Source organism: Prunus persica, chromosome G8 (assembly GCF_000346465.2).
Source record: "Prunus persica cultivar Lovell chromosome G8, Prunus_persica_NCBIv2, whole genome shotgun sequence".
NCBI classification, from domain to species: domain Eukaryota; kingdom Viridiplantae; phylum Streptophyta; class Magnoliopsida; order Rosales; family Rosaceae; genus Prunus; species Prunus persica.
Window position 1 is genome coordinate 13,744,590 of NC_034016.1, and position 132,905 is coordinate 13,877,494.

Genomic DNA, 132,905 nt, shown 5'->3' on the forward strand with positions numbered 1-132,905 from the left:
ATTAATTTCTGGGACTTTGACCCATATAATTTGCTACGCATTAGGCGTGCACCGTATCAATATTGACCTGTCAAAGGATTGTCCTTCTGGGACTTCAATCCCTATCATTTGCTACGCAACATGCATGCATCATATTGATCACTGCTATACCCATGTTATGTTCTTATGGGATTTTAATTTGTGCAGTGTATTATCAATGTATCCAACTTGCAATTTGTAAAATTTGCATTAATAATTCATGGATACATACAAGTCATTCTTCTGGAATGGTTATAATACAAGTCGTTCTTCTAGAACGATCTATAATGCAAACCATTCTTCTGGAATGGTCCTTTGCGTGGCGTTCTTCAGGAACTAGTTTTCCTTGTTGTTCTTTAGAAACAAATTTTTCTCCCCCTAATGGTGGGAAGATTGTCTCATCAAAATGACAATCCGCAAATCGTGTGTTAAAGATATCACCCATCAGGGGCTCCAGATATCTGATGATAGATGGTAAATCAAAACCAACATAAATTCTCAATCTACGTTGAGGGCCCATCTTAGTACATTGTGGTGGTGCAATAGGCACATATACCGCACAACAAAAAACTCTTAAATGGGAAATGTTTGGTTGATTACCCAACACGAGTTGTATTGGAAAATATTGATTGTTGGCTACGAGCCTCAACCGTACTTGTGATGCTGCATGTAAAATGGCATATCCCCAAACAAAAACTGGCAACTTTGTCTTCATTTAGCAAAGTGTGTGCTATTAACTGAAGACACTTAATTAAAGCTTCTGCCAAGCCATTTTGAGTATGAGGGGAACATGATGTTCAATGTCAATGCCTAGTGACATGCAGTAGTCATAAAAAGTCTAAGATGTAAATTCACCAGCATTATCGAGTCTGATTGACTTAATGGGATAATCAGGGAATTGGGCTCGTAATTTAATTATTTGAGCCAAGAGCCTAGCAAATGCCATATTCCGAGTGGACAAAAGGCAAACATGAAACTATTGGGTAGATGCATCCACTAAGACCATAAAGTATCGAAATGGTCCACATTGAGGATGAATAGGCCCACAAATGTCCCCTTGAATTCTCTGCAAAAATGATGGGGACTCAACATCAACATTTGGTTGTGATGGTCTGATCACCAACTTCCCTTGTGAACAAGCTTGACAAAAGCTGTCACTTGATACCATAATGTGTTTTGTCAATAAGGGATGTCCTTTAGAGTTGGTGATGATCCTACGCATCATGGTGGATCCAGGATGACCTAACCGGTCATGCCAAAGCTTAAAAGCATTTGAGTCAATAGATTTCTGGTCCACGACACTATGTGCCTCAATTGTCCATATGGTTGTATAGTACAACCTTGATGAGAGCGCACAAAGCTTTTCCAGTATACGCTTTTGGGTATCACTGGAGGTAATGCAAAGATATTCCATATTTTTCTTATTCTTTGTTTCAACATGGTAGCCATTCAAACGTATATCTTTGAAACTCAACAGATTTCTTCTGGAGTTAGATGAATAGGCTTGACATACTGCAGATTTCTAATGAAAAGATTCTGGGAGACCACGAGAGGCTCATGGCTAAGCTTAAGAGACATTGTCCTCTTCCTTCAGAGGCTTCTAGAACATAATGTAATTTTATAGATTTTACAGAGTCTGCACCTTCATTGCAGGTGGAAAAAATCTATCTATTGTATGCCTTCTTTCCTATTATAATAATTGTGCAAAGTTTTAAACTTGCACCTGTGGTTTTTACGTCTTTTCAAAATGACGGTTTGGAACCTTGTGCCTTATAGGTTCAAGTAACCACATCATATCTCTCAAATTACATATTTCAATGTATGTGAGCCCGGAACTTCTGGCCCGGGCTAAACACGACCTCATAATTTATTTGTCATTTTCAAATGGACATGACGCAAAAATTGAGTAAAAATCATGATAATATCGCAATATAGTAGTGAAGAGAATTAACTACTATATACCCACAACTTCAAGTTCGGGATCTCTCATTTATTTGGATCCGTAGGCTTCCGGCCCAGTTACAACAAAATATGTGGGGAGCCTCAATTCATCATTTGAGGTTTATCCTGATATTATCCATTTCACGGTGTATTCTTAACAATCGAAATTCACAAAATATATTTCTTCCTTGAGGTGTCGATTATAACATAATCGAATTTTATTAAATTCATCATTTTCTTATGCCAAAGAAATATGTGGCACACCACAATTTGCAATAATACCTCAAGGGTTGTTCATTTAATTGTTGGAACTTCAGGTTCTCAACACTGTTAGATTTTGAACTTCAGGCCAAAATCACATATTTGCATGGTATGAACATTCAATCTCCTCAGTTTTTGAACTTCGGGCCAAAATCACATATTCTCATGGTATGGACATTCAATCTCCTCAGTTTTTTACAATTTTCTGTACATATTTCGGGACTTCGAGCCCTTACATAATTGTCCATATTTTGAGGAACTTTTGGCATCTCATTTAATTCCTCATCTATGAGTTTAAGGAACTGCAGGTTCCATTTTGTATATAGTGACGGTTTACCCAAAATGGTAAATATTTTTGTATACGTCACTATTCATGTATACGGTACTATTCATGTATACAATACATTTGCCAGTACAGTTATTTTTCATGTGTACGGCATATTACGGTATTGTTGCATCATCAAGGAACTCCAAGTCCTTATTTACATGTCAAGGATCAAGGACTCTCAAGTCCGATCACTTATTTACAAATATAGTACCAGAGAGACTGTCAGCTCTCATATTAATATCATCATCAAGGATCTTCAAGTCCTGATGTAGTTGTATGATGAGGATCAAGAAGCTTCTGGTCCTGATCTGTATACTGTAAAAACTCATCATACTGCACAATTAATCCATAAAATAAATTAATGGTAAATAAATTACTGGCAAATAAATTGTTGGTATGGACGTTAAACCCGCACCATACTTTAAATAATCTAAATGTGCTGTAAAATAAATTCATAAATTAAATTGCTTGTTGTATGAGCGTTAATCTCGCACCATACCTTAAATCAAAAAGTAAATTGCTTGTTGTATGGGGGTTAATTCCACACCATACAATAATAAAGTAAATGTGCTTGTATGGGCACTAATTTTGCTCCATACTTTTAAATAAAAGTAAAGGTAGCTGTGTGGATGATAAACTCGTGCCATACTTTAAATAAATAATGTCGTATGGGTAACAAACTTACACCATATAGTAAATAAATTGTATGGGTAATGAACCTACGCCATACAGTAAATAAATTGTATAAGTATTAAACCTATACCATACAGTAAATAAAGTAAATGCAAGGATAAAACCACCGCTAAAAATATAGGAAGTGAAACCATCCATAATATTATATATATTATTATACTATATGTTCTTATACTAAGAGCATCTCCAGCGCCCAACCCAAACTGGGGGAAAGGACACCCTAGCGAGCCCAAGGGCCCTCCAGCGAGAGAGAAGAAGCCCGAGCAATCGTTGGGTCTCACCAACCCGGGTAGGCCCAAGGGCAAGTCTCGCTTGGGCTTCAGCCCGAGTTGGGTGACGTCAGCGCAAGGTAATTCAAATTTTTTTTACTGTTGGCGCGTGTATTTGACTTCTATGCGCTGACGTCACCCCTGACAGACTCCAACGAGCATTTGACACGTGTCGCAACCGGGCCTCTCCGATGGGTTTTTTTCCAGAAATCCGACGGTCCTCGTTTTTTTGGCTAAAAAAATTCCAAAAAAATCGAAAAAATTATTAAATTTTTTTAAACAATACCAAAAAATTATGTATTTTTTCCCTATAAATACCTAACCATTTTATTTACTTTCCACACCAAATCTTCATACAATTTCTTCTCCATCCAATATTTTTTACTCTCCACTCATATTATTCACTTTCCACACCAATTCTCCATACAAACTCTTCTCCTTCCAATATTTTTTTGCTCTCCACTCACATTTTTCACTTCCCACACCAATTTTCCATACAAACTCTTCTCCTTCCAATATTTTTTACTCTCCACTCACATTTTTCTACTACTTTCCATTTGTATAAAAAAAAAACAAATGACATCTTCTGTCGAAATCGGAGGCTCGTGGTCAACTCAGGAAGATATTGCGTTGTGTCAGTCTTGGGTGAACGTTAGTCATGACCCTATCACGGGCAATGAGATGAAGTTCCATCATATGTGGAGCAAAATTCATGGAGAATTTTGTCAACTATCGAGTACCATTCATACCGAAATGGCATTGTCTAGTAGATGGAAACTTCTGAATAAAGAGTTAGGGAAATGAAAAAATGCCTTGACAAAAGCAAGGGAGAACATTCGAAGCGGTCAAAATCTTACCGATGAGGTAAAATATTTATAATTGTCATTTTAATCAATTTAATGTAACTTTTTTTTTTTATTGCATATTCTATTTCTTTTTCTTGCATAATCCTTCTTTGTCTTTTTGCATTTCCAATTTGTCTATATTTTCTTGCATAATCAATTTTATTCTTGCATTTCAAAATAGTTTATATTTTCTTGCATAATAATTTTTTTTTTTCTTGCACTTCCAATTATTTATTTTTAATAGATCATCCAAGCACAAATGTGGTTCGGTGCCATGGGGCAAGGCAAAAAAAGTTTCGTGCATTTCCAATGTTGGGAAGTTGTGAAGGATTGCTCGAGATTCAAAATTATTCCCCCCCGTCCGCCGATTGTGTTGAATGAGACGCCGCTCCACGATTCGTCATCAACCGATTCTCCATTGGACTCCCCAATGGAAACGGAGTCACCACTCCCACGTCCGCCGAGACCTATTGGGAGAAAGGCGGCAAAGGCTAAGAGAAGGGACACTTCGAACAATGAATGTGTACAATTATTGGAGCAAATAGCTAAGAACACTACATTAAGAATTGAGAGAGACTTGAAAAGAGATGAAGTAGACATGGCACCAGATGAAGCATTTTGTAATTCAACAGCAGCAGGCACAAGAAAAAGACATGGATGATAGAGAGATGAAAATCATGGCCATGGATACAAGTCATATCTCCTGAAACAAAGGCCTATTGGAAGCATAGACGAAGGGATGTGATGAGAAGAAAACTTTTCTATGACGACGGACCTTGCAAGACAGATTGGTTAAATGATGAAAACCATTAGGTTGTATTGAAACACCTTTGCCATATGTTGTATTGTTATATTGTTGTATTATCTTTTAATTTGTTGTATTGTTTACTTTTCATTAAATAAAAAAAGCATTAAATAATAAGACTATTTATTAAAAACATTTGAGCATCAAAACAAAGATTAATTAAAAACAAACCTTAATTTATTGCAAACAACACACAAAACAAACCATACATAAAAAGCATAATAATTATAAATAAATAAATAAAAAGCATAATTCCAAAAAATACCACACACAAAATAAAGCATAATTAAAAACAAAGCATAATTCCAAACAAAGCACTAATCTTGACTTCATCCATTGTGATTGCCTTTCATCTCCCACAAGTGCTCGATCAAGTCAACTTGATGTCTTTCGGGAACATATGAAGATTGCATTTCTTGATAACGATCAATCATGGGGTTGTTGAATCGACCATCCCGAACTAACGGTTCGGGCTCCATTGGTAGTCCATTTGGTCATATCGGCCTTTCATATATTCTTGTCAACGCCGTTTTCATGGGATTGGGTTCAAACACCTCTGGAGCATCGTAGTCATACCTCTGGAGCATTGTAGTAATACTCATCCTCCATAATCATGTTGTGGAGGATGATGTAAGTCATCATAATACTCCACAGCACCTCCTCATCTAGCATCCGAGCAGCATCCCTAATAATTGCCCAACAAGCTTGCAAGATACCGAAACACCTTTCCACGTCTTTCCTGTAACCTTCTTGAAAGGAAGCAAAGCTTGTTTCCTTCTTGGATTAGGGATTCAGAATTGTTTTCACGAATGTCGTCCACCTAGGATAAATTCCGTCGGCAAAGTAGTACGCACCAGAGTATACGGTATTGTTGATTTAGTACGTGATCTGGGGGGAATGACCTCGCAATACCTCGTCGAACACCGGGAATTGATCAAGGACATTGAGGTCATTCTGAGATCCGGCAACCCCGAAGAAGGCATGCCAAACCCAACAGTCGAATGAAGCTACGGCCTCCAAAATTTTACTTTTTTGGCCCTTTCGATTCCCGTACTCTCCTTGCCAAGCAGTAGGACAATCCTTCCACTGCCAGTGCATGCAATCAATGCTTCCAATCATGCCTGGAAAACCTCGAGCCTCTGCTTTTTGTAGCAGCCTTTGCAGGTCCCTCAGCGTGGGTTTGCGAAAGTACTCCCTCGTGTACAAATTTTCCACTACATCACAGAATCTCACCAAGCACTCTAGGATAGTTGATTTTCTCATCCTTGCAATCTCATCCACCTGCTCTGCAAATGCCCCATAAGCAAGCATCCGCAAAGCAACTGTAAGTTTTTGCTCCGGAATAAGACCCAAAACTCCAACAGCATCATGCTTTTGAATGAAGTATGTGTCGTAATTACAAATATCATGCATGATTTTTTGAAACAAATATGGCTGCATTCTATATCTCTCTCGAAATTTAGAAACAGAATATAACGAATTTGGGATAAAGTAATCCTCCAAGAGATTTTTACCCCGAGACTCCCTAGTCTGTCTACATTTGGGGCACGAGGACGACGGTGTTGCCTTGATTGATTAAGCATACACACCTCTACTGCAAGCATTTGTTCCTCTTCTTCATCGGCGTCCCGATCTTCTTCAGCACGTCTATGTCGGATTTCTTCCCTTTCTTTCTGTTGCCTCTCTAACACCCTCCTTAAGTTTGACATTGATAATAGAATGTGTTTTGTAAAATCTGAGAAATGAAGGAATAGATAAGAGATGGTGTGAGAGGTATGAGTTGATGGTGTAGTTTTATAGAGGGATTCAGAAGATAGAGATGACACGTGGCACAATTTTAGAGGGTGAAAATCTTATCTGAAATATGAGATTATAATTTTTTTAAAAATATTTGAAAATCTTATCTGACATGAGACACGTGGCACAATTTTAGAGGGTAAAAATCTTATCTGAAATCTGATATTATAATTTTTTTTAATGAATATCCTAAAATTTTATCTTGAATAAGATACGTGGCAATCGAGATTCTCATCCGAAAATCTTTTCTGAAACATAATGGACACGTGACAACCAAAAATCTTATCTGAAAATTTAATTACAAAACATTATCAAAATTAATGGTTTAAAGTATAAAAAAAAAAAGAAATAAATTACAATGAATAGTATTTGTCATAGACTTGCCCTGCCTTCATGAGTGGAACCACAAATAGCAAAACTGATACTATTTACTTGAATAGTAGCAGTCTTTACTTTCTATTACCTTAGACTTAATCCCTTATGGGTAAAGATGCTCTAATATATAATAAGAAAAGTGGAGAAAGTGGTTAGTTGAGTATCACGCATGCTCCAGGTTTTCAATTCAGTTGCTTTTGTCCTGTCCCAAAGCCAATTACTTTCTTATTATTATAATATATTAAATCAAAAGCAGCTTTCCAACATCTTGTCGTATTAAATTGGTTCTTGTGCAGCTTTGATTCCAAGCCTATGCTTTTCCATTATCACCAGTATACCTGCACTGAACTTATTATGTATCTTTATAATAAAATAAAAAGGTAAGAAGCAGGAAGCTTATCCTTTCGGTCTGTTCTCATCAAAAGATGCTTTAGCATTTCCTGCACAAGCTCCAACTCATCTGCTGCAACAAGCCTATACTGGTTAGGATGGTTAGCATGATGAATGATGTAAATGTTAGTATAATAATATAACCAATAAACAACGTAAAGAAAACATAGTTTATCTCTTGGGTGGTCACAAACTTCCCTTTCATTCTTGTCAACAACCCCTTCCTTCCCAGCAGCTCTCTCGTGATAGTCAGCATCTCTTTCTTCTTTATCTACACTTGTGACTTCCAAATTTTGGATATTCGTCCCGATGCAAAGGTGAACTGATAAGGCATTTGGCGCTCCAGAGGGGTCATTGAGGTCAGCTCCATGTCGTTCAAGCTCAGTGGCAAACCCACCGTTAAGAACAGCATAGCCACCATACTTATCCAGAAAATCACTCACAAACGACGACGTTTCCTGGCCTCTCAAGCCCATGGTACAAGGAGTAAAAGCGGAACAGAGAAGCACTTTTGGCTGCTTTGCGTTCTAGTTGAAGGGGCAACAGAAGTTAACTGAAAGCAGCTTTTTTTTGTTGGGTTTGTGTTTTGAAGCTAGAGAGAGAGAGAGAGAGAGAGAGAGAGAGAGAGAGAGAGAGAGAGAGAGAGAGAGAGAGAGAGAGAGAGAGAGAGAGAGAGAGAGGAGCTGAGACAGTGAGAACAAAGCTTCACAAGCTATATTGATACACAGAAGAGCATGAGCAACTCAATTAAGTCCAAGAAAGAAAAGCAATGAAGCAGGGTGTTTTGATCGAATATCCCAACTGGTATTTTAGAGATATTAGTACTAATAACATGTTATAAATCTAGAGAAATTGTAGAGAAAGTATAGAAATCTGATATTTTTCATTAAGACTTTTGTTCTATCTATTACAACGAATGGAGGAAGTCCACTTATAGGCAAAGTCCCTCGGCTTCCTGTGAATGTGCAATCATGCCTTCTCATATGTGGATTCCACTTCCACAGCACTTTCATCACGATGTTCTTCATTATTTTCAAATGTGTGGGCTCCATTCAAAACTTTACAACAATTTTCCAAATTTCAACCACATAGCATTTATTTGTTCACTAGCATGTATAACATTTTTACACATCAACATTTACTTTTTCAATATATATGTTATGCTTGTTAATGGCTCACTAGCATAGTGGTAAGGAAATGTTCTTACATGGATCGACGCTATGGAGTTTCCTTTTTTTTTTTTCTTTTCCCTTTTGTTCTTTTGTTCTTTACTTGTGACACTATTTCTTGCTCAAGTTTTTGTTCAACTTCAATGTTGAAGCACATTTTCAATCCTCCAACCCAAGTGTTTCATTCCTCCAAAATCAGGAATTCAATTCCTGATTTCATGCAAGCTCTACTTACATTTTCATTCCTTTATGTGAAGTAAATGCATGAATAAAAAGCATATCTGCTTTATACGTGGATAAGTGGAAGTGGAAGAAGCATATGACACTTCCAAATCTCAACCACATAGCAATTATTTTTCACTAGCCTGTATAACATTTTTTCACATCAACATTTACTTTTTCAATGTATATGTTATGCTTGTGAGTGGCCCACTAGTGTAGTGGTGAAGAGCATAGCCTCCACCCAGCTTTTCTTGGGTTCAAGCCAAGAACAGGTTCTTGCGCCATCAAGTTGCTCAAAGCTACCATTGACTCCGTCTTTGCAGATGAAAATCAAGATCACGTGTCATTTAACCTTCACTTTAATTGTTACGAGTTATCTTCTTCATCTCTTGATTTAAATTCGACGCTTAATTTTTCAGATGTAATCACAATAAGAAAAATAGTGGATTTACCATTAGATATTGCAGGTTCATTTTACTATTCCGAGGAGACCATTGTTAGATGTACATCAAAGAAAACATAAAGGTCCTTAATCCCCCTTCTTCTCTCTTCCTTATTGAAGTCAATGTCGTTTTTGTTCTTGGTACTGCTTAACCTTAATTTCTAGTAATGCCTATTGATTTTTCTGTTGGTCATGGTTTGGTTCGAGCGTTGAGAAGATTTCAAAGTAACGCGTGGGGAGGCGTTATTTCAGAAGGGGATTTGGGCTTTACAAGTCCCTCCTTCAAATCTCAAGTCATTTATGAACTTACTCTTAATGGGCTTGTCAAACAAGGTAATTGGGCTATAGAGAATTGTAATCCCATGAAAGCCCAAATACTTTGTCCAAATCCCTTATCCCATGAAGTTACTCTTGATTTTTCTGATTTGTACCTAAAAGAAATTAAAACCCAGAAAATAAGAAGGCAGAGCACCCTTCCCAGAAGAAAGCCATTACTTTATAACAGAGCCTTTCAGCAGAAAAAGTAAGAAGGAAGTTTCCTGTCAAATGAAAATATTTCAGAAGAAAACAAACTAGTTTTAAAGAAATAAAAAAGGGAGCAAAAATCTTTATTCGAATAATCCGCTCACCTTTTCAACTGTGAAACATGTTGCTTGACAGCAAAACAGAGTTCGGGATTGACTGTCATGAAAAGCTGGCGCAAAGCAGTCACATTAGTAGTTGAAAGAGCAGAAATCACCTCATCTTCATTATTCGAACTAGCATGTCTGAATGTATTGCTCTCAACACCGTAGAATCGCTCTTCTGCCTTATGGTGCTGCTGTTCTTTCTGATACAACTTCACGGTCAATACTGTTATCATAAGTCAATCGATATATAACATGCCATGTAGAGATGAAATCAAAAAGCTCAAGAAAGTGCTATGGTCAATACTGTTATCTTAAAGATTTTCATTAAGAATGTCTTGGAGAGACCAAGAAAAACAGAATGTCAGTCAAGCTCTCAGAGCCTTCCATCATGTCCTCACACTTCGTTCTCTTCTTAACTGTTATGGTGAAATTGAAAGAGGAGTTCACTTGTTAGAACAAGTACTACAAGAATTAACTTGAAAATGCCAAAGCCAACGAGGGTTGGTTGAGTTGGTAAGGATCGTTTTCTTTGATATTCAGGCCTAGGTTCGAGTTGCGCCCGACAATCATTCTTGGTGAGTAATCTGTAGAAACCCAAAAAAGGGACTAAGACCCCCTCTGTAAGTCATCAAAGAGACCTTGGTATGCCTTGACGCTTCCCCTAAACTTTTTTAGATATAAAAAATTAACACTGAAAATGCCAAATTACAAAAATCAAAATTGTAATTCACCATAAATAAAAAATAGATTTATTTTTGTCCATTACTAAAAAATATCTTTTTTAATCCACCTATTTTCAATACCGGCTTGGGTCAATTTTTTTGTCTTTCCGCACCTTTTGTTGTGGAAAAAATTTATTTAAAAAAGAAAAAGAAAAAAGAGAAGTGTAGCCAATTTACAGCCGCCAAGCCACAATCTGATAGACGAAATTTGGCGCGGGGTCCATCATATCCATGTACTGTGGAGGGTGCCACATCTGCCAAACTCAAAAAAGTATCAGAAGATAATAAAACCGTTTATTTGTCTCCAATTGTTTAAAGCTCTAGACTTTTGGAGACCACTGAACTGAGCACTTGAATTCCATTGCTATGGAGGCTTGCTCCTTGCACTCACCAACTGTAACCACAATACCCTCTTTATCCCAAAGTGGGTTTACAGAAAAACCTCTTCTGCGCGGTCAGGTCCTCAAATTTTCCAATTCCAAGAGGTACCCACATGCCAGGAAGCTTGGATTTCTTCATATCAAAGCTCAAGCTTCAGGTATGTAATTACTCTTTTTAATGTTTTCCTGAAATGGGTTTTTTACGGTTTGAAGATTAATGCATAATATGATGGTTTTTTTTTTCCCTCTTTCTACCATATGATGCTCTTTCTTTCTGGACTTTCTGATTTCATTATGTTTTTATTTGTATTTCTCTATGCATTTGTAAAAATGTAGCGATGATATGATCCAACCCTCAAAATGTACTAGGATTTCACCTACTTCAGCAGGTGCATCTTGTTTCCAAGTTCTCCAGACAACATTCTAGAACGAATAATCAGGCTACATTAAAAGAATGGATAAAGGCAATTTAGTTTGTGTTCGTTAATGGTTGGAATGGATTGCAATGAAGGAACCCTCACATAGTTATGATCTGTTTGCAATAAAATTTGGAATATTTACCAGAGATACTTCAGGTAACATGATCATTTTGGGAGCTGCAAAACTAACTCTCCAGATTCAATGGTCTAGAAAATCCGCAATTATACCAAGATCTTTAACCTGTAGAGATTTTGCACAGGCCTCAACCTCTTTTGGGCACCGATGTCAACTAGTTTCTCTATTAGACAAGCTTCCAATTTAGGAAGTGAGACCTAGTTAAATTAGGTACTCTTGAAGATGTGAATTATGAATTAGTGCTTGTAAGTAAATATGCTATAGCTGCATAACCTGACTACAAGCCTGATGGAGCAATGCCTCGTTATCCGGAATGATTTGGTGTAAAGAATTTGTAGGAAGCATAAGGAAGTGACTTAAAATGTAGTCTTCCTACTTCATGTCACAATATTTTCTTACCATTACGTGAAAGAAAGTTAAGTTGCTTTTGTTCTGTTTGTGCTGTGCTGAAAACAGTAAATTGGTAATCAGTGTATTTCTTTCCTCACCTATATGTAACTGACGTTTGTTGTTTTTACAAGGCACCGCAAAGTTCAGCTCAGAGATAGTTGAGCCAACTTCAAAAGAAGTAGATCTAAAGGATGAGAATCTTGCATTTGTTGCTGGTGCTACTGGTAAAGTTGGCTCACGAACAGTAAGGTTATACTTTACTTCTCACTCCCCTTTTAGGTGAAAATACTTTTTCAACATGAGACTTGATTTATTAGAATTGCTAAGCATTCATAGTCCTATTCAGGGAGCTTTTGAAACTTGGGTTCCAGGTCAGAGCTGGTGTCAGAAGTGCTCAGAGAGCAGAAACTCTTGTGCAAGTACGAATTTGATTGGTGAAGTTATTAGTTTTGTACTACTTTTCCTTAAATCAGATTTATAATGAGAAATTAACTCATCTGCAGAGTGTTAAACAAATGAAGCTTGACGGTGAAGGAACTCAACGTAAGATTAAAAACTTTAGAACTGTCAATTTCTTTGCATTTGGTTTTTGTAAAGCCTTAAGGAAAATAGACAAGAAAAGTGAAAAATAGAAGTGCTGTAGTTTTGGAGAAGAGATGTTATCTTTAACAGTATATGCTTATAGCAAATAACAGGTAGCTTTTGATCTTTAGCCCAGCTGTAGAGAAGCTTAAAATTGTGGAGTGTGACTTAGAGAAACCAGATCAGATTGGACCAGCATTGGGCAATGCATCAGTTGTGTTGTGCTGCATTGGTGCGAGCGAGAAGGAAGTTTTTGATGTTACTGGACCATATCGAATTGACTATCTGGCTACCAAAAACCTTATTGAGGCAGGTAAGCAAGGTTTTCACTGGCGGCCTATACTATTTTTCATTTTGTAAAATCGGCCTGTACTATGCTAATGATAGTTTTACATGATGTCACCATATTGGGGCTTTGGTCTTATCCATGGTGCTTTTCTTTGCAGTCCTAGAAGAAGTTGAAATGCAAACAATATGACTAACTTCACTACCCTCCAGTCAACCCCCTTTTTGATAGTTTTGTTGATATTATTAGTTTCCTTAGCTCTAGGTAGAACTCTTCTTACACCCAAGACCTAGAAAAAAATACCATTTTGGGGGGACTAGCCAAGCTCCTGAAGCATTTTGGTATAAACTTTAAATTTCACTGAAACCATATTCTGGTGTACTTTGCCGTTCAATCATAAACACACACATGCTCTGGTTTGCCTTGTACTTATACTTGGAAAGTATTCCTCAAGTTGTGACCTACCAAGAACCCAATATTCTTTTTCTGCTTAGGGAAGACAGGAGGGAGTCTAATGCATTGATGGCAACTGATATTCCTATTGATAATAATTTTATTAATATTTTACTCAATCTAACCAATTATGTATTTTTTTGTATGCTGAAAAATGTGAAAATCTTGAGTATTCAATGATGTACAGCAACGGTTGCAAAAGTTAACCACTTCATATTGCTTACCTCTCTGGGAACAAACAAGATTGGATTTCCTGCAGCTATTCTAAAGTAAGTGTTCAAGCTTTTATCTCTACTTACACTTTTGGTAAACATTTCAGATAAATCAGCTATAGCTGACCTAAGAACTTGAGAGAATTAAGCTTCCTTTGTTTCTTATTTTACTGAATTTACTGTGTTTTCTTTTCTTTTACAAAGTTTATTTTGGGGAGTCCTGATTTGGAAAAGAAAGGCAGAAGAAGCATTGATAGCCAGTGGACTTCCCTACACTGTGAGTATTCATGGTATTAGCTGCAGATAAATTAATGAAGCAGAGAGGTTGTAACTTGTAGGTGCTTTCAGTACTTATGTGTGGTTTTCTTCAGATAGTGAGACCTGGTGGAATGGAACGGCCCACTGACGCTTACAAGGAAACTCATAATACTACCCTCTCAAAGGAAGATACTTTATTTGGTGGTCAAGTTTCAAACCTCCAGGTATTCTTTCTGTAAAGTTTACTTAAGTAGATGTTTCTGTTTTCAGCACTAACCTGTTAAAACATTTTTTTTTTTCAGAAACCACAAGTAGCACATAAAATTCTCAAACATATAGTCTGCTTATGCAAAATGAAACCCCTTGTGATTGTTAGCTAACAACATTATTATTTTTCACCTCTAGCTGAATCCAACATATTACAGAGCATATTTATTTTTGGTAACTCCTGCTTTTTCTTTCTTCTCTAGGGCTATGAGAATAATAATTTGGCAACCTATATAAAATTTCCAGAATTGAGGTCAAATGCAACAGTTTTTTACGAGAGACTTAGTAAACGTTAACAATAGTAAATTTGCATCATAAATATATTTTTTCGTACCAATGAAAAAACATCACTTGATTAATTCATTAGAAATGACAAAAATGCACATCTATCTTGCAATTCTGTTGTGTCTTTGTGATTTTATTACTGTATTCCTATGTAGAACAGGCATTGTGTTTTGTGTTATTCTGTTAAAACTCAGTCTTTCTGTTATTGAATTATTACAGTAGTGGAGATAAATCAAAGATTGTTCTCATCATGTTGCTTCTGTTTTTCCTCTTTTCGGAAATGAAAATATTGACTTATGTCATATATAATGTATCAACACATGGGAAAGAAGATGATAAAACACGAAAAGATCAAATGCTAGAGTCATAAAATTTTCCGGCATTAGTCTAGTCTGGATGACTTTTATATAGTATGGTTTTTCCTCACAATGACACCTCATTGTTTTTATGCAAAACAATAGTTTCTGCTGGAATTTCATTTCAATACCTTTCTGCTTTGTTTGATCACTCTGACTTGTCCACTTTTTGTTCCTCTTTAAGTTCTTTGGAACTATATATAGCCTTCTATATATGAATTTGGTTAGAGTAACTTGGAATTTATCGATCAACAGTAAAAGTAAGTTTTATTAATCAATTCAGGTGGCAGAGCTCCTGGCATCCGCAGCCAAAAATCGTGCTGTTTCTTACTTCAAAGTAGTGGAAGTAATTGCAGAAACAACTGCTCCATTGACTCCCTTGGAGGACCTTCTTGCAAAGATACCATCTCAACGTGCTGACACTTACCCACCAAAGGTTTGCTTGTTCTTTTGGTCCCTTTTTTCCTAATAGGGCAGAAAAGAGTTCAAGCTCTTTAAGAAAATTTGATATGCGATCCTTAGCTGCTGAGTGAATCCTAGAGCTCCCTTATTACTTCTTGTGTTATCTAGCTTTCACCTTTCTTGTTATCACTTCATGAGTTCTCTAAAATCAATTACCATTGAGGCTGAAGATAAATATCTCTGTTCTTTTATTGAACTTTCCTGTTTATGAAACTTTTCTTATTCAATTTGACAAGGGAAAGTATGTGGTGTATTGAAGCAGAAATTGATTCCCTCTGTGCAGCCCTTATCCTCTAAGAAAATAATTAATTCTATACATGAGGGTGGGCAGGCATCTATATGGATAGGTGGGTTTGTGTTCTGGCTTTCATCCTCTAACCAATGACTGATGGCAAGGGAAATGTTGGTGTCAGGAAATATCACTAAAGAAAATTGAAAAGACTGTCAGAGCCATATTGAATTTCTTTTTGGTGTTATCAGGGATTAGGTACTGCACCTGCTACTAGTCCAGAACCTTCTAGGAGTGCCAAACCACCAACATCTCCTACTCTATCCCCAAGCACTACTGATATTGCCACCAAAGCAAGTGATGCAGATGCTAGGCCTGCAGCACCCGCAGCCACCACTCTTCAAGAAGCTTCAGAAACCATTGTAGAGAAAGAAGACATTGAGACAAAAGCGAAAGATACAAGGCCACTCTCGCCTTATGCTTCGTAAGTTGTATACTAGATATTGAAAATTACATTATCTAACTTTCTTTTATTAAGAACATCATTGACACCGGTGTTAAACTTAGGTATATAATGAGCCTAAGGGTCTAGAATCCAAAGAATTTAGGAGTGGTAATTTGTGTTTGGTTCTGTCGAGTCAGGTCATGAGTCATGTTACAAATTGCAATGCCTACGAAAAATGGGCCAAAATTCAAAAAGAACTTTTCTTCAAATATTATTACTTCTGTTTATGTCAATCATGTTTGATTCTTATTGTTCTGGCTATTTTGCAGATATGAAGATTTTAAACCACCTTCATCCCCTTCACCCAGTCCACCTAGTGTTCAAAAAGATAATGTTGTTGATGCAGTGTCACTGACCATTTCAGATGCTCAAACCAGCACAGTGGATACAACAACTGCCGTGGATGAGATAAAACCAACCTCACAAGAAGTGATAATAACAAGGCCTCTTTCGCCTTATGTTGCGTAAGCTTTTTCTAATGTTTTCCTGTCACATCATAGATATGGGACAATCTCTATATGAGCTGATATGATTTTGATAGTTATGAGGATTTGAAGCCACCGAGCTCTCCAAGCCCAATACCAAGTGGTCCCAAGCAAACACCCTTGGATGCCTCAACTCCGGTAGAAGCTGTCTCACAATCAAGTGGAGGTAACAATTCCACAGAGGCTGTGATAAGCAGTGTTGCTGAAGAGGTTTCTCCACAAAATTCAATTCATTATCATTCACCCTACTATGTGTAAGTTTTTGGTGATCTAATGTAGAGTGTCTTCAAACAAAGTATAGTTTCCTTCTTGTTACTTTGTTCACTTGTGCTCTTAAATTCGGTAAATGTACAATCAACCAGTAATGCAATGGTTTTTTCTAGGAAATAACTACAAGAGTCTGTTAGTAATACAGATGTTTTCCTTCATAATATAGAGAAGTGCTTACCCAAGGGACTTAAATTGAGGGCAAGGGCTGGGTTCACTTCAATGAATTATTGATTTCAACAATTGTCTCAAATCGAACGATTACATGCGTCCTCCCGCCCTTGTCCCTCAACTTAAGTCCCTTGCGTGAGCACTTCTATCATAATATAAGTGTTATTTGTCCTTGCCCCTTAGCTTACTACAATATTACATGCCTTTTGCTATAGTTATGTTGTTCTGACATTAGAGGTATCAAAATTATTGTGGGCATGCATGTTTTCAGATATGACAACTTCAAGCCCCCTTCATCACCATCTCCTACTCCTCCAATCCTATCATCTCCTACTCCTACTCCTACTCCTCCAATCTTATCAGTCCTCTCAGAACCTGTTGCAAATAATGGGTCTCCGATTGATACCTTGAACAGCACGGTGCAACCTCCAACAGAAGACGCACAAAGCAACAGCAAGCAACATACCAAACCGAAGCCAAGACCACTATCACCTTTTTTTATGTAAGATCCTTTTTACTATATTATGCACATCACAAAGAAGTTTATTTAATGAAGTAAATTAACTTTCCACTCGGATACATTAGGACAGTTTTTGTGTTTATGAAAACCTATTGAACATATGAGGATTATAAATGAACAGGTATGAGGAGTTGAAGCCTCCAGCATCACCAATACCATCCCTAAAGAAATCCTAGAAGTATCGATGCCCATCAATTTTTACAAGGTAGTGATTCGAAGTTCTTCGTACTTTTCATCTCCGAATGCAAATCAGTCTCTCTCTTTACATTGAGCCTAAACCTTTTTCTGTGCAGGAAAAACCATAAGCTCTTCACTGCAGCAGAGCCGTTGGAGTACATTTGGACTTTGCATGCAAGGGTTGGCAAGTTTACATATTCATGAAGAGGAAGCAACTGAAATTGCGGGAGTATTATTCATGGATGTTCTAATATAATACCAGCGTTGTATATGTTACAGTTTTTATCTTTCAAATTTTTCTTCTTCTTTCATAGTATGTACTCGATATGCGAACCCTCCAGCAACATAATTTGGCTCTAAAAAATGAGTCCTATGTTAAGTTTAAAAGAACTTGAAACACAGCACAACATTTGCGATTTGGCTTAAACAAATTTAATAAAGACAAATGCAATATAAAAATTTAAGCTTCTGTGCATTTTATATAAGAAAAAAATTGATCAAAAGGAGAGGGGATCAAAAGTTAAATTTTATGTTAATATGTTACTACCCTCTCCGGGCGACTTAGCCGTTTATAGTTGTATTTGCCAAATGTCCTGAATGTTAGCCAATTTTTAGTTGTATTTGCGCGTTTAAGAGGCAAAATAATCAAAATCTTATAAGACAATCTGTATCCATGCTTATACTTCTTCTTTTTAGTACAAGTGATTGAGAGGAGGGTTTTACACACAAACATTTTACAGGGATTATTATCATCGTTAGACAGAAGAATAGGGTAAAGATTTTAGGTTTAAAATTTTTACTTACAAGCAAGTGACTTGGAGGTCAAGTGGTTAAGAATATTTATCTTTTACTCGAGGTCCTACATTCGTTTTTCCCTCCCCAATTATAGCTTGTAGTAAAAAAAAATCTTCCCCAAAAAAAACAAAAAAAACTATGGGCTTTCAACTTGACCCCTCTATAGCTGATTGTTCAGTTGGGTTTAGGCGTCGGCCCAAAATTGGAAACATCAGAAAAGAGAGAGAGAGAAAAGTTAAGAAAGAAAAGGGGTTTTAGGATTTTGGCCGGTGAAGCTAACGACCAGAGTGGAGGAGAAGAAGAAAACCCGAAAACAGTGAAATGGGTACAAGACAGGACCCGAACGGAACGCACAAAAATGGCGGTGGCCCATCCACTGCTCTAGCTTACCTCGACCCTAAATACTGGTAATTGTATTTTTCTCTTCCCACATTTACCCCTATCTTTATTGGATAATTCCATTAATGTTGCTCTTGTTGTTTCAGGGATGAACGATTTTCTACTGAGGAGCATTACGAGTGGCTCAAGGACTACTCTCATTTCCGGCACCTCATTCAATCCCATATCACTCCCAATTCTTCTGTAAAATATTTTTACTCTCTAGTCTCTCTCTCTCTCTCTCTCTCTCAGTTGTTAGTAATAATTCTTACAGAACATCATGTAGTTTCAGGTTATATATATTTATTCTGGGTTTCATCAATCACACGCATATTGTGTTGTGTGTATGTGATGTACAGGAAATGTATGTTTTCTAGCTTTCTAACCAGAAATTATATCTGGGTTTGGGGTATATTAGTCAGTGCTAGGAAGATGCATAAAGAGAATGGTATTTTATTAATGGGTTTGATTGATTGATTGATTGATTATGCAAACTGGTTGAGTAAAAATCATGATATAAATGAAATTCAACACTTTATGTGGAATTGCAAAGACTCCTATGTCTAGCAAATTATCGCTCTTTTTGTTGCCTTGATCGTCCTGAGAGCCTTGCAAATTTTTTTACTAATGGGTTTGATTGATTGATTGATTGATTGATTAATTATGCAAACTGGTTGAGTAAAAATCATGATATAAATGAAATTCAACACTTTATGTAGAATTGCAAAGACTCCTATGTCTAGCAAATTATCGCTCTTTTTGTTGCCTTGATCGTCCTGAGCTCCTGCTTTGCAAAAAATTTTACTAATGGGTTTGATTGATTGATTGATTATGCAAACTGGTTGAGTAAAAATCATGATATAAATGAAATTCAACACTTTATGTAGAATTGCGAAGACTCCTATGTCTAGCGAATTCTCACTCTTTTTGTTGCCTTGATCATCCTGAGCTCCTGCTTTGCAAAATTTCAACTCTGTTATCTGCAACAACATGCTGAGATGTTGGTTCATTCACATCGAATTTTTTTATTATTTGCTTTTATAAGAATTAGTGTTGAGTTTATTGATTTTGCATTAACGAAATAATTAGAAGGGTTGGATAACGCAGTAGTGATGAGTAATGATTATGATACAGGTCTTGGAGCTGGGGTGTGGAAATTCACAGCTGTGTGAAGAGTTGTATAAAGATGGGGTTACTGAAATAACATGCATTGATCTGTCCGCTGTTGCAGTGGAGAACATGCAGAAGAAGTTACTGTCTAAAGGTTTTAAAGGTGTGCTGTTTGATATTCTGCAAAATGTCTACACTAGGAGTGTTTGCTTATCTACCTATTCTAAGATCCTATTTCTTTTCCCTTCATGTTCTTTGTGCTAAAGCGATTTGGGTTTTAATGTTTATGACAACTTGAAATTTCTTTGGTCTAAGTAAGTAGTTAATGATAAGTGTAATTTTGCCTTTGTATCTGGAGCACCAAACTTAAAAACTGGTAGTAAAATTAGTGAATGTATATCTGCCTTGTATATAGATATATATGATGTTTATGAATTATGTATTCATAGTCAGATTTCTGATAATATGCAATTGATAAGGGGTGAATAATAAGAATAATCACTAGTCATTTCTTATAAAGAAAAGTGGAAATCTATCAATTATGTGTGTTTTGTTTTTTGAGGAACTGAAGAGAGCAGAATCCAGGGTTGTTCACTGCTAACTTTGAACTGCCTAATCTTGGGAGGGACTTGACTTATTGGGACCTACCTAGGCCGTCTGCTTAATGTTTTGGTGTTCCTGTTCCTAAATTAGAAACCTTTTATATGCTAGAGCAAAATGAGCAATGGACTTCTTTGGGATCCCATCACAGTTTTTCTTGTGCCCCTGGAATTTCCTTACTTTTTTTTTCTTCTGTTTGAACTGATGTCTGAACATAGCTTCTTTTTTTTGGGTCGAAATTGTCGAAACATAGTTGATTTGCAACAGATAGAAAATCTTATTTATGTTTTCCAATATTCTTTATTATCAGAAATAAAAGTTCTGGAAGCTGACATGCTAGACCTGCCTTTTAGCAACGAGTGTTTTGATGTTGTTATTGAGAAAGGAACCATGGTAAACATACTATTTAAGATGGCTTTCCTTATATGTGGTCTAGTTTCAAGTCGTGTTATCAGTTATTACATCATCAATATTGTTGTAACTTTCTCACCACCTAAACCTTAAATGAAAAGGGTATATATAATCTATTTTTAATTATGAAGGAGGTACTGTTCGTTGATAGTGGTGATCCATGGCATCCACGGCCTGCAACCGTAACCAAGGTCATGAAGATGCTTGAGGGTGTTCATAGGGTTTTAAAACCAGATGGCATTTACATCTCAATTTCCTTTGGCCAGGTTATACAAATAAGTTCAAAATCTTTTCTTAATTACGAAAGCTAGTATTCTAACTTGGATTGTTATCCCACAGCCGCATTTCAGGCGCCCTTTGTTTGAGGCTCCACAATTTACCTGGTCTGTGGAATGGAGTACCTTTGGTGATGGATTTCACTATTTTTTCTATACATTGAAGAAGGTTAGTCCAGATAACTGTTGGCGTACTTGTTGAGGCTTATATATTGACATTTGCCCCGCCAAATCCTATGTTGTGTGATTAATGATATCACTAATGTTTCAGGGAAGAAGATCATTGGATGATAAAGGATCTAGTAAAGAGAAGTTAGAGATCCCATCTATTTGTCTTTTTCAAGATGAATTAGAGGGTGAGGATTATCTTTTTCGAACCAACATCGATGAGCTCAATTGTTAGAACTTAGAATTGATTGTACCTTGTATTCATCATTTTCATGGTGTAATGTTCATTTGGTTGTATTGAAGTAGAGTTCAAGCATTTTTATCTAACATTTAAAACCTGTAATACCCAGAAATATTTGAATGAAAGTTGTATTTCTTTTCGTTGCAAATTGCATTGACTAAAAACAAACGCTCTTTGTAAATTGGCGTGGTTCCATAATTGGTAGCTTGGGGAATACTAGTATGACTCGCTACTCTTAAGACCATTTAAAGCATTCTCCCAACAGAGTGCGTGCCAAGCAACACCTCCTCTTGCTTCACTCTTGGATTGTGCTGATGCGTCGATAACAACCGAAAAGAACCGAAAAGAAGAACTAGAGCAGAGGAGTTCCTCCCGGGGAGGCGGCGGAAGAAACAAGTTAAATGATTATTTACATTCTGCTACAATATGATATGTTTAAGCTAATCAACTCAGAAGAGGAGAAAATCTGCTAATAAGCTTTTGCAAGATGAATTTTCCTGAGAACCAAACAAGACGGAGTCTGGGATTGTAAGAAAGGCATCAAGTCTCAAGCTATAGGAATATAATAAATTTTTTCTTTCGTCCAAAAAAAAGGAATATAATAAAAATTTTCTTTCATACAAGTTAGGTTCTTGTTTTTTAAATCCGAAGCCGTCAACGTGCAAACTCAGTAATGAAGAACAAAGAGGGTTTCCTTGACTTTCACAAAAAGTCAAAAACAAAAATTGGATGAAAAAGAAAGAGCACGCTAGAAGAAGGGTTCGAACCTTCGACCTTGTGGTTAACAGCCACACGCTCTAACCAACTGAGCTACTCCAGCTGTTGATTGTCAGAAACAAATAATAATTTTTTATTCAATGTACTTTTTCTCTCTCATATTCCTAATTTGTTATTGTTTTTCTTCTTCCATAATTATAAAACGGTAAGTTTGACCGCCAATTCGGAGCCCCGACCCTAATAGGGCGGGAACGAACAAGTGTAACACACCTACTTTCCCTACTTCCATATATCCTTTTTACCTTACCCATGTAATTTTTAAATTTAAATAGGTATATTATAATTCTTTATTTTAAAGTTTTGGGTTTAAAAACGTTTGCATTTTTCTTTTCCTTAATTTAATGGTGCTATTTGTTTTATTTCGTCTTACTAGAACACACGATCAGTGAGAATCTATTTACTTTGTGTTTATCTTTATGTATTTATAGCAAGGCTTAAAATCTTTAACAGCATCATTTTTTTTACAATAAAAACATAGGGCCAATTACAATAAATTTTTTTGTGTGACCCTAAACTATAGGGCCATAATAATATGACATCTTGACCAAGTATTACTAATCCACGTATTGTAAATAATATACAAATGAATTAGTAATACGTTGATACTCATATTGATGACCAATTTAATCTGTTAAAGTAAAAGTAAAGGGGATAATAATAACCACATGTAATTACGGTCCATACCCACTTAGCATTACAAATTTTTTCTTTAAGGAAACTTGGTAAAATGAAAATATGTAAATAAATTTTTTTTTATCTATATATATAAAGTAAAAAACAGATAATGGTGAAACATTCAAAATATCAAAAAATGATCTTGATTAATCCAAACATTAAAATTTAAAATAATTAATTAAATGAGGATAATATGATAAATTCACACTTTTTCATATTAAAAAAATTAAAATTAAAAAAAATCAGATAATAAATTATTTTTTTATGGAATACAATTACCCATTATCTGTTTTAATTCTAAAATAAATTTAAATTTTTTAAAAAAAAAAAACATCTCGTAATCACAAAAGCGCGTGTAGAGAGACTAATGAAAATATAAAATAAAATAAAATAAACTTTTTAGTGTATTTTTTTGTGTGGTAATTGTTTGCTAGTAGTATTTCAAATGGTTTTTAATTTGTGACACAAACTCAGCTGAGAGAGAGAGAGAGAGAGAGAGAGAGAGAGAGAGAGAGAGAGTAGCATAAAGCAAATGCCTCGTCCCATAATCTCCCATTCAGACTTTCCAGTTCAGTTTCTTCCCAACCTCTCCCCAGACTCAGACCCCAAATCCACAACTACAACTAGATCGATCTCTCCGCTTCCCTGCCAGCTAAAACGCCGTCGTCCAACTCCTCCTACATAATCCACGGGAAGCCCTTGGCTTCCAAAACCTACCCAATTCAATCTTTTCATCTCTCTCTTTCTCTCTCTCTCTCTCTTCGGCTGAAAACCCAATTGAGAATAATCCTCAATTCGCCTATACACACATATCATGCATGCGTATAGCACCTTTTTGTTTCTATTTTGATCAAAAGTTTTCGTTTTCCTGAGAAGTTTTTAATAAATTTTCGATCTTTTTGGGGGGTTGATAATCGATGGAGGATTGTTTGGGCAGCGACGATGAGTACTACTACTCCGATCAGGACTCTCTTGACGGCATCGAGAACGAAGACTCTGATCCTCAGTGGATTCCGCCGAAGGGCACCACAACTAAGGTCTTCGATTTTATATTTTTCCTGGATTTTCAGCTCTTCCAGCAATCAATAAGAGTTGAATTTCAATTATTTTATCATAAGTTTTGATGGGTCTGCATGGCAATATGTGTATGTTTTGTTTGTTTGATTTGAGTACATCATCCATGAATATATTGGGATAATTTTATTTTCATGAAAGGGTTGATGGTCATTCTAAGTTGTTCGTTTCAATTTGAATAGACTAAATTTTATGTGTGGTGCATTGGAATTAGGGTTACTTTCATTTTATCAAATATAATCTTTATTGTTGGGTATTTCTTTTATATAAGTTCTAGCTCTGTATGTGTATGGTAAAGTTATGAACTTTAATGGGTGGTAAGAGAGAACACAGAGTTGTATTTGGGCACAATCTATCAGAAGCAAAGATGATCGTAGTATTTTTCCTAACATAATGTAAATGTGTATATCGCTGGAGTATATTTGGATTAAGGTGCTTTATTATTTTCCCACTTCAATACTTCGTTAGAAATTGACTATGTTTTTTTACCCTTCCAGGTAATTACCAAAGAATCTCTGTTGTCGGCACAGGTAGGAATAATTGTCCTTACTACTCTGTTTTAATCCTCACCAATTTGTCATCAAAACATTAAGGTTAATGTTTCAATTGGATTGCATATATATATATATATTTTTTTTTTTTTTGCAGAAGGAGGATTTGCGTAGGGTGATGGACTTACTTTTCCTGAGGGAGCACCATGCCAGGACTTTGCTTATTCATTACCGCTGGGATGTTGAGAAGCTTTTTGCAGTCCTTGTAGAGAAAGGAAAACCTTGCTTGTTTTCTGAAGCAGGTGTAACTCTTGTTGAGCATGAAGATCTTGACCCACCACTGCCGAATTCTCCAGTAATGTGTGCTATTTGTATAGAAGATGTACCTAGTGTTGACACGACAAAAATGGACTGTGGACATTGCTTTTGCAACAGTTGTAAGTACCCCACCCATTTTTTGCACTTTCACTTTATTCATTTGGTGGACTCATACGATTATTACCATGTGCTTTTATCTCATCAAATGGTATTTTAAGATTTATCTTTCATTGTGTATTTATGCATATATATGTGAAGTCCCTTTTTGTCTGTGTTCCATCTTTTCTATCGTTTAGTAACTACTGTGTATTCTCTATCATATAAAGGTTGGACAGAACATTTTGTTGTAAAGATAAATGAGGGTCAAAGTAAGCGCATTAGGTGCATGGCTCACAAATGCAATGCCATTTGTGACGAATCTGTGGTCAGAAATCTAGTCAGTAAGAGGCATCCTCATCTTGCTGAGAAATTTGATCGTTTTCTTCTTGAGTCATACATTGAGGACAATAAAAGGGTCAAGTGGTGCCCAAGTACTCCTCATTGTGGGAATGCAATACGCGTGGAGGATGATGAGTTTTGCGAGATAGAATGTACTTGTGGTCTGCAGTTTTGTTTCAGTTGTTTATCACAAGCTCATTCACCTTGTTCATGTTTGATGTGGGAGCTTTGGGCCAAGAAGTGCCGAGATGAATCAGAGACAGTTAATTGGATCACTGTCCATACAAAACCTTGTCCCAAGTGTCACAAACCTGTGGAGAAGAATGGTGGCTGCAACCTCGTAAGCTGTATCTGTGGACAAGCATTTTGGTGAGGTTCTTTCTTTCTTTTTTCCTCTCATTCCTCCCTACTGTTGTTGCAATTTTATTATGTTATTTTTCTTGGTTTTTAACTTTCTTTATAACTTGATGCATGTATGTTCTTGTCATCTGTGCTTGACAAACTTAAAAAATAAACGAAGACTGGCATTATGGTTTTGATATTTATTGACTGTTTCTTTTTTGGGGGTCAAAACTGATTTATACTTTCTTTCGTCTTGGTGCAGTTGGCTATGTGGCGGAGCCACTGGTCGAGACCATACATGGTCAAGTATTGCAGGTCATAGTTGTGGTCGGTACAAAGAAGATAAAGAGCAAAACGCTGAGCGTGCAAAGCGGGATCTTTACCGATATATGCACTATCATAACCGTTACAAAGCTCATACTGATTCCTTTAAGCTTGAAAGTAACTTAAAGGAGAGTATACAAAAGAAGGTGGCAGTTTCAGAGGAGAAGGACTCGAGGCTCAGAGATTTCAGCTGGGTAAATAATGGACTCTCCAGACTTTTCAGGTCAAGGAGAGTTCTTTCATATTCATACCCATTTGCTTTTTACATGTTTGGAGAAGAGCTGTTTAAGGATGAGATGACAAAGGAGGAAAGGGAAATAAAACAGCATTTGTTTGAGGACCAGCAGCAGCAACTTGAGGAAAATGTTGAGAAATTATCCAAGTTCTTGGAGGCACCTTTTGATGATTATAAGGAGAATGAAGTTATGGACATAAGGATGCAAGTGATCAATCTCTCAGCAATCACTGATACCCTCTGTCAGAAAATGTGAGTATGGCAGTCAGAAAAATATCTTAATTTAACTTGCTGTTATAAATGCATCTGTGTACATATGTGATTCTCATCAAAACATGATTTTATTTTTTTATTTTTAACTGCATGCAGGTATGACTGCATTGAGAGTGATCTATTGGGTTCTCTACAACTTGGTATCCACAATATAGCTCCTTACAGGTCAAAGGGCATTGAGAAGGCATCAGAACTTACTGTTTGTTGGGTCAATAAAGCTAATAATGCTGATAAAGATCTACAATTGCATTGTGGCACAAGTGGTAAAGTTGATTCCATGAATTCTTCTACCTCCCTTATCCTCTGAATTAACAGAAAAGAATTCAAGTGTGGCGTCAATTGTGAAAGAAATAGGGCATATACGTATAAGCATTCTTAAGAGTAGTAGTTGAACCAGTTCACTTTTTATAAGTCACTATGATGGTATACTACGGAGCCTGATTGCATACCCACTTCAATTCTGTTATAGTTTTTGTGGTCTTCAAGCAATCTTATATTATATATTTGAATATGCCTCTTCTGGCTTATAGTTATTACAATTCAAGTTTAGCATGCATCTCCGTTAGCCAATAAAAGCTTTGGTATATGTAGCCATAGCTTAAACATAATGGTCTCCCCTTATTTACAGTGATTATATGTTAGCTTATGTTCAGTATTTTTGCTGCTTAGGGAATGTTTTAATCTGACCAGTTGATATCGAAAATTGAAGGCTTTTTTGCTTCTATTGTGGTCAGCTTCTTCCACCTTTTCTTTTAGTTGAATAGATTATCGTGGAACTGATATCTGATTGGAATCCAGTAGAAAGATAAGATAATTGGACCTTTTTGATCTTTTAATTCGTATGGGCTCCGCAGGACCCACTCACAGTGGTTATTACATTTTTCCAGTCTTTTATCCATCCCATCATGTATCCCCTTGACTTTGTTCTTGTTCTGGTAGCACTTCCAACATTGCATCACCTCTTCTTGACATTGAAATTTGGTAATTTTCTTTTGGATTAACTTCTTTACTTTTATGACCCAAAAAAACTTCTTTACTTATAAAACCTTGATCCAGAGTAGTCACCGTGAGTTTTTCTTTAAATGAATAAAAGCAATGTAATGTAGTTAATATTATGTTTTCTTGGGGTGCAAATTACTTGCTGAAAGAAATTTCTTGGGGTTGCAAACCATCAAAGTTCTTTTTGCTTCCACTTTTAAGTTGAAAAAAGAATTTCTTAGTATATTCTCTCATGTATAGAATATGATGGATGCAAGATAGAAGATAACTCAGGCTAACATGTATAAGGTTTTGCTAATACGCTTCTAATGTAGGAGGATCAACGGAACCAGAACAACCTTCAGGTTCTGGAAGTTCAGATGAGAGCGGATGCTCTTCTCGAAAGCGTGCTAGGAAGGGGGCTCTTGGAGGTGGTTTTTTTGATCTGAACTTGCCAGCAGAGGTTATTGACAAATCTGATTCATGAAAGCTGCAGGCTTCGTGCAGAAAAGGTGTACAGTCTCTAACGTAAGACTCTATTTTTCTATGACGGTATCGTCATTATTAAACTCCCAAGTGTTTAACGTTTCTAGCTCCCGAGTATTTTGCGTCTTCCCCATTCTTATCCTTTTTGTTGCCATTGGTCTCTATGTGAAGAGAAATTTGGAGTTCTCTCTTGGAAAATACTTACTTTGTAGATAAACGTTTATTGGGGTCTTTTTGGGGGAGCTAAATTTGTAAATTGTCCGACTGAAACTTGAGCTATTCTTAAATAGTATATTGGGATATATTCAAAAATTTTGGAGACTGGAAATAAGCTGACTTTATCGTTTTGTGCCTCTCCTAGGAAGTTGGTTTCTTGTTTTTCTTCGTTTGCCTTTTGTGCTGTCCAAATAATCACAATTCAATCAGTTTTATTTCTGGAATGAATTCTACATTATGTAACTGAACTAAAAGCGCACACATATTTGTAGTTAGTGGCAACCAATTGCTAATTCAAGTTGTTGGACTTCAGGCCTATTATGGTAGGCTGGGTTTGGCATAATCTCTTGGAGTTGCTCTACTATCCTTTGTGCCAGTGGTGAGACATTTGTGTTGGACAAACCAACCAACTCAAACCCAATTTGCACTTTGGATTAACTTGGATAAGCACTTTTAAAGGTCCGGCAAACGCAAGACAAGATTCAGTTACTAATGTGTAACCATTACTTGGGTGTAGTTCAAGCATATATTGGATTTGCTTATATGTTGTGTAGTAAGTTTTCAGATTTTAATTCTCATTTCTTCTTTAAACTCATTCCCATTTTAGATGCTATTGGGCAATCCGAGAAACTTGAAGAACTAATGTAGACAAGCATGGATGAGTTTTATGCGGGCTTCACAGGTTAAATATGTAGAAAATTTGACAAACCGCAGGCGTTTATATCTGCATGACGTGGACAAGAATTAGTGTGTACCCAAATGGCACCAAAATTGTGTGTAGAAGCTCCAAAATGAGAGCGAAAAGAAAATCAATGGATTGTAAAGGGGAAAAGAAGCTAGAGTTTGAGTTATCAGAAAATCTACAAACCCAAGTAGCATTTCAGATTACACTCAAGTGGAACACAACGCATTTTTTTTTAATTTAGAAAACTACGAAGACGTGACACATTAAAAATTGGAGTGCACTTTTTTTTTCTTTATTTGTCAAATGATAATTAGAGAGAGGGCATTCGGCATTTGACTTTATGCTCCTAACCGCTAGTTACAATCCCCACTTATCAAATTGTATGTATAGATTAGAGTGATCTATGGTGCATGTCTTATGGCTTGGGGTCTAATATAGGGGTCCAGGTTGGACTAAGGGTTCAAATTTGAGGTTGGGTCGAATGCTTATGGATTGTGTACAAAATCTTTTGTTTTTCTTGATTGTATTCGAAAAATTATTATCTATGTTTTTCAGAAACATTGTACAAACGCTATAGGTTTTTGTTGTTGTCATAAACCAGTTTTATGAATGAGACTAAAAGAAAAATGATCTTAACAATAATACAAAAAGGCCACAGGCCCAAACAAAAGCTAATTGGACATAAACCTACTACAAGCAAAAGGCCCACAACGTGTATAAATTTTGAGAAGAGATTATAATGATGAGTTTAAAGTGAGGAGCGTATTTGAGGAGGCTAATCCTACCATTAAAATATTTAATATGTTTAAGTCCCATGATTTCTTTACATTTGTTGATGGTGAGATTGAGCTCCTCAAATAGCCTCCTCACTTTAAACTTCTCATTTTAACTTTTCCATAAAATCCTAATCAAAACTCATCAGAGCTGCCGACATTGGCGGACTCAATGAAGGACTACTGTGGGCAAGTGCCCACACTTACAAAAAAGTTGCAGCCGTAAAATCCAAGCCAAACTCATATTTTTTTAAAAAATTTAGGGTTCTTCTTAGGTGGAGGAGCTCCCACATTGCCCATTCAAGCCCAAAACTTATATTTAAAAAAAAAAAAAATAGAGATCCCACCAAGTTCACTCATTCTGTAATTTTGTAGCGAATTCAGCCGCCAAACTCGTTATTTTCATAAAAGTCTGCAACCCAACAAAATCAAACTCGCTACTTCAATTGATTTTACATGTTAGTACTAAGTTATTTTTTACGAACTAATTTCATTTTATTCTTATTTATATGCATTCAATTTGTACTGATGATTGATATTCTAAGTTTAAAATATTTTTTGTTTGGCTATATATCGATTGGATTTTTTTTAAAGCCCCGATGAACAAAAGTCTGAGTTATGTCGCCATTGACTGCCGACGTGATCTACATAGTGACGTCAGAGATAACATCACCGTGACCAATGATGATGAGAGAAGCTGCCACCACCCAGGAACAGGAACACAAAGCAAAATATGCACAATCCATAGATCCAACCAACTACCCGAACATTCCACATATCACATAAACACATAAGAAAATAGACAACCACCTCTCTCTTTGTTTGCCTCATGTTGTTTTGTAACAAAAAAACAAATCCAAAAAATGATATCTGAATTTCAAACCAAATGGGCCAAGTCTGTGATACAAGATGAGGGCAACCAGACTGCAATGTTACTCAAGGCCCAAATCCATTAGTGAGTCTTTATTTAATTAGGACATTGTAATTTCTTATTTAAATAGAATTTTAGTTATTTATCTATTTATTTAATTATATTATAATTTAAAATTTAAAATTTATTTCCTATTTTAGTTAGATTAACAAACACATCTTTCTACTAATAATATATACACAAGGCCAAAAATCATTTTTGGTCCATGTAATTTAGCACTTTAATCATTTTTGACTCTATAGTTTCAGTTTTGCCAATTTTGCCATTGTAGTTTCATATTTGTAGCAATTTAATGACATGGTAGTATTCTTATCAATTTCTTTAACGATGCAAGGTGCAATTTCTTCAACTCAAAATCCTTTAGCGTAAAAATTTGTCTGAAATTCTCCTCATTTCATATTATGGCTCGAAATTCAACAACTAATCCTAATTTTTGAAAGACTTTAAACCCAAATGACCGATTTGAAACCCTAATATGAAATTAAGGGAGTTTCAGACGAGCTTTTATGCTTAAGGATTTTGAGTTGACGAAATTGCCCCTTGTACTGTCAAAGAAATTGATAAGAATACTAACTTGTCCTTTAATTGTTATAAATATGAAACTACAGGATCAAAATTGATAAAACTGAAACTATATGGTCAAAAATGATTGAAATGCCAATCAACATGGGCCAAAAATGACATTTATCCTATATACAAACCTATTATATCTCTCTTCCTCTTTCCCTCTCTCCCTCCCGTCTTCTTCGTCAGTGGTCACCGTAGCAAGCACAGGACAAGTCCGTATACGCCGTTGTCCCTGTAAGTGCTCTCTCTCTCTCCCTCCCTCCCTCTCTGTCTGATTTCTGTGAGTCAAGCTGTGGGTTTTCCTGCATAATTTCAACAAATTTCCGATTTTTAACTGAATTTGATTGGGGCTTTCTGGTTATAAGTGAACTCTCTCTCTCTCTCTCTCTCTCTCTCTCTCTCTCTCTCTATGATGTCTGCGAGTCAAGCTGTGGGTTTTCCTGCGTAATTTCAACAAATTTCCCATTTTTAACTGAATTTGATTGGGGCTTTCTGGTTATAAGCAAATCTGCAATACTTGATACATTATATTCTGCCAAGCCCTTGGTCTGGGTATGCAGAAGCTTCGCTTCTCGGCGATTATCACTTTTTGCATCTGGCTTTTGTCTTTTGTATGTTGATTTCTGTGTTGGTCCTTTCCTTTGTATACAATTTTATTTTTTCACTATCAGACTATAATGTTTCTCCCACTTTGTTATATAGAACACTGTAATCTCGTGTGGTGTCTATACCGTATACAACTATCTCAACTAACTCTTGTTTGGCGTCCACTTTCAGATCCCCACGAAAGAGGATATACATTGCTGGGGTACTGTATTCAGTGATTTACGCCTCACAAAAGAGAAGGAGCATTTTCCTCAGTCCGTGAGAGAGAGATAAGGAAGCCAGCACCATGAATGCCCCAGATCGATACGAAAGATTTGTTGTCCCTGAAGGCACCAAAAAGTAATTTTAATCCATGTGGGAAGACTTTCTGCTCCTCTCTAAGGTGTAAAGCCTAAGCCTGATTTTGTTTACTCTTTTGCAGGGTGTCATATGAGAGGGACACAAAGATCATAAACGCAGCATCCTTTACAATTGAGAGAGAGGACCACACCATTGGAAACATCCTCCGCATGTATGCATGTCATTCTCCTTTAATTCAAGTTTTATGGTCTGTCTTAAACTTTTTTTCATTCCGAGATTGCTTGGTAAGCCTAATCAAACCATAATTGATTGAAATATTGTGGCAATCAGGCAGTTGCACAGGGATGAGAATGTTCTATTTGCGGGTTACAAGCTTCCTCACCCCCTTCAGTACAAGATTATTGTCAGGGTTAGTTCTTCAAATTTAATTTTCTATTCTATTTTTCAAATGACCTAGAGCAAAGAGCAAACCCTTAAGTTAGAAGCACAAGTACTCTTATGATATTGTCGTTTTTACCTTAACTGGTGTTTTGGTGGTACATTGGTCTTTTTGTAGATTCACACCACCAGCCAGTCTTCACCAATGCAGGCATATAACCAGGCTATTAATGATCTTGACAAGGAACTGGACCATTTAAAGAGTTGTTTTGAGGTAATGCTGTTTGATGCTTCTTCTTCTTAACCCTTGCTTTAGTAAGTCTCTTACTCAGTGTTAGTCCAAATAAATTATGGTGTTGGGAATGCTTTCCAGATTGCAACATGACCTTTACTTTCATTTAAAGCATTTTAATACTTTTAATGTTGCGCTACTATGACCCTCTTGTAATAAATAGTGAAAAATTCAACTCAAATTATAGTTTGGTTTAAATAACATGATAATATCAAAGTAGTATTTCTAAACATCATAGGTCTGAGGGATGGTGTTTGATATCAAACATCTGAGGGTACAAGATCATAGAAATGCTATCATATTCTACAAAAGTTCTAAAACATTTGAATACCAACTGAGGTGTAAATGTGAGGAGTGTTATGAAGTGTGGGTTTTCTTTTGAAATATTTGAAAATACAAACGATTGACAAGAAATTATGTGTTTCAATTTGTAAGGCAAATGTGTTACGACTTGACTTAGGAATACTTATGTTATGATGAGCGTTCTTACATCTTTAAATTCCTGTTTGCAGGCTGAGGTGGCAAAGCATTCAGTGGAGTACTAATAGGCATTCAAAGAATTGTAAGGAGGCATGTTTTGACAAGAGATGTCAGATAATTGTTGTTTGTTGCCATGCAAATTTGTACTGATATCGATTATTGCCTTTTGTAAACATGGAATCAAAGTACTTGTGTGAATTTTAATGATGTGATGTCTCCTGAAGTGTTTTTCTAAGTGCTACTGCCCCCTTTTAGTTTCGCTCTTATCGATCAACCATATCTGCTTTGATTCTCTCTGACCTCTTCAATTTGGCTGGACAGCTCACGTTTTGTATGGGGCACAACTTTAACCTAATAACTATATATATGTTTATTTGTACTTGTCTGATGTCTGCATTTCAAGACTTTTTGCACAGCTTTAACTTTAAGCTTATAACAAATGTTCTGTCTTTGTATCAAGACTTGTATACTTGAATTTATTTTATTGTTCATAAAGAAGGCTTGATAATGAACTATCGATCACGCGAGGATGAGAGTCAAATTCTTACCGTGAGTTATAACTTCTATGAAGTTATGGAGACTTTGGATCTCCTAGTGAACTTTTGGTTGTAATCTAATTTTCCCAAAACCTCAAGGTCGGATGCAATTTCTAGGCACCAGTATGTCCAGTCAAAGTAATTGGTTAATCTTTTCAAATTGAGTTAACACGTGCATTCAACTCACGTGGTATATCCCGCCAAATTTTGTCTCCAATCCTTTTCATATTATAGTTTCTAACTTTTTTCTCTCTTTCTTTTTGGTTTTAGCGAGTACTTTTCACAGTTGGCATGCATAAGATTTTCTGTTCCTAAACAGTCAAATTGAATTAATCTTAGGAGGTAAAATGGTTAAGAATGTTTATCTTTGTATTCGTATATTTGATTTATCAATATTTTGATATAACTGGAAAAAGTAGAGGTTTTACTTCAAAATTAATTGACAATAAGAGGAGTCAACCAACTCTTATAAGTTCACACTAGGTCACTCTTAACTTCTAAATATGTGACAATACTTTCAACAACGCTTGTGGCCAAAAAAGAGAAGTGTTGTTTTATTTTCTGATTTATATTTCCATGTCCATGTATATGTACTATCTACTATGTATAGAAAGTTATTGTGTGAATTTTTCAGAATTTTTCATGAAACCAATTGTTCCAAAATTTTCAATCAAAACAGCCTACGTTGTAACCCCCAACCCCCGTCAGAATTGTGCTGCTGTGGAAGATTGAAAATTTGGAGACTTTCCCAAGTTTTCCAAGTGATGTATGATATATCCCTAGAAAGTTAAGAGATAGAGCTACAATTCCCATTGTTCTTGAGGTTCTATCTTTTGTAATGACTTAGGATTTTTTTATTATGACTATGTGTAACTAAATACTTTTTCTAAGGCACGAGGAAACCGTAATATGATGATCTAGTTTTCTTATTTTGCCTATCTTTTGATTGATACATTATTGTTTCTTGTGGTTAAGAATTGTATTCGTCTACGGTAAATACCATATTCCTATAGTTTACATGGCTATTAAAGATTTTCATAAAGCTTAAAGAGTTTTTGTGTTCATATTTGTACTAAATATCATAGACAAATTGCATAAATATATGAGTTAGTCTAAATACAACAGGTAGTTCATGCAAAAGGCAAACTAATCAACAACATCAATTGGATTAAATAAGAGCCTACTACTTTTACAAATTGATTAATTATTAGAGGTGGATTCGGTATCCTACTACTTTTACAAATTGGTTTTCAACCCCTTTAATTTTCGTGTGCTTTGTTTGTTTTGGTTCTTGAGTTTTTGTTAATTTTATAGTTTAATTAAATCAATCAATCATTTGTTTAATTAAGTTTAGTGCAAGTTAATTAATTAAGATTCAATTTTCTATTTGCTTCTTCTATAGTAATTTTAATCCCTGTGGAAAACTTTCTGCTCCTCTCTAAGGCCTAAAGCCTAAGCCTGATTTTGTTTACTATTTAGTAGGGTGTGTCATATGAGAGGGACAAAAATATTTGTTTTGAGGTAATGATTTTTGATATGCTTCTCCTTCTTTACCTTTGCTTTAGTTCAGACTCTGACTCAGTGCTAGTCCAACTAAATTATGGTCTAAGGGATGGTATTTGATATCAAACATCTGAGGGTCCAAGATCATGGAAATGCTATTATAGTCTACAAAAGTTTTATTAAAACCTAAATTTACTTAAAAGATTTCAAGATAAACTGAGGCATAAATGTGAGGGATCTGAAGTGTGAGTTTTCCTCAGAAATATTCGGAAATACATACGATCAACGATAAATTATGTGTTTCAATTATAAGGCAAATGTGTTTGGCTCGACTTATGAATACTTAATGAGTGTTCTTAGTATCTCCAAGAGAGAATGCAAATGAAGTAGACAAAATTGTACTATAACAACCCAGGTGGCATGTTGCCTACCCATTTGCCTCATGAAAAAAGTTGGTCACTCTAAGGGAGTTGGCAATGCAAGTTTACAAACCATTATTATATTATTCATTTTTATCTTTTACATTTACTATTATATTTTATAAAAAGTAAGTGAGAGAGTGGAGATGATATTTTATTTTTCATGTCAATTAATGAAATTGGTGACTGGTATTTAATTTATTTTAATTTTTTATAGCATGCAAAAAAAAAAAAAAAATTATTTGCCAAAGTTAAGAAAGGAAGGGAGATTTCTTACACACATACGTTTGAACTTGAGACTACTAGTCTGCAAATTATGGTCATTTTCTATTGGATTAGACGGCTTACAATTCATAAGTTTACAGAAATATCCTTGCAACACAAGTAATGCATATAGCACAAGTAATGCTTTACAACCCTTTTTGCTTATTCTCTTGTGAACCATATTTGAGGTGGATCGTTTACTTATTATTTTTTTTATATGATGCGCTGTAAAAGTAAAGCTTTTAAAGTAGACTTACGTTTATTTATAGAAAACCTGCTGCCTCATTTACATTACACATAAAGAAACTCATAATATGAAAATGGAATGAAGAAATTTGTATACAAGTTGTCATACACAATTAAGAAATTTGTAGATTATAATCATGATTATCAATGAAACGAAGTTTTTTGTATTAAGACTAATATGTAATCGGCCCAATGATTATTGTTATTACATTACTATAGTAAATTCTGTGTTTAGGATTTGTTTTGTACGTAGTCGCAACATTTTAAAATGGGATTAATTTAGTTTATTAATATATTTTCTGTAAATAACAGGCATGATTAGAAGGAAAGAAGAGCCTAAACCAGAAGTGGATGATGCCTTTACTCCTTTCATTGACTTGAGTAACTTGCCTTGGTCCCTTTGGGAACCTAACCTCGCATGTGTCTCTTTGTGTGTGTTGGAGATGACACCAAATTTTGTATAGGTCTCAACTCTCAACATATATCTTGTCTTTAATTTTATATCTAAGTTCAGTATATATTTGATTGAAAAGATAATGTTATGACACTATTTTAATTTTTACTGCATATGCTCATTTTTTATAGAAAGAAAACTTATAAGGTTATTGACCGAAATAGTCCCTCAATTATTGTTCGAATTTCATTTTGGTCTAATAGTAAATTTTTCATTTCAATATTTCTCCAACTCTCCATTTAGTATCAAAACGGTCCTACCGTCGAAGTCTGTCAATTATTCCATAAAATCAAGGGCCAAAATTATCTCTCTCTCCCTCTCTCTTCTCTCTGCTCTCTATTCCCTCCCCGAGCCACCCAACATGGCTGCAAATCTTGATTTTGAAAATGAGAGAAGGCTAACCATCTTTATCTTGCCACATGTGCATTTAAGAAGCTATCAAATTTCTTCTCAAATGAGACAGTAATGAATGTAGCTAAGAAAGCAACAAGAATCCACATAATTGATTCTGATATCCATTGTAGTTTTAAATGGCCTTGCCTCATACAAAATCTCTCTTCTAGGCATGGGTACCCCAAAGCTTCAGATTACTGGGATTGCTAGGATTACTAGGATTAATCTTCCACGACTAACTCCAAGAAGACGAAGAAAGAGGGGACAAAGAGGTGGGCTGCAGAGACCCCACCCCAACAACCAAATCCCATTCCCACCATAAAACTTTTTATTTTATTTTAAATGAGACCAAAGGAATCATAGAGAATAGAAAGGTGGGGGGAGGGGATGGGGATGGGGATGGGGATGTGGAGATATCTGGGTGCAGTTTCTTTTTAATTTTTTTTTTATAGATGGTTTTGCCTGAAAAAGACAGTTTTGCCCTTTTATTTCACGGAACAATTGATAGATTTTAATGGTAGGACTGTTTTGATATGGAGAGTTAGAGGACTATTGAAATGAAAATTTTAGTTCATAGCAATAATTAGAGGACCATTTCGGTCAAAAACCCAAACTTACAACCCTCTAAACTAAAAAAACTAATTTTTGTTGTTATTGTTTATTTTTCCTCGTTTTACACAGCTAAATTGTAAGGACAAAATGTTTGCTTTCACTAGTATTATTGTTTTGTACAAAAAATTATTGGTAACAAACAAGCATCAATATGGTTTTTGCTTTTGAATGTAAAATAAATTATCTATCAAGTATTAAAAATTGAAGCAACTTTCTATAGTTTTCAGTTGTTTGACCTTCTAAATATTAAAGAAAGGCAACAAATATTTTATTCCAAGTTCACGACTATACATAAGACAAATGCATCTCTCAAAATTTTAGCTTTTTATTGCACTAATTTCAATATGACTTTGGTTTTTGTAGAATTTTTGTTTAGCTTCCAATTAAACAATGTGATAAACGGAATCCGAAGCTTTAATTTTAAGAGAAATGTAAGCATGTCTGTCAGTTTCTTTGGTAATGGCTATTTGGTTTGCTCAAGATTGAAAATGTTTTTTTTTTTCTTTTTTCATTTAACAATTTGCTTCCTCATTGTTATATGAAATCCAAGCATCGTTGTGAGACTTCTAATTTGTTTGGATCTTAATACAATGATTAAAGTATAGTTTAATTTCTAGGTCTTCACATATTGGAAACTTCTTGAATTAGATTACAAGGTTGGACTACATTCTAGGTCCTATTTCTAGCATTAAAGTACCTACATGGCGCAGGTGAGTCTTATGAATAAAATTTGCTGGTTACATTGCATATGACAAATGGATGGGAGTTTTTGTAGGAAGTGTTTTTCGAAACTTTGATACAGTTAATAAGTTGTGCTCTTTCTCGAAATAATTTGATCTGTATTCAAGTCTACTACATGCACGTGAATGACAATACTACTACGATTCTCCACAATAAAAATTTTGACGTAAAGAGACTAAAATAAAATAATGTAAATTGATGGAGCACTTTTTGAACATGTAGAACTAGAGACACAATGACAATGTGCTCAATCCCCTAAACCCCCTTTTACCAAATTCTCACATGAGATTAACGTCTCAAAGACCGCTTTCCCATACAAATTTTGTTATTATTATCTTCTTGGTTGGACGCCTTGGTTATAGTTCTAAGTTTCTCTAATAGCTAATAAACATATATCACCTCTTACTTTAATAAATTTCTTTGATAATAGCCTTGAATTTAGATCCAAATGCAATATATTTTTCATTGGATTTCATTCCACCTCAACTTCAATTTAGGCTCAGGGCAATTATTAAAAGCCAAAACTTAGGCATTGTTAATTAACTTTTTATTTATCAAATAGGCATTGTTAATTAATTTGTCATATTTTATTTTTCTTCTCTATTTTTTCCCCAGCACCCTTCCCAAAAAAAATGAAAAGAAAGGCACGAAGCTTTTAGCAGCATGCAAAGCCTTTGACTGGACAAATTGGTTGTACAGTAATTCCTCCAAGGAATTAGACAATGGAAAGCCCACGAAAATAACCAGTCATTTCATGTCAATCATACAAATTGTTTTAGCTTTGACCTTCACCTTTCAGCCCTTTTGAGGTTACTCGCTTTTGGTTTTGTTTTTCTAAGTGCTGCTGCCACCTTTTAGCTTAGCTTTTATGGACCAACCACATATACTTTGAGTCTCTCCGACCTCTTCAATTTGGCTGGACAGCTCACGTTTTGTATGGGGCACAGCTTTAACAAATGTTTATTTGTACCTGTCTGATGTCTGCATTTCAAGACTTTTTGCACAGCTTTAAGCTTATAACAAATCTTCATGTCATTGTATCAAGACTTAAAGACTTGTATACTTGAATTTATTTTGTTGTGTGTAAAGAAGGCCTAAATTCTGGAGTATCGATCCCGAGAACGAGAGTCAAATTTTTATCATGAACAAACGTAAGTGCCCAATAACTAACTGGAGTTATAATATAAGTTCTATACATGGAGCATGGAGTTACAGGTTTTATGGAGACTTTGGATGGCCTAATCAATTTTTGGTTGTAATCTAATCTTCACAAAACCTCAAGGTTACATGGTTGCAATTTCTAGGCACCAGTATGTCCAGTCAAAGAAATTGGTTAATCTTTTCAAGTACACGTGCCTCCAACTGACATAGAGCAGCAGTATCCCACCAAATTTTGGCTCCAGTCGTTTTCATGTAGTTTCTAACTCTCTTTCAGTTTAGCGAGAACTTTTCACAGTCGGCATAAGATTTTCTGTTCCTAGACAGTCAAATTGAACTACTCTTGTAAGGTCAAATGGTTAAAAATAGTTATCTTTGTAGTTGTATATTTGATTCATCAATATCTTAATGTCGTTGAGGGAAGTTAAAGTTTCACTCAAAATTAATTGATAATAGGGAGTAATCCAACTCTTTATAAGCGCGTGCTAAATTTCTTAATACACTCAACAATCGCTTGTGGCAAGAAAAAAAAAACCAAAAAAGGAGGAGCCGTTACTTTCTGATTTACATTTCTATGTATATACAGATTCTAGAGCAACTGTCAATTTCTTTATCCCTTTGTTCTTTTTCAAATGGTGAAGTTGTTGAACTTTTTGGAAATCAATATTATCTTAAATCAAAAGCCACAGATTTACTTCTTTTAATGCAATGCAAAAAGCTCACCATTGCCAAAGCTCTTGAAAGGTGACATAGCTTTCTAAGACAAGAGACTAGCTAGTGACCCTTTAGAGCACTATCTTCTATAGTTGTATATATAATAGCGCAGATACTTCACACTTATCCTTGCAGAACTATTTATAGTTCAAATTCATAGAAAAAAGCCAATAAATAAGATTTTCTGGGATATGAAATAAATATAGCTAGAGACATATCTTTGGTCATCCCTGAAACTAGTTTTTGGTTCAGCTTTCAAATAAGGCTAATTTCTGTGAGTGGTCTCAGTCTATAGCTCAGTGTGCTTTCAATTTCCTCAATCAGATTTTTGTGCTGTTTGCATTTAATGGGTTTTTTGGATGTTTCTTTCATGCTGGATGTTTTTTTCTGTTCAGGCACTTGTCCATTTCTGAAGGGTGGTTCATTCTGCAATTAATGTTGTTTCAGTGAGTTTTGGAAGTGGACAAAGCCAAGTTTTGATCTTATTATGCATGAAATCAAGTGGCAGGGTAATAGTTTGATGCCATTCAAGTTCATGGAGGGAATTTCAAAGCACAAGCGTTCCAACAGGTAGCTTTGTGATCTTCATTTTATACCCTTTTTTTACATATCAAAATTCCACATTCAATTTTCCATTTGCTTCTTCTGTAACCCTAATGATGCTTAGCTTGAACTACAAAAAGATTTTTGAGAATCAGAAAAAATAATTTAATGCATTTACTGGATCTACACAGGGCAGGTGTATTTAATTTCTGAAATCTTCTAATTTGATTTTTCATTGGCAGAAGATTCCATGAGTTATTAGATAATTTTATCAATTACCATTTAACTAGTCTTAACAGCTGAACTGGTTTTGCCAGCCAGGAGTGAGGAACTGACCACCTTTGCAATACAGAAAACTCTATGAGGCATATGCTTCATTTCAGATTTTAACAAGTTTTGTTCTCCTTTACTGACAGTGAACCAGTAAACAGAAAATTTGAGAAAGATAAACTGAATAGCATCCTCGAAGCTCCTTACAGTCTTAAAATGGTAAGAGTTGTTCTGTGCATAATTGCTATGATCTAGACAAGTTTTACTAGACTAGCCCAGTAGGTCAGAATGTCAGATATATAAGTCAATTTTAAGCTCTCTTATTTCTGGGAATCACATGCATTCCTGTTCATTGCTCTGTTCCAGTACAGTCCAACTGTTTGACCAATTTTATTTAAGTAGCCTTTGTTTTGTTTCGTAGAAGGAAATGGGAAGACTGAACTGCTATGTTGAAGCTATGATGAAGAGGCAATCTACAGATTCCGATGTTCAAAGTTCTTTAAATCAGGAGGTACAAATCGCAGCTTATCCAAGTAGTTATTGCTGGACTAGTTAATTAAGCGTATCCAAATCAGATGTTCTTCGAACCTATGCATCCGATGATTTACAATTTCTTCCTTTTGTAGATTCTACAGCTTCAAAAACAACTGCAGGACCAATTTTTGGTACGGCATGCTTTACAGAAGGCATTAAGTTATCGTCCATTATCACCGGATTCTACAATTGAAACCTCGCTACCAAAGGTAGTCTGTTATGTGCTCTTGGTGCAATTTATCAGTTCAGATGTGTTTCCTCTGTTTTCACTCCTTTGTATGGGATTCCACTATCATATTAGTTCTATTTCTTTTATTTAAAGGATATGGAAATGTAAAGCTGAAAGGTACATTAACCTGACATCTAGGCAAATCTTCAAGAAATTAAGATAAAGAAACAATTTGAGTGCCATTTTTAAAATAATTGATCTCAGACACTATTGGTTTGGAACTTTCAGTGTAGTTCAATGCTTCTTTTCTTCACACATCATTAGCTTAATTGTTTTTCCATTTTCCAAGATCTTATATTCCTTTTCCTTGACTCCAGTCTACCAAGGAAGTCGTTAAGGAAATAGCTGTGTTGGAACTAGAAGTTGTGTATTTAGAGCGCTATCTTCTTTCCCTGTATCGGAAAACTTTTGATCAACAAATATCATCTGAATTGAGTGTGGCTCCTAGACAAGATGCTACACCAGAGAATAGCAATACAGTCACCTACTCTGATGATCTTATGTCACCTCGGAATTCAATTGTCAAACCACTAAAGGAATGCAATGACATAGTAGAACAACAAAAACTGTTAGATTCAAGCATTCATCGTACCTACTCATCACTGTCGCAGCGTTCAACTTGTTCAACTAGAACTTCTCCTCGAACGAAATCTCGAGCTAAAGCTGTAGATTCATACCACTCCTTACCTTTCTCGATGCTAGAGGTAACTGAATAAGAGAAAATCTAACAAACAGCAGTTATTTATTTCATTTTGTTTGTCTCTTCAGTGTTCCTCTTATTAATATTATAGTTGCTTTGGAAATTATGTGTTTCTCTAATGTGTGGTTTATATGTTGCCTCTGCAGCAAGCTCAGAGTGCAACTACAAATGTATATCCGACAGAACAGCTTGAAACCTATTTCTCTGATCAAGTTCCAGACACACCAAACTGCATTTCAGAGGAGATGATTAAGTGCATTGCAACCATATTTTGTGAACTTGCAGATCCACCTGTTATCAGTCATGATTACTCTAGCTCTCCAATCACATCATCATCAACGTATAACTTATCTTCTCACAGTCAAGGTGAAAAGTGGAGCTCAAAACGCACAAAAGTTCCATTTTTCAATTCACATTTCGATAAGCCTTTCCACATTGAAGGGCCAGATGAAATGAGTGGACCTTATTGCAGAATGCTAAAGGTACATTCGATCCGTAGGGACGCAGAGAAGTTAGGAGATGTTGAACATGCACTAAAGAAATTTAGGTATGTCAATTCTGAGATAAAGATGCCGAATCCTTAATTATTTTGCATCATGCTATTTGTCAATATGTTATAAATTTGCTTTCCTGTCTGCTGTATCTGGTGACTGAGAGATCAACATATCGAGAAAAAGAACTGGTAACCAATGCTGTCCTCAGTAACAGAATGACATTACAAAGTCCACTGCAGTTAGATGTCTATCTTTAGTTCATATATATTATCTAGGAGTGCAGTAAAAGCTTTTGGGAGATGGAATTTCAACTTTGGTGCCTCTGTTGTGAGATTTGTGATGAAGTTGTACATGCCACATTAAATAGCAATTCATTTTTGTGCATGGTTTTGAATAATTGCTTTTAGTTTGACCTCCACCATGGATAACCTTTTGCTAAAGGTAATTGGAGAAGGGTTTCCGCTCGAACATGTATGAATTGTGATAGTGAAAATTACTTTAGGCCTCATAAATATTTTCTTCTAAATTTGTAAAGCTTAAAACTTTCTTATTGTAGGTCACTTATCTATCGATTGGAAGAAGTTGATCTCAGAACGATGAAGCATGAGGAGAAGTTGGCTTTTTGGATTAATGTGCATAATGCACTCGTGATGCATGTATGATTCTACAGCCAAGAAAGAGTACAAAACCTGATGGCTTGATATTCTTATTTTTCTTTTGCTGTTTTCTTTTAGTCTTTGTGCATTTCCAATTTATCTTATCTGTTGTCTTCAGGCATTTTTGGTCTATGGCATTCCACAGAATAATCTAAAAAGAGTTTCACTGCTACTCAAGGTAATCAGAATTGTTTTTTTACAATTTTTGGAATAAGCATGGTGCACAATTTTCATTACAAGCTTCTGCATTCTTCAGGCTGCTTATAATGTGGGAGGTCACGCCATAAGCGTAGACATGATACAAAGATCCATTCTCGGATGCAGATTGCCTCGTCCTGGACAAGTAATCTCTCTTTCTGTAACAACTAGTTCATATTACGACCCATTTACCTTCTGGTACACACCATATAGAAAAGTTAATTTGTCAGTACATGTTTTCTACTAATTTATGATTTCGAAGAATCTACTCATTTATCCTTACTGAGCAATGAGCTTTATTTCCCTACAGTGGCTGCGGCTGTTGTTTTCCATGAAAACAAAATTCAAGGTTGGAGATGCACGGAAAGCGTATTCAATTGAGCATCCTGAACCTCTTTTGCATTTTGCACTCTGTTCAGGAAGTCATTCTGATCCTGCGGTACACACCTATGCCCTGACCGTATCTGTTGTTTGTACATGATGTCCCTTTACTAAAGCATAAGCTTCTGCTAGATACAAAACAATGTTACAGAGGGTTAACCAGAGTATATAATTGTTTTTTCTGGCAAAATTTCGCTCACGAATCAAAATCCCAACAAGCTGAAATGTACCAACATGATGAGAATATTAATTAAATGACAATTTTGACTAAAGTTTTACATGCAACCTTCTTTGAAGATCATGATTTGCAAATCATGCTCACTAATAGCCTGGGGTTCTGGCCATAAGTCTGACTCACTGAAGCTTCTCTAAATAATTTTATACTGCATAAGATTAGGTTTGCAGCCATGATACAAATTTCCATGTGACTAAATGAATTACAGAATCATATCAAAGTTTTGCTATTGAGTAACATGTTCTTTGAACTAGTAGAACATGTCAGTTATAGGTTTTAAGTAGTTCTCCAGGATCTAACTCATTTACTGTTACTGTTCAGGTTCGCGTATACACATCCAAGAGAGTGTTTGAGGAGCTGGAAACTGCAAAACATGAATACATCCAATCGACCTTCCTTGTGCACAAGGAACAGAAAATCCTTCTTCCAAAGATTGTGGAGTCATTTGCAAAGGATACAGGATTGTGCTCAGCTGATTTGATGGGGATGATTGAGCACTTTATGCCTGATTTTCAAAGAAAAAGCAATAAACCGTTTCAACACAAAAGAACCTGGAAAGGAATTGAGTGGATTCCTCACAACTTTACTTTCCGTTATCTGCTATCCAAAGAAGTAGCTTGGTGATCTCTTTACACTGATAAAGCATATGAGTTGACTTTATGGCTAGTGTGTTCCTTTGATGTGTTTCGCCATGGACAACATGAAGAGTTCAGAACGAAAATGAATCACAACTATGCATCCTCAAGAAATGCGCTCTTTCTGAGCAGAATGATGATCAAATGCGCTCAAGGTTGAGCTTGAGTTATTCAAAAGAATGCCGGACACGAAAGGGCTTTAATCGAGAAGAACATTAGGTGTGCTCTGGTTTCATAACTAGGAAGTCTTGTGCTCTTGTGAGCTTGAGCTTGTTTGATCACCAGTCTTGTTTGAGTGTCATGGAAGTGGTCTGCTGTCATTAGGTGTTGTACTATCCAGCATATTTCAGTAGGCTTGTATGCAAAAAGAAAAAGAAAAGAAGCAAGAGACAGTTTGCATGCAGCTAGCTGTTAGTGTGATGTGTGTGATCTTTATTCATCTGCATTTTCTAATGTTTAAGTATCTTAATAGCATTCAGAGAGGCAGCCACAAGTGTGCCCTTGGGATATTTGCTTCCTTGGTTTTGGATATGCATTAGTAACCATGCACAGAAAATGTCACAAATAAAAGTGATATACTTGGACATCTTGGAAGATGGCTAGAAGTTAAAGGACACATAACTCCCAGGGTTTCAATTCCCAAGTGAGAAGCATCAAACTTGTGAAGTATATTAAGCCCTTGGAGATCATTGATAAATACATAATATGACCCAGTGTGGTAATACTTTTTTTAAATATTTTTTTTATACAAGCGATGTTGAAAATTGGGGAATCAAACCTAGGATCTCGGTATAAACTTAATATTGGGTAAAACTATAAGACCCAATACATGATCTGGGATCTTAGGATCTCGGTATAAACTTAATATTGGGTAAAACTATAAGACCCAATACATGATCTGGGATCTTGAACGTCATGATTTTCACAGTAGCATTAGGCGAAAATTCAATTAGACTTAAATTACATACATACCTTGGTAATTAGTCTTCTACAATATCAAGATATTTGTCTTGAGCGATCTCTAGGCCAGCCATCAGTGTAGAGGAAATAGGTTTTTCTCTCTAGCCTTTCGCATGTTAGAAAATCCTAATACGTGTTTTCAAGATGGGTATGTGCACTATTATAGTGTTCTTGTGAGCTTGAGCTTGTTAGTCGGGCGTTCATTAGAAATACTTTATTTTACCAGTTTCTACTGTAAGATTGGATTTCTTTTCATCTGTTGGATTAATCCAATAGTGACCGGACGAAATGACCGCATATAAGTGACCTGACTAGAGCCACGTGGCTCATTAGAGACCCATTTTTCTAATTTGAGGTTGAAAAAAGCCATGGCCTCGGCCATTTGGCTCCCACTAAAAACGGTCTTACACTTACAGCATGAATGCTGACCAAAGGAACACTTGGGGGCTGTTTGTTACACAAGATTGGTAATTTAGTCCAATGTTTGTTTTATTTAATTCTAATCTTAAATGAGAATGCTAATACCGGACCCATCAAAAGACCTCCTTAGGAGGATACTAATAAACTCATGTGGAAGGCCTGTGGTTTGCCAAAAATACCACTTGCATTGTTGTAAGTACCAGCTTTTCCAGGAAATCGAGAATTAGAATATTGATGATGATGCATCTTATCTTTGCTCTTATCCCTGTAGTTATTTCCTCGAAGCCCTTGAGACTTGAGCAAGGGGAAACATAGGTTGAGTTGTGAACGAAATTCTCAAGAAAATCCCATTTTCTCTGCCTTGAATAACAGCCTTAATAGTGTTGTATTCAGTGATAACCATATTGTCTAGATCAGCTTTTGAGATTGTTAGAAGAGCACATGGATGGCACGTGTTCTAGTTAGAGTTGTTAGAGGAGTCTGTTAGTTTGTTAAAGCTTTGGTTACTTAGTCTCTAAAAGTATGTTTTTAGATATAGGCTTATTTATGTACATGTTCAATGTGCTTTTAAATTTGTCTCAGATTATTATTTGGGCTTTGAAACGTCTCAAAGTACCCCCTACAATTTTTAAAACAGTCTCACGTTACCCATTCCGTCAGTATTATATGCGTTCCGTTACGTACTTTGGGCCCTACTTTGTTTTAATCCTTAACATTGGAGAATAAGGGTTTTTTCAGCTTCATCTTATTCATTCTTTTGTTTTCTTCTTCATTCTTCTCTAAATTCTCTACTGTTATCATGGTATCACGAGCTTAGGTTCGATTCTGAGTTCTATTCGCTTCAGCATTCTATTCTTCCTTATTCCTCTGCTTCTTTTTTTCTGTCAATCTCAAATCTCGATCTCTCAATTTCTCTGCAACTTTCTCCAAAATTTTCTTTCTGTGAAACCCTAGTTTTGCTTTCATGGCTTCCTCTTCCAAAATTGACGGCCTTCTGGGCTTGCTTACCATTTGGCTTAACGATGACAGCTTCTTGAAGTGGAGTTATCAATTGGGGTTGGTACTCCAGGGCCACGATTTGTTCGGCCACTTCGATGGTTCATCTATTTCTCCTCCCAAATTCACCATTGTCAGTGAAGAAGGTTTTACTTCTGAACTCACTACTGCCTATAAAGACTGGATTCGCACAGACAAGGCAATATTGATCCTTCTTATTGCATCTTTGTCAGATGAAGCGCTTGAGTATGTCATCGAGAGTCAAACAACTAGAGACGCCTGGCTTCATCCTTGAGATAACTACGCCTCTGTTTCTCGAGCAAGAATTAATCATCTGAATACAGAACTGCAGACTGCTCAAAAAGGTGGAGATTCCATTGAGCAATTCTTGCTTCGTCTTAAACACATTCGTGACCAATTGCGTGCGGCTGATGTGCTAATTTCCAACGATGATTTTGTTATTGCTGAGTTGAATGGTTTACCACCAGAAGATACCATAATCAAAACTGTTTTGATTACTCGTGATTCTCTAATCACTTTTAAAGATTTTTCGCGCTCAACTCCTAGCTACAGAGCAAACTGCTAAGGCTCGTATTGTTCATCACTCGAGTATGTATGCTGCAAATTCATCTTCTAGTGTTTAGCCCTCTTCTGTTGCTTCTAGTCAAGGCTTATTGCCGACTCCTTTTCAATCTTTGCCTCCTATGCATTCTTCTCGTGGCTTTTCTTCAGGCCATGGAAAGTTTAATGGCCGGTCAGAATCAGCAATCTCAGTTTCGCTAGTCTGGTTTTTGTGGTGTTCCCTTTTCCAATTATGGTGGTTCTGGTTCGTACAAGGTTGTGCCAGAATGTCAAATCTACAGTACAACAGCGAATTGTTATTATCGCAATGCTTCCTCTTCGGATGCTTCTTCGCCTGTTGTTGAGTGCCAAATCTGTGGCAAATGAGGGCATGCTGCTTTGGATTGTAATCACCACTCTAACTATTCATTTCAAGGGCAAGCACTGCTATCTTCTTTAACTGCTATGACGGCTCAATCTTCTTATTCTCTAGAGCAAGTTTGGATTGCTGACACATGCACTTCTCATCATATGGTTGGCAATGCCTCTCACCTGCGTAATGTCACTTCTTATGATGTGACTGAGAATTTCACTGTTGGCAATAGGGAAGGTTTGGAAATTCTTAATCTTGGCATTACCTTTATTTCTTGTGCCAATACCAGATCTTTATCTCTGCCATATGTGTTTCATGTTCCCAAACTTAAAGCCAATCTATTATTGGTTCATCAATTGTGTAAAGATAACAATTGTCTTATCAGCATTGATGCCTCTAGTTTTTGCATACAGGATAAGCTCACCAAGCAAATTGTTTTTCAGGGCAAGCATAATCAAGGCCTTTATCAAATTCATCTAGCTGCTTCTTCTGTCTTGAATCATGCCTCTTGTTTTTCTTCTGCTCCAGTTGCCTATCTTGGCCAGCAAATAAAGTCCTTTCTTTGGCATCAAAGGTTAGCTCATCCAACAAATGACGTTGTGAAAATAATGCTTTAAGCCTCTGCTATGTTTGATTTTGCTGATTCTGTTTCTGAACTGTGTTCTTCTTGTTTGCAAGGCAAAATGCATAAGTTGCCTTTTCCTAGTGAGCATATTAAGTCTAGTATAGCTTTGCAGATGATCCATAGTGATGTGTGGGGTCCCTCTAGAAATAAATCCATATGTATATCGCTATATGTTTCATTTGTTGATGAATGTACTGGTTTCGTGTGGCTTTGTCCACTGTTCAATAAATCTGGAGTTTTTGAGATCTTTCTTAAGTTCCATGCCTTTATTAGTTCTCAATTTGGTGCCCATCTTTAATATTTTCAAAGTGATGGAGGTGGTGAGTTTAATAGTTCACAATTTGCCTCTTTTCTTGACTCTAAAGGCATAATTCACCAGTTGTTGCTTAGAGAAAGAATAGGCATGTTATAGAAACTACATTAACTCTGTTAGTTACTGCCAAACTTCCTGGTCAATTCTGGTATCATATTGCTTACTTAATCAATTTCATGCCTAGTGTTGCTCTTGGGAATCAGTCTCCTTTTCAGAAATTGTTTGACAAGCCTCCACCTCTTCAACATCTAAGAGTCTTTGGTATAGCTGTTTATCCATATCTTAGACCCTTTAATGAACATAAACTTCAACCTAAGACTGTACAATGTGTTTTCATGGAATATTCTCAGGGCTATAAAGGTGTTATATGCTATAACACTACTACTAAAAAATCCCTTCTTTCCAGACATGTGGCTCATGATGAGAGCGTCTTTCCTTTTAAGCACTCCGAGCCTTCAGTTTAATCTAGCATTCTGTCTTCCTGTGATCCATCTTCTTTCAAGGCTCCACCAATTGTAGTTTCAGTTTCAAACCATATACCTTCCTCGGCTTCTAATATAGATTCTAGTCTAACATCTTCACAATCCTCTACTATACCTTCTCATGCTTCTGCATCTTTTGGTGGTGATCCAGTTTTAGTTGCTTCGGGTGCAGACTCTACAGAGAATTTACAAGTTCTTAGTGCTCAACAGTTACAGGTTATTTTGCCTCCTCGTGACTCTTCTTCAGCATCTATGAGTCCTTATATGCACCCTGTGCAGACAAGGTCTAAGAGTGGTATTGACAATACTAAGCCATTTGAGGATTATCACTGTTATCTTACTACTATTCCACCACTTTATGAAGCTGCTGAACCAGCTACTTATAAGGCTGCTTCTTAGTAATCTGTTTGGATAAAGGCTATGAGAGAAGAAATTGAGGCTTTGCACACACAATGCACATGGGATTTAGTTCCTCTGCCTGTGGATAAAAATATTGTTGGTAGCCGATGGGTTTATAGAGTCAAGAAGAACTCGGATGGGTCTGTAGCAAGACATAAGGCTCACCTGGTTGCACAAGGTTTCAGTCAAGCTCCTGGTGTAGATTTTAGTGAGACTTTTAGTCTTGTTATAAGGCATATAACAGTTAGACTAATTTTGAGTATTGCAGCAATGAACAAGTGGTCTCTTAGACAACTTGATGTGAAGAATGCTTTTCTTCACGGTGACCTTGAAGAAGAAGTGTTTATGCGACAACCTCAAGGTTTTGAAGACTCTGCATATCCAACCCATGTTTGTCGATTGAGAAAATCTCTCTATGGGCTACAGCAAGCACCCAGGGCTTGGAATGCAAAATTCACAAGTCATCTTCCAGCTTTTATTGTTTCTCATTCTGATCCAAGTCTCTTTGTTAAGCATGTTGGTTCAGATAGTGTCATTCTTCTACTCTATGTTGATGATATCATCTTGATTGGTTATAAAGATAGTTTAGTACAAGAGATTATTGATAAATTAAGTGATGTGTTTGAAATGAAAGACATGGGGCGGTTAACCTACTTCTTAGAATTGCAAATTTCTTATAATGATAATGGAGATATCTTTGTCTGTCAAACAAAATATGCTAAAGATTTACTTGCAAAGGTTGGTATGGATACATGTCAACCTTGTACTACTCCATGTAAGCCACATTGTCAGCTTTTGGCTTCTGAGGGTGATTCCTTATCTGATCCAACCATCTATAGAAGTATTGTTGGAGCACTGCAGTATTTTACATTCACTCGACTTGATCTGTGTTGTTCTGTTAATACCGTATGTCAGTATACGACTCAGCCTTCAGATTTACCTTTTCAGTTGGTTAAGCGCATCTTGAGATATATTTATGGTACTTTGGATCATGGTCTGACTTTTACAAGTGGATCTTGGGATCTTCATGCTTACAGTGATGCAGATTAGGCCTCTGATGTGAATACTCACAGGTCAACTACTGGTTTTATGGTATTTCTTGGTAACAATCCAGTTTCCTGGCAATCTAAGAAGCAAAATTCTATTTCTAGAAGTTCAACTGAGGCTGAGTATAGGGCATTGGCTAATACAGCAGCTGATTTAGCTTGGGTTCGACAGGTTTTACTTGATTTGAAGGTATTCTTACCACAGCCTCCTACAATACATTGCAACAATATTTCAGCCCTTACTTTAAGTTCCAATCCAGTATATCATTCTCAGATCAAATATTTAGATATTGACTTTCATTTTGTAAGAGAAAGAGTACAGAAGAAAGACTTGATTATGCAGTATATTCCCACTGAATAACAAGTAGCAGACATCTTCATAAATGGATTGCATGGTCCTATGTTTTTTGAGACATTGCAGAAATTTGCAACTTAGCAGCTCAACTGGGTTTGAGGGAGAATGATAATCATATTGTCCAGATTAGCTTTTGAGATTGTTAGAAGAGCACATGGATGGCACATGTTCTAGTAAGAGTTGTTAGAAGAGTCTGTTAGTTTGTTAAAGCTTTGGTTACTTACTCTCTAAGACTGTTATTAAATATATAAGCTGTACTATTACGTTGTAATCATGAATCAAGAAAATCAATACACAATTCGGAGTTTTCTGCTCTCTGCTTTCTTCTTCATTCTTCTGTTTTCTTCTTCATTCTTCTCTAAATTCTCTACTATTATCATTCAGATGGTAAGCCTTTCAGTGCAAGAATGATAGGATCATCATCTGTAATATCAACCCCAGCTATAGAAAGTTGATCACGAGAAGTTCTAATCTTTTTGTAAATACTGATCAATTGTTTCAGGTCCTTTTTTTAATGTTATGAAGATATGTTTTCATCTGAAAGATACTGGTTCGTGTGATACATGCAAAGAGATGAAGCCACATGTCACGAGAAGTTTGACTGCCAATCACACAAGGAATAGCATAAGAAGACAGAGTAACAGTGATTAAGATCATGAGAGCTTGATCATGAATCTTCCAAATCTAATATGCCTCATACACAGGTTGAAGAGAATCATCACCGGTGAATCGAGGAGGACATGGCAACAATCCATCAACAAAACCGAAAATACCATTAAGCAACAATTCAATTTGAAAATTCCATGTAACATAGTTCGAATCATCAAGCTTGAGGACATGGCAACAATCCATCAACAAAACCCAAAATACCATTAAGCAACAATTTAATGTGAAAATTCCATGTAACATAGTTTGAATCATCAAGCTTTACAGTAACTGTGTTTTCAACACTCGCAAGAGCGATGACTTGCTTGTCTGAAGAAAGAAAAGAAAATTGAAGACCAAAATCTGAGAGGGTATACAGTTGTCAAAATTTTAGATGGCAAAAGATGGTACAAAAAGAAAGAATGGTGTAGTCAATGTAATGTATATGTATAAAGTCTTTAATTGGCATTGTCTTTGTGTTGGTTCGTGCCTTACTGGAAATGATGGAGGGTTTTAGGCACGGTTTTCAGTTTTTCCATGCTTTATTCAAATAATTAGTCATGAAAATTATTAATCCGTATCCAATAACATTTTATAGGGACTGTTTCTATTATCAGCCCTCTAATAGCATTCTATAGAGACTGTTTTTATATCGGTCTCTAATAAAGGGTCCCTATAGAGCATTTTTCTTGTAGTGTCGAAATGAAAAATAAAAAATCAGAGATTGAGGAAGAGCTAATTGAGAAGCAGTTACCATTTTGAGAAGGGAAAGGGAGCAAGAATTCAAGAAGAATTGAAGAAATTCTCAAAATATTGGAGAAAATTTTAGAAAGTGAGAGTTAGGGTTTCAGAAATTAGAACCAGAGAAATGACGAAGGTAAAAGACGATGAGCAGCAGCGGAAGAAGATCGAGTTATGGGTTAGCCTACGGGCTCTAAATACCATGACAGCAGTTATGAATTTGAGAGAAAACAAGCAAGAAGAATATTAAAGATTTCTGATTTTGTGTACTGAATCAACCTAACCAACTTCCAGCTGTATTAACAAACTCTTAACAGCTCTCAAACTATTGTTCTAACAACATTACAGACTTAGTCTATCACTAAACAACATGTGGCTAACTCTCATAGTGACAGGTAGCTAAACTACACTATCACAAAATTGTTATTGCATATGTTTTGCTTTCCCTCCTATCGTCCACCTATTACTAGTTATGTAACTCCATTATATTCAACATAATTTTTGGTGTCCTCCAACATTTCTTGTCATCGCATCAATAGAACCATTTTCGAGGGAGAAGCCATTACAACAAACAAGTTTTTTTTTTTTTTTAATTTCTCCATCACAACAAACGAATCATTTAAAAAAATTACTGGCATATTGTACTACCTTATATAAAGTACGTAATTACATATCATTTTTATTTACAACCACCAGGCGAGTGTGACTATCAAACTGACATGCCATTTACATTTCACAATGTTAAGAATGATGAGTTGTGAACGCTAAAATTGCGTGAATAATGGAAACAGCGAATTTGAGTGCTGTCAGAATGGGCTTGGGTTTGGGCTGGAATAGCCCTTCTTTGGTTAACTTTCAACTGAAGGCCACTCTAGGGAAAGGGGAGTGGCACGTCCTCTAGAGCGTAAATGCTAACCAAAGGGAACGCTATGGTGCTACATGCATTTAAGTAAGAAACACAAGAAAATAGGAATTAAGGAAGAGGCTTTTGAGAGAGAATTGAGGGTAGTGTAGCTGCCATGGGGGATTATATGAACAAAGGAGTTGGATATATATAATGTTGAGGAGCTCAGCAAGCTTCTTGGTGATGTTGCAATTGGTAATGGTGGTGTCATGCCCAACATTTATAACCTTCTGCTCCCAAAGAAGGCCAGAACCTCATCCAAGAACGTAGGCGGTGATGATGACTCTTAAATTCGAAGAGAAAATGCCAATCATCATGGGGTCAATGTGTTTGATTCAGATTTAGTTACTTATAGTAGGTTCATGGGGGTAGAGAACTAGCTTCTTAATAGAAGAGATTGTGGGAACCTCTTTTGCTTCCTTTTTTCTATTTTTGGGCCTTTATTTTTTGAACGTGTTCTTTGTGGGTTTAAATACTTAATGACAGTGCTTCAATATTTGAGCAATAGATGATTCTTCCGCTGTATATTGTTTTCTGATCTTTCACTCCTTCATCATGTGTTGGAGAAATGGGGAATTTTTTGCTTTTAAACTATTGAATTGAAGGAAACGAAACGACCATATGCAAATTGTGAGAGGCTCAAAGAGCAAGAGGCAGATCCTTTTTCCCCCAATATATGCTTAAAAAAATGTTTTCATTTTAAGGTTAACCTTTATTTGGGTAAGAAAACTATACCTGATCTGATGTTGTTTATTTTGGTATGAAAGTGATCTCGTCAGAAGTTGGTTATGTTGGTAGGTAATTTAGTTATGTTAATTCCTTATCCACAGACGTCACCTTTAACTTCATTTATTGTGAGAAACGAAACATGATTGCATCATCTATTACATTAGTACAATCAACTTCACTATCAAACTCAGGTTGTGCCAATTATAAGAATTGCTGTCATCGTTCATTGTCTCCTGTGGAGAGAGTTTCAAAACTTCTAGACACCCAATGAATATTTTTGTAATCACTTGTACTCAAAACAAAACAAAAAAACACTGAATTGTGGGAGAATATGGCAACTAAGAGCGTTTCCATCAATACGGGCTAGGGGCGGGGCAGAGCCCAAAATTCGTTTCCAACGGGCCTGTTTAGCCTGAGCAGTCTGTGAGTCCCACAGAACCGGGATGGCCTGAAGGCAAGGCGAGCCCGAATTTTGGTGTGACGTCATCGCTGACTCCAGCCTGGCGATAACCTTGACTTTCTTCCAACGGCTAGAAGCCACGTGGAGGCCTCCAATCCAACAGCTGCCCTTTTTTTTCTATAAATACCAACCAATACTCTTCACTTTTAACACCAAATCCTCATACATTTTCTTCTCTTTCAACTATTATTCACTTTCTACTCAACATTTTATTCACTTTCAAATTTTATTTTTATTTATCATCTTATGGCTTCTTCAATCGAAACCGGAGGGGCATGGAGCATCATGGAAGATGTTTTGTTGTGTGAGTGTTGGGTCCAAATTAGTCATTGTCCCGTCACGGGCAATGAGATGAAATTCTATCATATGTGGAGAAAAATTCATACTGAATTTTGTGAAAGATCGTGTTTGACCCATACAGAAATGGCATTGTCTAGTAAGTGAAAAATTCTCAATAAAGAGTTGAGGCAATGGAGAGATGTCTTGGCAAAAGCGAGGGACAACCATAGAAGCGGGGAAAATCTTAGCAACTCGGTAAATTATTTGTAATTTTCATTTTATTCATTTTAATGTCCTTTTTTTAAATATAAATGTTTCTTGCATTTTCAATATTACTTCTTGCATTTCTAATATTTTGTTTAAGTGTTTCTTGTATTTCCAATATTTTGTTAATATGTCTTGCATTTTCAATATTTTGTTAATATTTCTTGCATTTCCAATAATTTTGTTAATATTTCTTGCATTTACAATATTTTGTTAATATTTCTTGCATTTCCAATTTTTTTAATGTTTCTTGCATTTCCAATATATATTTTTAAATAGATTATGCAAGCACAAATGTGGTTTGGTGCTATTGGGCAAGGCAAGAAAACTTTCAACCATGACCAATGTTGGGAGGTGGTGAATAATTGTTCGAGATTTTGAATTATTCGAACAGGTCCGACCATTGTGTTAAACGAGACGCCACTCCATGATTCACAGGCATCGGATTTGCCTTTCGATTCTCCGATTAGTCAAGACTCACCCATCCAAAAGGAGCAAAGGCCTATTGGGAGAAAGGGACCGAATGCGAAGAGAGGGAGTAATTCTACCAATAATACATCTAAATTTTTAGAGGAAATTGCAAGGCAAAGCGCCATGAGAATTGAAATAGACATGAAAACCCAAGAAGACGAGAGGGCAATTCAAGTAGAATATGCAAAAGAAAAGGAGTACGTAAACAAAGAAAACATTGACAAGAAGGATCGGGAAACCATGGTCATGGATACAAGCCATATGTCCCCTGAAACAAAATATTTTGGCTAGGTTTCCCTTCAAAGGCGATGGTTTCTTCAATCAAAGCATGTCTTTTACTTGAGCCAAGATCTAGTGTATAGGGATATTGAACTTGGTGTAGCTCTCAACGGCTGAAGCACCTTCCTGAGGCTGCAATCTGCATTTGCCTTCATCCTTGTTGTTGAACTTGCCGTTCCTTTGGCTTGCTTGCTCAACCAGTTGATCCGCTTGCTTGGCAACCTTCTTCTTGGCGATCCCGTCGTCGTCCCAAAGTGCCTAGCGCTCGGCTGTCGCAAAGAATTGTACCAGTGTTTGGCAGGGAGAGATGGTCAGCTCGCGATACAGCTCACACTTAGTTGGCAAACCCCTCTTGAAGGTAGAGGATGCAACTTGGTATTCACATCCTACAATGTTTGCCCTCTCTGTCTTAAACCTCTTGATGTAGTCTCGGAGGGATTCATCGAACTTCTTGGCAAGTTGAACAGATGGTCAGAATTCCTCTTGATCGTCCGATAGGAAGTGTATTCTTTGGTGAAGAAGTAAGCTAGCTCCTTGAAACTGCTAATCGATCTGGATGGTAGGGTGTGGAACCAACCCTGGGCTGCTTCTCACAAAGTCATGACAAACACTTTGCACATTAGAGCGTCTTTGGCCTTGTAGAGGATCATAACACTTTTTAATTGTTTCATATGGCTCTCGGGATCGAAATCCCCTTTGAAGTGTGTGAACGAAGGCATTGAGAATCACTTTAGAGGAATAGCCTACTCGATTTCGACTGTGAATGTTGAGGAGTTTAGTTGGTCCACCTCCATGTGCAAAGCATCTTCGAAACCTTCTCCGATCTTCAAATCTCGAAGCCGATTGCTCACAAGCTTCTCGACATCCTCTGCACGAATGGCTCCTGGGTCACGTGGGTAAGCTTTACAATTTGAGCGACGCTGATTTCCTCGTTGGTTCGCAAGGGTCGACCTTCTTGGTTGTCCAGCCTAGGCAATGTGTTGGTCCTTGAACTCAATAAAAATGGGAGACTTTGTCTGCTCTAAGTATGACTTGCATATGCTTGTGACATGTCGGCAAGCCGACCACATTGTTGTCCATCTCCTTGTCTGCTTACTCCTACTAGACCTGCTTAGGACCTATCGAACGCGTCCATCCTACTCTCTTTGCCCTGTTGTCCAAGGCCAAGGTTTTGAGAAAAGTTTATTTGGTTAAGGAGTTACTTCACCAAGTCATTTTGGTCGTCCATTCTCTAAGTTAGTTGGTCAACTCTCAGATTGAGGTCTACTTGACTTCGACCAAGATGAGAGAATTGTATGAAGCCCAATTGCACACGGGGTAGAGTCTCGTTGGAGGTGTATGAGGGAGCGTATGTCGAGCGTGGAGGGAATGAAGGGAATTATTGAAGTTGTTCCAAGATTAGGCCAAAGTCGGTGATGGCAGTGAGTCCACCGTGATGGGTGGTTCCGCCATGTGTGGGGGTGCCATGGTGGTGGCTAGACCCTACAGCTAGGTGTGTGGTGGCAAGGACACGACGGTGGATCCGTGAGGGAGCACAGTTATGCCAACCGTGGGGCCTTGTGAGGTAGAACCTGTCATGGGGTCGTGAGGCGGTACAATAGCGACAGGGGCTAGTGTAGTGGTCTCGGCTTTGAGTTCGGAAGGTGGCACAGTGGTTCCAGCCACATGGGGTGGAGGCTGTGGTGTTGCAGTAGGGTTTGGCTGCGGGTTCATAGAGGCGTGAGGTGGTCAAGCCACCACATCAACCACGAGATTATGGGAATAGTGGCTTTGGGCCGTGGCAGAATGAGCCATCGAAGCGGTCTTGCTCCTAGTGCGCCAACCATGGTTGTTTGGAAGGCTTCAGTGGATTAGAAAATAGGAGGAACATATTCCTTGAACACACGTTGAGTATAACTCATGCTCTCAATGAAATCACCAAATGTGTGTGCAAATAATCTCGTGGGAGAATATTCACTTTGTGATTCTTCAATCTTCGATCTTCCTTCTCTCTCTTCCTCGATTCCTGTAAAAAATACCGGAGTAAATAGACAACATCTAGTGGGTGTTGGCCAAAGACCCTCCGATGCCTAAGTTAGTGCGATTGAATCTAGGTAAAACAATAGCTAAAAAAGGGTACGGAGATTTCTTTAGGGTGAGAACCGGGTGGCTGAAGCCATGTATGTAATATATGATGAGAGGATAGATGAGTGGCCGGCGGGGTGGTGGCATCACCGGTGGCTAGGGAGAGAGATATAGAGAGTTTTCTCTGGTTTTCCAAGTAGGTTTAGATGTACATTGAATGATGAATGAAGCCATCTATTTATAGGAGCCTCAGATGCTAAGGTTTCGTAGAGAATATAACTCTTATTGGGAAGGAGTTTATTATTTCCCCAAATTGTAGAGATTGAGTCCATTAGAGATTTGATTGGGATCCAAATCCCTTAATTTGATGATGATTATATTTTCATATTAGGATAATATCTAAATTAATGATATTATCTTATTAAATAAAGATAATATCCTATAATTAAGATATTATCCCTATTAATTAATTGGCCAAATAAATTGGTTCAATTAATTAATTTAAGGGATATTCTTCTTTTCCACGTGGCGTACTATGATTGGAGACGAAAATATTTGCTCCCACAATATCGGGAATAGAAATACAATTAAATAAAATGAAATAATTTAGAGAAAGAGTTTTGACTTTAAGATTTAGGGTACAATGCAAATACATAAGTACGTTTGGTAAGAGGGTTTTAAGAGATCAATCATGTAAGGGATAATAAGAAGTTGTCGCATCTGATCCCTAATAGCCTTTGCTTACTCTTTCAAATTTTTTATATTCCTCTTCGCATAACAGAATGACAGTACACCCTATTCAAGACATTAGAAATTAAAATTATGATACGGATGTGCTACCAAGAATGCATATTGTTTTCATTTATAATGAAACTATGGAATCAAATATTACATATTCAAGAAATTAGACAACACAATACGGCCGAAATACTCCTCATACATCATCAGCTAACAAAGATGCCACCCAAGTAGGAGCAACATCAAAAGGGATAAAGACCCAGATCTCCATTGATGCTTCCATTAGCCAATAAATCTGCAAATTATTCTTCTCATGGTAGATATGCACAAATCTGCACTAACCATTTCAATCCATCATATATCTACATTATTCAATGATCGGTTCAGCTAAAGGGTGAAAATTAATGGATTCCTTTATTTGTATGAGCTGCACAACAAGAGCAGAGTCCATCTCCACAATCAAAGGAGAAGAGTTATGAGCCATAGCAAGTTTAAGGCCAAAAAATAGCTCCCAAATTTCAGCATCCAAAACATATTTTCATTATAACAAGCTCTGGAATCAAATACTTTCCTCATTCTAGGTATTAAAATCGCTTCATCTCCACATGTATATCTGCTTTCGCAGCCACATGCATATCCTGCACAACTTTGTTCACAATTGCACCAATGATTTGGTTCAAATTGATTAGATGAGTTGGCCTACAATGTTGGTCTACAAAGTTAGTCTTGTAGTTGATTTGCTTTGGCTCTTATCGTCCACCTATGACTAGTTATTTACCTCCATTATATTCAACATAATTTTTGGTGTCCTCCAACATTTCTTGTCATCGTAGCAATATAGAACCATTACCGAGGGAGAAGCCATTACAACAAACGAATCATTTTTAAAAAAAAATACTTGCATGTTGTACTACCTTATATAAAGTGCGTAATTACGTATCATTTTTATTTACAACCACTAGGCGAGTGTGACTATCAAACTGACATGCCACATACATTTCACAATGTTAAAAATGATAATCTTGTGAACGCTAAAGTTGTGTGAATAATGGAAACAGCGAATTTGAGTGCTGTCAGGATGAGCTTGGGTTTGGGCTCGAATAGCCCTTCTTTGGTTTAACTTTTTTTTGTTTGGTTAACTTTCAATTGAATGCCACTCTAGGGAAAAGGGTGTGGCACATCCTCTAGAGCGTGAATGCTAACCAAGGGGAACACTATGGTGCTACATGCACTTAAGTAAGAAACACAAGAAAATTGGAATTGAGGAAGAGGCTTTTGAGAGAGAATTGAGGATAGTGTAGCTGCCATGGAGATTATATGAACAAAGGAGTTGGATATATATAATGTTGAGGAGCTCAGCAAGCTTCTTGGTGGTGTTACAATTGCTAATGGTGTCATGCCCAACATTCATAATCTTCTGCTCCAAAAGGTCGGGACCTCATCCAAGAACGTAGGCGGTGATGATGACTCCTAAATTCGAAGAGAAAATGCCAATCGTCATGGGGTCAATGTGTTTGATTCAGATTTAGTTACCTCTAGTAGGTTCATGGGGTTAGAGTTAGGGTTGTAGGTAGTAGTGTTTGTGACCATAATCATCTTCTCTACTAGCTTCTTAATAGAAGAGATTGTGGGAACTTCTTTTGCTTCCTTCTTTCTATTTTTGGGCCTTTATTTTTTGAACGTGTTCTTTGTGAGTTTAAATACTCAACGACAGTGCTTCAATATTTGAGCAGCAGATGATTCTTCTGCTGTATATTGTTTTCTGATCTTTCACTCCTTCATCATGTGTTGGAGAAATGGGGAATTTGTGGCTTTTAAACTACTGAATCGAAGGAAACAAAACAACATTATGCAAATTGTGAGAGGTTCAAAGAGCAAGAGGCAGATCCTTTTTCCCCCAATACATGCTTAAAAAAATGTTTTCATTTTACGGTAACATTTATTTGGGCAAGAAAACTATACCTGATCTGATGTTGTTTATTCCTTATCCACAGACGTCACCTTTAAGTTCATTTGTTTTGAGAAACGAAATATAATTGCTTCATCTATTACATTAGTACAATAAACTTCACTATCAAACTCAGGTTTTGCCAATTATAAGAATTGCTGCTGTCGTTCATTGTCTCATGTGGACTGAGGTTCAAAACCCCTTAGACACCCAATGAATATTTGAGTAAACTTCCCTCCCCCAATCACTTGTACTCAATACAATAAAACACTGAATTGTGGGAGAATATGGCAACTAAAGGGGCTATGATGTAGACCCAAATATATTGTTTGGTCCTACGTCTTCCAGTTACACTACCGTATCCTTGACAAAAATAAAAATAAAAACTATGGAAAGCCATAATTTTGTCTACCAAATTGAACGTATTGAAGAGCTGAATGAGCTGAAACTCCACTTAAGCAAAGCCTGGTAGAGTAGATAGAGTTGCCGTGCTTATCTGATGGTATCGGTTTAATATCCTACTCCAACTGGATTCACAATTTGAAAAATTAATAAATGATATTGAAATGGGTTATTTTGAATTGAAATACAAGTTACTATGGCTGATTATGTCAATCAGCAAAATCTCAAAAATGACTGTAGACTGCTTGTTTAGCATGGTCATAGCACCAAGAAGCACCACTTTTAAGCTGAGAAATAAGCAAAAAGACCTAGACACAAAAAGAAATTAATCATTGATCAACACCTACCTATTCAACGCTTACGCTCAGCCCGCCACTTGAATACAGGTTTGGATGTTGGGCAGACAACCTCATCTTCCCGTAGTTTGCGTTTTCTACCCTTTTTCTGTTAATTTAGATGGATTTTTTTTCAACATTTTCCATGCACAACAAAAGAACCAGATCTACGAAAAAGAAATTTGGATGTCAATACCTGTAATTCCTTCTGCATTGCCATATCCGTATAGATTTTCTCCAACTCATTGACTCTATTCCTCCTTGCTTCTAGCTCTCTGTAGGAAGAAGCTGTTTTCCTGAACATTGAAGACAAAAGAATATAAGACTTAACCAAAAGACTAATATCGTTCTACAAGAATTCGGCGCGACAATGGAAACAGGAAGGAAGAAGTGTGCATCACTCCACCAACTGAAAGGTAGCATACCATGATATTGTAGAAATTTAAGGATAATAAGAATTTCTTAAAGCATGAGTGACCTACCTAGGATTCAGGATCAGGACGAAAATGGAAACATGAAGGAAAAAGTGTGCATCATTATACCATTGAAAGGTAGATTACTATGATATTTAAGAAATTAAAGGATAACAAGAATTTCTTAAAGCATGAGTCAGCTACCTAGAATTCAGGAGATAAAATGGCACAGAAGAAAAGAAAACTTGAGATATAACAAAAAAAAAAATTAAAAGAGAGATTATTACACTACCAAATTTCTCAACTCCAACTAGCACCTGATAGTAGGGCCTCAACGCAACTTGTAGTTTAACTTTTTAAAATCAAACTTGAAAAATCTCTAAGCCAGACTCCAGCCTATAATCAGGTCTTTTCCACATAATGCGGTCAGAGATGCAAAAGAATTGGATTGTGGTTGACATAACAGCAAAGGGCAGTTCATCCCATTTGTTAAAAATACAGAAAACTTCAGCAATATACTTGTGACCAATAAGATTCGCTTATCCTCTTTCAGGTCAATTAATGTACTGACAACTCACAATAACAACTATAAAAAGCCAAATTGCATCCATTGAACTAAATATTAAGAGAATAGTTTTACTTTAAACCATTCTATTATGACGAAGTTTCTAAGTCCTATTCATATTCTGAGGGATTAATGGCTTTGTCTCACAAAGTAATCTTATGGCGTTTCAAAAAAAAGTACAAACCAATCAGTGCACAGTTACCCCTTCATAGAAAAATATGCCAAAACTCTATCAACCAAATCAAAAGGCATTTGTTTATACAATACTGTAATGCAGAGACATTCATAATAGATTCTTAAACTGATAAAAATCAACAGACCACCTTCAATAATAAACATAACTCATCAATCTATCCCCTAACACTGAAAACTTTGTTTGTACCTTTTTATATGATCAGGAATGTCCTCAGAAGCAGGCATGGTTCCACTTTTTGAACGTGATTGAATTTCTTTAGCCTCCTCCCTACAAACAAAAGGAAAAAACAAGTTAAGATGTATTTGAAAAAACGTTTAAAAACATGTGGAGTCTGACTGAAATACGGCCAAACCTCAAGGGGTGTAATTGAAAGCCTCCCTAAAAATAACAAGAAACAGAAAATGGTCTCTCCAACATATCTAAGTCTGGTGACAAATAACAACAACAATAAGAAAAACTAAAACATTAAAAAGCAATCCACTTAATCAGATATAATTTTTATTTTCCAAAGACCGAAAAAGCGGATGAAGCTCAAACCTGTCTTCAGCAAAGTAAACGTGTCTACTTGAAGGCCGATTATCAAGAGAGTGGAGTGTCGCAGTCAACTTTTCAATTTTCTGCATTGGATAACAGCATAATTGTAACCAACAGGGTAAACTAAAAAAACCACTTCATAAACCATAGCTTCTTGGTACCAGTATTAATAACCTTTTTCTCACTCTGAACTTTCTGAAGTATGTATCCAATATCTTGGGTCTTCATGAGTAAGAGCTCTTCTTGAGTGTACTTGTTTGCCTGACTCCTGTAGCAACAAGCGATGTCATTTGAGGAGCAAGTGCCAAAGAAAAATGATAAAGAAGCATTATACAAGAGTTCTATGTTACTCTAATTTATGGACTCCATTAACAGTTCGAGTCTTGATCATCTTGAAGTAGAACTCATCTGGGTTTCTAAAGGCCGCTTTCTCCTTCAGTCTCTGTTGAGTGAAAAGACAGATAAGACATAGCCTAAGTCATATACCATAATTGGAAGTTATATTACACGATTGTAGACAAATGATGAAATCCAAGGAGACAAGCAACAAAGTCACCACAATTTTACCCGTAAAGTCTCCTCCTTCTTGTGATATGCTTTTGCACGCTCAACATAGTCCTTGTGCTTTTCAAGAAGCCCAAATTTTTTCCTCGATTCCCTAACAAAAATGTGAACAATAAATTACATAATTCCCATGATCTGTTTGATGCAAAACAACATTATCTGAAAGTCTAACAGCAAAGGGAATGTGGTTGCTCACGGTTGAGCTCGTTCCTTGTGAGCCCGCCTGCTAATAGCATTCCTTAGGGACGACATGCTGAATGATTTGAAGCAATCACCACAATCAACTGCCAAGGTAGCAAAAAGACTGAGTTTTAGTTTGTCAGTGTGCAAACGTTCACCATTTATTAAGCTATGGAATTGCAGGTGCAACAAATATATATAACCATCTCCAGATAGACTGCATCAAATTCTATATTTACAATGCGTTTGGATGGAGGAAAGGAATGGAATGAAATATAGCCTATATTTGCACCGATACGCCGGTCATAAGGGTATGCTCGTATCGGATACTCCTCCGATACGATACGATACGAGTACGATACGCCTCCGATACGTATCGGATACGGCAAACGGCGTATCGTGTATTTTCTGTTATGTTGACCATCCGCTACGTCTTCGATACGCCATGGACACACAAGCGATACAATCCTGATACGGTCAAGGATACGGCGGGGGTTATTTCGCAACACACAACCTCTTCTTCTAGATTCGACAAAGGCCAGGTTTTTACTGGTTTCAGCGGCAGAGAAGAAAGATGGTAGGTTCGTAAATGCAGAATTGGAAATACAGAGGAAACAATTAAGGAAATGTCATATTTTCATTCATAGTTCCCTCTGTACCAGATATCAGGTACTTTATACATGATTTGGATGATGCCACATGGCAGTCATACCGAGGGAAAAGGATAACCGTTTCCTAGCTTTTCGGGAAATAGAATCTAAGTTATGCGATGATCTTGCAGAGTGATATGGATAGTGCAGGGTGATGTAGTGTGGGTGACGGTCCTATCAATCCTGCCCCGAAGAAAACAGACCTGTCCTCAGGGCTGGAAGTGAGGAAAACGTTGCTCAATGTCTGTAGCATCCTCCCAAGTGGCATCCTCCTCAGGTAAACCAGACCACTGAATCAGCCAACGAACCACAGGCTGGTTACGGCGTTTGAAAAGCCCACGATTGAGAATTTTGGCTGGAATCCAATGCACAGAACTATCAGGACGTAAGGGAGGAAGTGTTGGGGATGAAGTGAGGTGAGCACCAATTTTCTTCTTGAGCAGAGAGACATGAAAGACATTATGAATTTTTGAGCCAGATGGTAAGGCAAGCTTGTAAGCCCTTTCTCCAATCTTTGCCAGGATTTTGTATGGACCATAAAACCGTGGGGACAACTTGGGGCAGTTAGAAGTACCCATGGTGGACTGTCGATAGGGTTGGAGGCGCAAGAAGACCCAATCATCCACATCAAAATGGCGTTCCGAACGTTTGTGATTTGCAAAAAATGTCATACGCTCTTGAGCAATTTGCATGTTCTGTCGGAGTCGTCGCAATAAGGTGTCACGGTCACGCAGGGCGAGATCCACAGCTTGTACAGCAGAGGAACCTGAAGTATAAAATTCGACCGAGGGAGGGGGTTGGCCATAAATTGCTTGGTATGGAGTCATTTTGATGGCGGAGTGATACGTGGTGTTATACCACCATTCGGCCCATGGTAACCAGGAAACCCAGGACGTGGGTTTGTCCCCCACAAAACAACGAAGGTAGTGTTCCAAAGTGCGATTGAGAACTTCAGTTTGACCGTCGGATTGCGGGTGATATGCAGAACTATGGCAGAGTTTAGTGCCCTGGTGTGTAAAGAAAGATGTCCAGAATTGGCTTGTAAACGTTGGATCCCTGTCACTCACAATGGTCCGGGGCATCCCATGGAGTTTAAAAACTTCACGAATAAACAAATCTGCAACCTGTGAAGCTGTATACGGATGTTTGATGGGAATAAAATGCCCATATTTGGACAAGCGGTCAACAACGACAAGGATGGCGTTCTTCCCGTTGACTGAGGGTAATCCCTCCACAAAATCCATGGCAATATCTTGCCAAATGGAATCAGGTATGGGCAAAGGCTGGAGCAACCCGGGTGGGTGTAAAGCTTCATAATTTTGGCGCTGGCAAGTGTCACAGGCTGCTACAAATGCCTGCACATCTTTCTTTAATCCTGGCCAACGAAAATTACGGAGTATGCGCTTGTATGTGCGGAGTTGTCCTGAGTGTCCCCCCATTGGAGTGGAATGAAATTCCTCCAAGATCATGGTACGCCATTGAGAAGAAACAGGGACAAAGACGCGCTCCTTGTAGTAGAGGCAATTATTCTGCCATGAATAATGAGGTTTGGCAGTAGGATCAGCTTGGAGGAGGCTAATAAGTTGTTGAGCCTCACTGTCGAAAGTATAAGCCTGTTGAATCTGGGGGATACAGTCAAAAATGGGAGTGGATAAACCCATAATAGCCAATAATTCCGACTTCCTAGACAAAGCATCAGGGCCCGCATTCTTGCTTCCCGCACGATACTCGATTTCATAGTTGTACCCAAGTAATTTGAGCAACCATTTCTCTTGAGTGGGAGTGGTGATGCGTTGTTCCAAAAAATGCTTGATGGTTTGGTGATCTGTGACAATTTTAAATTGTCGACCCAGCAAATATGGACGCCATTGTTGCACTGCCAGAACCACTGCTAGCATCTCCTTGTCATAAACCGACAAGGAACGATGCCTTTCAGATAGGGATTTGCTAAGATATGCTATCGGTCGTTGCTCCTGGGACAAAATGGCACCCACCCCATTGTTAGAGGCATCCGATTCCACGACAAACTGTTTGGAGAAGTCTGGTAAGCGGAGGACAGGAGTGGTTGTTAAAGCAGTTTTGAGGGCTTGGAAAGCAGAGTCTGCCGCCGGGCTCCAATGGAAGTTGTCTTTGCGTAAGAGATCTGTTAGCGGCTTGGAGATTGTACCAAAATGATGAACGAATTTGCGGTAATATCCCGCTAAACCCAGAAAACCACGCAACCCTTTGACTGTCTCAGGTCGTGGCCAATTATCAATGCACTGAATTTTCTTTTTATCCACTGATACCCCTGCTTCAGATATGGTGTGACCCAAATAATCGACAGTGGATTGAGCAAATGTGCATTTAGAAGCCTTCACTTTGAGTTGAGCAACCCGTAACACCTCAAACACAGTGGTTAAGTGATGGACATGTTCATTCAAAGTACGACTATATACCAATATATCGTCAAAAAATACAAGGACAAACTTACGCAGGTAAGGGCGGAAGATGTCGTTCATGAGGGCCTGGAATGTGGATGGGGTGTTGGATAAGCCGAATGGCATTACCAGGAATTCGTAGTGCCCTTCGTGTGTCCGAAATGCCGTCTTCGGAATGTCAGCGTCCCTCATGCGGATTTGATGGTACCCGGAACGCAAATCCAGTTTGGAGAACCAAGCGGCCCCATTTAATTCATCTAGCATCTCATCAATGACTGGTATTAGAAATTTATCCTTGACTGTTACCTGATTTAGAGCGCGATAATCAACACAGAACCTCCAAGTCCCTTCTTTCTTGCTGACCAGAAGCACCGGAGAGGAGAACGGACTCGAACTTCTCCTAATGATCCCAGCTTGCAGCATAGCCTTCACTTGAGACTCAATTTCAGCTTTTTGCCAGTGAGGGTATCGATATGGTCTGACATTAATCGGTCCCGTACCTGGTAGCAATGGGATACGATGATCAATGGCGCGAGAGGGGGGTAACCCCAGAGATTCCTCAAATAAATCAGAAAATGGCGTCAACAAGCCTTGAACACTTAGTGGAATGGGACACATGATCCCCTGGTCTGTTGGAGTCCGGAGAAATTGCTCTTCTTTCTCCAGCATAGTGAACACTGCGGATGCAGGGGGGTTGCCAATGCCCCCATTACCCTTGCTGCCCTGTAAACGATAATTGTTGCCATCCACTGTAAATTCCATGATCTTATCTCTGAAATGCCAGCCAATGAGTCCCAACGTCTCTAACCATTCAACCCCCAAAACTAAATCACATCCAGATACAGAGAGGAGGCAAAAGTCACCTTGAAATTCAAAGGCCTAGAGTTTCACTGGCACTGCATAAACCATACCTTTCGTGCCATACGACTGACCCGTGGCAACCATTATTTTTTCTATTTTTTGAGTATCAATGGGTGTCTTCAGCTGTGTGGCGATATTGGGGTTAAGGAAATTACGATCAGCCCCAGAATCGATGAACACCCGTATCGGAATACCCTCAATAGAACCCTGTAATCGCATTGCCCTGCCGCGGGTCCGTTTCCTGTCTGCCAGCGCATGGAGGTGTATGGTCGTGTCCTCAATGACAGGTTGGTGTTCCTCATCTGCGGTGGGTTTCGAGATGTCAATGGTGGGTTCAATCATACCATCCAACAAGCTCTCGGATTCAATCATCAAGATGTAGGGCTGTTTGCAACGATGGCCTGGAGAATAAGCCTCATCACAGCTGAAACACAACCCCTTCTGGCGCCGTTCTTGAAGTTCAGCTTGGGTCCGTCGAAAAATTGGGCGGTTGGTTGGCGGGTGCGCTGTAGCTGCTTTAGGAGCTGGAGAAAAGGTGGGAGTGGTTTGAGGTGTGTAACGGGTGGTGGGTTGGGAACCTGTAAACCTAGAGTTGAAAGTTTTGTGCCCTGTTTTCTTTTTCAGCTTGTTTTCAAATATCTGGGCAAGTTCCATGGCACGGGCCAAGGAGTGTGGTTCCAGGGCAATGACATCATCTTGTATGTCCTCCTTAAGCCCCCCTACAAAGGTGCCCAGCAATTGCTCATCAGTCCAGCCCACTGCTCGGCAAGAGAGCTTAATGAAAAGACCCACAAACTCAGCCACTGACCCGGTCTGTTTATTGTGGGACAAGCCCATATTGACATTTAGGGCTTCATCCGGCCCAAAGCGCTGTAGCAACATCTCGGAGAAGACGACCCATGAATCGCGTAGGTAACGCGACTCAAACCACTTCATCCACAGGGCGGCGTCGCCACCCAGATGCATCGCCGCCACCATGACCTTCTGATGGTCTTCCACCTCATGGTAGTCGAGGAAACGTTCGGCCATTGCTAACCACCCATATGGGTCCTCACCGTAGAAGCGTGGAAGATCCAGCTTCATTGGTTTCATGGAGCTGTATGAAGTATTCGGGTGAGACATGGGATTAGGACTTGGGATAGGGTGGGTAAATTGTCCCAGTGGAATAAAGGGGGAAAAGTTTGATGTAGGAAGTTGGGTGGAGCCGTGAGATGGGTGGGGAATTTGGGTTGTGACCGAAGGGTGATGGGATCTGAGCGGTTCTGGTATGAAACTTGGACCTGCGGTTGTGGAGAGATTTGGCAAGATATGGGGTGTTGGTGAACCCATGGAAGTGGGCAACGATGACGGAGGTATGGTGGGCATGGAGGCCATACTCGGTTGGTTGTAGCTAAAAATCGGACTAGTAGATGGACGTACCCATGCTGATGGCAACGGTTGTGTTGGTACCGTTTGGCGGGAGGGAGAGACGGAAGGGTGAGGAAAAGCTGGGCTTCGAGCTCGTAAGGTCCGAAGTTCGTCCATCACCGTTTTCTGGAAGGTCCAGTTCTGGGTTTGTTGGTCGCTTAATGTGGTAAGTGTTTTCAAGATTTCTGTGACGTCGCTTTGTACCTCGTCCTGGCGTTGAGAGACGGTGGTCACCGTATTCTGGAATTCTTGGAGCTGAGCTTCCAGTTGTTCACGTTGAAGGTCCGTCTCGACTTCAGCCACAGTGGCCAGTCCTGCCGTTAGCGTGGCCTGGGATTTTTTTCCCATCGGAAGCAACCAGGCTCTAGATACCAAATGGTAGGTTCGTAAATGCAGAATTGGAAATACAGAGGAAACAATTAAGGAAATGTCATATTTTCATTCATAGTTCCCTCTGTACCAGATATCAGGTACTTTATACATGATTTGGATGATGCCACATGGCAGTCATACCGAGGGAAAAGGATAACCGTTTCCTAGCTTTTCGGGAAATAGAATCTAAGTTATGCGATGATCTTGCAGAGTGATATGGATAGTGCAGGGTGATGTAGTGTGGGTGATGGTCCTATCAAAAGAAGAAGAAGGAAGAAGGAAGAAGGAAGAAAATAACTTACTTGCACTTGCAGCTTCTGCGAATCTCCAGTTGCAATCAGCCAAGAAGAGGTGGCTAACTCGTGAAGAAGATGATGTTAGGTTCCCTAATTACAATACGCAGCGTTTTGGTTGCAAGTTAAGTGTTTTATACTTCTTTTTGTCTCATACATTCATTTGGGCTCAAGCCAGTAACTCAAACTGAGAGAGCATAACAAGGAGTTTAGATTGAGTATATATGTAATATTTGTTGAATAATGCTAATTTTATTAAATTTGTATATTACATTTTTATATTATCTTATTTAACAGATGAGATAGACATTCACATTAATTAAAATTATTTAATTTTTTCTTTTCTTTTATAATTTATTAACACTTTAAGAAAAAAACTATTAATTAAACTTTCTTTATTAAAATACACCTCATTGATTTAATTAATGTGGCGTATAATATGGACATGCAACATTATGTGAAATAGAAATATAAGATAAAAATGTGGTAAGTGTTAATGTAGCATTACTCATCTTTGTTTTCATATTGTCTGATCAAGGGTATGGTACCCGTTCCACCCACAAAATATTAATATTTGACCAGATACTCCCAAGTCTTGGGCACTTCCCCATCCCAGAACGATTACACCAATAATGAAACCAAAATGTATAAAGTTCAGGTCACATGTGCACTATTGCAACCATAGATTTCTCCTGAACTGAACTAAGCCATAGATTATAATTTTTTTTCTAAATATGAAAGTTTTTAGATTTTGGGTAAACCAAAGGAATATATAAAAATAAATTAAAAAAAACCATTTTGTTTTCTTTGGTGGGGAGCTTCGGCATTTGGCAAAACAAACAATAAAAAAGAGTGAAGGGCATCAAATAATAATAGGGGTGGGCACGGTTCGGTTTGGACCGGTTTTTGCCTCAAATTAGAACCGATCCAATACTATTCATCCGGTTTGGTTCGGTTCGGTTTTAATAAAAAAAATTTCAAAAACTGTCCGGTTCGGTTTGAACCGGTTTCGGTCCGGTTCCGGTTCGGTTCGGTTTTGAACCGGATTATAAAAATTATTTTTTTAAATTACTTTTTAATACAATTCTCAACTGAAATATTATTTTTTTACTTGAAAATTAACAAATTATTCAATTTCATATAAAAAATAAATATTAAAGTGAGAAAATAGAGATATTTTGACATTGAACTTGGATAAATATTATGTTTTTTTTAGTGAAATTAAAAATATAGCATTAAATATAAATATATATATTGAAATTATATATTTTTTTAGTTTCACCGGTTCGGTTCGGCCCGGTTCGGTTTTTGAAGACATGGAACCGGATCCGGAACCGGTCCAAACCGGTCCGGTTCGGTTTTTGACCGGTTTTTGACTTTTTGGTCAACTCGGTTTTTTTCCGGTTTGGTTCGGTGCGGTTTGGTTTGGATTTCCGGTTCGCCGGTTTGAGTGCCCACCCCTAAATAATAACAAAAGGAGTCTATCTATTAGCATGAGAGAGAGAGAGAGAGAGCCACCAGAGTCACTTAAACCCCAAAAGCATTAGCTGTAGTGCAGTTCTATTTTGGCGCTACTCATAAACCTTCCTTCTTCCCCCAATTGAATGCAATATCTATTCAATTTCAATTTCAAAACCCTTCAAAACAAAACTATTCACAACCTACTTTTATTAATAAATTTCCCATTCTCTCTCTCTTTATTTTATTTTTTCCTTAGAAAAGGAAAAGAATAAAAGAAGAGAAATGGAAGAAGAAGGTATAGGGTTGGTTCTGGCAAGAGCTACAGAGCTGAGGTTGAAGATCAGCAACTGCATCCACAAAGCTAATGACCCACCACCCAAAAGGGAAAATGGAATCCAAGCTGATGGTGAAGCAGGAGATGAAGACCGAGAAGAAGAAGAAGAAGAAGAAGAAGATGATGATGATGAGGCGCATAAGCTTTTCAACATATGCGATGCCCTTGAATCCCTTGAGAACCAGCTCTCTTCCTTACAGGTTTGTTTTCCCCAAAACCCTATTTCGTTTATGTTGGTTTTGTTAAAAACCCTAATTTTGCTGAAGTAGTTTGTCTATTGCAATTGGGTGCTTAAAGTTTGAAACTTGCAGTTTGATGTATGTGAGTGTGTATGTGCTTATGCTAGTGTGCTGTGTTAAATGGGTTGGTTTATGCTTGACTTCGGGTTTAATTTCTTTCGTGTTGGTTTATACATGGACTATATTACTTTGGCATTGTTTTTTAGCTTCTTGATTAGTCTTCCTCTTTTTATGAATGCCACATTGCACTGCTTTCTGTTTGCTTAAGCATAAAAATACATAAAAAGGAGGGATTTGTTGCTAGGTATTATTTAAAATCCAGAGTTGAACCAACGTTATTACCACATATACAATCAGAATGACTGATAAGGTACAGAATTTAGTATCAAGAAATATTAGGCTTCCCTTTCTGCTTTTAAGATGAAAGAGTGTTGATTTTGGACTTGTTTTAGATGGTGGTTGTGTGGGGAGGAATAAGGGGAGACCTCGGATTAATGTTTAAATATAAAAAAGGTAATATACGAGTGGAACCCCCAAATTGGAATTATGTTTATTTCTCAGAACTCGTTTGATTGTGCAGCCTTCCCCTTCCTATTTGAGGATTGGTGGATGTGTTTGTTGGAACTACTAAAGTTTCAGTTTTTCGTATAAAAGGGCTATATGTTAAGGGAAGACATACGTGCTGTTCTTTTTCTTTTCACTTGTAGAAAGAAAGAAAAAACTTGTTCTCTCAACAAAAATTAGTTATTCTGTGGTTTGATATCTTCCAACATCTTGATTCCTATTCCCGATAACACTTGTCACCGCAAGCCAATGCCGCACAGTGAAAATTCTATTATATGTTGTTTACAAAGTATTTAATATTTTATATTACATTTATAGTTCTTTTCAGAGGCAATAGAGACAAATTTTAGATATCACATCTGCTTGTAGTAGTTCCTTTTCACAGAGTTTTTAGTTACTAAAGTAATTGGAAAGCAAATTTTTGCATCATATAGTGACCACAGGCAACAAATAGGAGTTGGCTTCGCTTCCTGAGTTCTTTCTCCTCCATGAGATGAACCCAAGACCTCCTCTTTAAGAGGACAAGTGTTTCACTTGGCTAGTAAGGCTGGAGTTGTAATTCATTGAACCTACATGCAAATGCACTATATGCATGTCAGCTTCCTGCACACGTGAAATTCCAGAGTACTCAATTTTAACCATGGAGGGAGGCATTAGACTTGTGTTGATGCATAGTCATGTGAATAAGAAATGACTTGTGTTGAGCATTATACATACTTTCTTGAGGTTGGATGAACTCCCTTTTGTTCGTTTGACCCATGCTTGATGTCGTCAAATTGAAACATTCTTTTTGACGTACTAGCTAGATGAAAGCATACAAGTTCATTAAATGTGGCCATGTGTTTGGTTTATTGTAAGAAGTATGTTATAGTCACAATGAAACGGTTTTATGTCTTGGAAAAGTGACATGTGGGGTTTACCTATCATTTTTAATTTGGGTATCTATCAAGAACAAATTTAACATGTATAGGTAAGATAACTTTATAAGATTTGTAACCCTTTTTTGTTTTGTTTTTTTAATGATCAGGCTTTGCAACAGCAGCAAAGGTATGAAAGGGAAGTTGCCCTTTCTGAGATGGAAAGCAGTCGAAAGATGCTACTCAACAAGCTTAAGGAGTACAAAGGGAATGATTTGGAAGTGATACATGAAGCTTCTGCTTTTGCTGGTGAAACAGTAGAGCACAACAACGATCTCTTGCTTCCTCCATATCCAAGCCGGTCTCCACACACTTTTTGCCTAGAAAATGGCTATTTGCCACCTACACACAAGTCTCTACGAAATGGGATAATCAATAGTGATCCAACAAATGAAGAAAAGAAGAAATTGAGCGAGACAGACAGAGATGAGGTGAAAACTGGATCCAAAAACTCAAGAGGGTTGGGATTTGTCCTAAGCACAGCGGCCAAGACCGTGCTTACTATTGTTGGCGTGGCATCTGTGTTAAGCTTGTCTGGTTTTGGTCCTAGATTTGTGAGAAGTAATACCACTTTCAAAATATCAGGCCTTTCTCAGCAACCACTGAGTAAAGAAAAGAGATCGACAATTGAATGCCCCCCGGGGAGAGTCCTTGTTGTGGAAGACGGGAAAGCTCGATGCGTTGTGAAAGAGAGAGTTGAAGTTCCGTTCTCATCAGCTGTTGCAAGACCAGATGTAAACTATGGTTGCGGTTAAATGTTTCTTCCTTCCATCGTTTTGTATATCTCTGCTTTGTTGTGATATGCTGTTATGGAAATTGCATCTCTAATGATCCAAGGGCTGTCTTAATCTTTCAGGAGTAGCGATTCTTAAGAATGGTAGCAGTTCGGGTTTTGTTGGGGGATGTTTAGTGACTTCTGGTTTGAGATATGATTAATGATTATAAGTGACAAATTTATTTTAGCTTGCGTCGCTTGAGCCAATAGCTAAAAGCCTAAAACCATGTTCCCCCACCTTAAAAATCCCCTAGTTTTGGAAATTTGCTACATAATGATTCCCATGCTAATGAAAAGTTGTGCTAAACATTGCTTGAAGATAAAGAACAGCACTCGACTCAATGGGAGTTTTGCTCCAATGAAAAATGGCCTTAACTTGTATATCAGCGGTCTCAAATTCGAACCAATGACACTTTGGTAGTGTGTATGTGTGAATCATCATTCACTTTTGTAGTTTAAGTTATCTTTTGTATTTAAAATAAAATAAAATAAAATAAAGATATTCATAAAGTTCATATGAATTAGCTTGCTATTAGTCTCTCATAATATTTTTCTTCATGACAGAGGGGTGTAGCTCAAAATTTTTAATTATATATTTTTCTTTAATTTTATTGTGAGGGTTTCAAAATTCTTTCCATAATTACACAAAAATAATAAATCAAAACAAATTTAAAGGCCCATGATAATATTTGTTTGGTGCATAAACGGTATGGCCCACCATGGAGAATCAGAAGATGGTAAAGTTTGACCCGAATCAAAGCCATGCATTATTATTGGGTTAAATTTACGGACCGGATAACATGTGTCGGGTCCAAGAAACAACCCAAAATATTGATGGGCTTCAGAAATCATACTATATATACAAACCACAAACACTTTTTCTCAATCTTCTTCAACCCATTCATTTCGAGATTTAGGGTTTGAGCAGCCGAAACCAGTCGCCATGGGACGAAGACCAGCCAGGTGCTACCGCCAGATCAAGAACAAACCCTACCCGAAATCGCGTTTTTGCCGTGGTGTTCCGGATCCGAAGATCCGAATCTACGATGTGGGCATGAAGAAGAAGGGCGTGGATGAGTTTCCTTTCTGCATCCACCTCGTTTCTTGGGAGAAAGAAAACGTTTCGAGCGAAGCCCTCGAGGCCGCCCGTATTGCCTGCAACAAGTACATGACTAAGTTCGCCGGAAAGGACACGTTTCATTTGCGAGTTAGGGTTCATCCTTTCCATGTTCTCAGGATCAACAAGATGCTTTCTTGCGCCGGAGCCGATAGGCTTCAGACTGGTATGCGAGGTGCTTTTGGGAAGCCCCTCGGTACTTGTGCTAGGGTTGCTATTGGTCAGGTGCTTCTCTCCGTTCGCTGCAAAGACAGCAACAAGCACCACGCTCATGAGGCTCTGCGCCGCTCCAAGTTCAAGTTCCCTGGGCGTCAAAAGATCATTGAGAGCAGGAAATGGTATGTTTTTTCTTTTGAGTTTATGGGTTTTGGATTTTGCAATCTGTAACTCAAAATCCAAATTTTGATTTTGATTGCTTTTTTTTTTTTGGTTATATCATGGGCTCTTTTAATTGTTTAATTTTTGTCATAACTATAATTAGAATTAATCATTATTATGCTGAAACTGTCTCTGTGTTACTTTTCAGGGGCTTTACCAAGTTCAGCAGAGCTGACTATGTCAGGTTGAAGGCAGAGAATCGTATTGTTCCTGATGGTGTCAATGCCAAGGTTTGTTTATCCCTAACAAATTAGTGTTAATTTATTTGATTAGTTCCTTAAGCTTGATTTCATGAGCCAATGCCAATAATTAACGATCCATATGTTGTTCTTGTAGCTTTTGGGATGCCATGGATCTTTGGCGTTGCGCCGTCCTGGAGGAGCATTCATAGACGCTGCTGTGAACTGATTTCATGTAATCCAACTTCCATTAGGAATTAAGATTTTAAATTTTGGGCAAACTTCTGTTGGAGTTTATGTTGGAGTTTATGTTTGATATTTTTATTAAGGTTTTTGGTTATCGATAATGTTATCAGAATGCTGTTGCTCTGCATGAATTGGCTTGCTATGTTATATGAGTCTCTTTTAATGTTCTTTTCTGGTCCTGATAGCTATCTCCATTAAATTCTAATGCTTCTTCATAGACCATTTGCTGGATAAAGTTTGGAATGTTATAGTTTTAATGGTGTTAACTGTAAATCTATCATGTATGGTGCTTGTATTTTGAGTTTGAAATGGAACAATTTGACTGAACTGTGTGATGAATTGTCTTAAAATAACATTTCCTCCTTGGATGTCATGCTATTTCAAAATGTTTGAGTTAAAATCCTGAAGAAATGGAATAAGCACACTGCGCACAGAATTTGAAGTCCCATTTGTTTCGAAAACCCTTTGCTTCATGAACTTTTGGATGTCAAACAAGTTTCTTACCCTTCTCCTGCTATGTTCTCCTTCTGAAAAGCATTTCCTTTACAACTTTTTTCTAGGTCTCCTGCTTACACAATCCTTTTCATTTTTAACAACTCTACTGTCTGTCTCAGTGCTTGCTTCCGGTTTGAATTCTCAACCTTCTCAACTCTGTTACGAACTGTGTTTTCTGTAGCTTTCTATCTAATTTGTTTAGGAGCATTTTCATTCTTCTTCATTGGGGTTGGGGGTGTTAACAAATGCATCAAATAAAGCACTTTTAATTTGTTTCCATTATTTATCATCAAGGGCAAATAGTCGGAAAAACGAAGTAATAAATGAAAACGGTTTTTATTCAGTAACTGTAATAGAAGGATTTGTCGCAATATTTTATTTATTAACTGGGTCTATATTCAAACCCCCCTAACAAATAAGAAAATTACAAAAAATTATCCCCTAGTTTTAGTACAAGCTAATAATCGAAATACCAGAGGAAGGGGATTTCTTACACCATCACACACAATTATCCCCTAATTCTAAAGTCGCTAGTACAAGTTAATAGTAGAATTACGAGGGAAAGGGATTTCTTACACAATATCACACAATTATTCCCTAGTTCTAAAGTCACTAGTACAAGCTAATAGTCGAATTACAAGGGAAGGGGATTTCTTACGAAATCACACACAATTATCCCCTAGTTCTAAAGTTTCATATCACTTACAAAAATAAACAAATAAATAAAACAAAACAAAATCATTCAACTAGGTTTGACCAAGTCAATCATCTGTCAATAGCAACTTGACAGTTCCAGCAATCAAAGCCGTTGGATCACCTAGCAGAGTTGATATCACCGTCTGCAAAACCAACCGGACAATCTCAGCGAACCTCTTCAGCTTCCCTTTAGGTTGATGGTACTTTTGAATCATGTTGTTGAGGTTTGGAATTGTGGTCTGCAAATCATCACCATGTCCCGAGCCATGTAGCCATTTTTCTGCTATCAATTTCTTCGCACATGCCACATGCAGATAACATTTCTTGTCCACGGACCTATAACTCCAGCCCTTCCCTTTATATCCACATTCTTGGCACGGTTTTTTCACTTTTTCATACAAATAGAGGTTGACATCTCCAGCCTCGAGCTTCATGGGCAGCTTAGCACAGCAGGGGTGGAGGTTGGACTTGCAGCCTCTGCAATGGTACACGAACCCCGTTCCTTTCTCCCCGCATGCATTGCAGCTGCGAGTGTTCTCCGGTGGGCTTGGGAGGAGTTGGAAGCTGCAACCGCGTTGGAAGGGGTGGTGGAAAAGGCCCAAGGGAATGGCACAGTACATGTGCAGATCAAAGCTGCATGAGGATTGGGGACACGTGTAGTGTGAACCTATGCCTGGCTCATTGCACCCGTTGCACATGAACAGCTTCCCTGTCCATCTCTGCTCCAGCTTGTGTTCTGGGTGGCTCGGGTGCGGTATCTCATCGAATTTCGTCATGGCGGCTGCTGTCGACCTACGTCTGTAAAAGTATATTTTGATTGAAAAAAGAAAAGTTAATTGATCATGTGAAAAAGGGAAAAAAAACACAAACACAAACGTTAACTTCAAGTTAAGTTAAGTATTGCATAGAAACACAAAGGACTCGTTTGATGCCTAATATTGGACTAGATTGGATAACTTATTAAGGCATGTTGAAGGAAAAAAAATGAAGAAATTTTGTCCAAGTTGAAGGTAAAAGATTACGAAGAAAACTTATCTAATCTAATTCCTACAATATGGTAGGATCTTAACACCTTATAACTTATATCCCTTCTAATCCTAAAAATGAAAAATATTTCACTTCTACAGCCATTTCCTCCTTCAACTTAACTTAAATCTAAAAGTTATTCAATTCAATCCAATCATAAGCACCACGCGAGCCCAAACAGATTTCATATTTGAAAAACTTTACCTGATCTCCTTCAAATATTGTAAGTGCAGAGAATAAGAGCAAAGAGAGATGCAATGGAACAAATTAAAAAATGGAAAAACTCATAATGGAAAAAAAAAAAAAAAAAAATTATAGACCCAGATAACTTAGCGCAGAAGTTACCGCACCCTTATAATTTCAAAAGAACTTGTCAACAATTCCGCAGCTCCAAACGCGTACGGCCTTCTTCCTAGAAGATGCATGGCGGAGGCAAAGAAATTTTCAAAGAGGAGGGTCCTAAGCTAAGTCGTGGCTTTCTAGAAATGCATGATGTCGGAGACTCGGATGCAAAGAAATTTCAAAGGGGAGGCTTAGCCATGTCTTGGCTTTCTTTCTAGATGCACGTTGGAGGCCAATAAGTTTCAAAGAGGAGGGCTTAGCTAAGTCTATTGGCTTTCTTCCAAGAAGATGCATGGCAAAGAGAGCTTAGCCAAGTCTTGCCCTTTCTTTGTAGAAAATCCATGACGGAGGCACTGACATTTCAAAGAGGAGGAGGGCTTAGCCAAGTCCTGGCTTTCTTTCTAGAAAATGCATGACGGAGGCAAAGGCATTTCAAAGAGGAGGAGGGATTAGCCAAGCCAAGTCTTGGCTTTCTTCCTAGAAAATGCATGAAGGAGGCAGAGGCATTTCAAAGAGAATGCTTAGCTAAGTTTTGGCTTGTGGGATTGGGCTTACAAACTCCATTAGTCTTTTTTTTGGTTGGGCTACTTAGTTTTACAATCGTTTCTCTATCCGAAAAGACCATCTCAATTGTAGCCCAAGTAGCTTTTAAAGTAAGTTTGCTAGTGATATTGAGACAATGAGAATTAAATAGAGAACATTCTCGACCTCTTGAGCTACAAGTTCATTTCTTAATTTATAAGTTTAAATTTATCTAAAACAATCAGAACGAACAACCATAAAAACACCGTTAAATTAGGATGATGGCATACTAACAATAAAAGAAAGTACAATAATAATAAAATTAACAGAAAAACAAAATTAAAACTTTTTTTTTAACAGGCTAAAATAGTGCACCTTTTTTGTATGAGTAACTCTTAGATATTCTTCTCTGATATACAACCATGTCAATTTTTTATATTATGTAAACACATAATAAGAGAAATAGACAAATAATTGCATATTTTAATGTCCGTAACTACTCGTGGTCATGGTAGGAGAACAAAGCAAAAGAACGTACTTTATTAGGCCAACCACGATTTTCATTGTTGTTGTCGTTGCAAAATAACGGTGGCGCAAAGTAAGTCATCGACATCCTCATCGTCGTCGGAAAATATTGACGGCCGAAGTTTGGAACAGAAGATACCACTACACCATATTCCATTTGGTTAATATCTTCCTTCACAAGATGTCGCCATGAACATGGCCAATAACCAGCACATCATTTCAGTCCTTTCCTATGTCCCGCCCTCATGCAAGAGAGGAGGAAGGAAGGAAGATTTAAACTGGAAAATTTTGAGATATGCATGACTTTTGAGGCTGGAGAATTTAAAGAGAGACCGGGAGAGGCACGTTTGTTTTGAGGTATATATATAGACCTTGAAATTTAATGTTAACCCTAAAATACCCACGCTTAAGACAAATATGAGAATTGAACAAGCAGACTTCATAAGGATATATTCGTAAAAGACGGGCTGCCGTAACATTCCCTCTCCTTCTATTGTTGACTTTTCAATTTCTCATCTACACAGGAAGACCACTTCCGTACTACAATTTTCTTAATTTTAAACCACATAATGTGGCTCACGTTTTTTCAAACTTTTTTTTTTGGGGTTAATTAAAATATTTAACCCATTAAAGTTTGAAAATTTTAATTTCAATCCCTCACACTTTCTCTCTTTCTATTTCATTATTGAATATTTATGTGTTTATATATATTTTTAATTCAACTACACATTTATAAGAACATCCTACGACGGTAATTTTTACATTTTAAAATTTTCCCTAACCTCGTTGAGAGATTTAAATCTCACAAACTATGGAATTTTTTTTTTTTTAATATGTAAGATTAAACTATAAGATTTTAAAGGATGATGTTCCTAGTATATGTACGACCACCAACTAGCTACTAATTTAGTAGTACTTCTCTTTTCAATGTTGGAATTAAAAGATATCTTAAGTTCGAATATTCCATTTTCCATTATCAAAAAGGCTGATGGAAGTTCATGTGCCCCATTGTCCCAATGTTGGCTTTCAAAGGAAACCTTTCAACAATGGTGTACATGATTCTTGGTTCTACTAAAGTTAAGCCCCCTTGAACAAATTTTCTTCCTCCGCCCCTCTTCAAGATATCCTAAAATGGACATCCTGCTGCAGAACTAGCTCAAATAATGATCAGAAAATGGAAATCCTGCAAAGCTAGGACAACTGTGGCCTCCCCTAGATGGACCCATGAAACTGGTGATCAATTTTTATGGTGGATCACTGTATTGCACCTTCACCTAGGAGGCCAAGTTGTATTTGCTAATCGAAAGTTTTTGGCTCTACCATAATTTGAAGGGCTACGATATTATATTCCTGTCTTTTTGTGTAAAAATAATGCCTCAAAGACCCCACTTATGCCAAAGCAAAAGCCAATAAGACTACCTTATACAATGTTTGTAAAGTCTAAAAATATGATATTATTTGTCATTGGTGACAAATTTCTTCGGCTCCTGAAAGGTATTGGGCAAAGCCAATGAATTTATAGCTCAAGAGCAAGAATATTTGTATACAAATCAGCGATTTTATGTTCAAATCTCAACGGCACCTTCCATTCTCCTTCCAAACTTTGGCCGCTCTTGCAAAAATATGATGTTATGGCTTGCGTCACTTCAGCCAAAAACCTCAAAGCCCAATACCATGTTCCCCAATTTGGCCTCAAACAGCCCCTAGTTTTGGGACATGTGTGGTGCTAAGTTGCTTATCAAATTTTGTGCAAAACAAAAGAAAATTTGAAAGATCAAAGAATGGCTCTCCATGCCCTGAAGGGTTAAATCTAATCTTCACTGGGTTTACTATATATATAATCTCTTTCGAACAATATTGATCTGAACTCAACATCCTCAATACCATTTTCAAGTTAAGTGAGTTTGTGTGAAAAAAAATTCATAACATGGAAGGGAAAGTTTTCACAGAAGAGCAGGAAACATTGGTGGCCAAGTCATGGGGTGTGATGAAGAAGAATTCTGCTGAATTGGGTCTTAAATTCTTCCTGAAGTAAGTCAGTCTTGCAGGATTTTTTTTTTTTTTTCCAATTACATTTTAAATGTTGTTAAATCCTATATGTATGAAACAATTGCAGGATATTTGAAATTGCACCATCAGCTCAGAAGCTGTTCTCTTTCTTGAAGGACTCTGATATTCCTCTGGAGAAGAACCCAAAGCTCAAGCCCCATGCTATTTCTGTCTTTGTTATGGTAAGTATAAGCCACCCATGTCCACCTCATTCAAATATTCCCAATAAAGTAGAATGATATGTTGCTAATCTTTAGATTTTGATCCAACGGTTGGTAGGTAGTTAACCATGAATTTTCATGACAATCTAGCTAATGTAAGGGTATGTTTAGTATTGCTTCTGCTTGTAGAAAGTCTAAAAACGCTTTTATGACAAGTGCTTTTGATAGTGTTTGTTTGGTAGAAAAACTTCAAAATATTTATGATTCATAAAAGTGCTTTCTTAACATAAATTATTTTTAAGTGCTTATTAAGGAATCATTTTTTAAGTGCTTTTTAAAAAAGAACTTCAATATTTAGTAAAAATATTTTTATAGTAGAAGCACTTCTAAGAGCAGTCCCAAATGAGTCCTACACTAATGACAACTTTCAATCATATATTCTTCAATTTGTGTGGCAGACTTGTGAATCAGCCGTTCAACTTCGGAAATCAGGCAAAGTCACAGTGAGAGAATCAACCTTGAAAAGATTAGGTGGAGTACACTTCAAATCTGGAGTGGTCGATGAACATTATGAGGTATACATATATTTTTTTTTTCGTTTGGACAAAAATTGTCATGAAAATGCAAATAAATTACTAGTAAGTAACTAATTGGGCCAACGTCTCGTTGAACAATTTTCAGGTCACTAAATTCGCATTGTTGGAAACTATAAAAGAAGCAGTGCCCGAAATGTGGTCCCTAAAGATGAAGAATGCATGGGGAGAAGCTTATGATCAGTTGGTTGCTGCTATAAAAGCAGAAATGAAGCCCTCCCCATAAATTAAACACTTCTTCAATACAATCTCAGCTCTTGCTTCATTTGGAAATTTTACGGCATGGAAATAATGTACAGAAGGTTTGCATCAGGGCATGTGCCTCTGTTAATTTGGTTTGATTGTTTGTTATTTTCTTAACCTTTTCTTTTAAATGAACTTTTGTGAGTTCGATCTTTTAAGTAAGATTCACTGGGTTGTAATTGTAAGCTCATATTTATATATCCTATAAAAAATTATTTGTAATTAATATCAGACCAATATAAATTTTTTTTTTCTGGATGAACCCAACAATATTCAGATTATGACTCTGACCCAAGCATTTTTTTTAAGTTTATCTGTGATGGGCTAACTTGAGCTAGATTGGGCTCGAGATAATTTGAATCCAGGCTTTCTCAACCCACTAATTTGACTGCGGAAGGTTGTACCAAAATCTTTATAAATCTAAGAATAAACTTTGCTGCTTGCCCAACTCTGGCAAAATTCAATTTAACCATCCCAATAGGTTAGGTACTTATCAAATTTTGACTACATCCAATAGGTTAGTGACTTTAGAACAAGTTCTTTAAACTTGGGGCCACGCCATTGAGGATATGGATGACTAAAGCATCATCAGTGATCTTATCACATATGCTCCACATCTATACAAATTGTAAACTCAATTTGGATCAAAATTGTTGATGCTCAAAAATGAACGGTTAATATTGAGTCCAACTTAGAGATGCGAGGTGTGTGAAGGCTAGGGTCTTCATTCACCTTAATAAATGGGTTACGTTCACAGAGAAGTATATTCTCACCCTAATAATATGTGTTTACATCGTACAAGGGGTAGGACCCAAAGATAAAGAAAATGAGAGAGAGAGAGAGAGAGAGAGTAAGAACCCCTTCTAAGTAGCGAGTGGTCTCTTTTTATAAGTAAGGGGGAGTCTTCACTTCTTATAATATTCCAATATGAAAATTTTGACATAGCCTCTAGATTGCTTGATTAGATATTGTATAAACAAAAACCATACCAAATTGTCAAGTCCCTTGTGCTCTAAAGTGCTGGTTTTAATTTGACGTTGGCATACCCTGGTTTCAGAAATTAGTACAGGACTGGAACTTTACCCACTTATGCTTTGTTTGTGTGTTTGCTGACGGCAATTCTAGAGGAAAGTAAAAATAAAAAAAAAATCAAAAAATCAAAAGAATCAAAACATTTTGAATGAAAACTAAAAGAATGAAAATATTTTGAACTGGCACATGTTTTACAAAAGTATAACATGTTCACAGCTTGTATGATATCAAATCAAAGTCAATAATAGTGCACATGCGATTGTATGCCACTTCATTCTGTGTCACCTACAGAAGAAATAAACTTATATTTAATCAGAAAGAACATATCTGAAGTGACATATAACATCAAAATTAATGGGCGATTTGATTTTTTCAAAGTCAAAGACAAAAAATTTATATTCTATCATTTTATAAAAGGCAGATGTGGGGGCGGCTTGTCACGTCCATATTATTTGCTTTTGGAGAACGTACCTTACCTAAATCACATTTCGTCATACAAATAGTAATATATTATATGTTGAAATATCATATATTATAAATGATATATACATGTTAAAAAAAATTTCTCTTTACCATAGAAAGATATATAGTTACTTGTAACGGTGAAATCAGAAATTTTTTCAAGGGTAAACCAGAAAAACAAAAAAAAAGCATTATTTGGGTAATTGTGTTAAAAGACTGGAGTCTGGTTCATTCGATGGTTCTCGAAATAGGGATTCCTAAGTCAATCCAATGATTGGGAAGGGAGTATGCTTGATTAATTCAAGAATTCTATAGTGAGAGCCTTATATATGTACTTTAGGTGAGGCCCTATCTCTTAACAGTTGAATCAGACTAAACAATTTGATTAAACGGCTAATTAATTTTATCCAACGGTTAAGAGACAAGGTTTCACCTAAGAGCCATATATAAGGCCCTCACTATAGAATGACTCTTGATTAGTACATGGAGGTAAGCTCATTTCTACATAGATGATGTGCTGATTTTTCATTTAATAGATTTGGCTTGTATAATGAAGCCCCTTAAGCCTGTTCTCTAAACACAGTACTAGGTTGGAGCCCATCCTAACCCAAACGTAGTTCCGCCCTTGGTTACTTGGCCTCCACATTACTCAAAATTGTAGATGCTTGTTTTTCTCCAAATTTTTTCTTGAATTTAATTGAGTATTTGCTTGTTTGGTCTCCATAAATTTTTGTATAAAGTATTTTCTTTGGTTCAAAGAATGAGCAGAACAAAAATTGAGTGAAGACAAGAGTAATACCTTAATTAGCACTGAAATTTTCCCATACTTTGTAAACTTTTAAAAAGGAGGCAGAGTACATTAGTTGAGGGAATACATAAAAGTAATTCACTTAATAGGATTACTACATATTCTAGTATGTAAAGGGTGGTCTTTATATCTTTCAATAAATACGAAGAACAAAAACAGTTAATGTCAACTTCCAGACATTCACAGTTGGTCACTTGGATTGGACGACTGATATATTTCAATTAAATTGGGCGTTTGGTGAACTCATAAATATTGAGATTGTTGGCTTATTTAATTGGACAACAGTTCATCATATTGTATTTTACAAGTCTCATCTAGAAATGCGACACTCATAATTGAAATCAAATGCGCAATATCACAATATAGTTGTTATCTAGAGAAAGGGGTCTTTCATAACTAAGTAATAGCAAGGAGCTACATATAGCACTGTCAAAGTATAAACAGAACAAGAAAAGTGCAAAGAATAAGAAGTTCGCTTTCTATATTTTGTTTTGTTACAAAATATAATAATCTCTTGTAATATTCTTGGGCTTTATAGACTCTCTTGTTTTCCCATCATTCTCTAAAAACAACGGCTAAAAGTCCAAAGATACATGCCTAGCTATCTACCATGTGGCAATATGCACTTCTATTGGCTGCAAATTAAAATTAGAGCTCAATTCTTTGGTTGCCTCGCCCCTCCTTGGAGCTCATGCCAACCATGTCAACGCCAGTCGGTGGCCTTTTTGATGAAACAAGATGTGCTGCCTCTGAATGGTTGGCTAGGGCTGCGCTGGCCTTGATGGCCAGAGAACACAAGTCTTGGAGAGACAACGGCGACTTCGACTGAGAAAGTGGCATGACGAAGTAGATTTGACCCAGCTGGAGCTCTTCATCTTTAGGAACTTGAGGAGCACATGAGCCTACGTACATGGACTCTGAGGTGCAGAGGAAGCAGTTGGGGTTTTGGGAGAGGATGTGGCTTGATACAACTGGGCGCCTAAGCTCTTGTAGCCCCCCATCCAAGTGAACGATCTTGGTTGTGGATGGCCTTATGAGCTTTGCACCCTCACTTATGAATTGAGAAGATGCACAAATGTTACCCATGAGAGAGAGAGAGAGAGAGAGAGAGAGAGTTTTGTTTGTGTTGGGAACTAAATACGGGGAAGAGGGTTGTGCTTATTTTTATAGAGAGAGATTGAATTTAAAGGAAATTAAGGACACTGTGTTGGGTGGAAGAGAGGGTTGTTATTTATAGAGGGAGATAGAAGCATAGATGTGGAGCCATGGTTGACCCAACATCAATGCTATAATTAGTTAAACCGCGTAGGAGATGGGATGGGGAAGAGAGTGGGATGTGTTTGAAAATATATAGGGTTCAGCCTGACATTATTACTTTATGCTTTACATTATCTCTTCGAGTCAAGTACAAGTCTTATAGATAAATTATTATGAATAAAAAAAACAGAGTACTAATTAAATTTCAATACATGCAATTACTCGTAAGTAATTTGTCTATGTATTTCGTATCTATAATGTATGTTTGAATTTACAACTCGTCTTAAATTACGAATAATTTTTCTCTATATACATAATCTATAATGAAATAGTACTAGTGTCGGGGGCATATCCTAATAATTTTAGAACCCCCAAATCCAACAGAAAAATCTTCTAGAATAGTCATCACTATTGTGTACCACTAGTTTGTATGACTAGCTAGTGATACTAGGTCGCTGGCCGGAGCAAGGCTAATTACCAGATCTGTCAATGTCTAACTCAACCTTAAGCCTATTGGCTTCCCTTGATGGTGGCAATTGTCGTTGATGTTGATATTCTATGTTTGATAACAGGATCAACCAGAAATATTCTGATGTTTTAACAGATTAATTAAACCCGAGAGCTCCTATTGCTTTCATAACCATAATCATATTATGGAGATTAAAAGCGGATGTGACAGAAAATAAAAATCATACCTCGAAAGATTCGCGTATCTAAAAATATTTATAAAATGACAAAAGTGCGGTATATTTTGTCAAATATCCAACATGTTATGTTGCAATACTAAAACCATGTTTACATAGAAAAAAATATATATATCCTCAATATAAAAAGAGTACTTGCAGACTACCATATTACAAAGAATTTAGAGAATTGTATAATGAAAAACATGAGTGTTGTTTAGGGTACAAGAAAATATATTTTTTTTAAAAGCCAGGTTGGCATCTACAAGGCTTCAGATTAGGATAAAGCATATGCCCATATTTAATTAATTAAATAATTTGTATTAACATATAATTAATTAAATAATTAATTGGATTGAAATTCATATTGTTTTGCGGTCGTAATCGTTCACATGGTATTTTTGCGTTGCCGTTGGTAGACCGCAGACCGTTGGTGTACGGTTTCTTTTTCAAGGAAGCGTCAAGGTCAAAACGGAGACTATAACAAATAACTAGTCCTTGTTTGGCCTTCTGGATTGATTGTGTGCGTGTTTTTTCTTTTTCAAATGATTCTTTCACGTTCTTTTTACTTTTGGAACCCAAAAGATGTAGAATTATTTGGGAGCTTCATGCTAATGTCGTTTTCTCCTTTGGCTGCTTCTCTCATTCTTCTGCAACTCATCAATCGATGTGCCATTTATTCGTAGTTCTTTTCATTGCAACCACGACTAGAATTCTAGAGCTACCAAAAGCGTGTCTCAAACCACCAACTTGCCAAAGCTAGCCCTTGGATTCATCTTCAAATTATTATTTTTTGTTTTGGTTTCATCTTGACTAGTATTAATAATTAAAAAGAAACGATAACATACTAAACTCACACACACTATATATATAGATGTTAGAACTCGAACCCATAACCTTTCCTAGAGAAACAATGGCTCCTTTACAATTCAAAACACAGATATATCTCTTCATAAAATTTAGTTCTTCAAATATTTCAACTAAGTATACCTATAAGTTAAATTGTGTAAGGATCTCTCATACGATAAATTAGAAAAAAAAATATTCACGATTGACATGTCTCTCTTACTTTTATCAACACAGTGTTTAGTTGTCAATTTATATATATGATCGAATGACTAAGATAGGTCATAATTACAAATCTTATTTAATGACCTTATTAGAAGACAAATTATTGTTTTTTCAATGTTTTTTCATCTCTCTCACGTCGATGGGTCATAGTATTACGATATGAGTCCCATGCATATCTTATGTCCCACCTTTTGAGTCACAAAGATTTACAGGTTAATTAGCGAGTAGCTACCAGTGGAAGATGTTTGGGAAAAGCTTTCAAACAGGATTATTAGTGTAGGATTTTTGTCAAATATTAAAGTATTAAAATAAAATAAAATAAAAACATCAAATAGTACTAGAGCCTATTGTCTTAATTTTTGGGTACTCCTTTTAGTCATGTTTTTCGGAAAACTGATGATATGGTTCATAGACTAACTAGTTTTGCCTTAATTCTTGATAATGCATCATCTTGATTTCAAGACCCGCGTGATATCATAGAGCATGCGGTGATTGTTTTGTAATCTATTCTTTATCAATTAAATACAGCTTTTTTTCTCTTCAAAACTTCGATTGCATGTCGTAAATTTGTAATGTTTTTCTCATTAGATCTTTTGATAAATTTGTAATGTTTTTCTCATTAGATCTTTTGATTTGGGGTCATTACACAGATCCAACAAATTTTGAAGTTTCTATTTTAAGTTTCTTAGCTGCCTTCAGTACTTCTATTACGCCATGAGTACTTTACGCTTTGGAAATCTATCCTAGAACGTTACTGTCAATGCCAGCCATTACAACAAGAAGAAAAACTTAATCCCTTGAAAACAAAAATGTGATCAATCTACCCGAAAAAAGGTGATCAAATTCTGATTATAATTTAATTTGATTCAATCAAAATCAAATCCTCTATGTCCATGTGAAAAACGAACATAACCAAGGAACTGATTAATATATAAAGTACATTTCCAATAAACAACACAATCATATCATGCCCCCTCCATCATATCATCATCCTCTAAAATCACACTCAACCTTGTCACAAAGCCACCACCTCCTCCATTACCACCGCCATGACCGCGCCGCCCGCGGCCTCTCCCTCTCCTTTTCCTCACAACTTCTCCACTTCTAGCGACGCTCGGGCCGCCACCATAACTGCCCATGGCCACCATCGGGCTAGGCTCATCCTTCTTCTTAATAGTAAACACAACTTGATTGACTCTTTTACGTCCACGCCCAAAACATCGCTTCCTCCGCCTCGTATTTCCAAGTGCCAAGCTTGCCCTAACAGCCAAAGCAGCCATCTGCTCGGCTCGAAGCGGCCTGCTCAGCCAGCTCAACGGCAACACAAAATAAAGCTGACCGAGCTGAAGCTCTTCGTCCCCATTCACGGCCCTAACAAAGCCTCCAAAATCCATGTCGTCGGAGTCGCATATGAAGCACGTGGGACTCTTTTGAAGCACGTGCGAGACCTTAACTGGGTTTGAGAATTCTTGAAGCTGCCCGTCCTGGAGAATCACCTTGGCTGTGACAACAGACACAGAGGCTGAGTCGCTTGAGCTGCAAATGCCCATTAGTTAATGGTTTCATTTTGGCTGAGGACTTTGGAGGGGTTAATTAAAGGAAGATTTACGCGTTTGTTTTTGTTGATTTAATCGAATAATTAATTGCTTAATTAACGATGAAGTGATGGAACATGTATTTTAATGTATTTTTCTTAACTTTTGTTTCAACTTGGAATCGGTCGCCGTTTTCTTGTTTGGATTTGGCATTTTGGTGTAATTTAATTGTGAGCATAACTAAAACATGTTTCAATTGGTTCAGAGAAGTGACTTAATAAGAAAATTGATGAGTGATATGAATTATTTGTAGCACAATAGAAGTGTCTATTAATTGGGAATTTAGCTACAACTGCAAGACATGCACTGCTATAAGAAATTACTAGCCTCTCTGCACGCGCTTCCGCGCTTGCGAGAGGTTTTTTAAAAAAAATAAGTAAATTTATTTTAGAATTAAAAAAGATAATGGGTAGTTGTGTTCCATAAAATAGGATTCATTATTTGCTTTTTCTTTTTCTTTTAATTTTTTTAAATATGAAAAAATGTGAATTTACCATATTATCCTCATTTAATTAATAATTTGAATTCTTAATGTTTGCATTAACCAAGGGCATTTTCTGGTATTTTGAATGTTTCACCATTCTCTGCCTTTTGCTTTATATATATAGATAAAATACTACGATAGTATAGTTATGTGATACATCTTGTATACGTGTTATAATATGGGTGAATGAAAGAGTTTATTTTTTTCCATTTTAGGAAATAATATCAATAAATATCCATTTATATTATAACATGTATATAAAATGTACCACGTACCAGTACTACTGTAATATTCTATAATCAGAAACCTGAAAGTATAAACTCCAATTTCTGTTTTTGAAAGAGAAAAAGTAAGGGCAACATTGTTAAAGGGATCATTCAGTTTACGATAAAATCCGAATCATTTAGTTTGCAACTTTCTCTTAAAAGGGATCCTTTGTGGTAAAAGTTTAAAAGATATTAGGTACACAATTGTCATTTCATAAATACAGAAATGAATTTGAATATAAAAAATGAATATGAACATCAAATCAATGGTTAAACAATTTCAAATTTGACTAACTTTTACTTAAATGACATTGGTCTGTTCAAAAATAGACAATTCTGCCATAATACTATTTTGGGGTGGTGGTAGGGGTGGGCATCAATCCGGCCGATCCGGTCAATCCGGCCGAACCGATTATATTGGATTGGTTTGGTTTGGTTTTGACCAAAGAAAAAGTTAACATTTTGAAAAACCGAACCGAACCGGTTAGGTTTGGTTCAGCTGTGGTTTGAGAGTTTTAAAAACTGTCCTAAACCGAACCGGACCGATTATAAATCAATTTATTATTTATTTAATTTAGTTTACATGTGGCAAGGTTTGTGTGCGTTTTGTGAGTCCGCGTATCTGAATGTTGGTGCACGTTTTGATCTTCTAATTTGCATATCCCAGTTATTTGTGTGTGCTTGTATTTCCCTCTTTTTCTATCTCTACTATGTGTGTTTGCTCTTTGTGTTGTGTGGCTCTTCTTACTCTATCTATCTTAATTAATGGGTCCATTTCATAATTTCATACGCATTCAAACTCCACCTCTGTGATAAAAGTATTTACCTCTCTGTGATAAAAGCTTTTCATTTGTTTGTATTGTGATGAATGCAATGAGTAAATTTAATGCTACTTGGTTAATGCAAATTTTGTATATGTTTGTTTTGATGGAAATTGTGAACTTAGATGCATGCTAGACATTGGACAACCTTTGAATAAATGGAATGATGTTGTATTAGCCTTTGATGGAATGGAATGGAATGATATAATGGCAAAATGTTAGCATTATAATGTAAGAGCAGGTTGAAAAATGCATGGTTTTGTGTTAGGCACAAACCGGCCGAACCAATCCAAACCAATCCGAACCAAACCGATTACAAGTGGTTTGGATTGGTTCGGTTTCCATTATGATTTTAGGCTAATCCGAACCAAATTGGACCGTTATTTTCTTATTGGTTCAGCTGTGGTTTGAGAGTAAAACCGAACCAATCCAGACCGTGCCCACCCCTAGGTGGTGGGTGGGTGTGCCCAAACCGTGTAAATGTAAATGTGAGGAATAAGCCCAAGGACACAATGTTTCTTTCAAAAGCTTGGGGTATCAAGAGGGCCAAAATGTGTCTTTTTCAAATAAAAAAACACATTTGGAAGTGCTTCATCTCTCCCTCAAGAATAATTCAGAAAGCACTTTTAAAAAAATTCTATTAAATATTATCAAAAGCGTTTTTGGTTTTGGTTTTGGTTTTCTGAAATAGTTTTTAACAACTCTAAAAATAGTTCCAAATAGACCCTTAATTATGCGAAGGTGTGAAGGAAGTCATAAGTTCAAATCTCATTGAAGAAAGTCTTTGTATCAAAAAATAAATAAAATAAAACTAACTATTTGTGTAACTACCCAATATATTCTGACCCATCAAATTGAGATCGTATTCTTTCTTTTAACAAGACGAATTTTTTAAATTACTCTAATTTACGAGGGCAGAAAAATTCGAATTCAAAAGCAAATGGGTGAGCATACTACCTTCATCAACTAGCTGTAACCTTATATCTACAATAGAGATCACAATTTATCATTGGTTAATCAAGTTCAATATGTACAAAAGGAACCTTTATCCCTACATTTTCAATTTTTACAAACATAAAGTTGCAAGTAAAGTGTACTAGAATTTATTAACATTACAGGATCATGGAGTACCTTTTATCCAACATCTTCTGAACCCATCATCAACCACTCATCAGGCTCGCGACATTAACGACCCAATCACCCCAGCAATCAGAGTCGTTGGATCACCCAACACAGCTGATATCACAAATTGCACAGCCAATCCAGCTATCTCACAGCACTTCTTCACTTTACCTTTGCTCTTATGATGATGAGTTTGGAGCGTATTTTTAAGGCTAGGAATTCTAGTCATCTCCAATCTCCTAGTGGTATTTTTATTCCCATGTGACCCCAAAAACTCATGCCAAGTTTCCACAAGCATTTCCTTAACACATGCCACATGCAAATTATACTTCTTACATTTTGACCTATAACTCCAACTACGCCCTTTACGCCCACATTTATGACAAGAGCTGCTCACCTTCCGATACAGATAGAGCTTGACCTCGCCGTCGTTGAGCACCATGGGGAGCTTCGCGCAACACGGATGAAGGTCGAACCCACAGGACGTGCAGTGGTATGTGAATCCGGTAATATCTTTCTCACATGCATTGCAAAATCGAGGATTATTCCCCGGTGGCCTCGAGAAGAATTGAAAAGAGCACTTGGTGTAGAAAGGGTGGAAGATAGAAGGGGAAGGCATGGCACAATGCATGTGGAGATCGAAATCGCACATGGCGCACTTGTAGCGCGAGCCTATGCCTACCTCCTTGCATCCATCACACTTGAATGGGATTTCTGTGTACTCAAACTTGAGCTTGTGTTGGGGGTGGCTGAAGTGGGATATCTCATTGTATTTCATGGCTTTTGGATAGCTATAAGCTGAAATTTTTTGTGACTTGTAGTAAAGAAATTAAACGGGAAATATATAAAGGGAGAGGGTGTTCAATTGTGATTGTGTGTAAATTAATACTGATGTTAGCTTGTCATTGAAGCAATTGGAGGGAATTATGCTTTGGGATGGTGGGAGTTCTTGAGTGTGCATGAGAATCACCGAGTCTAGAGGCGAAAGGGCAGACATAAAGAACATGATTTAGGTCTTGTCAAAAGAGAATATATACGAATTTTTCACTTTATATTATATCCTTTTGTCCTCTCCTCTAGTAAATTACGTATACAAAATTCTAAAGGGAAGTGCCTAAAAGTGAAAAGTGGAAAATGAAAGGAAAATAAATATATTATTCAATTAATTATTGTCCCCTATATACTATTTGACAATTAGTGGCTCTGAATTTCTTACATTTATGGAAGGATGCATATTATAGAATACTACGGTAGTATGATCACGTGCAAAGAAACATGCAATAAATTTCATCCGAACATTTTTATACTTAATTGTTATTGAAATTTTGGATATTACTCGAAAAATTTGCTGCGAATTATTCTTAATTAAACTCGGATTTTAAATTTCCGGAAGACCAAATTAGTTTAATTTTCAATAGCTCTAGAATTTACAACTATTTTTAGCTCGAATATGTGTTAAGAATATTTTAAGTACGTTAGAAAGGATTAAGGAAAGATTAATTTACTAGAGGAATCAAGGACTTCTCATAAACTTTAGAATTTCGTAAAATAGAACGAATTTGGCATCTAAAAACTTTTTATAATTTTCTTTTTCTTTCAATCTAACTAGAATTATATTCAAAGCACAACCATTATGTATTCAAAACCCTAATAAACCTTTACTCCAAAAGCTCTTTCGTATCAACAAAATCATCAAATCCTTAGCAATGGATAACTTACAGAATTCTATCCCACACATCACGAAAGATAACAGGGAATTAAATAATTAATGACTCTGCATTTAAAAAAAAATTAATAATAATAATTAAGATTGCTTGGTATAGTTTTCTTCCAAGGAAGATTGCATGACGTGGGGGAACCAATTCCCTCTCTTTTTAGATATCTTTACTTTTAACCTGACAAGTCTCAATTGCTTGTATTTGAGAATTGCTTGGCATGCATGTTATCCATTTGTATCTTCAACTACCTACCTATTACCCCATGATTGTCCATAAAGAACTGATTCTCAATCAATCAATATTCATCAAATAAAATTAAAAAGGAATTTTAATTAGAAGCCATCATCAGCATGCACCACAAATGAGTTCAATGACCAAAGAGCCCATGAATTTCATGGTGTCAAAATGTGATTGGTTGCTGTGGGTGGGTTGACCGCACCCATCCAATCATAGCACTGAAAATTGACTAACATGAACAAGAATTGGAATCAAATAATTCTGGTTAACCAATAATTTGATGCTATAGTTAGCTTTTTCTTCTTTTTTTTCTTGTTGTACTTTTGTTTTTATTTATTTTGGTCAGAATGAAACATCTGGAATATTCCATATATATAAGTGCGGCTGCAGTAGTCTATGTCGTAATTGTTTAGCCATATACATATATCCAGTGGCTTCAAGTGTTGTACTTGCAAGAGAACAATGAATATGAATGTGATTCTTTCTTGAGTTCTTCTCATCTTTAACGTCCATGTCTTGATACATCCATCTTCCCTCTTTTGGTACACTAATAACATGCTTGCTTATCAGAAATGAGTATCGGAATTATTTCAATTCTTACTTATGATGTATTTACTATTACTGACACATGAGTGTTTGAATTATTTTGATTTTTAATTTCCCGTGCATTTACTAACATATAAGAAATCAAAGTATCATTCGGTCTCTGTGTTTAAATTCGTAGTTGATTCAATTCCTTAATTCCTCTATTCCTAAATTACCCGATTCATGACTTCCTCTATCCCCAATACTTTTAACATGTAAATTGATGGACACAAATTTTGTTGACTTTTTTACATATGTTTTTCAATCTGAAAATCTCTCCTTCAACAAAACCCACCTGGAAGCCCATGCAATTGTTCAATTGTTCAATGGGCCTCTTTGTGCAATATCTATGATGGGCCTTTGACACTGCCCACATATTTCTTCTACTTCTTCTCTGTTCTCTGTGTCCTCTCTGGTTTTTATGGCTTTTCAAATCCTCAGACGCAATCTTTTCCCAGCAACAAAACCCAGGCCCCCCTCCGTCTCCCACTTCTCCTCCTCCCCACCGTCAGATCAGACTCCATCTCAGACCAACCCTCTAATCTCAGACGTCGTCTCCATCATAACCAACCTCCGCTCCAAGACTCGCTGGAGCTACCTCCGCTCCCTCTACCCACACGGCTTCGACTCAAATGACTTTTCCCAGATTGCCCTCCACATAAAAAACAATCCCCGTCTTGCCCTCCGCTTCTTCCTCTGGACCCAGCACAAGTCCCTCTGCAACCACAACCTCCAGTCCCACTCCACCATCATCCACATCCTCGCTCGGGGCCGCCTGAGGTCACAAGCTTACGACCTTATTCGAACCGCCATTCGGGTCTCTGAGTCTGAGAGTATTGGTAGCCATGAATCTAAGCCTTTGAAAGTGTTTGAGAGTCTCGTGAAGACCTACAGGCAATGTGACTCGGCACCTTTTGTGTTTGATTTGCTGATCAAAGCTTGTTTGGAGTCAAAGAAAATCGACCCCGCAATCCAGATAGTGAGAATGTTGTTATCTCGCGGGATTAGCCCGGGATTGAGCACCTGCAATGCTTTGATTCGGCTTCTTTCGCAGCGTCGAGGTGCGTATGCTGGTTACGAGATTTATAGGGAGATATTTGGATTGGATTGTGAAGTTTTAGAGCATAATGTGAAAAGGGTTGCTAGGATTAGCCCCAATGTGGAAACTTTCAATGCATTGATGTTGGGTTTTTATCGGGATGGTCTGGTGGAGAAGGTGAAGGAGATTTGGGACCAAATGGCGGATTTGAATTGCTGTCCTAATGGTTATAGTTATAGTATTTTGATGGCAGCTTATTGTGAGCAAGAGAAAATGAATGAAGCAGAGGAGGTGTGGGAAGAAATGAGAGCTAAGGGCCTGGAACCTGATGTTGTTGCTTACAACACTATGATTGGTGGGTTTTGCAGAGTTGGAGAGATTGAAATGGCTGAAGAGTTTTCCAAAGAAATGGGGTTGAGTGGAATAGAGAGTACCGATGCCACTTATGAGCATCTTATTACTGGGTACTGTAAAATGGGAAACCTTGATGCAGCAATGCTCTTGTATAAGGATATGCTTAGGAAAGATTTTAGGCCTGAGGGTTCAACAATGGATTCGTTGATTCGAGGGCTGTGCGATGAAAGTCGGGTTTTAGAAGCTTTCGAGGTTATGAGAGGTGCAGTGGTACATTTTGGTTTTTGTCCAACAGAGAAGAGTTATGAGTTTCTGATAAGAGGGTTGTGTGAGGAGGAGAAGTTGGAAGAAGCACTTAAGCTTCAGGCTGAGATGGTGGGAAAAGGGTTTAAACCCAATTCTGAGATCTATAGTGCATTTATCAGTGGCTATATGAAACAAGGAAACAAGGAAGTAGCAGAAAGGTTAAGGAATGAAATGTTGGATACTCGGAATGGGAATTAGATTATTTTGTTTGTCAAATGAATGAGCCCCACTCTGGAAATTAGAAGACTTGCCATTGTCCCTTCTGATATCTGAGTTGCTGCACCTTTTAACAGCGTGGTTCAGAACTTCATTGAAACTTGAAGTTTGTTCTTTTGAACTTGGGCAGACGACCTGAAAGTGGCATATTAGATTTATGTTTCATATGTAGTTAAGTAAGGTGGTTTGTCCAATGTCCAAGTGCAAGCAAACCACTTTTTATACAGGCACAGTTCAAAACATATAGAAAGTACACTGCCGAAGTTGTACCCAGCAAGATGGATGTGGAGTGAGACAAACAAGGGGAGGTTTGCAGTGAATCTGTTTTCGGACGATGGACCAACAGCAGAAGATTTCAATGAAGGACAAGATATTGCCGAGTGGCAATGAATATCGCCTGGAAGGGTTTCCACAGATTCTCTCCCTTCAAGAGCACGGGTCGCAACTTTATGCTATGAGTGGGAGGCACCCTGCCTCTTGTCAAGAATGGCCACATTTATTCCGAAAAAATGTGCTCTCTCAGATGTCTTGTAGTTTGCTAGAATGATAATGGGAAGTATTGACGGTGAAACCAAGATCCTAATGAATCCTCCAAACGATCTTATAAGAGAAAGAGTTGCTAAAGTTATATCTAGTCGAGCAAGATCCTAAGGATCGCCATAGATACAGCAGTGTAGCTGTAGAACTCAAAACCCAAAGACAAGAAGAGAAGATCCTAAGACATGAAGGATTGCCATAGATACAGCAAAACTTAAAGTTGGTGGAAAAGTAAAGGCAGGTCAGTTGGATTGGATCCCTATAGCGCTACCTCTGTTTCTCATACGCAGATGCAATTGTGGGTGTGTGGAGTTTGGTTCAGTTAACAATATCAACTTGAGCTCCTTTGTATACTCGTAATCTATGAGTTGAAGCAATATAAACCTTTTTTCGTGCCAGAACAGAAGCATACAACATGGGCACACGCGATGAAGTAAAGCACTATTGACTTGTAAACTATCAATCTGTATGTCATGTATTCAGCTTTTAGCAAGCTTTATACAATGACCACCTCTCATTATCAGGGTGTACGTTGATCTTAACACTTGTCAGTTTGGAAATATCATAAATCCATTAGTTATTTTATGTTTCTAAGTTGTCAGAAATGTTCAAGGCTTTGCTTTTGCAGTGAAAATGATTGATCATCAAAGGGCAGAACTTTCATGAAGGAATAAAACTTCATTCATGATTTACAGTTGCTGATGTACAAGCCTATGATTTTGAATAATATTGAATACCTCCATATGTATCACAAATTTCTGCAGAAGTCGAAGACGAGATCATATTCATATGAGAATCATAAGGACGGAAGTAACCAAAGATTGAACAGAGATGAAGCCAAAGACAGGAACCATGACATGAAAGCCATAGCAGCAGATATTTTATACCTGCTGCAAAACTTTGGAGGGCAATACGGACCGTTCGCATGAAGCAGGACGTCCACGACGCTCGCTGTTGAGCATGCTGCAGCTAGAGTGAGAATTGATAATACCTGTTGAGAAAAATGTTGAATCTATCACACACAATTGTTGGCATGAGTGAGTGTACCTCTATCAGAATTGTGCTTATTGCTTACCCAATCTCCAACAACAATGATCAGCAGAATTCCGGGCTGTCGAAGAGGACATTTAACAAGAACAGAGTAGCCATCCACCATTGCCAATGTGAAACTCCATGGTATAACCAGACCCATGATTGTTACCAGGTAGCTGCAATATAAAAAGGGAAGAAGATTAAATGTTGTGCACTGAGTTATTCAAGATTAAGAGAAAACACAGGATTATAAGAGGGCAACTATTCATTGATTTACTGGGTTTCTATTTTTCTGGATTGTAAAACATTTGCCCATCAGACAAATTTAATATTCACCAAACAAAATTATTTGTATATGGACACAGAGCTGCTTGATATCATAGCAGTGATTCCAATTTCCAATGAATGCATTTCCCTACAGAGTTGGCTAAAGTGTAACCAAAGATTGTTCAATTTCAGAATCAGGATCAGGAAAAGTAAGGGATCTTGAAATTGAGTAAGAAGGTAACCAATCTATAAGCAACTGCCATTTACATTTATCATTCATGAAACAAAATCAATCAATCAGTCAAATAATGCAACTATTTTTGGTTCCACCAGTTCCAACCAAATTCTGAATCTAAAAGTCCAAAGAGGAGAGACCCTAAAACAAGTAAACATGAAACAATTAAAAGCTTACCAGAAAGCAGTGTAGCTGTAGAACTCAACCCCAAGAGACATGAAAAGAAGGGAAGCAGAGGAAAAGATGGCCTGACCCAATCTCAAAGAGAAGCTGGCACTGGTCCCTACAGAGCCAGGTACCTCATCCATGGCCTTGTTGCATGTCTACCTTGTGAAGGTTCATCTTAGCCCTTCAATTCTCAACCATTCCAACCACAAACTTGTTATCAAGATCAATTTCTTTGAATGATGATGAGAACAGCTATATGATCTGTGACAGATCAAACCCAACAATTTCTCTAGGCCCCCTTCTCTTTTCTCTACGTGAATATCTAAATTCTCGAAAAAGAAAAAAAAAGGATTAAAAAAAGGGAAAAAACTCAAAGCTTTAGAAAATGTTGGCCTTGATCTCCATTGGGCGCACACAGTAGTGTATAGTATATGGGCAAATTTTCAGGTGGAGAGTTTGGATTTGTTATTAAATGGTGATTGAATAATTATGGACCAAGGTGTTGCTTTAATTATGTTGGACTTTGACACTCGGCCTCACTTTTTCTCTGGTGGCAGGGCATAGTCGGTTGGAGAGACAGTTGGGGCTACAATTGTAGAGTCAGCTGTAAGCTGCTTTTTTACTCTGGAGGTTCACGAGGTGGAGAGGAGAAGCTGATTCTAATATGCGATTTATATGAAAAGTTTTGGGTTGGAATTTTAGCATTTATATAGTGTATGTAAATTTAGTATATTATCGTCTATCTTAATAGAAAAGATTTTTTTTTAAAAATTATGTTTGTATGAAGGTATTTTGTAAGCCGTCGACTTTACTATTATATATGAAGAGTACAAATTAATTACAATTATGGTGTGTTTATTAATCAGAAATTGAAATTCCCATCAGAAATTCATATCCTCACACAATTTTGAAAAGGGAAATTCACTATTATACCAAATATAGGAGCCCAAATTATTTATAAAAAAACGCATATGAAATGGACTTAGAAATACACCTAAAACCTTTTTACAATATAAAAAAAAAAACTTTTAACTTCTTTTAAATTACAAAACTACCATTGATTTTTTAAAACAAACTCAACCCCAAAACCTCATAAAAAAGCCCAAAACACTCAATAGGGAATTAAAGTAATTTAATAATCAAAATTAAATTCAATAGGGTCAGCTGTTTTTTTTTTTTGGTTTGTTTATAGAAATTAAATGGTGTAAGATTTATTTATAGTTTTAATGTTAAGAATGAGTATATGACTAAATCAAATTTGCCAACTACTTTAACCCAACAACAAAGAAATTTTGATAATTAGTACTACTTATACCCCAATTCCATATGATTTAGTAAACAACTTCAATAGGAATCAAGAATTTAACTCCTCTCAATCCATATGATTTAGTAAACAACTTCAATAGGAATTCGGAATCTAATTCTCATCAATCCAACTCATCATCAATTCAATCCCTCTTAATCCAATTACGAATTAATAAACATGCCATTAATTGAATTGTTTTCCCATTAAATATAAATTCTTACTCAAGATATACACTATGAGGTTTTGAAACAGTTTAGTAGATGCTTGAGTGTGGTGTAGAGAAAGCCATCAAAATTCTCTGTTTCCTAAAAGCTGTTCATGATATATCAATAGTCAAAACTGGCTGCCATCTAAAAAGCTTTTGTCAAGAAAACCGGTTGCCTCAAATAGCAGTGTTAGAATCAACCGTCGACACGTGTATCATGATGATTATGAGTCATTAGTGTATGTGAGTTTTTCAATAAATTAAAGACTTATAATCATTCACAAGTGCATACACGTGTTAACATAATTTTTGAGAGTGTCGATTTTCCTATTTTTCTTTTTTTTTACTTACACTTTTTTTTTACTTTATAATATTTTTTAATCAATATTTTTCTTTTTCATTTTTTTTCTTTTCTATTCTACTATTGCCATACATTAATTTCTTTTTACTTCACTTTTATATCATTTCTTTAGCTCAAATATCAAAATAATCTCTGTGTTTTATCACTTTCACCAATTTCCATGTGTTTTTAATTTGGCCAATTTGATCCATGTGTTTAAGATTGTTAGTCAATTTAGTCTGTTCCGTTAAAGTTGCCGCTAAATTAAGTATAAATATAAATATATAAGTGAAGTAAAAAAAAATTAATATAGAATAAGGATAGAATAGGAAAAAGAAAGAAAAAAACAAAAAAGAACAAAATTAATGAGAGAATATTAGAAAGCAATAGAAGTGTAATGTAGAGAAAAAATATTAAAGACTAAAGAGGGTGAGTAGCAAAAAGAAAAGGAATGTAGGAGGATGGGATGTGCACATAAACAAGTTTTACCTACTATGTGGGATTCACATTCACCAAATAATGTATTTTTCACTAAAGCCCCACTCAATATGCTTCTTCATTAATATGTTTCGTTTTTTTGTTGATCTTTTTGTCAAAAGAAGTGGGGGCAACGTGACGGTGGGGCTTTTGGGTCGGCTTTCTCTGGGGCCAAGCACTCTGCAGATTAGACATGAAACAATTGAAAATGTTGGTCAATAAGCTAAATAATACACTAGATGACCAGAAGAGCAAGGTGAACCATTGCTTGAAGAGGGGTTATGGATTTACCACGTGTCATAACCTCAGTTTGCCCAACGATAGTGGGAATTTCAGGAGGTGAAACGTGGCAATTTCCCACCATGGTTTTGGGAGGTGAATTTCTTGCATTGTGACTTGTGGGAATGATGTTCAAAGATGCAAAGTTGTTTATTCTCTGATTTTGATGCTAATGTTGCATTCATAGTTGACACAATTTGTAGTTAACTTGTAACGTGAATATTTTATGTGGTTAGATAGTGATGGAAATCGACATGGTTAGTTGCCTAAAATCAGAATAAGAAAATGACATTATAAATAATTACGAGCTTCTTTGACGGTGTTTTTAGAATAAATAAAAACGCTTTCAGATAACCAAAAGCATTTGACATTTATAGTCCTTTTTTCTCTTTCCGAAGAAGCACCTATTAAGCTATGAAATAGGGTAGGGATGGAGGAACCACATCTCTTTGGTATTGCAACTGGAACCCAACTACCATTACACTGAAATGGCACCCTAGAATCATTCAAACATCTGGCCCGCCAAGAATTGCTCATGTCAGCTCCATAATTGTGCATGGTCACTAGACTTGGTTCTTGCCCTTTATAATACTTTTTGGTAGCTGGCCTTCTGGCTTGTTTGGCCTCTGCCTTCATAAAAATCATTCATATACCCAAACAATATTAATAATACAACAGATAATGAGCAGATTTGGGCTTAACCCTAGTTCCTGCTTTGCAGTTTCTATCAATGGGCCTTTTCAGCCCCATTTTTTGGATAATAAAATTATTCATATATCCCCCCGGAAAAAAAACACACACACACACAGATGATCGGCAGATTTGAACTTCAAGTGTGATGCATGCATATAAATTATAATGGTAGGGTAGTCACCCTTGCATTAAAATCGAGTGTCTTATGGTACCAATACTAAGACAAAAGTGCATTTGATGGGACGCTATTGCCTATCAAACCATAATGAACTCATTAAAATGAACAGAAGTCATCTCTTATCCAATAATATGAAGGCCTATAGCATCATAACATATTAATGCAAGGTCATACATTTTTCCAAGAAAGTCAAAAATAAACTAAATAGAAGCTCTAAATAACTCTTCTTCATCTGAGATGAACTCCTCCGCTCCCAAAGCCTTGCTGCACAATCAAAGTAAATATGAGGGATCAATTGCAGATATTGATTATTATTAGAAGGTTGAAGATTCAAATCATATCAGTTACTTTGTCATCCAGGAAACCACAAGATTCAAATGGTATCATCGTTAAACCATGAATAATCAGAAGCTAGTGAGATAATAGCTTTTAAGTAGTGACTCACACAACCACCACTCTTAACTCAAACATAACCTCACATTTATGGAGAACTAGTCTAGAGACAGGCATCACCAGAATGGCATTCAATCTTCAGCCATAAAATGCAACTTCCAACATCGAGAAAAAGTAGAGCGATAGAAGTCAAAGTGGATCAAGAGATGCTAGAATCTAAGATATACAGCTATTGTCTATGTAAGTGATTCAAAATACTCATGTCCCAAAAGAATCTAATGCAATGAAAACTGCCTATTTCATTATGTAATCACATATTGTCCTCCCAACAAAACTCAAATTCTAAAATCCTCGGGTTACCTACATAGTTACACTTCAATCCTTTCAATTGGAATCTGTATATAATCTTTTAGTGCCAATGCAAGCTGCAAAATTTGGCTTCCTACTCTTCTTATTAAATCATGGACTTGATAAATATTAACGCATACTCAAAAAACCAAAGCAAAGCAAAGACAACTAAAAACACTCACAAAAGCTAAGTAATAGAAAGCCATAAACCGATCTGGATAAAAAAGGATTCATGAATTTCTTTGTTTAAGATACAGTTCACACATAGGGGCGAACCATTCAGCAAGTCTCGACTTTACTATGTTGTAAGTCATGCAATGCAATGCATGTGTCAACTTGCTACTTACAGAAGAACACTATTTTTAAACGATATTGATCCAAAAGTAACTTTTCTTGTTCATACAACCTGCTCTTCACCTAGGGGACATTGTTGACGCCATTGATCACTAACTTCACTACGCCATAAATCTCTCTCCTAATAGAGTTTCTTTATAACTAGATCAGCACATGCCACTTATAGCATGGTATAGTAGCGATTAGTGGCGTCAAAATTAAAACAAACAAAAAAGAGAAGATTATATTGTTTGAAATAGTGTGGAGGTTTCCAGATGATACTAGCAATTCCAATCAACAATCACCGCTATCAGACATCTCAAAGCCAACTACAAATACATCAATTACATAAAGCAATTACTCATCATTCTTGATTTTCTTTCTCTTCTGTTTCAAACATAATGCCAATGAATGCAATCACTTATACACAAACCAGATCACCCCCCAAAAAAAAAATCTGTCAACCCAAATTGCCCACAAAAAAAGATACTACTTCTAAATTAAAACAACCTTGTTATTGTTGGCGAGTTGACAGTTATGAGTTCTGAATCTCACACCAATATTCAATTCAGAAATTTATAAAAATTAGCAACAAATTGCATATATTGAAAACCCACCAACAAAATCAATTAACAAAACCCAGAAAATAAAAGCAAGATGGTATCCAAAACTACCTCATATAATGAGATGGGTATCAAAATTCAAGCTTGAGCTCATCCTTTTCACCGCAGAGGAAGTGAAGAACGTAGGGGGCGGCCCGGATCGCAACGACCCAAGCCCCAAACATGGCCACATGGCTTCGCAGCTGCTTCAGAGCCTCTGCCTTGTCTGGCTTCTTCATGAACATTCCCGGAAACATTTTGATTTATCTGAAGCTCTTTCTCGTCCTACAAAATTTATGCGAAACAGAGCCTGACGTTGAGAAACCTAAAACCCTAGCTGTGTTGCTCTTGCTCTGCGATTTTGTATTTTGGGGTTTGTCGGCTTCAAATAAAAAGGATGAATATAGCGTGCAGCACACGTGCGGCCAGGGGTTCTTTAACTTCGCACGTGTGTGATATCTTTGATAGGAAACCAAGTTAGCTTGTGGAAAACGAATATACAAAATTTACAAAAATCGATTTTTAATAACTTTAAAAAAAAATAAAGAAATTTGCATAAATATCATCTAAACTTTTAGACATGTGCGATACCACCTGAACTTTTAATTTTTATTATTAACCAATTAAAATTTATAAAATGTAATAATTTACCATCTATGCGTAATTCTGTTAAAATTTCCGTTAAGTCAAGTCTCTATAATTAAAAAAATTAACTAATTTAAAACTAATTTAAATAAATAAATAAATAAGACAAAATCAAGCTTATGATCTCCCGCCTCCCCCAATATCTTTCTCCTTTTTTCTCTATGCTCAGAATGGTAAACATTAAAACCTAGCAATCATGTCGTTTTCCTTTTCTCTTTGTGATAAAATCCCACTTGGCATTTGCGGAGTTTGGCCTCTGAGAGAGAGAGAGAGAGAGAGAGAGAGAGAGAGAGAGGAGTTTTAGGGTGGGGGAGGAGGGGGCTGTCGAGGAGAGGAGTGAGGGAGAAGGGGAAATATATATATATATATTTTTTTTTCCAGGGAAAAGAGCTAATATTATTATAACCGAACGCTGACCTTGGCATCAACTGGCAAGGTATTAAACAGCCATTCAGGAGGAACAAAATCCCAATGATAGATACCACCATGTACGTACAAAAGATGCAATCTCATGAGCAGCCTTATTACAGCTGCGAGGGGCATGAATAAAAATCGCCTTTTGGAGTTCTCTAGTCATAGCATGTAAATCGAAAATTAAACCGTCGACCTCCGCATCCACTAGTCTTTCTCTATTCACCATTTGGATGGCGGTTAGAAAGTCGGATTCCACCATGACACAAGCAAAACCTCCTTGCTGGCAAGCAATCAACACTGTACGGATAGCATCTATTTCAGCTGCAAGAGCAGACTCATACCGCAAATCTCCTTAACCTCCTGCTTGCATCATCCACATCCATATGCCGACGCCGCAAATTGTCCCGCACTGCTAGAGAGTTTAAACACCCCCGCCACATAAAAGATCTAATTTTTGGAATTACCTTTAAACTCCAGATGCCCTTCCAGAATGATTTTTGCACCCTCTGATTACTACACTCCCCTTCACCCTTACGGTTCAACTCACCATTCCTATGCAAACTTGCAGCAAGTTCTTAGCCTGACTTTACTGAATAGTCGCCATGTTTTGAGAAATGTCACAGGAGTTTATTAGGGTATCCCCTACGACTAATGGGCATATTAAGTATAAGCTTTGCTTCATCTTCAGTAAACCACCATATCACATCATCCCGCCTCCAATTTTTAGTAACAAGATCAATCAAATGTTTAACCCAAACAGGCAACTCATGATGAGAAGACTGGACCTTGAAATTATAAGGTTGAGGCATCCATCGGTCTTCACGGATCCGGATACTCTCTCTGTTGCCCAATCTCAATCTCACACTAGCCTCAAGAATGCATTGCCCTTGTATTAGCCCTTTCCATCCCCATGAAGAGCCCCATGGAGAAGGGGAATATCACATGTTCAACATATGACTTTATTTAACGGAAATTTTAACGTAGTTATAATAGGATGTAAATTGCTATATTTGGCAAAGTTCAGGTGGTTAATAGTTAAAATTGAAAGTTCATATGGTAATCACACACATAACTAAAAATTTAGGTAATGTTTATGCAAATTTCCTTTTTATTTTCAATCAAATCGATTTTTAATACCTTCCTCATAAAGTGAGCCTTAGTAGTGATAAACGAATACTACACAAAAGAAATAACAAACAATTACACTAAAGCCACATGAGAGCAGGAAGAAAAGCACTGAGAGACATTTTGTTGTTGTTAAAATTTAACTAAAAACACTATAAATCTATTTTAGTAGCTCTTTATAAAATTTCGACGGGATTTTTGTAGAAATGTCATCTAAACTTATACCTCAGTTTTAATTTGTCACCTTAAATAAAAATTTAAGAGAAATGTTACCTTAATTTTTCAAAATTAATGATTTGTCATCTGACTTTAACATCATCCAATTTTTCATCCATTTTAAAGGGTATTTCAGTCTTTCCATTTTCAAGGGTATTTTAAAAATTAAAAAAATCATTATATATAAAAATTAAAAAAAAAGTCACCTCCCTCCATCCCAAGTGTGTCACGGACGACTCCGACCAACCCCCCACCCACCTTGAAATCCATTCTCCATTCCCTCTTCATAGCCCTTTCCTCCCTTCCCCTTCCTCCTCTCTCTAACATGGAACGCTTACCCTCCGCACACAAATTATCTCTGCCCACCCAAACCGAGTCCACCTTTTTCTTCTTATTTTTTCTTTTTGGTATTTTGCCATTTGCATATTGAAAATTTGTGGGGAGAGAGAGAGAGAGAGAGAGAGAGAGAGAGAGAGAGAGAGAGAGAGAAAGAGAAGTGGGGGGATGGGGGGTCCTGTGCGATGTGTTTTGGGAGTCAGTGGGGGAGAAAAGGAGAGAAGTCTCTTGTTGTTTTATTTTTTTCTTTAAAAATGAAAAGACTAAATACCCTTAAAATGGATAAGTAGAGAAATTGAAACTGAAGTATAAGTTTAGGTGACATTTCTACAAAAATTCCTATTTGAACTCCAACCATGCTCCCTAGTTTAGAAAATCATAAATGATTTATTTCTTTTTTAAGTTTAGCATAAATGCAGCCTCTTCATATAAAATAATAATTTATTAGCATTAAATAAATACTTAAAATAGCATTACAATAAAGAAGAATTTAATTATAGAGAGCCACTAAGAGTTCTTTTTCTTCTCAGATTTAGTAGCTCCTAAAAATCTCCATATTTTAGGAGTTAAATAGGGAGCATGATTGGAGATGAGTGTTTATTATCTAAAGAGTGGTTTAGGAAGTCCATTGTGAATGCTCTTAATTTGAGTCGTATGCGAACAAGAGGTTATTGTCCCAAAATTTCTAATTTATTGATAACACATCTTTCAACAACAACAACAAAAATAAAAAAATAAAAAAATAAAAAAATAAAAAATAAAAATAAAATAAAAATAAAATAAAAAAATAAAAACAGAGTGATAGGTCCAATTGGAAGCAACTTCAATGTTCCTTCAACCATGCTTATCCTATCCAATGCTCCACTATATAATACAATACTTAGGAATTATCCAATAAGGCTCACTTGACAGACCCGTTGCCAGTGACCCGGTCCAATTACCCTGCAAAAATCCAAACCTGAACCGTTTGAACGAGGCCTGAAACATTCTGGCATTTGTCATGTACGAGGTATATTTATACCAGCCCAACATGTTGAGCTCAAACATCACCATTCCACGAGCTCTCCCGTCCGAGATTTCCCTGGCCACGACATCACCGACGTACGCGGACACCGGCTTTGTCGCGAGCAAGACTCTGCCTCTTTCGCTGTGGTCCATTCCGTAGAAGACGGTGGCCTGCAGGCTGTCGTAGGAAATGTTGAGCTTGGGGTTGGGGTTGGACGCAACGAGCGTGACGTCCCACGTGGTGGTGAATTCCGAGGCGGACACGTTGAGGAGGGACACGGTGGCATATTGGAGATGGAACGTGGGGTTTACAGGATTGATTGCAAGCTCCTTGGTGATGCCGCAGACGATGGTGGCTACCAAGCCGACGGAGATAAGGAAGAAGATGGCGATGAATACCAACGCACATTGCCGAGGCTTGCCGTCGTTGTCTCCATAAGCAGCAGCCATAATCAGTTTTTATTAGTGTAAATTAGTGGAGAGAGAGAGAGAGAGAGAGAGAGAGAGAGAGAGAGAGAGAGAGAGAGAGAGAGAGAGAGAGATGGGGTAAGCTTACATTATATAATTAATGATTGGATTTATTAGCTTGCATTATATAATAGGCTTAAATGTTAAAATGATCCCTGTATTTTATTTCATAGGCTAATTTAGTCCCTGTGTTTTTAATTTGGCCAATTTGGTCCTTGTGTTTGTATATGTTAGTTCATGTGGTCTATTCCTTTAAAAATATAAAATTAATTTTTTAAAAAAATTGTAATTGATTATAAAATTTTAACATTTCAAACTGAAAATGAAATATATTTTCTTTTAAATTTCACCTTCCCCAATTCCGCGCACACACCTCAACCACCTCCCAAACCCAGTCACCCTCACCACCACCACTCCAACCCCAAAACCATAGCCACCCTCACCACCATTCCAACCCCACCTAAACTACAATAACTCTCTCTCTCTCTCTCTCTCTCTCTCTCTCTCTCTCTCTCTCTCTCATAGACAAATCATGAAGATCATCATAGTCAGTCACCGTAAGCTTGACGGCTCTACCGCCAATTGATCATTATGGCTGCAGCAGAAGTCGACGACATTCAGACCAATGGATCGAAGAGGAGAGAGAGATGAAGGGTAGAGTATGAGAAAATCTTAAACATAAGATAGAAGAAAATTTGCAGCAAGAAAAGAGTAGGCATCAATTCTACTAAGAACCCCTTTTTTTTTTTGCCACAGGAATTGAGACCATTGGAGATTGAGATTGTGTAGGTTTTAATCATTTTAGCATTATTATTATTTGAGTTTAAATCTTTATAATTAATTACAAAATTTTAAATTAATTTTAAATGTTCTTTTTTTAGGTTTTAACATAATTTTGACGGAAATGATCAAATTTGTTAACAGATACAAACACAGGGACTAAATTGATCAAATTAATAACACAAGGACTAAATTGGCCGATAAAATAAAACACAGGGACCATTTCAACATTTAAGCCTATATAATATATTTGGTATGCCTCTTGCGAGTCCTGTTTTGAGTTTTTCCTGAATTCAAATTCCAACAACTTATACTAAGTCCATTCGGGAGAAATTATAGAATGGTATTCCCACTCAAAATTTGCCATTTATTTTTATCTTCAAAAATAAAATTTTAAAAAATAAAAAATATATTTTATTGCATTTTTTAATTTTGCTTTTTTGTTGCATTTTCTGTTTTTGTTTACCTCAGTGATTAAACTCTTTTGTTTTATTTGTACTTTTAAGCTTGTTTTGTTAGAGAGTAGTAGTTGCAGCGTGACCAATTTAATATATATATTTTTTTCCATTTCTTTTCTTTCAATTAAACACTTCATTGTTTTTTTTGTTGCAGTTTTTGTTTTGGCACTCTCATGAGGTTACATCCATTATCAACAATAAAAAAATAAATTTAACTATAGAAATATGGAAATATTAATTATATCTTGAATTAATGCCTTTTTCTAAAGAAAAATAAGTTAGAACGTTGCCTTTGTTTTCTCCATTTTGGCGGTGATCAGAAACCAACGTATAAATGTTGGAGCTCGAAATACATGGATCCACAGCCTTCCAAAACAGGGGAAGCACTGGAGCTCCAAACAAACATGTGAAGCTCTTAAGGATTATGTGGATAAGTATCCGTTTTAGTAGAATCATTATTCGAAACTTGGTGCTGTTGTTGTTGGAAGGAAGTACGTAGTGATATAAAAGTGATTGATTTTAAATGAATTTGTATGGAATGAGTGTAATTATGAGATTTTGTAATTATATTCTTGTAAAATTAGATGTTATCTTTCAGTCATTCACCTCGTCTAGATTAATTGAAATTGAGTTCTTATCTACCACAACAGTAAATTTCCTATCGAGTTTAAACCAAAATTCCGTATATCTATATATATAAAGCAAAACATTCAAAATACCAGAAAATGCCCTTTGTTAATTCAAACATTAAGAATTGAAATTATTAATTAAATAAGGATAATATCGTAAATTCATATTTTTTAATATTAAAAAAATTAAAATTAAAAACAAAATAAGATAATAGGTCCTACTTTTATGGAACATAACTACCCTGTTATTTTTTCTTAATTCTAAAAATAAAAATAAAAAAGAAAAAGAAAACCAATTGGCACATGCGTGAGCATGTGTCAAGGGGCTAGTATAATGTAAAACTAATAAATCCCCAACACTGCTCTCTATATATGTCTCTCTCTCTCTAGTCTCTCTAATCATAAATTAACACTAACCAAGACTAATCATGGAAGCTGCTTCTGCAGCTGAAGACAACCCTCATCGGGTCCGTTGGTACGAGTTCATAATAGGAGCCATCCTCTTCCGCTTATACATAATAATTATGATCGTGTTAATCAGCGAAGCCACTAGCGACCTCGGAATCAATTCCCCCGATCTCGAAAGCCACCAGCGACCTCGGAAGGTCGATCAAAATATAATATATATCAAAGATATAATATATATTAATTTAATAATGTATAAAGTATTTTTTAGATATATATATATGTGTGTGTGTAAAATATGATAGCGGCTCGTCTATACTATTTATTAATATATAAAAAACCAGTACAGCTGACCGGCTATACTATTTTTTAAAAAAATTAGAAAAAAATCGAGTATAGCCCCACGGCTATACTATTTACATGAGAAAGACAAAGCAGCTGCACAGCACCTAAGCGCCTACTTGTAAAACAATACCGCCGGCCGGCTATATATTTTTAAAAAGAAAAACTTAGTAGAGCCGTGTGGCTGTACTATTTGTAAATATAAATAAAAAGGACCCCCATAGATTAGGCGCTACGTGTCAACACAAGTCCATTATAAAAAAAACCTTAAAAAACATGGAGTAAAGCCATGGGGCTGTACTAGTCCCGCTATCTTTTAGAGCCACGTGCCAAAAATACGTATAGCTGCTATACTATTTTTTTTGTTACAAAAATCATAGTATAGCCGCCCGGCTATAACATTTAAATGAATAAATAAATCAATAAAACAGCCCCTCCTAGTTGCATTAGTTTGTACCTTATAAATATTAATTTGCTAGTTTCAACATATCCAAAGTAGATATTAATCTTCCACTATATGACATTTTAATATAATTTTTATAACATATGTTATTCTTGTTCAATAATATATGAAAATTATTTGTATAATACGTAAATTTTGTGTGTCTTAGTAAAAATTTTGTAAAAATTACATGTATAGAACAATAGAAATTCGTATGTACATGTATAATAAGACTATTGTATGTTTGCTTTTCAAAAATCGTGAGATATGTATAGAACACGACAGCCCCGATCTCTTGGACCACAGGGGTCCAAGAGACTGTGGTAACTCACCGTTAGATGTAACATCCAACGGTGAGTGACCACAAATCTCTTGGACCTCTGTAGTCCAAGAGATCGGGACTGTAGAACACGAATGGATTAGTTAAAAATACGTACATATATATATATATTATTTTTCTAATTATTATCACTATAGAAACTCTTTAACCAAATTTAATTAATAAAATCCCCTTTTACATTTTTTGGTAGTTATATGATGAATGTGCAAATTTAGAGTGATCTGTTTTAGATCCTATGTTTCAATTGGAAAATCGATCAAAATATAATAAATATCAAAGATATAATATATATTAATTTAATAATGTATAAAGTATTTTTTGGATATACATGTAAAAGACGATAATCGCTCGTCTATACTATTTATTAAAGACAATTTATTTTTAAAAAACAGTACAGCGGCCGGCAATACTTTTTTTTAAAAAAAAAAATTAGGAAAAAAAAATAGAGTATAGCCACACGGCTGCACAGCAGCTAGGCGCCCACGTGTCAAACCGTATCGCCATGCGGCTATACTGTTTTAAAAAGAAAAACTGAGTATAGCCGCGCGGCTGTACAAAGGACCCCATTTTTTAGGCACCACGTGTCAATACAAGTGCATTTGCAAAAAAATTTAAAACACGGAGTATAGCCGTGCGGCTGTACTATTTTAAAAAAAAAGAAAGAAAGAGAAGACCCTCTATCTTTTTCGCCACGTATAAAAAATAAGTATTGTCGACAGCTATACTATTTTTACAAAAAAATCGTAGTATAGCCGCCCGGCTATACTATTTAATATAAAAAATATAAAAAATAGAAAAAGGACCCTTCTAGTTGCATTAGTTTGTATCTTATAAATATTAATTTGCTAGTTTCAACATATCCAAAGTAAATAATAATCTTCGACTATATGATATTTTAATATAATTTTTATAACATATGTTATTCTTATTCAATAATATGTGAGAATTAGTTGTATAATACGTGAATTTTGTGTGTCTTATTGAAAATTTTGTAAAAAATACTTGTAAAAAATAATATAAATACGTACGTACATGTACAATACGACTATTGTATGTTTGCTTTTCAAAAAACGTGAGACGTCTATGTTTGCTTTTCAAAAATGGTGTGACGTGACGGTCGTCGCGCTCAATCCCAATCACAAGGTCAACATCTCCTACAACAACCTACAGGCCACGGTCTTCTACACAACAGACTCCAGTGGAAGTGTTGTAGTCTTGCTCGCGACAAAGCCAGTTCCACCGCCCTCGTTTCGGACCACAAAGGCCCAGAACACTCACCGTTTCAGAGTCAAAACAGTGTCGGCGTACGTAGGTGATGAAGTGGCTAGAGAAATCTCGGAAGGGAGAGCTCGTGGAGGGGTGACGTTTGAGCTCAAGATGTTGGGTTGGTATAGGCAGGGGCGGATGCAGACTTTTTTTTAAAGAAAGGGCAATATTTAAAAGTCTAAAGCTATAAAATAAAAATAAAAAAACCAAAAAAACCTTTATATCATAAAAATTATCTATTATATTGACTGGTTATGGGTTAAAAGGGTTTTGTTTGTTGTATAATCTATTATATTTTTCGACCAAAATAAAATCTTGTATTATATTGAGATTTCTAAATTTTTAATAGGCAACATTTTGATTTTAACTGGGCTAAGCAATAGTTTATTGTTGTTTCTTTTTGGATTTAGTGTAGGTGACGTTATGATTTTATATGACTTGGGTAGTGGGCTCATTGGGGCAATTTTGTATTTCCAATGGCTTAGAAACCAACTTTAGTGAAACACTGCATTTCATTAAACATAATTAGGGGTGGGTACGGTTCGGTTTGGACCGGTTTTTGCCTCAAATTAGAACCGATTCGATACTATTCATCCGGTTTGGTTCGGTTCAGTTTTAATAAAAAAATTTCAAAAACTGTCCGGTTCGATTTGAATCGGTTTCGATCCGGTTCCTGTTCCAGTTCGATTTTGAACCGGATTATAAAAATTATTTTTTAAAATTATTTTTAATACAATTCTCAACTGAAACGTTATTTTTTTACTTGAAAATTAACAAATTATTCAATTTCATATAATTATATATTTAAATTATATATTTTTTTAGTTTCACCAGTTCAGTTCGGCCCGGCTCGATTTTTGAAAACATGGAACTGGATCCGGAACCGGTCCAAACCGGTCCGGTTTGATTTTTGACCGGGTTTTGACTTTTTGGTCAACTCGGTTTTTTTTCGGTTTGGTTCGGTGTGGTTCGGCTCGAATTTTCGGTTCGCCGGTTTAAGTGCCCATCCCTAAACATAATGAAACTAGACAACGCCGTTTCAGAAAAATAAAAATTAGGGCATTATGTCTTCTTCTTCCTTCGTGAGGCAGTGCCTCAACCTCCATTAAGAATGCTTCTGCAACCTGTCATCTGCTATAGGTACACCTCATGTAAAACAAGTCCCAGAATGTTTGAGGCTTGCTACCAGGTTGAGTTCGGGTTTTCCCCGGAGAATTGGACCGGGGAACAAATACGAGCAGGTCAGTCAATTGCATGCGGGTCAGTCTTTTTTTTTTTTCTTTCTCGATGAGGGCTATGTGTGATGAGGTTGGATAGAAGAACTACAACAAAAATAGGCATCAAATTCTCAGTGGTCGTATTTAGTGACCAAAATTGAAACTTTTGTAACCACAATTTGCTCCTCTGTATCTGTTAGCAGAGTTAGGGCTTTTTTTTTCTTTTTTCTTTTTTTTTTTAAATTAGAAGTAAATTAAGTTTTTTGTTTTAAGGATGATGTGTCAATTTTCAATCCCTTAGATTAAATTTCAATAAAGAGGTGTATGGAGAGCAAACGTCAAACATATTCTAGCTAGCATAGAAAACCAAAACATAGCATCCAAATCCCAAATTACCATCATAAATACGAAAGGTTGTTTGTTCATGGCCATAATGCTTTACAAAAGCGCATTCTAAATTATGTATACAAAAATTGATATGATTAAATTTGAAAATAAACAAACTACTTTAACAGCAAGCAAATAGGAACGTTTATTAGTTCAAAACATTAAAGTCATTGATATAAGAAATTAAGCAAAACCCTATTAAAATCTTCAAAAGAAAATTCACTATATAACATTCTTCTATCGGAATTATAAATTTTTAGTTCATCTGTTTCTAAAACAAATGTTTGGAAAGAAAACAACATGATTATCTACTAGTTTATTCACCATGAATCAAAAACTGTTGAAAACTCAACTTGACTCACCCCTTCATCTTTTTATTTTTATTTTTTAAAAATCATAAGCAATGCTCTCCAACCATAGCTAGCTACTGGATTTAACATAAAAGATTTGTCGAAAAGTATCCAAATATATGAGTGTCAAATCAAATTAAAATTAAAATTAAATCACATTACATATACATAATAAGCTTCGTTTGTAACTACACTTTTTTTCTGGACGGAACCACAATACATAATAAGTATTAAATCAAATCACATTAATGAACTAATAAATCAGATTCTAAAGAATCAATAAACTGCAAGTGCTATAGTTACCAACAAAATCCACCGTCTCTCCACCACAAAATTTTAAAACAAAAAACAAAAACAAAAGCCTATGTATGACTTCTCGCATAATGCTCGCATTCAAATGGCTGGCGCGTTCGTGTCAGTGTCCCGGTCGAATTACCCGGGGAAAACTCAAACTCGACCTGGTAGCAAGCCTTAATCAGTCTGAGACTTTTGTCATAGGAGGCATACCTATACTGACCCAACAGATTGATCTCAAACCTCACCCCTCCATGAGCTCTCCCTTCGGAGATTTTTCTGGCCACATCATCAGCTACGTTCGCCGACACCGTTTCGACTGTGAAACGGTGAGTGGTCCGGGCCCTTGTGGTTAGCAACGAGGGCTGCGGCACCAGCTTTGTCGCGAGCATGACTGCTGCACTCCCGCTGGGGTCTGTTGCATAGGAGACCTTTGTTGCGTATGAGACCGCGGCCTGCAGGCTGTTGAAGGAGATGTTAAGATTGTGGTTGGGGTTGAACGCGACGACGGTCACGTCCCATGTGGCAGTGAATTCGGAGGCGGACGCATTGGGAAGGGACATGGTAGCGGAGTAGAGGAGGAACGCGGGGTCTACGAGATGGATTCTGAGGTCCATGACGGCGAAGTAGATGAACCCTCCTAGAAGTGTCCCAAAGATGCAGCAGAGAATGCCCACGTCTACAACCTTCTCCCAATGGACCCAACGAGGGTTGTTGTCTTCAGCTGCAGGAGCATCTTCCATAATTAGTCTTGATTAATGTTAATTTATGATGACTAGAGAGAGAGAGAGAGACGGTAAGAAGTCAAACAATATTTGGGAAATTTCAGATTATTATTTCTCTCCACTTTGGAGGCAATTTATAGATCCACAAGAGTGTTTTGCAAATAAACCTACCAGTACAAGGAATCTTACTTACACCGTGAGTAAAAAAGGAAACTCCTGAAAATAAGAGAGCAGTGTTAGATTTATTAGCTTAGATTATATATTTGGTTGCCCTAATGGGATTTCTATGCGGGACAATAAGTTCTTGTGCCAATAGGTTCTTGGCCTATATTTACTTGTATCACAAGGAAAAGAAAGTTAAATACTAGCCTTGTTAAGAAACTTAAATGAACTCTAATAAAATAGTGTATTTTTGGGATTTGAAACATACATTATTTGGTAAGGAAGCTCGCTTGCCCATTTGGCATTGCTTATTGAGGGCATAAGTAATTATTTTAAAAAATTTGAAAGCCTAGCCCGTTTGGTAATATTAGGAAAAAAAAATTTTCAATTATTGTGAAAAATTGTTATAAGAGAGAACAATTAATTTTGGGACACTAACTAATGAGTTACTTTCAATTTCTGATTATGTCACCACTGGCGGACTCAGGAATTCAAATAAACCCCGAATTACTTTCAATTTTTGATTATGCCGCCACTTCCAGCATAGAATTCCCGCACTATAAGATAAAACCCGATTTTAATAAGAAAAACCTGATGACTAGGATCCAACTCATCAAATTTCCTAATAAAGCTTAATGTGTTAAATGTTATAGTTTTTATCTTCCTGTAATACCCTTGATTGCATTTTTAACGTGATATGTTTAAGAAATTAGCTGCAATTCAATGCCATTGAATATGTTCCAATTTTGTATAGATTCCAAGGATTTAATGGGTCAATGTTTTTCCTTATTTAGAAAAAAAAGTAATTAAAGCTTGGCATAATTACTGCCATATTGTTTGAATGTACTCGTTGTTCCTATAAAAAAAACAAGAATATACTCCTTTTTTAAAAAAATTTTATTTATAAATTTGACTACTTGATCATTTCATATTTTAATTTTCAAATTGATAGCTTATTTATTTCCTTTTATTTATACCAATTTTCAAATTTAATAATTGTTATGGTTTGAAATTAATTTATTCAAAGGGAAATGATATGTTGCTCTCTAAAGGAATTTGAGAACTCATTTGGTTAAAGAGGTTGCTTGCAGAACTTGGGTATAGACCTACATCTGTAATGAATCTCTTTTGTGACAACAAGCTTGCAATAGTTATTGCACATAATCTAGTTTAACATGATCACACCGAAAATATTGAGGTAGATCTACACTATATCTAATAGAAGCTCGAAGCTAAAGTGATTCAGTTTCCTTTTGTAAAGTCTGAGGATCAATTGGCAGATATTTTGACAAAGGCAATTTCCAATACAGCATTCCACAATTTACTAGACTAGTGGGGCATTGGCGACATCTATGCACCAATGTGAAGGGGAGCGTTGGTATGACTTGTGAACCATTGACTATCTTTCCTTACACACCAAGGATTCCCATTATAATTATATTTGATTTATTTTAATTCCTGATTTTCTACTGTAAATAGAAATAGAAATTTATTTATTTGCTTGGTTACTAAGGTTCTGTTGTATTATAAATATGACATCCTACAAGGAGAGAAATATACAAAAAATTCCCACAAATAAATATTCTCATATTTAGTTTCATAATTGAATCTACCCATCTTGAAAGGTTTGAATTTGTTTTTTTTTTTTTCATGCTTACTATTTTTTAGTTGCAGATTGGTAAGCTCCTATGTTCAAAGTGATAAATCTTTTTATTTTTTGTCCCCTTCAGTTTTTCATTTAATTCAATTTTCTTATTTATCCTGCATTAAACAGAAAAATTGACAAAGTTGATGAGAAAGACCAGTAATGCAACCCTAGACTTAATTTGAGGGCTACAACAACTATTATTGGAATTCTGGGACGAAAATGAAAAACGAGGTATAGTTTAGAGACGATTGCTACAATTAAGCCTATATTTTAACATGTATACAGCTATTAAGATAAATTTTTTAGTAAATTTGGCTTACACCCTTCAAATTCAACTTAACTTACCTTATAATTAAGTCTAGATAATATACCTATAATTTTATACATAAATATTTATATTTATATTTTTCATAGGTACATTATTGGATATGTAATTTTAAAAAAAAAAAAAAAAAAAAATTTGGTTTGCAATTTTAGGGCTGATATGTTAGAGGGAATGAGAACCAAAATAAATAGGGTGATTGATATGCTATTAATATGGAGTATTAATTACAATTATGGCAGTTAATGAAATGCTTGAAATAAATTATAAATAAAATATGGTCTGGTGGCAACGAAAAGGAAAATGCTAGGGAGACCAACTTTAGATACCAACTTGTGTACTAACTCTCTAATAGAGTGTGGGACCCATTGTATTGGTGGACTCCACCTCTATTAGAGAGTTGATACACAAGTTAGTATCTAAAGTTGGTCTCCCTAGCATGACCCCAACGAAAAACATAGGAATACTATAGCCTCTTATATCCTACTAGTCATTTAAATTTGAAATTAAATTTTACACGTAGATTTATAGAGTGATAAGTATATGTCTAGAAAATAGAAAATGTAGGAACCTATATTGAACAAGCCCTAAAATTTACTACACAAATCATCTCAATATAAGAAAAATGAATACAAATACACGCTTGTACTCGAAACTATTGATCTTTTTTAGTCTTTTGTCTTTCTTGCTTTTGCCCCAAGATACCAGAGCTACTTATAGACCTATTATTTTGGGCTATAAATGTTTCAATCCAGTAGAGTTTCTACATAATGAGCCTATGCAGAAAACTTGAATTTGTTACTGACACAAGTATTATTTAAAGAAATTCCGAATTCAGGAAATAGTAATCGAGGAGCTATAATTTGGATGGTAAGTTGCATATTAAAATACTCAGATGAATATTTCTTTGTTGGTAAAATAGACACAGTTAATGAGGTTTATTTGAAAAGCCCCAATTCCCTTTATAATACCAAGTTCATTCGAAAGAAAGTGCATCAAATTTTAACACAATTATGTAACAAAGTAGTATTTATGGGAGTTGTTACATAAGATATGAATTTTATGGGTTTTACAAGTACTTTTTATTTAGCATAATCAAGTACTTTTTATGGAATATACGACTCCCATCATAGTATTCGAAAATACTCATAACGTTAATAAGAAATAATTATTTATTCTCGTTCCCATATTTCATTTATACAATAATTAAAAAATATATTCAATTTTCTAACAATACAGAAATATTGGTACTTGCTGTAAGATTACACATAAGTTCCTTCTTTTTCCTTTCCATGAATATAAATAAAAAATAAAAAAAATAAAAAAAAGGGTTTCAAGGAGTCAATAAACTCATCTTGCAATTTGTAATACCAAACGACTTAGATCCCCATTCTCCTCGCATGCACTTGACTGAGCCCTCCCGATCCAATTATCCGGGGAAAATCCAAACTCGACGGGGTTGCACCAAGCCGCAAACAATTTGGGATATGTCCAATACCAGTTGGGAAACTTATACATAGCCAACAGGGTGAGCTCAAATCTCACCATTCCACGAGCTCTCCCTTCCGAGATTTCCTTGGCCATGTCATCACCTATGTACGCGGACGCGGCTTCGATGCGGAAACTACAAGTGGTCTCGGCCCTGGTTCTCAGAGCCGATGGCGGCTGCAGAGGCTTCGTTGCCAGCAAGACTCTGGGCCTATAGCTGTCGCTCCGGTTCGCGTTGTAGAAGATGGCGGCCTGGAGGGTGTCGTAGTAGATGTCGAGCTTGTGGTTGGGGTTGGAGGCGACCAGCGTCACGTCCCAAGTGGCGGTGAACTCGGAGGCAGACGCGTTGTTGAGTAGGGACACGGTGGCGGAGTGGAGGCGGAACGTGGGGTCCACGCGGTTGATTTCGATGTCCCTGAGGATGTGCCTGACGGTGAGGTTGAAGAGCCAGATCACACCTACAAGGATCGTGAGGCAGAGGCAGAAGAGGATACACATACACATTTTCTGACAAGCTTGAGGGGTTTTGTCTTCTTCGGCGGCAGAAGCATCAGCAGCAGCACCCATAATTAATTAGTCTTTGATTATTAGTGTTAATGAATAATAATTAGAGAGACTAATAAATAAGAGAGAGAGAGAGAGTATAAAAACGAAAAGAGTCCTTTTTAAATTCAAATTCCATCATAAATTGGATTCTTGCTTGCTGGTGCAAAAAGTCGAGTTGGAATCATCTCTAGCCAACGTACGTTAGTCGACTTGCCAACTATGTAGTCAAACTGTTTACAAAGTGTCAATTATGCCCTTATTTAATTTACACTAAATCAAATGAGTTGATATCATAAGGTCAAAATAGTAATTACAAATTATTAACAAAAAAGATAGATGTTCTGTAAATTTAAATAATATCATCCCTAAGTTGTCTCCCACTACTCCCTTTTCTTATATCGTAACGACATCTATATAAAAGGGTTCTTTATTTATAATTAACACAATGTTTGGTTGACAGAAAAGATTTCGTGGAAATAATTTTTCATGACTTTTCTTAAGAGAAGGGAAATGGAAAATTTCTTTATATCTTGGTATCTATGTTTTTTATGAGACTTCAAATTGGATTGAGACTTCTTTGGTGGATGATTTGTTGAGGGTGTCTAGGCCCCGCTTGATTTGTGTTGGTTTGTTTGGGATTTCCCCCCAAGTTCACCAAGAAAAAAAAAAAATTTCTTCTTCCGCGCATGTGAGAGACTTTGAAAAAGAAAGAAAGATCCATTATATGATTTTTCTTTTAGTTTTAATTTTTTTTAATATGAAAAAGTGTGAATTTACCATATTATTGTCATTTAATTAATAATTTCAATTCTTAATGTTTGCATTAACGCATTTTCTGGTATTTTGAATGTTTCACAATTTTTTGCTTTTTGCTTTATATATATATATTATAATTCTAAATTGTTAATGAGGACAAAATAATCATAAAAAATGTGCATTTAATGGTAACTCATTTTCCCAGAATTTCTCGTAGAAAGGGAAAATGAAATCTAAAAGGGAGGAGGCTTAAAGGCACGTGAGGACAAATGCAGTCCCAAGCTCTCACTCAAATTTTTTTTTTTCTTTTAAAATGTACTATGTATTGCTGTTATTGAATAATTTATATTAAATAAGAGTGCTGCTATTTCCACCCCTTTATCCTATTTTTCCACCCACCTTATATTCAAAATTTTAAAAATAAATTACTTTTTTGTAAAATGACTTCTAAGGACCTAGGAAAAAGCCTTTTTGAAAGCATTTTAAATAAATAAAATTAAGTAAAATTATAATAAAATAATTTAAATAATAATAATAAAAAATCTCTCTCTCTCCTCTCTCCCTCCTTCATGACATGTTGGCTTCTTCTTTAGAGGTCTTTCATCCTCGGTGCTAGAAGCCACTGCCACTGCAACATCAAAAACAAGAAGCCCAGATGAAAAGGGTTCTCTCATTTCACAACTTGGTTGCATTTTGAATAGATTAGAATTTGTTTTGGGGCGGCGATGAAGCACTTGGACTCCATTGTTTAAGCAAGCTGACTCCTTTGCTTTGGCAAAATCAACAAATGAAATTCCACAATTTTAACATCGTCCCCACCCTTATACCTACCTACCCTCCTTGCAATTTCTCACCACACCCACCCCCTCCGCAATCTCTATGTATCCATTCTAGATCCCCATCCTCCCTGAAATTTGGGTTTCTGCAAAAAAAAAAAAAATGAAGACATAATTATCTTCATATATATATTTTTTTTGCAGAAGGAGTTATTGTAAAACAATAAAATTAATTTAAAATATAGAACATGGGTGGGGTTGAAGGTGTAGAAATCTGTAGGGTTCTCGTTGGCCAGGGAAGAATCAGGGTTGGGGTGGGAGGTGGGGTCGGCTGCAGGTGGGAGAAGGAAAAGTGGCTGTAGTCTATTGGGTTTTCCCTAGAGGAGAAGGAGAAAGGGTTTTTGTTTTTTAATTATAAAAAATATTATTTTACTTTAACAATTAAATGGTATTTTAGGAATAATGGTGGCTGAAAAAATAGAATTGTGTGTTTTCAATTTTACATGGTGGATGAAAAGATAAGGTAAATGAGGAAATAGGATAAGAGCATTTCCAGCAAGCTCGGGCTGGGGGGGGTTTGGGCAAAAAAATCGTTTCCAGCAACAAAGTCCAGCCCGGGCAAGCCATGGGACCCAGCAGACTGGGCTGGCCCGAGGGCGACTTCGGCCCAAGCAAGCGCCCGAGCAACGTGACGTCATGGCTGACGCCAGGCTGGCGTCAGCCCTCCAGCGGTTTAATTTTTTTTACTGTTGGCGCGTGCATTGCACGCGCCAATGTTAAAAAAAATTTAAACCGAAGCGCTACAGTAGCCGCCAATGGCTACATTACACGTGGCAGCGTATTGGCTCTCCGATCATATTTTTTCCAGCAATCCAACGGTAGCCAATGTTTGTACAATAAAAAAATGAAAAAAAATGGATAAAAATTTAAAAAAATACAAAAAAATTACTGATTTTTTTTTTTCTCTATACCTTATTTCCATTTTCAACATTTAAGTAAATGTCTTTGTCCTTCTACTTTTATTTATTTTTATATTACTCCATTTACTTAAGTTTACAATGTAAATAAGGAAGTACCCCATATTTGGATTCAAATAAAAATACTAGAAAATCAAATTCCCATCAAATCAAAATATGAAAAATCGGTTTTAGTGCAAAATACGATTTAGGCTAAAAATGATGGCTCATTAAGTCAATATATACTTCATATTAAAATTTCATAAAATCAAGTTTTCTTATTTGATGTGTAAGGAATAAAAGCCGCCAAAAATTATCTTGAGAAAATGATTATTCCGAAAAATCATTTTTCATACTTAGTCAAATTGCACCTCTGCTACAAAAATTCTGGGTTCGCCAATGTCTATAAATACCAACCAATACTCTTCACTTTTGACACCAAATCCTCATACTTTTTTTTTTCCTATAAATACCAACCAATATAACTAATAAAATAAAATCTTATCCGAAAATATTATCCAATATGAATAGTATTGACACGTAGAAACCAAAAAATCTTATCCGAAAATATTATCCAAATTAATTGTTTAAGTAAAAAAAGTTGTGAAAAAAACAAAAAAATGAATAGTATTTGCCATGGCAAGCCCCAACTACTGGAAACACATTTTGCTGAAGGGGGCTAGGGCAGCCACTATTCACGTGAATAGTGCCTGCCCTAGGGCTAATCTTGCCATGGCAAGAGGCAACTGGTGGAAATGCTCTAAGAGGGTGAAAATAGTAGCACTCTTAAATAATATGTTTATTTTATCACGTGAGCCCTTCCTCCCAGCTTATGCCACTTTGCTTTCCTTTTCCAATCGGTTTATAGCTCTTATTATTAGGGCACCGTAGTAATTAAGCGTGAGCTTTGGACCCTTTTACACAAATCGATAAAAACTTTCTCTTTTCTTGGAGAATAGACGAGCAGAGCAAAGCAGACTTTCTCATTGCGCAGTTTGTGATTTTTTATTTTTTTTATTTTTTTTCCTACTAATTTTAATACGTCTTTCAATTTGTGGATGAATGATTGCTTTGTTGCATATATTGAGATAGGGGTGGTTGGGGTTTGGTAACCGCGAATTTTTTCCCAAACCGCAAACCGACCGACTATTTGAGGTAAAGTGATTTTTGAAACCGCAAAAATCGGTTGGTTACCGTGAATTAACGGTTTAAACCAATTTGAATATTTTGGGCCTAAATTAGACAATTTTAGATCTGTAAGTTTGGTTTTTTTGTGTCATAAAAATTCAATCTTCCACACTTTTAAGCCTAGGTTTGATGCTTCTTTTTGAAACTTTTTGAGTTCAAGCATACTTTAACCAAAAAATATAAATTCACAACCTAAAGAAATAAATTTATAACCTCAACTTCTCAAGCATATATAAATTTACAACTTAAAGAAATAATTTCACAACCTCAACTTCTCAAGCATATATAAATTCACAACCTCAACCTCAACTTCTCAAGCATTCACAATCTAAAGAAAAATCCAATTCAAAGTTAATTAAAGTTACAAACCAAAAGGAGAACTCAAGTGTGGGTGGTGGTGAGTTAATTTTATTATAAGAAGAAGCCCTTCTTTATGAGTTGGAGTGGAAGCTATGTTTCAGGTGTATCGGTTTGTGTTTGGGGGATTAGTGGCATTAGGTGTGTTAGAGTGGCTAGACTCCATTTATAACACAACACAACACAAAAGCAACAACATAAAAGCATATTAATAATAGATTAAACTCAACCAAATTAAAACACAATATCTAACTACTAAAATGCAATTTTAAAAAAAATATATTTGCTGTTTGCAATAACCGCGAGTTGCCAAAATCACATACCGCAACCGCAACTGCAATTGCGGTTCGGTTTCTAAAATCGCAATTTTCTGTCGGTTTTTAACTATTGTAGTTCCAATGCGATATAATGTCGGTTGGTTTTTACGGTTTTTCAGTTTTGCGGTCTAAAATGCCACCCCTATATTGAGAGAGACATTTTTAATATTACAGATGGTAAGACCAATACACCAAAAAATAAAGAGTTGATGAACCATTCATTGAGGGACCAAAATGCAACTTGTGTATAAGTTTGAGGACTATTTGAGTTAAAAATTTAAAATTTAAAGTTGATATGGAAAGGGCAGATAGTAATTACAAATTATATAAGAAAAAAAAAAAAGATAAACAAAATCCTCCCATATTCTTCTCCCACTACCCCCTCTTCTCATGTGGTAACTTGATCTATAAGTCGGTTCAATTACTAAAATTAGAAGAAGTCTCAAATTCCAATTGTTAAATTACATACCGTGATTTATATATATATTCCCGTGTTTGGTTGAAAAAAAAAAATATTTGTTGATTTCTGAGGCACCGATGAGGAGGTTGGAGAGAATGCATGATTTTGTAGATGTGAATTGAAGTTTCTGCACTCTATTGAGCTGAAAATTTTAAACCCTAAACTGTTTTATATGAACTATATCCTTTCCACCCATCCTCACCCCAATATGCAACATCAGTGCAGCAGATTGGCACAAAACTGTGGTAATATAGTTTAGGGTTTATCAGTGCTTGTTTTCTGGAATTTTTACCCAAAAGAGAGAAAAAAAAAAAAAAACTTCAACAATTTTACAATTATTTTACAATGAATTAACAAAACAAATCAGATTTCAAAGAGTTAATAAACTGCGACTACTACAAAGGTTACCAACCAAACCAAGTTACCAAGAAAATGTCAAACCAATCAATCGAAAAGACAAAACTTACCACTTCCCAGATCAGTCCCGCATGCCCTTGACTGACCCAGTGTCAGTGCCCCGGTCGAGTTTCCCGGGGAAAACCCGAACTCGACCCGGTGGCAAGAGGCCTCAAACTTTCTGGGATCTGTCCAGTACGAGGAAAACTTAAACGAACCCAACAACCTGAGCACAAAGCTCACCGACCCACGAGCTCTCCCCTCCGAGATTTCCTTCGCCACGTCCTCGCCCACGTACGCCGACGCCGTTTCGACTCTGAAACTGTGAGTGGTCTCGGCCTTGGGGCTCAAAGACGACGGCGGCGGCACCGGCTTCGTTGCGAGCAAGACGCCGTTGCCGTCGCTGTTGTTCGCTTTGTAGAACATTGCAGCCCGCATGCTGTTGTAGGAGATGTTGAGCTTGTGGTTGGGGTTAACGGCGATGAACTTCACGTCCCACGTAGCGGTGAATTCGGCAGCGGAGGTGTTGAGGAGGGAGACGGTGGCCGATTGGAGGCGGAACTCAGGGTCGAGGGGTTTGATTACGACCTGCTTGAAGAGGATCAAGGCTGCCAAGACGACGATAAGGATGGCGCCGACGGAGAGGATGGCGATTGCTCCCCACCACTTGGCGATTATTTTCAACCATTTGGCGATTATTCCCCGCCAGTTGATCCGACGAGGGGGGCTGTTGGCTTGGGCATGAGCATCCATAATTAGTGTTGATGATTAGTGTTAGTGGATTTATTAATTAGATTGTATTACAATATTTGATTCGACTAATGCGGAATCCGTTGGTTCAAGGCCTTGAAATGTGAGCTTGGTCACCATCCAAATAGACCAAGAATCCTACTGGAGGCCCATCCATTCTTTCTTTTCTTTGCATATCCAAAACCAAAAATCATTCTTGCCCAAAGTTTTTATATTTTTTAGTTTTCTTAAATCAAGTCAATTTAATTTATGAGTTATTTACACTAACACCTCCTAAAGTTTTAAATTATTTTCACAAAATTTATTCTCATTGATTGTTCGTTCAAAACTTGACGATTTTATTAAAAACAACTTATACAAATGACAAAGTTAACATCAATTAATATATGTCAAACCAATCATCATTTAGAGAAAATTTTCATATAAATCGTCAATTTTTGAACAAAAAATCAGCAAGAAGGGTTTTTCTAAAAACAATTTAAACCCTCAGTGGTGTTCGTAACATCAAGGGGTTTTATGAAAACACCAAAAACCTCATATGACGTTAGCGTAAATAACTCAATTATTGTAAAAACTATTTTGAAAGAGAGATTTTTGCATGGTCCAGTTACACCACCTAGCTAATGTTCCATCCCATACACGAGTCCGATTTTCCTGTTACTAAAATTCCTGTGCCCCCATGTTTCCACCCTAGTTTTGTGACATGTGGACTCTAACTTAACAGGAGTTTAACTCTGTTAACTCTCTTTTAGCATTTTTTTTTCTTTAATTAAAAGAATTAAAATATATTATATTAGAATACACGTTTGACAAAAACACTTTGCACGCCGTTTCATCTTCTACGCTACACTTCAACCCCTACATCTTCTCTGCACTGCAAAACTCAGCCACTTCATCTTCTCTACTCTACGAAACTCAGCCCCTGCATATGGTTTTCTAGTTTGCACGTTGGTTGCTAGTTCATCAGGTAAACACGCTATGCTCTTCATGTTTTTTTCTTCTGCTTTTTTATTGCTGTTTTTTAGCATCGTATGAAAAACTTATAAACATATAACTTGCGAGAATCATATACCTAATATGCAATTCATTTGAATCAAATTCATTTGGTTTCAATTTTGTGATGACTTTTCATTTCCATCTACAGTAACAACGAATACAAAATACATTGATTTTTCTTTTCATAATTTTTCAGATAGTTTGTATTTTGGTTTTCATCTACGTCCATTTTCTAGTTTCATCAATAACTAATATGAACATATGATTGTACAGTACTTAGCTCGGTTTAATTTTTATTGAATCAATTGTACTTTTTTATTATTATGGAAGATATTTTAGATGTATAAATTTTGTTTGATTCAATTTTTAAAGGATATGAATATGGAAAATAATTGCATGGAAGATGGAGAAGGTGAAACAAGCACTGGCTTGAACATTTCAGAAGGTGAAAGCAACAAAAAGTCATCCTATGCTATGAAAGGTAATGAAAAAATAGATTTGGTTCGTTCTAGCATTCGAAAACAACTAATTCCTGTGATTGGGATGGAGTTTGAGACAGAAGACTTAGCATTTAAATTTTATAATGCATATGCATACAATATTGGTTTTAGTATTAGAAAAAGTAGCTGTCACAAATTCAAAAGTGGCCAGTTGAGAGACAGGCTTTTTGTTTGCTTTGCTGAAGGTAAGCGTGAAATTGATAAGCGTGTTTCTAATGTGAAATATCATCGTGCTGAGACAAGATGTGGATGCTTAGCAAGGATAAAAATTAGTTGTCATTTGAATGATAAGTATCGTGTCATAGAATTTGTTTCTGAGCATAACCATGTGACTACAAGTCCGTCTAAGACTCATTTGTTTAGGTCTCATAGGAAGATCACTCTTGCACAAATAGCTGAAGTTGATATGGTTGATAGTTCAGGAATTGCTCCCAAAGCAGCTCTTGAATTTTTAAGTAGACAAGCTGGTGGTCGGGAAAGTCTTGGATTTATTCCTGATGATTACAAGAACTACTTGCATTCAAAACGAACAAGAGAAATGAAGTTAGGAGATACAGGTGGTGTGTTAGAGTATCTGCAACAAATGCAATTGATTGATCCTAATTTTTTTTATGCTATACAAGTGGATGAAGATGATTTGATCACTAATATTTTTTGGGCTGATGCGAGGATGATGGTGGATTATGATTATTTTGGTGATATAGTATGTTTTGATACTACCTATAGAAAAAATAAAGAAGGAAGACCTTTTGCAATGTTTGTTGGTGTCAATCACCATAAGCAAACTATTATATTTGGTGCTGCATTATTATATGATGAGACAATTTAAACTTTTACGTGGTTGTTTGATACTTTTGTGAAGGCTATGTCTGGAAAAAAGCCAAAGAGCATTCTTACAGACCAAGATGCAGCAATGTCTGCAGCATTAGCTTTAAAATGGCCAGAAACATCTCATCGTTTATGTATTTGGCACATATATCAGAATGCAGCCAAACACCTTAGTGGTGTTTTTGAGAAGTTCAAAGATTTCAGCAAAGATTTTAGTAGTTGCATATATGATTATGAGGATGAAGATGCTTTTCTAAATGCTTGGAATAGTATGCTTGGAAAATATACTCTCGTGGGCAATGATTGGTTGAGTCGCTTGTTTAAAATAAGGGAGAAATGGGCGTTAATTTATGGGCGAAAAACTTTTTGTGCAGATATTACTACTACCCAGCGGAGTGAAAGCATGAATAGTTGTATAAAAAAATATGTTAGTTACAAATATGACTTGCTTAGATTTTTTTCAACACTTCCAAAGGTTGGTTGAAGATCGTCGTTACGAAGAGTTGAAAGCTGAATTTAAAGCAAGTCAAAGTTCCCCAACATTGTCATTTCCCGTAGAAATATTGAAGCATGCAGCAAATGTGTATACACCGAAAGTGTTTAAAGTGTTTCAAGATGAGCTATGTAAGGCTTATGATTGTGTTTTGCACTTCAATGATGAGATGGGAACAATCAGCAAGTATGAAGTTATCCCGTATGGGAAGAATTGGCAACATACAGTTACATTTGACTCAACAAATAATGTAACTTTATGTAGTTGTAAAAAGTTTGAGTTTGCAGGAATCTTATGTGCACATGCCTTGAAGGTTCTTTCTACAAGAAATGTTAAAAGTATCCCAGCTCAATACATCTTGAAGAGATGGACAAAAAATGTGAAGGCTATGAGTGCAAAAATTAATTCATCTTCAAGTACAAATGACCCTAAGGTAGAAATTGTAAGACGTTATAGAGAGTTGTGTCGGTTGCATACTCAATTAGCAACAAGGGCAGCAGGGTGTGGTAAGGCGTATGAAATTGTTATACGACGATTGAATCAGACTTTTGACGAGGTGGATGCATGTTTGAAAGAAAAATCAAGTCAAGAAATGTGTGAAGTTATCTCGCTAGTAATTAATAGTAGATCTGAGTTAAATGAGTGTATTAATGTTGATGATGATATTATTAAAGTTAGAGGAATCAAAATTAAAGAAAGAGTTGTTGGTAGTTCTAAAAGGCCAAAAAATGCTTTGGAGAAGCTGACAAAGAAGAGAAGAACTCGAAAAACAGAATTGCAAAATTCAAGCAGTGTTGATTCAATATGTGTTCCTACTACGAAAGCTGTTCCAGCACCTCCATCAGAAATTTCACAGGTATTGTATAAATTCATTATCAATTTCATCTTTGTTTGTTTATTACCCTGTAGCTTCATTGTATTTTTCCAATATTGGTTGAACCCAAAAAATTGTAGGAACTTGTTGCTGTCAATAATTTAAACATGGAATTTCCAGTTAGCATGGTCAACTTATTGCATGTACTTCATTGCATTTAGTTAAAACTTTTCTTAATTGTAATTTTGTATTTGATTGAGTATATTTCACTGTTTTGACATATATATATTGTATGAGTGTAGGCACAATCACCATTGGAAGGAGAATTTGGGTTGTTTAGCTCTCAATTCACAGGTACCAGGGCCAAAAGTTCTAGTGTTGAAGTAGATCCACCTTTTTCAATTGACAAGAGTCACCAAGCGTCATAATGTTGAATTTGGGTTGTTTAGCTCTCAATTGTCGACAAGGGTTCCATAATTTGTTACAACTCTGTTTTGATTTAGAACAAGTTTGTTATGTTTGTCCTGTCTTGGCATTTGAACTTATTCTGATATTTGGCATCTCTGCCTTCTTAAGGTGTTGAAGTATTACATTCAATGTAAATATTACTTGCATTTCAAGCCATGAAGTCATTTATCATGATGCATACTTTCCAGTAAGCTCTCTCCATGTCAGAACATGATGAAGAATGCACAATGATGTTAATAATGCAGAACCTCATACAAACTTCATAGAATTTTGGGTCATATAAAAAAGATTTTTGGGAAAAAATAATACATAATTTTTCATAGTATAGGATTTCCTTCCCATCACTATGAACCTCAGCAATGGTTGGTTCTCAATGTTCACTTCCTGCCTACCATGCCCACCTTCACTACTTTGACTACCACTAGAACCTTTTTCACTAGAATTTGATCCCTTCTTCTTTGCACCTTTTTCACTAGAACATCATCTGGCTGTGAGCTTCCTCTTTGTTAACTTTTGGCCTGTAGAAGAAGAATATTTCCTAGCTCTCTTGCCATTTCATTTGTCACAAATAAACCAACATGAAATGAACACGTACCAACAGTTTTTGGTACAACCTAACCATATAATCCAATCACAATTCTACCTGCAAATGTCAGAGTGAAAATAGAAGTTATAGATACTGATATTAGATGCAGGCCACTATACTCTTACAGAAGCTGCAAGCATCATTACTCAAAGAATAAACCACTTCAAATAGAAGTCAGATGTCAACCACCAAAGATCCCTCACTACCCACACCCACCTACACTTACATTTTGGTATATGTTTTAAGCAAACCTGCACATTGTATCTGGAAATTACAAATCGCACATTGGGCTAGATAACAGAACCCACAACTAGTAACAATGTTTCAAGAAACAAAATGCTTAAATATGAAATGTATTATGACAATGAAAATAGCTAGACTCATAGACATGAGCTACATAGGCAAGCACATATATAACATAATAATAGCATTTACACAGTTTGACCAACACACAAGGCTCCATTCATAAGCAGTTGTTCAACATTTAGGATAGCATCCCCATCTAACCACCACTCTTAACCATTTCACCATTTAACATATTCCAAATTATTAGTACCCAATAAAGCATTCATTAAATAGTGTATCTGTGGACAAACAATAAAGCATTCATCCCTATGTATATAAGGGTGATTAGCTTTTGATACACACCCCAAAAACGTCTTTGTACACCCAAAAATTCCCAGAATTGCCTTTGTAGCCAAGTGTCCAGAGACTTAGCTTGAAAATAGGATCAATTTAAAAGGCAAGATGGGAATTAACTTCTGATGAACCAAAATGCCGGAGGTATGCTTCAGCCAAATCAACCTTCTTCCTTCTCTTTTTCTTGAATCTTTTTTTGAAATCAAATGAATTGCATAATTGGTATATAATTATCACAAATTAATCTTTTAAAAGCTTCTTGTGCGTTGGCTCCAACACCAGCAACCAAAAAGGGGGGAAAAGTTATGAAGTAGAGCCCGGCTCACCTCACGAACCAGTGGCCAACGAGCGAAATATATGCAGGGGCTGAGTTTTCGTAATTATATACCCATTACGCAATTCATTTGATAATTATATAACCAAGATGAAGCGGCTGAGTTTTTCATACGATGCTCAAAACCCAGCAATCAAAAAGCACAAGAAAAAACAATGAAGAGCAGAGGGTGCTTACCTGATGAACCAGCAGCCACCGAGCGAACTAGAAAAACAAACCATATGAAGGGGCTGAGTTTCGTAGAGCAGAGAAGATGAAGTGGCTGAGTTTTGCGGTGCAGAGAAGACGTAGGGGTTGAAGTGTAGCGTAGAAGATGAAACGACGTGCAAAGTATTTTTGTCAAACGTGTATTCTAATATAATATATTTTAATTAAACAGAGTTAACAGAGTTAAACTCCTGTTAAGTTAGAGTCCACATGTCACAAAACTAGGGTGGAAACATGGGGG

The 132,905-nt window shown here is 36.5% G+C and overlaps 19 protein-coding genes, 1 long non-coding RNA gene and 1 other non-coding gene across 29 annotated transcripts; 11 read left to right on the forward strand and 10 right to left on the reverse strand.

Annotated features, from left to right (window-relative positions):
- LOC109946286 lies at nucleotides 10,016–10,538 on the forward strand. The gene is made up of 2 exons (XR_002269476.1): nucleotides 10,016–10,078; nucleotides 10,216–10,538. It is a non-coding gene; the product is annotated as an uncharacterized LOC109946286 (long non-coding RNA).
- Nucleotides 11,127–18,173, forward strand: LOC18768651 (protein TIC 62, chloroplastic). The gene is made up of 15 exons (XM_020570475.1): nucleotides 11,127–11,444; nucleotides 12,363–12,480; nucleotides 12,578–12,650; nucleotides 12,735–12,774; nucleotides 12,950–13,126; nucleotides 13,740–13,821; nucleotides 13,969–14,041; nucleotides 14,136–14,246; nucleotides 15,214–15,366; nucleotides 15,873–16,105; nucleotides 16,396–16,590; nucleotides 16,668–16,865; nucleotides 17,321–17,551; nucleotides 17,691–17,774; nucleotides 17,863–18,173. Exons 1-14 carry the CDS (start codon nucleotides 11,273–11,275, stop codon nucleotides 17,743–17,745), a joined length of 1,911 nt encoding a protein of 636 aa, XP_020426064.1. The 5' UTR covers nucleotides 11,127–11,272; the 3' UTR covers nucleotides 17,746–17,774; nucleotides 17,863–18,173.
- On the forward strand, nucleotides 18,749–21,872 carry LOC18767647 (methyltransferase-like protein 13). The gene is made up of 7 exons (XM_007200496.2): nucleotides 18,749–18,948; nucleotides 19,027–19,123; nucleotides 20,054–20,192; nucleotides 20,940–21,022; nucleotides 21,172–21,306; nucleotides 21,380–21,484; nucleotides 21,587–21,872. Exons 1-7 carry the CDS (start codon nucleotides 18,863–18,865, stop codon nucleotides 21,716–21,718), a joined length of 777 nt encoding a protein of 258 aa, XP_007200558.2. The 5' UTR covers nucleotides 18,749–18,862; the 3' UTR covers nucleotides 21,719–21,872.
- Nucleotides 22,471–22,544, reverse strand: TRNAN-GUU. Its single transcript has one exon. It is a non-coding gene; the product is annotated as a tRNA-Asn (tRNA).
- LOC18768567 (probable E3 ubiquitin-protein ligase ARI2) lies at nucleotides 23,631–28,482 on the forward strand. Of its 2 annotated transcripts, XM_020569885.1 has the most exons (8): nucleotides 23,677–24,213; nucleotides 24,748–24,780; nucleotides 24,899–25,178; nucleotides 25,386–25,866; nucleotides 26,102–26,650; nucleotides 26,768–26,934; nucleotides 27,341–27,400; nucleotides 27,985–28,077. In XM_020569885.1, the coding sequence occupies exons 1-7, from the start codon at nucleotides 24,094–24,096 to the stop codon at nucleotides 27,355–27,357; spliced, it is 1,647 nt and encodes a 548-aa protein (XP_020425474.1). In that variant the 5' UTR covers nucleotides 23,677–24,093; the 3' UTR covers nucleotides 27,358–27,400; nucleotides 27,985–28,077. The 2 variants fall into 2 exon arrangements, with proteins under 2 accessions (XP_007199769.1, XP_020425474.1); XM_007199707.2 differs by lacking the exon at nucleotides 27,341–27,400 and having other exon boundaries at nucleotides 23,631–24,213; nucleotides 27,985–28,482.
- LOC18768832 (DNA-directed RNA polymerases II, IV and V subunit 11) lies at nucleotides 31,416–33,627 on the forward strand. Its single transcript, XM_007201363.2, has 6 exons — nucleotides 31,416–31,541; nucleotides 32,085–32,252; nucleotides 32,335–32,424; nucleotides 32,544–32,622; nucleotides 32,770–32,865; nucleotides 33,396–33,627. The coding sequence occupies exons 2-6, from the start codon at nucleotides 32,200–32,202 to the stop codon at nucleotides 33,426–33,428; spliced, it is 351 nt and encodes a 116-aa protein (XP_007201425.1). The 5' UTR covers nucleotides 31,416–31,541; nucleotides 32,085–32,199; the 3' UTR covers nucleotides 33,429–33,627.
- On the forward strand, nucleotides 40,562–45,681 carry LOC18767422. 3 transcript variants are annotated; one of them, XM_020569666.1, is made up of 12 exons: nucleotides 40,562–40,677; nucleotides 40,799–40,973; nucleotides 41,363–41,435; nucleotides 41,638–41,727; nucleotides 41,843–41,959; nucleotides 42,297–42,683; nucleotides 42,826–43,226; nucleotides 43,730–43,829; nucleotides 43,948–44,007; nucleotides 44,086–44,172; nucleotides 44,338–44,466; nucleotides 44,965–45,681. In XM_020569666.1, exons 2-12 carry the CDS (start codon nucleotides 40,891–40,893, stop codon nucleotides 45,265–45,267), a joined length of 1,830 nt encoding a protein of 609 aa, XP_020425255.1. In that variant the 5' UTR covers nucleotides 40,562–40,677; nucleotides 40,799–40,890; the 3' UTR covers nucleotides 45,268–45,681. The 3 variants fall into 3 exon arrangements, with proteins under 3 accessions (XP_020425255.1, XP_020425257.1, XP_020425256.1); XM_020569668.1 differs by having other exon boundaries at nucleotides 41,641–41,727; XM_020569667.1 differs by having other exon boundaries at nucleotides 40,851–40,973.
- LOC18767924 (probable U3 small nucleolar RNA-associated protein 11) lies at nucleotides 61,364–70,667 on the reverse strand. Of its 3 annotated transcripts, XM_020569568.1 has the most exons (11): nucleotides 70,532–70,667; nucleotides 64,759–64,987; nucleotides 64,536–64,623; nucleotides 64,343–64,433; nucleotides 64,126–64,217; nucleotides 63,950–64,043; nucleotides 63,779–63,858; nucleotides 63,428–63,508; nucleotides 62,264–62,363; nucleotides 62,080–62,176; nucleotides 61,364–61,857 (listed from the first exon to the last, which is right to left on the reverse strand). In XM_020569568.1, exons 3-10 carry the CDS (start codon nucleotides 64,589–64,591, stop codon nucleotides 62,084–62,086), a joined length of 687 nt encoding a protein of 228 aa, XP_020425157.1. In that variant the 5' UTR covers nucleotides 64,592–64,623; nucleotides 64,759–64,987; nucleotides 70,532–70,667; the 3' UTR covers nucleotides 61,364–61,857; nucleotides 62,080–62,083. The 3 variants fall into 3 exon arrangements, with proteins under 3 accessions (XP_020425157.1, XP_007200412.1, XP_020425158.1); XM_007200350.2 differs by lacking the exon at nucleotides 64,759–64,987 and having other exon boundaries at nucleotides 70,532–70,666; XM_020569569.1 differs by lacking the exons at nucleotides 64,759–64,987; nucleotides 70,532–70,667 and adding an exon at nucleotides 64,723–64,741.
- On the forward strand, nucleotides 71,991–74,999 carry LOC18766642 (plastid division protein PDV2). Its single transcript, XM_007200490.2, has 2 exons — nucleotides 71,991–72,517; nucleotides 74,148–74,999. The coding sequence occupies exons 1-2, from the start codon at nucleotides 72,266–72,268 to the stop codon at nucleotides 74,790–74,792; spliced, it is 897 nt and encodes a 298-aa protein (XP_007200552.2). The 5' UTR covers nucleotides 71,991–72,265; the 3' UTR covers nucleotides 74,793–74,999.
- Nucleotides 75,601–76,914, forward strand: LOC18768561 (60S ribosomal protein L10). Its single transcript, XM_007201761.2, has 3 exons — nucleotides 75,601–76,267; nucleotides 76,456–76,537; nucleotides 76,644–76,914. The coding sequence occupies exons 1-3, from the start codon at nucleotides 75,756–75,758 to the stop codon at nucleotides 76,713–76,715; spliced, it is 666 nt and encodes a 221-aa protein (XP_007201823.1). The 5' UTR covers nucleotides 75,601–75,755; the 3' UTR covers nucleotides 76,716–76,914.
- LOC18768041 lies at nucleotides 77,732–80,686 on the reverse strand. 3 transcript variants are annotated; one of them, XM_020569694.1, is made up of 2 exons: nucleotides 80,352–80,686; nucleotides 77,732–78,721 (listed from the first exon to the last, which is right to left on the reverse strand). In XM_020569694.1, exons 1-2 carry the CDS (start codon nucleotides 80,375–80,377, stop codon nucleotides 77,989–77,991), a joined length of 759 nt encoding a protein of 252 aa, XP_020425283.1. In that variant the 5' UTR covers nucleotides 80,378–80,686; the 3' UTR covers nucleotides 77,732–77,988. The 3 variants fall into 3 exon arrangements, with proteins under 3 accessions (XP_020425283.1, XP_007200840.1, XP_020425284.1); XM_007200778.2 differs by having other exon boundaries at nucleotides 80,189–80,686; XM_020569695.1 differs by lacking the exon at nucleotides 80,352–80,686 and adding an exon at nucleotides 79,154–80,176.
- On the forward strand, nucleotides 82,119–83,627 carry LOC18766910 (non-symbiotic hemoglobin). The gene is made up of 4 exons (XM_007201231.2): nucleotides 82,119–82,369; nucleotides 82,455–82,569; nucleotides 83,007–83,123; nucleotides 83,230–83,627. The coding sequence occupies exons 1-4, from the start codon at nucleotides 82,266–82,268 to the stop codon at nucleotides 83,365–83,367; spliced, it is 474 nt and encodes a 157-aa protein (XP_007201293.1). The 5' UTR covers nucleotides 82,119–82,265; the 3' UTR covers nucleotides 83,368–83,627.
- On the reverse strand, nucleotides 86,335–86,772 carry LOC18767295. Its single transcript, XM_007199031.1, has one exon. The coding sequence runs from the start codon at nucleotides 86,770–86,772 to the stop codon at nucleotides 86,335–86,337; it is 438 nt and encodes a 145-aa protein (XP_007199093.1).
- LOC18768896 lies at nucleotides 89,425–90,589 on the reverse strand. Its single transcript, XM_020570782.1, has one exon. The coding sequence runs from the start codon at nucleotides 90,245–90,247 to the stop codon at nucleotides 89,663–89,665; it is 585 nt and encodes a 194-aa protein (XP_020426371.1). The 5' UTR covers nucleotides 90,248–90,589; the 3' UTR covers nucleotides 89,425–89,662.
- Nucleotides 92,795–93,833, reverse strand: LOC18767902. The gene has a single exon (XM_020569646.1). The coding sequence runs from the start codon at nucleotides 93,761–93,763 to the stop codon at nucleotides 93,035–93,037; it is 729 nt and encodes a 242-aa protein (XP_020425235.1). The 5' UTR covers nucleotides 93,764–93,833; the 3' UTR covers nucleotides 92,795–93,034.
- On the forward strand, nucleotides 95,706–98,566 carry LOC18766636 (pentatricopeptide repeat-containing protein At2g15980). The gene has a single exon (XM_007199742.2). It carries the CDS (start codon nucleotides 95,947–95,949, stop codon nucleotides 97,420–97,422), a length of 1,476 nt encoding a protein of 491 aa, XP_007199804.1. The 5' UTR covers nucleotides 95,706–95,946; the 3' UTR covers nucleotides 97,423–98,566.
- On the reverse strand, nucleotides 98,600–100,323 carry LOC18768773 (CASP-like protein 5C1). 2 transcript variants are annotated; one of them, XM_020570852.1, is made up of 4 exons: nucleotides 99,689–100,323; nucleotides 99,053–99,185; nucleotides 98,865–98,968; nucleotides 98,636–98,735 (listed from the first exon to the last, which is right to left on the reverse strand). In XM_020570852.1, the coding sequence occupies exons 1-4, from the start codon at nucleotides 99,817–99,819 to the stop codon at nucleotides 98,726–98,728; spliced, it is 378 nt and encodes a 125-aa protein (XP_020426441.1). In that variant the 5' UTR covers nucleotides 99,820–100,323; the 3' UTR covers nucleotides 98,636–98,725. The 2 variants fall into 2 exon arrangements, with proteins under 2 accessions (XP_007200720.1, XP_020426441.1); XM_007200658.2 differs by having other exon boundaries at nucleotides 98,600–98,968; nucleotides 99,689–100,322.
- Nucleotides 103,136–105,217, reverse strand: LOC109946316 (mitochondrial import receptor subunit TOM6 homolog). Its single transcript, XM_020553876.1, has 2 exons — nucleotides 104,906–105,217; nucleotides 103,136–103,421 (listed from the first exon to the last, which is right to left on the reverse strand). Exon 1 carries the CDS (start codon nucleotides 105,088–105,090, stop codon nucleotides 104,926–104,928), a length of 165 nt encoding a protein of 54 aa, XP_020409465.1. The 5' UTR covers nucleotides 105,091–105,217; the 3' UTR covers nucleotides 103,136–103,421; nucleotides 104,906–104,925.
- Nucleotides 119,934–120,864, reverse strand: LOC109950880. The gene has a single exon (XM_020571030.1). The coding sequence runs from the start codon at nucleotides 120,862–120,864 to the stop codon at nucleotides 120,160–120,162; it is 705 nt and encodes a 234-aa protein (XP_020426619.1). The 3' UTR covers nucleotides 119,934–120,159.
- LOC18766508 lies at nucleotides 126,098–126,802 on the reverse strand. The gene has a single exon (XM_007200012.2). It carries the CDS (start codon nucleotides 126,800–126,802, stop codon nucleotides 126,098–126,100), a length of 705 nt encoding a protein of 234 aa, XP_007200074.2.
- On the forward strand, nucleotides 128,270–130,858 carry LOC18766236 (protein FAR1-RELATED SEQUENCE 5). The gene is made up of 5 exons (XM_020571031.1): nucleotides 128,270–128,998; nucleotides 129,158–129,429; nucleotides 129,599–130,472; nucleotides 130,571–130,633; nucleotides 130,733–130,858. Exons 1-5 carry the CDS (start codon nucleotides 128,270–128,272, stop codon nucleotides 130,856–130,858), a joined length of 2,064 nt encoding a protein of 687 aa, XP_020426620.1.

What these genes read in the sequence shown, in the direction of transcription:
- LOC18768651 (XM_020570475.1), top strand. Translation starts at nt 11,273, where the DNA reads ATGGAGGCTTGCTCCTTGCACTCACCAACTGTAACCACAATACCCTCT. An exon ending in CCAGTGGACTTCCCTACACT is followed by an intron (nt 14,042 to 14,135) that starts GTGAGTATTCAT and finishes GGTTTTCTTCAG; the next exon opens with ATAGTGAGACCTGGTGGAAT. An exon ending in CTGACACTTACCCACCAAAG is followed by an intron (nt 15,367 to 15,872) that starts GTTTGCTTGTTC and finishes TGGTGTTATCAG; the next exon opens with GGATTAGGTACTGCACCTGC.
- LOC18767647 (XM_007200496.2), top strand. Translation starts at nt 18,863, where the DNA reads ATGGGTACAAGACAGGACCCGAACGGAACGCACAAAAATGGCGGTGGC. An exon ending in ATATCACTCCCAATTCTTCT is followed by an intron (nt 19,124 to 20,053) that starts GTAAAATATTTT and finishes ATTATGATACAG; the next exon opens with GTCTTGGAGCTGGGGTGTGG. An exon ending in TCTCAATTTCCTTTGGCCAG is followed by an intron (nt 21,307 to 21,379) that starts GTTATACAAATA and finishes GTTATCCCACAG; the next exon opens with CCGCATTTCAGGCGCCCTTT.
- LOC18768567 (XM_007199707.2), top strand. Translation starts at nt 24,094, where the DNA reads ATGGAGGATTGTTTGGGCAGCGACGATGAGTACTACTACTCCGATCAG. An exon ending in ATCTGTGGACAAGCATTTTG is followed by an intron (nt 25,867 to 26,101) that starts GTGAGGTTCTTT and finishes GTCTTGGTGCAG; the next exon opens with TTGGCTATGTGGCGGAGCCA. An exon ending in GATACCCTCTGTCAGAAAAT is followed by an intron (nt 26,651 to 26,767) that starts GTGAGTATGGCA and finishes AACTGCATGCAG; the next exon opens with GTATGACTGCATTGAGAGTG.
- LOC18768832 (XM_007201363.2), top strand. Translation starts at nt 32,200, where the DNA reads ATGAATGCCCCAGATCGATACGAAAGATTTGTTGTCCCTGAAGGCACC. An exon ending in ATTGGAAACATCCTCCGCAT is followed by an intron (nt 32,425 to 32,543) that starts GTATGCATGTCA and finishes TGTGGCAATCAG; the next exon opens with GCAGTTGCACAGGGATGAGA. An exon ending in AGTACAAGATTATTGTCAGG is followed by an intron (nt 32,623 to 32,769) that starts GTTAGTTCTTCA and finishes GTCTTTTTGTAG; the next exon opens with ATTCACACCACCAGCCAGTC.
- LOC18767422 (XM_020569666.1), top strand. Translation starts at nt 40,891, where the DNA reads ATGCATGAAATCAAGTGGCAGGGTAATAGTTTGATGCCATTCAAGTTC. An exon ending in GATTGCCTCGTCCTGGACAA is followed by an intron (nt 44,173 to 44,337) that starts GTAATCTCTCTT and finishes ATTTCCCTACAG; the next exon opens with TGGCTGCGGCTGTTGTTTTC. An exon ending in GAAGTCATTCTGATCCTGCG is followed by an intron (nt 44,467 to 44,964) that starts GTACACACCTAT and finishes GTTACTGTTCAG; the next exon opens with GTTCGCGTATACACATCCAA.
- LOC18767924 (XM_020569568.1), bottom strand. Translation starts at nt 64,591, where the DNA reads ATGTCGTCCCTAAGGAATGCTATTAGCAGGCGGGCTCACAAGGAACGA. An exon ending in AATGGAGTCCATAAATTAGA is followed by an intron (nt 64,044 to 64,125) that starts GTAACATAGAAC and finishes TTGTTGCTACAG; the next exon opens with GAGTCAGGCAAACAAGTACA. An exon ending in CAATGCAGAAGGAATTACAG is followed by an intron (nt 62,177 to 62,263) that starts GTATTGACATCC and finishes CTAAATTAACAG; the next exon opens with AAAAAGGGTAGAAAACGCAA.
- LOC18766642 (XM_007200490.2), top strand. Translation starts at nt 72,266, where the DNA reads ATGGAAGAAGAAGGTATAGGGTTGGTTCTGGCAAGAGCTACAGAGCTG. An exon ending in ACCAGCTCTCTTCCTTACAG is followed by an intron (nt 72,518 to 74,147) that starts GTTTGTTTTCCC and finishes TTTAATGATCAG; the next exon opens with GCTTTGCAACAGCAGCAAAG.
- LOC18768561 (XM_007201761.2), top strand. Translation starts at nt 75,756, where the DNA reads ATGGGACGAAGACCAGCCAGGTGCTACCGCCAGATCAAGAACAAACCC. An exon ending in ATCATTGAGAGCAGGAAATG is followed by an intron (nt 76,268 to 76,455) that starts GTATGTTTTTTC and finishes GTTACTTTTCAG; the next exon opens with GGGCTTTACCAAGTTCAGCA. An exon ending in CTGATGGTGTCAATGCCAAG is followed by an intron (nt 76,538 to 76,643) that starts GTTTGTTTATCC and finishes TTGTTCTTGTAG; the next exon opens with CTTTTGGGATGCCATGGATC.
- LOC18768041 (XM_020569694.1), bottom strand. Translation starts at nt 80,377, where the DNA reads ATGAAAATCGTGGTTGGCCTAATAAA. An exon ending in ATCGTGGTTGGCCTAATAAA is followed by an intron (nt 78,722 to 80,351) that starts GTACGTTCTTTT and finishes ATACTTTTACAG; the next exon opens with ACGTAGGTCGACAGCAGCCG.
- LOC18766910 (XM_007201231.2), top strand. Translation starts at nt 82,266, where the DNA reads ATGGAAGGGAAAGTTTTCACAGAAGAGCAGGAAACATTGGTGGCCAAG. An exon ending in CTATTTCTGTCTTTGTTATG is followed by an intron (nt 82,570 to 83,006) that starts GTAAGTATAAGC and finishes TTTGTGTGGCAG; the next exon opens with ACTTGTGAATCAGCCGTTCA. An exon ending in TGGTCGATGAACATTATGAG is followed by an intron (nt 83,124 to 83,229) that starts GTATACATATAT and finishes AACAATTTTCAG; the next exon opens with GTCACTAAATTCGCATTGTT.
- LOC18767295 (XM_007199031.1), bottom strand. Translation starts at nt 86,772, where the DNA reads ATGGGTAACATTTGTGCATCTTCTCAATTCATAAGTGAGGGTGCAAAG.
- LOC18768896 (XM_020570782.1), bottom strand. Translation starts at nt 90,247, where the DNA reads ATGGGCATTTGCAGCTCAAGCGACTCAGCCTCTGTGTCTGTTGTCACA.
- LOC18767902 (XM_020569646.1), bottom strand. Translation starts at nt 93,763, where the DNA reads ATGAAATACAATGAGATATCCCACTTCAGCCACCCCCAACACAAGCTC.
- LOC18766636 (XM_007199742.2), top strand. Translation starts at nt 95,947, where the DNA reads ATGGCTTTTCAAATCCTCAGACGCAATCTTTTCCCAGCAACAAAACCC.
- LOC18768773 (XM_007200658.2), bottom strand. Translation starts at nt 99,819, where the DNA reads ATGGATGAGGTACCTGGCTCTGTAGGGACCAGTGCCAGCTTCTCTTTG. An exon ending in TACAGCTACACTGCTTTCTG is followed by an intron (nt 99,186 to 99,688) that starts GTAAGCTTTTAA and finishes TTTATATTGCAG; the next exon opens with CTACCTGGTAACAATCATGG. An exon ending in TCATTGTTGTTGGAGATTGG is followed by an intron (nt 98,969 to 99,052) that starts GTAAGCAATAAG and finishes TTTTCTCAACAG; the next exon opens with GTATTATCAATTCTCACTCT.
- LOC109946316 (XM_020553876.1), bottom strand. Translation starts at nt 105,090, where the DNA reads ATGTTTCCGGGAATGTTCATGAAGAAGCCAGACAAGGCAGAGGCTCTG.
- LOC109950880 (XM_020571030.1), bottom strand. Translation starts at nt 120,864, where the DNA reads ATGGGTGCTGCTGCTGATGCTTCTGCCGCCGAAGAAGACAAAACCCCT.
- LOC18766508 (XM_007200012.2), bottom strand. Translation starts at nt 126,802, where the DNA reads ATGGATGCTCATGCCCAAGCCAACAGCCCCCCTCGTCGGATCAACTGG.
- LOC18766236 (XM_020571031.1), top strand. Translation starts at nt 128,270, where the DNA reads ATGAAAGGTAATGAAAAAATAGATTTGGTTCGTTCTAGCATTCGAAAA. An exon ending in ATGATTATTTTGGTGATATA is followed by an intron (nt 128,999 to 129,157) that starts GTATGTTTTGAT and finishes ACTTTTGTGAAG; the next exon opens with GCTATGTCTGGAAAAAAGCC. An exon ending in GCATGGTCAACTTATTGCAT is followed by an intron (nt 130,634 to 130,732) that starts GTACTTCATTGC and finishes GTATGAGTGTAG; the next exon opens with GCACAATCACCATTGGAAGG.